General features: G+C 36.8%; 5 protein-coding genes across 5 annotated transcripts; all 5 read right to left on the bottom strand.

Annotated features, from left to right (window-relative positions):
* Positions 1-12,785: 12,785 nt before the first annotated feature.
* LOC103499355 (conserved oligomeric Golgi complex subunit 3) lies at positions 12,786-63,974 on the bottom strand. The gene is made up of 25 exons (XM_008462338.3): positions 63,761-63,974; positions 63,483-63,566; positions 63,216-63,323; positions 62,945-62,989; positions 62,785-62,859; positions 59,069-59,164; positions 58,467-58,544; positions 54,121-54,206; positions 53,977-54,043; positions 52,357-52,419; positions 52,067-52,165; positions 51,779-51,883; positions 51,599-51,691; positions 46,898-46,986; positions 35,399-35,618; positions 34,749-34,835; positions 26,794-26,910; positions 26,685-26,717; positions 26,406-26,492; positions 26,268-26,330; positions 17,472-17,588; positions 17,076-17,168; positions 15,214-15,339; positions 14,753-14,853; positions 12,786-13,139 (listed from the first exon to the last, which is right to left on the bottom strand). Exons 1-25 carry the CDS (start codon positions 63,842-63,844, stop codon positions 13,019-13,021), a joined length of 2,337 nt encoding a protein of 778 aa, XP_008460560.1. The 5' UTR covers positions 63,845-63,974; the 3' UTR covers positions 12,786-13,018.
* An 11,331-nt stretch (positions 63,975-75,305) lies between these two features.
* Positions 75,306-76,179, bottom strand: LOC127151186 (uncharacterized). The gene is made up of 3 exons (XM_051090608.1): positions 76,062-76,179; positions 75,840-75,958; positions 75,306-75,737 (listed from the first exon to the last, which is right to left on the bottom strand). Exons 1-3 carry the CDS (start codon positions 76,177-76,179, stop codon positions 75,306-75,308), a joined length of 669 nt encoding a protein of 222 aa, XP_050946565.1.
* A 126-nt stretch (positions 76,180-76,305) lies between these two features.
* Positions 76,306-77,888, bottom strand: LOC103499392 (uncharacterized). The gene is made up of 4 exons (XM_051090607.1): positions 77,416-77,888; positions 76,964-77,298; positions 76,623-76,871; positions 76,306-76,472 (listed from the first exon to the last, which is right to left on the bottom strand). The coding sequence occupies exons 1-4, from the start codon at positions 77,886-77,888 to the stop codon at positions 76,306-76,308; spliced, it is 1,224 nt and encodes a 407-aa protein (XP_050946564.1).
* Positions 77,889-88,478: 10,590 nt separating this feature from the next.
* LOC103499353 (methyl-CpG-binding domain protein 4-like protein) lies at positions 88,479-93,040 on the bottom strand. The gene is made up of 3 exons (XM_008462337.3): positions 91,784-93,040; positions 90,481-90,677; positions 88,479-89,030 (listed from the first exon to the last, which is right to left on the bottom strand). The coding sequence occupies exons 1-3, from the start codon at positions 92,933-92,935 to the stop codon at positions 88,913-88,915; spliced, it is 1,467 nt and encodes a 488-aa protein (XP_008460559.1). The 5' UTR covers positions 92,936-93,040; the 3' UTR covers positions 88,479-88,912.
* Positions 93,041-110,221: 17,181 nt separating this feature from the next.
* LOC103499390 (uncharacterized) lies at positions 110,222-111,583 on the bottom strand. The gene is made up of 2 exons (XM_008462390.2): positions 111,041-111,583; positions 110,222-110,962 (listed from the first exon to the last, which is right to left on the bottom strand). The coding sequence occupies exons 1-2, from the start codon at positions 111,581-111,583 to the stop codon at positions 110,222-110,224; spliced, it is 1,284 nt and encodes a 427-aa protein (XP_008460612.1).
* Positions 111,584-121,896: the final 10,313 nt, after the last annotated feature.

The raw sequence follows: 121,896 nt of genomic DNA, 5'->3' as shown, positions 1-121,896 counted from the left end.
CAGCTCCTTGTCATTGTGTCTTTAAACGCGTTCTTCTGCAATTCGCTTCATTTCTTCTTTTCATCATCTTGCGTTTAAAAACACTTGAAAATATAGTTAATTAAGTGTGATGAATTATGTAAGTTACATTCTCTTAACTTTATAAATTTACACCAAAAGCTATGCTTAGTCTTTTAACTCGCATTCTAACTCCATTGTTTTACTTAAAAGGCCATAATAACTTGTATTTCTATAAGTTTTCAATGACATGCAAAGTACTTAGATGTTGGCAAGTAGAAGGTGTAAAGTAAAACCTATGCAAGTAGAAGGTGTAAATTGACAAGTAGGAGGTAAAAGCCATGCAAGTACGAGGTGTAAAGTGATAATAGAGGTGAAAGTAAAAGCCAAGCAAGTACGAGGTGTAAACTGATAAGTAGAGGTGAAAGTAAAAGTCATGCAAGTAGGACGTATAAAGTGACAAGTAGGAAGTGTTGAAAGTTAGACATGCAAAGTTCACTATAAATATGTTATTTTCAAATGGACAAATTTCCATTTTACTGGTGTGTTTTCTCTCAAATCGGTCCCAAAAGTTTCCATTTTTAGTCTAGTTTTTGAGATAGAACTTTAGCTTTAAGGAGGTGGAAGGAAGATATCCAACCGATTGAGAAAAGAGAAAAATGTCATTTATGAAGGAAATCTGGACAAGGTTGAGTGTTTTAAAGCTATAAAACTCAATTCTTAGACTTTGTGACTAAAATTTGGAGGTATGACATGTCTAAATAACTTTGTAAAAGAAAGTTTTCTCATTGGAGTTATGGATGTTTAGTTATTTACCTCCAAAGTTGGAATTAGATTTTGGATAAAAGTCAAGCCGTCTAGGCATGTGTGAGTGGGCAAGAGAAAGTTGGACAAATTTATAGGTCGAGGACTTAACTCGTATCTGTGTGTGATAAAATGAATTTCAAATAAAGATTTTTATGTGTATTTGCTAGCCAAAAGTTTTAACATGCTTTGATTTTAATATAATTCATAAGTTTTTTCTAAAAGATGTGAGGCATTTGGTCGACTATTTTCATCTGTATGCATAAGTTTCCATCGTAGATTTCTTGTGTTGAACTCTAAGTGAGCGACTATTATGCGGCTTAATAGGATTATGCGTTAAAAGGTACATTCATATTCATGTGTTGCTAACTTTCTACATATATACATGTCGTGCAAGTTTTCCTCTCTATCGCCCAAGTGTAAGTGAAGAGAGGTTTTCTGGTAAATCTAGGGTCGAACACAGAGAATTTAATCTCCTAATTCTCTTTATTGCACAACTAAATCATGCGGTATGAGCTATACAGTAAAGTTATGCACAAAATAATGTTATCATATGTATTTATACTAAGGTGCTTGGCGATGCAAGGTGAGCGTGACAAGTTCATGAAAATGAAAAAATGAACTCATGTCTAGGCATGGTGCGAAAGGCATAGTTTAATTAGCTACTTGCAAGGAATCGTGCTTTAATAATTCAAGGTGATATAAAGCATATATTAACTTTGAATTAGGACAATCAGCCTCTCGATATCATTGCCATACTTGCTTACCTTTTGAGATTCAAATACACAAAAGTTAAGCTATGATTTACATCTAATCAATTTGAATACGTTATTAGTAATTTCTCCTTGATTAGGGCGGGTAATCTTTTGGTGCTTTTGCTATACACATTGGCATCTCTGCAATGTATGCGAAGGACAAATTTAATGACAGGATTGTATTTCTACAATCTTCTCGTCACTTGCTTAGCAAAATGCGTGTTCTTACTTGTCAGGTGATTACAATCAACACCAATGTTCTCTCGAATGAACACTATTTTAACTTTCGCATTTGGCTTAACAAAACTCATATCGTAGCCAACATGAGCTTAGCTCAACTAGCACTTATATGTACCTGTGAATAAGAGGTCCCGGGTTCAAATCATCTCCTTTGCATTTATTACAATACCTTTCTTAAAAAAAACTCATAGTGTAGACACGATGATTCTCTAGATATGAAAAACACATTTCTTTGCTAACAAGTTAACCAAACAAATTAAACATGAAAGGTAATAGAAAAATGGGAGCTTTGAATAAGATGTTACGCCTCAGAGCATAATTTCTCATACTCTTTGGCTCTAATTTTTGCCTATTCGGTGAGGGGATGGTGGATGGGATGAGCTCTCTCTCTCTTTTGTTCTAAGCTCTCACCTAAAACTCAAGAGAATACAGAAGACAGACATATAGAACTTGCTTTTCGGGCAAATTGTGCACACCACTCTTAAAGTGAGAGGCTCTATTTATAGGCGAAGACTGATGTTCACAGGATGCCATTCGTCATTAATACTTTTGAAAAGCTGCATCGCCACCACACATACGTCCTTTTGTCCTTTTTCTGACTCTCACGCCAACAAATTTTGTTTGCTAGCGACTTATATCACCTAACTTGCTTCTTTATGTTCGCGTTGGCTAAATGCGTCACCTTCACGTAAACATTATATCGCTAAGCTTCACTTCTTTTGCCTAAAATCCTGCAATAAGAACACTATTCACATATTAGTCAAAATTCCTACTTTTTCCTCTGTTTTCTTTTATTCTCATGCGATTAAACTTCATTATTTTACATAAAAGGCTATAATAACTTGTATTTATATAAGTTATCAAAATTAGAAATGTACTTGAGAAACATGAATTTGCTAAGGTGCATGTTTGTCTAGCAAGTGAAAATAGAATTGATTTATGAGCATTTGAGTTTATAAATGTATTTGACAAGCATGATTTATGGTTTTAAGGTTTGCTAAGTGCAAGAGATTTCTTAAACATGTGTTATTGATTTAATAAAAGTTAGTTATTTAAAGCATGTTTTAGTCTATACTAAGTTATCTCTATAGCCCTACGGGGTAGAACACTTATCTCTAAGGATTTAAGGTAGGGACACATATCTCTGAGGTTGAGTTGGGGATGCCCATCTCTAGAGTTAGTCCAATAGTATTGATCTTACTCTACTATGGTGGCTGAGGTTTGGATTTGGTATCAATTTATCTCTGCCATCTCTTAAGGATTTGATTCTTGGGTTATAGACGAGGAAAAACTAGCGTATGAGGAATTGTTTTGAAATGTTTGTTGAATTAAATTATTAAGATATTTGCTGAGTTTATGGCTTAAACGTTTTATAAAATGCTTGTTTTAAAACCTAGTCACTCGATGGCTTTTCAGCTGACTCTTTCAAAGCTGTTTTCCCACTTTTTCAGGTAAAGATCATGTTCCTAGAGCCTGATACGTTGTTGTCACTCAGCTAAAAAGTCTTGTCCTTTCTTCAGTATGTTGTTCACTCGTTTTAAACTTATGTGTACATATAGTCTTGTGAATATGTCTATGATATAGTTAGCTTTAAGTTATGAGTAGAGAGGTTTGGCTTTTTATAATTAGAGAAACTATGGTCTATGTAAGACTATCTTAATGTTTGTTATAATACGAGTTGCATTTTAGTTGTTTCAATATACCTCTTTTTGTTAGAGTTGTGTTCTCCTTCCGCAAGTTATTCAAGTAAGGGTCTTAAAGGTTAGGGTCAACATGTATTGTTGAGTAGAAAATAGTATATGTTGGCCTCACACCATCTCTCAGATCGAGAGAGGAGGTGGTTTGGGAAGGGGTGTGACATTTACAGTCTCGTAACACTTCGTCAAGAAACATGGCATCACCAAAAAGAGTATAAATTACTAACTCGACAAGAAAAGGGTTTAGCATTCTGTTAAGCTTAGACATGAACGTACTAGAAACAAATGAATTCATAGCTCTAGTATCTAATAATGCATAAGCAAGAGTATCACAAATAAGTAAAGTACTAGTAATGACATTTGGTGCATCCTCAGCTTTGTTCTGAGTCATAGTGTACACCTTTCATTGCTAACGAGGTCATCCAACTCCTTTCTACTTGGTGTCACTTAGTCCTTCACCTTGAACCGCTGTAGCTCTCGACTAACTCATTGTTTGTGATATCACTCGCTACTCTTCTCAAAGTTTTGTCCTTAATTGCGGAAAATCTCTCATAAAATGTCATGTCTACCTGTGATGGTAATAAACATTGGCTTCTACAAGGCATTAACCTCTTTGACTCGTACCACAATTATTGAACGAAGCTCTCCCTGCTGTGTTGGCTGTGGACTTCTCCTTTGATCATGATACTGTTTCTGACCTAGCTAGTTGACTAGAAGCTCTCTAACTTTGCCTTCAATAGGCAGTCTCTACACTATCCCTTCAGAAAGACTGGCCAATGGAACAAGATTTAAAATCCCTTCTCCCAAATATTGCGGACTAAATCGTCTTGGTGCTTGATCTCGTTCTCATGCTCCATTTCTAGCTTCTCCGCTAATAGGCTCTACTTAACTCTCATCATAGTCTCATACTAACTGTGAAAAATCCGTCAACTTTGTAAAAACGATCTCCTTTTGCAAACTGCTTTCAAACCTCTTACATCTATCACTCTCAGAGGCTATGGTAGTGAAGTACCCGACATCTATGTGTACTTTCTCTCGTATTCCACTACTTCTATCGTACCTAGAACTAACTTGAGGAAATAATTCCTCTTTGCATCGCAATATGTAAAACCCTAACCCTAGTTTACCTAAGATAAACTAATTGAGAAGGAAGGTTAGTGAAAATTAGGGGTGGACTAAGTGTTATGATTGGTGTGTCGTTGTTTTAATGTCATGGTTAAGGTAACATGGTAACCTAGGGTAGAGAAATGGTGAAGAAAATTGAACAAATATTAGTGTTAGGCGGTTATCAGAGAGTGCTAGGCGTTTAGAGGTTAGACTAGGTGGCAAATGTTGTTTAAATAACCTCTAAGGACAAGGTTATATGACCATAGGTATGCTAGGCGTTTTGCATGATGATAAGTGGTCAAAGGGGCTTGAAAAACCTCTTAAGAGAGTGGTGTCTAGGCGTTTTGGTTAGAACTAGGTAGCCAAAGCAGCATGTTAGGCAAGAAGAGGTTAGTAGGAGGTGTTAAAAGGTTAGTAGGTGGTGTAAAGTGTAAACCCCGAACCATAGGGAAAACTTGGTTTCTTTAAGGGCTTGAGAGGTTAGGTTTTGAAGGAGTTAAGATTGGAAGTTTATTCAATGAAGGTCTTAGAGGATGTGTTATGGTTGTTGGAAAGAAGATAATTTAAGGTTGTTAAGGAGAGTTTGATTTTTAGGTTGAAAAAGAGGAAACTTCGGCTAAGAGTCAAGAAATTAAGGACTACGCGTTTAGAGGTTATAAGTTGGGTGTTGAGCGGTTAAAAGAAGGGGAAAAAATCTCTAAAGAGGTTATTAGGCGAGATGACTTTAGTAGGCGACTGAGACTTATGGGTGGCATTAGGCGAGGAAGAACCTCCAACAACTAGGGCGACCAACTTACATCTAATGAGGAGACCTTGTCATTTAGAGATTAGTGAGGCTAAATTGGGCAAGGCGAAATGGCTAGGCGAGATTGTGTTGGGCAAGGAGCCTTGCACACATGATGAAGCTTGTGACAATGTATGAAGGTTAGTTAGGCATTTTGCTTGGGTGAGATGATGAAGAGGTGACCGAACTAGGCAAGACGGTGGGTGCTTTATGTCACAATCGTAACTTCTCAACACGATTGTGCGGCACTTGCTTAGCTCAATCAGCAAGTCAGCCGTTCGAAAATCGGAATCCGCGGACAAACTTGCTGTATGACGTAGCCTCCCTCCCCGTTCTTGGGAAAATGTTTTTATAAAATGGGAGAGAGAAAGTAAATAGTTGAAAACGTCATAAAGAAAGCATTGAAGACTGTCAATTGCAAGGAAAATAACTCAACATGCAAAGAGTGCGACAAGGCTTGGGCGGGGGTCGGATTGTTCATGTACCCCCTATAGTACATATTGAGAATTTTGGCCTTGGCAGGCTTGCATATGAAAAAGCCGAAATGTCACACTGTGACTCGGCGACACCTAAACGAAAGAATTAACCTAAACTACTTTCAAGACATAAAGATAAAGTGATTTGGGGGTATTCGGGCATACGGCCAACGGTAAATAATACGTTGGACAATTATGCCCCTGACATTCTCCCCCACTTAAACGGTTGACGTCCTCGTCAACTGACGAAGCTGGAGCTCTTCGGTCTTCTGCATCCACGCTTCAAAATCTTCGACAGGTCTTCCACTGGTTACCTCCACGAGGGGCTTCTTCCGCTGCACCAGGAATTTATGTACCTCCCTCGTGGGCCTTCTACCAATCCTTACTCTGTCAGCAAGCGCTTGCTCGAGTTCTCTGTCTTCCTCCAGGTCTAGGTTGACAGATAATCGTACGACATTGCTACACCGTTAAATGGGAGCTTGGTCTTCCTCCACTTGGACTCAAGAGGGCATCGCTCTCGATTTACCCCCTCCTCCATCGGCCTTGAAGCTTTTTCTAGGCACACTCGAGCGATGTCGGCCATCTGTTCCCATTCCTCCTCAACTCTGTGAACTTGAGGGCGGTCCCCTACGTAAGGACCATCAGCGAGAGGCGGCAATACAGGATGCCTCTTACCTTTAATCTCAAACGGACTTCTCTTGCTCGACGAGTCTGTCTGAGCACTATGCCCGAATTGGGCTACCTTCAGCAGTTGAACCCAATTCTTTTGTCTGCCATCAACACAATGATGCAGGTATTCTTCGAGCACAAAGTTGAGTTGCTCGGCTTCGACTTCAGGAGTCTTGGTCGCCTCGACGACCCCAAGACTTGGCCCCTTGATCATGGCTTGCTTCGAACCATTGAAGGCGACCCGACACTCGAGGTTCTCGCTCCACTGAGTGTCTTCTTCTCTCGACGACCCACCTTGGTGGCACTCTCCCACATGAATCGGCACACTCACCTGGCCCTGCACAGAACAACACTTTCCTCCCTTGGCATCAGTAAGACCCAGCGGCACCACGGGGAACTCGTATGCTTCATGCCTAGTGACACAAATTTTCTCAAGTCCCTTTTCCTCCGTTGTTCTTACTCGACATTGCCTCGGTCGGTCGTCTGACTTTGGGAGATGCTTCACTCCACGTGGGCGGCCATCAACACACTGTTGTGGGCTTCTGTCCTTCTTCTTTAGGGAAAGGACGCGGACTCCATACGGAGCTTGTACGGGTATACTACACCCTGTATTCGACAACATCTCTGATGGTTCCCGAAGTTTGGTCAAGTCCGGCGGCGCCATGCGATAAGCATTCTTCGCATGCGCTTTTGCCTCTGATGGCGGCTCCTTCCCATGGTCGGTCCTCCTTCGCCTCGACGAGGACTTGGGCCAACTATTTGGCGTCACACCATGGCACTTCTCTGGGACACATAGAGTGTCCTTGGGGACTGTCTCCCCCGGCTTTTCCAACGCCCCAAGCAGGATCTCCACAGATGGTGGTTCCTCTTGGGCGCGACTCTTGTCTAGTTGCATGGCCGATATCGTTTTAAACCCGTTGGGCTGACGAATCTCTGCTGGCACTACCGTGGGGAAAGATCCGGTAATCGTTAGACAACTGGCTGAGGGCATTGGAATGACTTGATGTTCAAGGAGGAACTCCATCCCCAGTACTACATCAAAGTCATCCATCTTTACAACCACAAGGTCTACGGGGCCTTTCCATCCTCCCAACCTTATCGTCGTTCGCTTCACCAATCCGATAATAGGTAGGGCAATGGAATTCACGGCCTTCATCTTTCCTGAATCCTTCTCCCAACGGAGCCTTAGACGTCTAGCTTCCGCCTCAGTTATGAAGTTGTAGGTTGCACCAGAATCAACCATTGTGCTCTTAGTCTGTTTTTGGTTGATCCAGGTGTCAACATACATTAGGCCCCCTTTTGTTGGTACATGTCTCTCCCCTGACTTTTTCTGGAGAGACAACATGTACTTTATGGCCCCAATCCGAGTCTTCTCGCCTCCATCTACCAGGTCCGCTTCGTCCTCAGCACGATTTGACTTATCGTCTGAATCCGCAATTAGTGAGGCTTGAAACGCATGGAAGTCGACTTTATTCGGGCATTCTCTTGCCATATGTGGCTTACCACATATGTAACAACTCAGGCGGCGCTTGGGTGGGCTTTGATTATTCGGCCTTTGCCATGTGTTCTCTGTGTTTGACTGGTGAGATCTTCGGTCTTTACCAGTATATTCGTCTCTCCTGACAGTTTTGGGGGAACTCGGACGACTATTCCTGTTCCGTCCAGGTGAGGAGCTTTTGTGACGTCTCACATCTTGAGTGTCACTTGTCAGATCGAACAACCGTTCGGCTGCTGCATACGCTGACGTGAGGTCTTGGACCCTTTGTTCATACAACTTGGCCCTTGCCCACGGTTTCAGCCCTTCGACAAAACAGAATACTTTGTCTTTCTCGGACATGTCGCGAATGTCTAACATCAACCCCGCGAACCGTTTCACGTACTCCGGAATCTCGCCGGTGTGTCTTAGATCGCGCAACTTTCGTCGAGCAAGGATTTCCACATTCTCGGGGAAGAATTGCGAGCGGAGTTCTCTCTTCAGGGCGTCCCAAGTATCTATTGTGCAACGCCCTTCCTATATGTCCACGTATCGGGACCCCCACCACAACTTCGCATCCTCAGACAGATGCATCGTTGCCAATGTCACTTTGGCTTCCTCGGTAACGGTGCTTGTAGCCTTGAAGTACTGTTCAAGGTCGAAAATATAGTTCTCTAGAGCCTTTGCATCCCTTGCCCCACAGAAGGGCTTTGGTTCCGGGATCTTTACTCTACTAACTGAAATTGCTCCTCCAGCTGGAGCTTGGCTTGCCATTGCTCGCATCGTGAGACTCAGCCTTGCGTTCACGTCTGCGATTTCATTTCTAACGACATCGAGGGTGACTCTAAAATCCTCCGACATGCCGTTTATCATCTCTAATAGTGTCTTCTGAGCGCTATCAAGCTCGCTGACACGTTCTTCCATGTGGGCAGCAAAGCCTGAAGAACTCTCTCCACGCTCGTAGTTAATAGTTCTTTTGGCGTTGGTGTTTTCTTCTAGGGCGTCAACCGTTGCCAACAACTCTTGTATTGGCAACTCTTCGACACAGCCAGCTACCGCATCGATCGTGTCAGCTTTCTCAGAAATTTCGTCGACACGAGACTCCAAGTAGCGAATGGAGTCGGGAACTTCGACTAGGTAGAGCATCTGCTCTTCTATCTCTACTAGTCGGTCTCTCTGGGCCTTGCCCGATGGATTCGACGACGACATGTTTCGGTGCAATCGTCAATTAGCCAACCTGGCTCTGATACCACTTGTCACAATCGTAACTTCTCAACACGATTGTGCGACACTTGCTTAGCTCAATCAGCAAGTCAGCCGTTCGAAAATCGGAATCCGCGGACAAACTCGCGGTATGACGTAGCCTCCCTCCCCGTTCTTGGGAAAATGTTTTTATAAAACGGGAGAGAGAAAGTAAATAGTTGAAAACGTCATAAAGAAAGCATTGAAGACTGTCAATTGCAAGAAAAATAACTCAGCATGCAAAGAGTGCGACAAGGCTTGGGCGGGGGTCGGACTGTTCATGTACCCCCTATAGTACATATTGAGAATTTTGGCCTTGGCAGACTTGCATATGAAAAATTCGAAATGTCACACCGTGACTCGGCGACACCTAAACAAAAGAATTAACCTAAACTACTTTCAAGACATAAAGATAAAGTGATTTGGGGGTATTCGGGCATACGGCCAACGGTAAATAATACGTTGGACAATTATGCCCCTGACACTTTACAGGTGTCCTCTGCATGCTTAAGTTAAAACATCTGCAAAATACCTACAAAATACTCTACCAAAAATCCAAACATGTACAACATATACACAACCAAACCTCTCTCACATACACATCAACAAACTCAAAATGCATGGTTCAAACACCTGAGTAACAAAAGAAACCTAAAAGACAAGAATGTGTCTAAATAGTGTATGTAAGATCCATATATCTAAGTTGTTTTAAATCAAAGTATGGTTATAGTATGGTTTTATAAGCTTTCCATTGTGTTACTTTTCATAAAGAAAAATTTACTACAACATTATTTAACAAGACTTTTGAGTAGGTAAGTCATAAGTTAGAAGGTCAGTATGTGTCCTAAGAGAGTCTGGTTTCACACATCTTCTTGTAGCTAGTGAAGTTACTTAGAAGAGGAGTGAGACAATACTATACTGAAATCAATATAAATGTGAGGTTCAAATTTCACGGATTTAGTTTCTTCAAAAACTCTCGTTGAATAGTGGCGATCCTTCATATTGAGCCCTTATGCAACTTGTTATCATATCCTGCAGTTGGATGGACAAGCAAGCAACGAAGATGGATTGTTGCACCTAGATTTCCTTCACCATAGTTTTTGCATTGTCATTACCTTTGACAACAAGAGCTTAAAAAAGAAAACAATGCCTACAGTAGAAGGACTGATCAGTTAGTTATTTCTTTCATCGTCCCAAAAATGCCAATATTAGCACAGATGGTACGTAAATGTAACTCATTCTATCTCAGAATATCCATTCACTCGCAACTGATCGACTTCCATTTCAACTTTTCGTAAGTGAGCTTGGGCTTTTTCTAGCTGTTTAATGCCCCCCCCCCCCCCCCCCCACGAAGTTCTTATGAATTTTGAATTGTTTTAAGATCCTTTGTTTTCGATTATTTAATAAATCACTTAATGAAAGTAGATTGTCTTTCCATTCATTTCAAAACTTCGACAATCCCTTCTCGAACCAAACATGAATCTTTCAATTCACTTGGCTCTTACACTCAATTATTGCAATTATTTATGAGAAATTCCCACATATCTTTTTGAATGTAATGAACCCATCCTTTTTCTCTATTTATATTCCACAAAGAAAAATAAAAAAATATGGATCATTAATCCAAGACCCGAATATTCGGAGGACTCTTCTGACCAAACAAACAATTGTCAGCAAAGTTGTTTCTTTTTTTTTTTTTCTTTAAATCCAAAAAAAAAAATTCTTACTTTATACATAACATAGGTCATCGATTCAATAACTATCTTTGTAGCTCCAGAATGTTTCAGTTTATGCTCCTACCTATTATACGGATATACCAAGAAAGATGTACGGTCTAATGAAGCTACTACGAAATATTTGCTCATGGGAGGGGCAGGTTCTTCTATTCTGGTTCATGGTTTCTCTTGACTATATGGTTCATCTGGGGGAGAGATCGAGCTTCAAGAAATAGTAAATGGTTTTCTCAATACACAAATGTATAACTCCCTAGGAAGTTCAACTCTGAACTACGGGAATTGTTTGTTGCAATCTCTATCCTTATACTTGTCATAGGTATTGGTATTTATTCCAGATTTTGTTTTCTCACTATCAATTGGCAAGGTCAATACTATTTTATCTAATTATTTTGCTAGATAGTTTTCATAAAAAAATGAAACAACAATACTATAATAATATTTTTTAATCATTCATTGCACAATAATAAAAAAACAGTCTTCTTAAGTTAAATAAAAAAATGAATTGGACTTCCTCATACATTTGGCTTTGTCAGTAGTTTCTCCAATTTCATGATCTCGCTCACCCATCGCTTTCCTTAGGAGATTTATTTTCTTTTCCATCTCTACCTTGGTTCCCTTGGCTATTATATCTGCCATAAGAAACACTACTTCAAGGTGCTAATCTTTTCTTTGATAGATCACAAGCAAAAGTAGAATTTTCGAACAAAGGTTTTCTCTAATGATAGTCTTACCTATAGTAGATCTGAAGCAATAGTACTGTCGAATAAACCTTTTACAATTTATCTTCCAAAATTTTTATCCTTTTATAAATCAAAGCTATACTGTATTGTCTAAAATAATTTTAGAATATTGACTTAAAACAATAAATTAACAGCCAAATTTTCAAAAAAAAAAAAAAAAAGGGAGTAAATTAATTTTGTGAATTAAATTTAATTGAATATAATAATTTATGACAACATAAAACTATTAAAAATGACCACACGACTTGAACAAAAAAATCATTTACTTATGCCAAATATGATACAATTAACTTGCAAAAGAAAAAAGTTCAGTTCTTCAATATTCTCTTCTTCAATCTTCAATCTTATTTAGTTGAGGAGAACCGTGCCTTCCTCTTTTTTTTTTTTTTTTTTTTTTTTTTTTTTTTTTTTTATTATTATTATTATTATTATTATTGGAAACAGGAAAACCTTCTCACCTATTGCTTGTCACTGAAAACAGGAAAACTCTCACCTATTGCTTATTATTGAAAACACGATAACTTTCTCACCTATTGCCTTGAAAGACATTAGAAAAAGTTGATATCATTCATATGTACAACCAAGCACAATTATAATTAATTTCAATTTTCAAACATTGTAAAATTTTAGACATTTATAAAACCTTGAACACCCTACACACTTCAAGAAAAGCATGCACATTTGAGAGAAGTTCAAAGGATTAGATTCAAGTAGATAAGTAACTTGACCCGAAGCGTGGGAAACTGAACATAACTTTCTTTGGAAGCAAAGTTGGGCACAGTTTCAATTAATTTAAATAAATATGACGTGATTTCTTTTTTTTTTTTTTTTTTTTTTTTGTTCTTTCTACTTTTAATAGTAATTTTAACTAATTTAATTATTTATCATTAACTAACTTAATGATAAATAATTAAATGCCCTAAAGAAAGTAGAAAAAATGCATATCCAAACTTAAAAATGAAATAAGTAGAAACTAGACTCAAAACACAATGGTGACAATAGTAGTAGACTATTGGGTTAAGTACGGGCTAAGCTTATGAAAGAGTTCAATAATGAGCAAACTGTGAAGGGTAAATAATCAGTTATACTCGAGTAAACATTTGAAATTAAGTTATTTCTGAAAATAATGAGAAAATGGCATTTTGACTTTCCAAGCAATGTTTCAAAAAAGAAGGCAACAAGTGCATGAAGGCTAGACATTGAATTACAAACAAAAAACTACACATTCTTGCAAAGAATAAAACATTTGTGAAAATGGATGCTACTGTTGGAAATAGAATAAAACTAGGCCAGCAATCTACAGAAGATTATCAAGTTGAGTTTGCAAAATATGAATGGGAGTCATATTGATTGCTTCAGAAGAGTAATCTGCCTTTATCAGATTTTGAACTTGTAGATGAGCTTCCACAATGTTCACTCTGCAACAATCCCAAGAAACGTCTTATTAGCTGATTGCTTAGTAAGGAAAAGAGATCAAGGGATGGAACCAATTCAAGCACATCAAACACATAATTAATTTTAGATGTCCTAAAACTATTGTGACAGTAGTAAAAAACAAATCAAGAACAGGGCTGAGATATTGTTGATATAAAATATATGTTGAAACTGAATCGCCTATATGTAATTCTTACCTAACCCAAGAAAAATATCTCCGTCGGATAGAACAAGCTAGTAAATAATCACATGCTTGTATGGCATGGAACAAAAGGGGCACTAAACTACCAAGTCAGAGTTGAGTTTACTCTTTAACTTTGGTAGTAAATACTGTTTCTAATGTCAAAAAGAAAAAAAATAAAAATAAAAAAAAAGCTTGATAGTAAATGGTAGATTGTGCCGTTAAGCGAAGAACCTCTTACAACCTTTGCAATTCTTCAAGAAAATATGCTAAAAATATTTGATTGATCATCATATCCTGTAGTGTGAAACTTCAAGCTCAAAAACTTGACATTTTTATCTTAGGTGGTGTTCAAGACAGTCCGCCATCTAAACTCTAACCCAAACTTAAGATTGATTTTCAAGGGATTTGTAAGTTAAAGAGATGCTAGAAAGCCCTACAAGGCTCAAAGAACATTCTAAGGAGGAAGAACCTCCCAAAAGGTTGATGGAGGCCCCCCTAAAGTCGGTGGCACTCCCTATAAAAAGCCCAAGAGGGCTTTTGTACACCAACTGTTAACAGACTCGATAAAGCTCTTACATTCTCTCAAACTCACCTGTGCCTACTTTCTAACCTCTCAACGTGTTCCTTAGTGCCCTAGCAAGGCCAACCCTTTCTCTACGGCTTACTTGGAGTGTCTTTTACAGCAAGATTGCCCCAAGAGCCGCATGTCTGGTCGGCTAAAACAACCACCACGTGACATAAAGGTTGTAATTTCAGTATCCAATAACTGCCATTGGGAGTGCAAAATAACATATTTTTGGCGACTCTCTCTTGAAGAAGAGGTTAGATTTCTTAAATGTAAAAACCCATTTTACAATATGGAAAGGAAATAAAATTCAAGCAAATATGATACAATCAATACAAAAGCTTTTATAGACCACTAGCTTAAATTGGATAGCTTTCAATTCTTCTTTTTGTACTAGTTACCTGCTAAGTGTTTGCATTGTCCACATTTTTATATATTGTTTGACCTTTGTTTTTGTCATCTATCATGTATTTTGAGCATCAATCTCATTTCATTATTTCAATAGAAGGCTAGCTTCAGTTTCAAAAGGGAAAAAGGGATAGCTTGTACCAAAAAGAGAAAAGAGAAAAGAAAAAGAAAAAGAAAAAGAAAAAGAAAAAACCAAATGAATAACCGGTTCGGTCTAACTAAGCTCTTCCCAGATGGTCAAATTTTAAAAAAGTAAGTAATCTACGATTACGTTGATCCAATATTCTAAAGGGTCGTTATCAGGTTTCATCCCTGGTTTCCAATTCAAACAAGCATGCAAACTATATGGCATTCAAACCATATGTGATATTTCTAATCAAGCCTGTCCGCTCCATGGCCAGAGCATCATAATTTCCTCTTCACAACTTATATCAACTTACTTTATAGGATTGAAGAGGATCATCCTTGTGGTAGAGTTTTGCAGATAGAGTTTCATTTTTTCCATAACCATAGGCAACTGTTGCTGGATAGCAGTATTAACCTGTTTGAGAAGAAAAAATTCGATCAGAGAGGCTATATGACAATAAATATTTCTACGAATCATTCAAATCCTTCATAGCTACAGAGCACTATCAATTAAACGTCACAACAATGTGGTACTGGGACAGAAAAAAATAGATAAAAACCCATTATGCAATCTTTACAAACACATTAGTAATTGTTCATAGAGATTTGCATTCTGGCAGCACCTTAGAGACTCCACATAAAATTTAACAGATTAATTCAAACATACCTTTTGAACTCACTGGACTAATTCTGACCTATTGTATACAACTCTTCTAAAAGATTCTTCCTTTAATACTACTGAGTTTTCCACATTCTTTTACGTTATACAACATACCTTTTGAACTAATTCAGCCACCTTATCTGGAGTGGCAAAAGCCTGATCCCTTAGTGGTTTCTCCATCGCGGGTTCTAACTTTTGGTTCTGATTGCCTGACGATAATGCCACTTTGACAGCAGACACCTAAAAAGAACAAACTAACAAAATTAAAATTCATAAATGTAACTTTAGGATCCCATTGGTAAGTAAAACATAAAGAAGTAAATAAACTGGACCTTTTCTTTTATTGTTCCTTTGTAATTTGATTGCACCAATTTTTTAGCTTTTTCTTCTTCATATCAAATGAAGATCTCTCATAAAAAAGTTACATCACCCAAATGCAAAAGCTTAAGTTTCTTTAAACAAAAAAGAAATAAACTTATTGGAGAGTTTTTGACCAATAGAATTGGATTTTCAAGAAGCCAAACCTCTTGGAAGTTAGATGAGAGTTGAACAACACAATTCTTTATTACTTGAACAACAATTAACACGACAAAATAATCTCCACCCCCTTCTATTAGAAACAAAAACAAGAGGGAGAGGGAGATGGAAAAAAAAGGTTAAAAATGAGAAGAAAAAGGGACAAACTTGTCAAACCCATGCCAAAAGAGTCATCTTGAGAAGTAATTGGTAAAATGAAAAATTTACAAAAAATAAAAAACTTGCAACGATGGAACAGAAAAAATACAACCAAGAACCAAAAGTACAATAGACTCTCAAAGTCTTTTTTAACCCAAACACAGTAAAGACAACCAAACTCGTTCAAAGGAGAAGACCTTTTCTGTAAACAAATGGAAAAAACGGTGACTTCTCCACGAAATGCTCCAAAGAAAATTTTCAACGAACATTTTCTTTTGGGTTTATGCCACATAGGCTTTGTTCATGATAATCTGGAAGATTTCTCATGATCTCACATGTTTTGCTTGTCTGAAGTTGAAGCATCTCAAAAGCCTCATCTATTGCACTCTTTACCATCCTTTTGCAAGCTCCTTTATTCACCTCTTTACCAAACCTTCTAAATAGGCTTTTGTAAGGCATCTCGTTGACAATATATTGATAGAATGAAAACAGTAACAGCCCTAGGGAAAACAAAATTCCCCAGCCTTAAGGTGTTAGTGCTCTCCCTTGGGATCATTTTCATATTTTTAATGAAATGACCTCGTTTCCGTTAAAAAAAAAAAAAAAAAATTCTTAAGTTAAAAGCCCAAAACTGAAAATACATTCCCTCTCCTTATTTATAGAATCTCTTTCCATACAAACTCCGTACAAACTCTCCCTCACTACATGGCTCCCACTGAGATAATTCCCAACCTCATTCACCTATCACAAAAGTAAAAAACTTGCCTCCCCTTCTTTACCATCTTCACCCTCCTGTGATATTGATGCATCATAGGTGGCCTAACAGATTTCTGAAAATTAGTTACCAGGTGTCTAGCCTCCAACTGTTTTGTTAAAATGATCCTTACTACCAAATGGAAGATTCAAATAGTTAGGCAGAAGAAATCCTTTAGGATTTAGATGGAAAATTAACTAGCACGAGATGATTGCCAGACATCTTTTGGTCTTCCAATAACAAAAGAATTGTTCACATCTTTCTCCTTAGAACTAATTCAACATCTTTTCTTTTCTAAAAAGAAACTCTGGATAGGTAGGGAAAATCGCCCCTTTATTTAAACATTTTTCATTTAGTACAAGTACAACTATTTATTACCCCATTATTATTCACGCCTAAAGGAAAAAAAGAAAGAAAAAAGAAGCCGTCTATAATAGCCCAAATCAATATCAAACAGACGTGGTCAACTAACTTAAAGCTTAAGAAGCATCCCCTGTTAGAATCCATAACCAAATCCAGAGTTTCAGCATTTGGAAAAATGACAAACCTTGGTAACGAATGAAAGCATGGGATCCACAACCAGCTTAGTGACAGACATAATAAACTCTTCACAGGTTGCTTTCAAGTTTTTCTCCAGATCCTGCACAGTAAATAAATAGAAAAAAAGTTCATTGCATGGAACATAAAATGTAGCTAAAATGTGCTATTATTTAATCATCATAACATAACCATGGCTTAAACATTATCAATGCACTGTTCAAGAAAATTAAATCTACCCTGCCCTTTTTCTCAATGGAATGTACATGGTAATAACTACAAGATCGCTATTAAGAAAGAACATTGCTAGCAAATTGAATGTTAGTGAGAAAAGTATATTTTGTTAAGCTCCAAATGTGAGATTTGATGGCTCAAAACAATTCCCATTTGGAAAGAAATAAATTACCTTCTTGGCATCAATTTGACTCTCCAAAACTCGTGGAGATAACGTCCTTGCCAATGAGGTTGATTTAGTCCAGTCAAACAGAGAGGCTTGACCTCTAAGAATCCTTCTAAGATGCTCCTGGAAAACTTATAGTTAATTAATGTTGTATCCAATCAACAGATGACAACTTAAGTCAGCTACAAAATTATACCTCAAAAGAAAATTAAGACACCAATATGACTAAACAGAATATTCATGCAATCAATAGAATAGCTAACTGCAGAGGTCTTGTGAATAATGTCTTTATCCTCAAGGTTGCTTTTTGTGATCATGGCCTATCTCATCTGCAGTTTACTGGTTTCTCCAACACACTCAAGGATTATTGTTTTCGGTTGCTCCCTGGTCTTTTGTTTGGTATTGGCTTTAAAGTTCTTATAATCTTTAGCACTGGGATATTTGTTCAGTTTGTTTTTGGTTTGTTAGGTTAAAGTTTTTTTTTGGTTTGTTAGGTTAAAATTTTTGCTGATTTGGAGATTTCCACATTATATTCCAACTTACAACCTAAACATGGGAAATTGCTAAAGGATCCTAAAGGATGTGGGAGGTTAGTTGGAAAACTAAATTATCATGCAGTAACTCGACCAGACAGAGCATATTAAATGAATATCATGGGATAGAATCTATCTTGTCTCATAGTTGAACATTGAGCAAATTTGAAGCTTACCCCAGGCCACTCTTCAGTATATCATGTGTCCTCTAGTTTTGGTTTCCTTTATGGAGCTAGTTCGCTAGGTTTTAAGTGTTTGCTTTTTGAAGTCTTCCCCTCTCTGTGTCTCAATAGTATTTCTCTTATTGTGTTTTTCTCAGTCTCTATTCGCTTCAAGGTTAATGTATTTTTTTAGCACTAGTCACTTTTCATTTTATTAATGAAAAATTAATGTTTCTTTTTCAATAAAAAGAAAGAATACATGAGCATACAAAAAAATCAGCCTACAAAGGAGTCTAGCTAAAAGAAGGGGCTCCACCTATACAAACTAGAACATATAGAATAGTTAAAAGAGGCCTTCAATTCTTTCCTACCCTCTAAACACAATTATTCTGCTCCTGCAACATAGCACACCCCAGCAAGCCATAAAAACAGACTTTTTCACTAAACATCGTCATATCATAAATCTCCTAGGCCATGTAAGCGGAAAACCAAAAGTCGGAAAGAAATTGCTCCACAAGACTCTCACAATCTTCCTCCACCTTTCGACAAAGAACACAACAAAACATACCAACTAATGAGGGTATCTACTTCACAAGGCAATCCAAATTGTTAAGGGATTGTTTGGTAGAGAATTTTTTTGAAAAAGAAATATGCCTCTTTATTAATGATTAAAATGAGACTAATGCTAAAAGTACAAGAGAATTATACAATAAGCCAAGAACTAATAGGCCAAAGGTTCCGGAGGCACACCTAGAGTATTTATTTTATTTAAGAAAACCCTTTTCTTTCTAAGAGAAATAAGAGAACAACACCTTTATACTTGTGTATTTACTTGAAGTGGCTCGTGCCCTTATGTTTTCTATGCATGTACCAAAATATTTGTGGGGTGATGCAGTCCTTACCACTACGTACCTCATAAATCGAATGCCAACTAAGGTTTTGAATATTAGAACTCCTCTAAATCACTTCAAAGAGTTCTTTCCTACCGTTAGGCTGTTTTCTAGCTTACCAATAAAAGTATTTGGGTGTACTGTTTATGTTCATACTCCTAACCCTACACTAACTAAACTTCATCCTCGAGTCGTTAAATGCATTTATACTAGAAGAGACTTGCCTGAAAGTAATTCAAAGCAAACAATTGATTTATCACAAAACCAATTTAATTCTCCGATGAACGATTCTGTAGATCCAAGTAACATACATTCTCCTTCCCATAATTCTCCCTGTACTTCCTCTCATACTTTCCTAGTTCTCTATAGAATTCCTTACCTGAAGCCTCTGATCTTGACATTCCAATTGCCCATAGGAAAGGCGCCCATCAATGTACCAAATATCCCATTGCAAACTATTTTATTATCATAGATTGTCTGACAATCATAAAGCCTTCACATCCAAAATAACCTACCTGTTTGTTCCAAGGAATATATAGGAGGCCCTCAACAATTCGAATTGGAAATTGGCAGTAATGGAAGAGATGAATTTGTTGAAACAAAATTGCAGAAAACAGCTGGATGCAAGTGGGTGTTCATTGTAAAATGCAAAGCTGATGGTAGTATTGAAAAGTACAAGGTCATATTGGTTGATAAGTGATTTACTCAAACATATTTTGAATATCAAGAAACATTAGTTCCATCAGAATTTTGCCAATTGTTGCAGTTAATTTTGATTGACCTCTTTATCAACTGGATGTTAACAATCTTGAATAAGAGGTATTTAAAAACTTGCCACCTAGATTTGAGGTAGATCTCGAGATTAACAAAGTGTACAAGTTAAAGAAACCATTACAGGGCCTTAAACAGTCTCCTAGAGCTTTGTTTGAGCATTTTGAAAAAGCAGTCAAGAGCTATGTATTTATTCAAAGTCAAGCCGCTCATGCTATGTTTTATACTTCCATTTCTGATGAAAATCCGAATCTCTTGGAGGTGTGTAGCTCCAAAGTTTAGGCATCCCATTGCTCTAATAGGTCAGTAATTGTTGCCTCTCCTTCTAAGCTTTTCAATTAATACTAACTTCACGAACCAGATTGGGCAAATTGGTAGGGTTTTTGAAGCAAGATAATGCACTTTGATAAGTGAGAGATTTCATGTTTGGCTTTTTCCTATGTATTTCTACCTTTTCTTCCTCCTTTCAAAATTTGAAGTGGAGCGGCACGGCACAGGATTGATGATATGAAAAATTTCAAGACTGGGGCGTAGGATTGTACTTTTAATCAAGTTTGAAGCAGCACGGCTGGTTGTCTTTCCTTGGTGTTTTCCTTCCCATTCATTTCTTTTAAGCAACTTGTGATCAAGAATTCAAATGTTTTGGGGCTCCTTATTGGAAGTTTTTTCATTTTTCTTTGTTTTTAGCTCTTTTTGTTTTGTTCGGGTTTTAGAGGGTCATGTGCTGCTCATTGTAATTTCTTTATGTTCTCTCTTGTCTCGAATTATGTTGTATTTGTTCTTTTAGTCTATTTTGCTTTTGGTATATGATAGACCACCGATTATAATACAATATAGCAAACGGAAGAAAATTGAAGTGGGACGTGTGCAGAAGGACGACAGTGGCAAAAGTGGAAACCACCTTGGTGGGGACTATGGGTGTTCACGGTTTGGTCCAGTTCGGTTTGAAGCTGAAACCACACCGAACCGAAAAATGCAAAAAAAAATCTCATCCGAAATCGCACCGAACCGCTCACTTGTATCAAACCGAATCGAAACCGAACCAAACCGAGTGCCACCGGGATGAAAGCTTCTACTTTTTGTTTATTTATTTGATTATTTATATATATAAACTTTTTAAATAAAGCAGTTCAGTTTTGATTCGATTGCGGTTCGCTTCGGTTTTCAACCGTTTTTTGAACACCCTTAGTGGGGACCACAGTTAGTTACGTGAGGAACGTGAAAAGGAAAGGAAGAAGGGAAGAGAGGAGGAGGTTATTTTGTTCTGGTATGGAGGGCTGCTAGTGTCCTGGAGAGCAGGGAAGGCAGAGTGTTCAGTTATCTTTGTGGCTTAGCAGTTTTTTTTTCTGTCTTGCTGAATTTCTGCTCTTGTTTTTGTGGATTGTACTTGGTTTGTAATTTTCTGTGTTAAGACTGTGTTTGGTATTTTCCTTGTAATCGTTTGGGTGTTTAATGAATATACAAGAACACAATTCCTAGTGTTCTACCATTTTGGTATCAGAGCATTCCTACTTGGGAAGATATCTGCCATGGCACAAAAGCGAATTGAGGAAAAGTTGGAAATGGTTGATCAGGAGATATCCGACATTCAAGCAGAGTTACACGAGTTACCAACGATTAAGGAAGACATATCATCCTTATCTAAAAGTATTGAACGACTAGGCATGCAGGCTGAGAAGCAACAACAGCAACAACAATTTTTATTGAAATATATATTGAAGGCATGATTAAAGGGAACCCCACGATGGAAGAGGTACAAGAAGGATCGTCAAGTAAGATTGAATGCATGATTGACACAAGCGATTCGCTTGTGATGGGAGGAAAACCTGAAGACAAACACACTAAATCTGACGGGGATGATTCTGCAAGTGATTGAAGCAAATTCAAAAAGATTGAAATGTCAGTTTTCGTAGGAACTAATCCTGATTCATGGTTATTTCGAGCCGAATGAAAAACTTCCAATAAGCAGTCCCAAAACATACTGAATCGGAGAAGATGACCGAGGCGATAATCAGTTTTGACGGAGAAGCTTGGATTGGTACCAGTCTCATGAGGATTGTGAACCATTTGCAAATTGGGAGGATTTGAAGAAGAGGCTTCTCATTTGATTTCGATCAGGGTGAGAGGGTTCAATTTTGGTGAGATTTCTAGCAATAAAGCAAGAGACCACAGTGGAAAAGTACCAGAATTTGTTCGATAAATTGGTGGCGCCACTGCCCTTTCTATAGAATGCAGTGTTGGAGGAGATGTTTATGAACGAGTCGAAACCATGGATCAAAGCTGAAATGGAATGTTGGGCTTGCCCAGATGATGAAGTTGACCTAAAAGATTGAGAATTGGGAAGTGATATGAAGCGAATCGGGCTTCAAGCGAGTAGGGAAGATAAGGCCTAAGCTTCTACTTCTATTAAAATACAATTGCTTAAGGGGTGTGACGGCGGAAACTAATCGGCGGAAAGGTACATCAAGACGGTTATCTGATGCCGAGTTTCAAGCCCAACGAGAGAAGGGACCTTGTTTCGTTGTGGGGAAAAATATTATGCAGGACATAATGTAAGGTAAAGGAACAAAAAGAACTCAGAGTATTGGTAGTTTGAGCGAATGGGGAAGAACTGGAAGTAGTTGAAGAAGACGACTATATAGAGGAAACAGAGATAAAAGCCATCAAAGTTGGAAAGCATGATGAACCAGTGATAGAGTTGTCATTGAACTCGGTGGTCGGCTTAAGTAATCCAAGAATGATAAAAAATGAAGGAGCAATATGAGAAAAGATAGTGGTGGTGTTGATAGATTGCGGTGCGACACAACTTTTTTGAGAAATTAATGGCTCAGTTGAACTTGCCGGTGGAAGAAACATCTCATTACGAAGTCATCCAGGGTTCTAGTACAATTGTGAAAGGCAAGGGGATTTGCAGCAAAGTTTAGTTGACAACTTTCTACCCTTAGAATTGGGAGGGGTAGAGGTTATACTCGAAATTCTTTGATTACACACATTGGGGGTGACCGAAGTAGATTGGTGAAATCTCAGCTTAACATTTATCCAAAATGAATAGAAGATTGTTATAAGGAGGGTGAAATGACGTTTGCAAAGTTGTATGGAGTTGATGAGTTCCCTACAACTAAAGAAGGTATCACCGTGTCTCAGAGAAAATACACACTTGATTTGCTAACCGAGACAGGTATGTTGGGATGTCGTCCTACTGACACTCCTATTGAATTCAACTGTAAACTAGGAAACTCTGATGATCAAGTTCTAGTTGATAAAGAACAATATTAGTGCCTTGTAGGTAAACTAATTTACTTATCCTATACTCGTCCTGATATTTCGTTTGCTGCGAGTGTTGTCAGTCATTTTATGCAGGCTCCCTATGAGAAACATATGGAAGCGGTTAATAGAATTCTGAGATACTTGAAAAATACACTTGGTATCAGGCTGATGTTTAGAAAAACAAATAGAAAGACCATTGAGGCATAGACTGACTCGGATTGGGCAGGAACTGTTGTTGACAGAAAGTCTACCTCCGATTATTGTACCTTTGTTTAGGGCAATCTGGTAACTTGGAAGAGTAAGAAGCAAAGTGTTGTGGCCAAGAGCAGCGCTGAGGCCGAATACAGAACTATGAGTTTGGGAATATGTGAGGAAATTTGACTCCAGAAAGTCTTGTCAGATCTTCATCAGGAATGTGAAACACCCTTGAAGTTTCTTTTGATAACAAAGTCGCTATTAGTATTGCTAACAACCCAGTTCAACATGATAGAACTAAACATGTTGAGATTGATCGGCATTTCATCAAAGAAAGACTTGACAGTGGAAGCATATGCATTCCATACATTCCTTCGAGCCAACAGATTGCTGATGTTCTTACCAAGGGACTTCTCATACCACACTTCGACTTTTGTGTTAGCAAGTTGGGACTCATTGATATTTACGTCTCAACTTGAGGGGGAGTATTAGAATTAGTAGGGCTTTGCCCTTAGAGTATTTTTTGAAAGAATAATATGGAAGATTTTATTTCCTAAATCTTTTCCTTTCTTACTCCTATTGTATTCTATTTATTCTCTCCCTTTGTACCTATTGTATTCATTCATAAGAAAAATAATAAAAACTAAAGTATCGTGGTTTTTCTCTTGATTCTCGGGTTTTCAAATAAGCCTCATGTTGTGTTAATTGCTGTCAATAGTCTTGCTGATTTATGTTCTTGTTTTTGTGGATTGTACTTGGTTTGTAATTTTCTATGTTAAGACTGAGTTTGATCTGTGTTAAGACTGTGGTTGCTATTTTCCACGTAACCATTTGCGTGTTTAATGAATATACAAGAACACAATTCCTAGTGTTTATCGGTATACCTTTCTTGTACTTTGAGCATTAGTTTCTTTTATCAACATTAGCAAAGAGGTCCGTTTCTGTTTCAAAAAAAAAAAAAAAGACTAAAGACTTTAGCTCCCATGTACGATGCAGTTTCATTGCCCACAGAAATTTCCTCCGGAAAAGCTCCTTCATCCATTTCATTTTCTTCTTCTTCCCTCTCTTCCTTGGCCAGATCTGGGACAAGAGCCAAGTCTAAAAGATGCCAAAAATAAAAGAAATTCTCCGACCTCATTAAACCGTTCCCCAAGCAATTTGTTAGAAGAAAGAGGTTGAAGGAGGCCCCTAAGAAGAGATTTACATAGGAAAATTTGATCTCAGATTAGAATCCTAATTTTTCAGAGACAAAATGTGCCTAAACTCACGCCTCTTCTCTTTCGAACAGGTAAGATCCTCATAGCATTATCTATCCAGAACTTAAATACTCTGTTTATTCTTTACCTAATTCAAAGGTAAATCTTGAGAGGTTCTCCTAGCCTTCATAAAAAAAGAAGCATGTATTAGATTTTGACTCTCCATTTTCTGTGGGCTGTGAGGAATCTGATCATTTGATAACATCAGATGAGAAAGAGGATCAAGCATTGAAGGACCCTTTAGAATCTGATCTAAATTCTCTGTTACAAACTGAAGAGGATTTAATTTTTCAGAAGCAGGCCTATGTAATTCCCTCACAAGTTTAGCATTGTGATATTCCAGCTTATTTGAAGTTTTTGTTGAGGAATGTGGTTTAGTTTTAGTTTGAGACCTGAAAGAAGCCATGTTTCTGGTTCTTCAGCAATTAACTTCGAAAATTGTATAGGAATTGGATGATTCTCAGGGCGGTGGGAGGCATGTTGAAGCAAGATAACTGTCTTTGAAAAAATGAGAGTTTTCTTGTTTGGCCTCTTTCCCTCTTTCTTTTTTTCAGAATTATGTTCGACCAATTGGAGCTTTGATGGGATTTCTCAGCAATACACGTGCAGTTTTTATTGGAAAGTTGCTGTATTCAGGTCCTATTTTTCTTAGAACCAATGATGTCATAGCTTTGCTATCGAAGTTTGAGATAAAAGAATTCAGCAAGTCTTCAGGGGCACAGGAATGTATATTATTAAATCAAACTTGAAGCAACATGGCTGGTTGCCTTTTGATGTAAATGCTTCAAGATTGTTAATGAGTAATTCTTTTATCGATATTTAATAAGGGATGGCAAGAAGCATATTTATACATTGTAGGGCTGAAAATAACAAACTGCTAACTAAAATAACAACCCAACTGTTAACTGACAATCTGGACAGCCACTAACTAACAGCCACATAATTAAAATAAGCAGTAAAAAAACAGAGACTTAAAGGGTTTATTCCTACACATTACTCCTGTACACCTTTTCTTGGTGTTTCCTCTCCATTCATTTCGAAGCAATCAGTGTGCAAGATCCCAGCTGATTTTGGCCTCTTTGTTGAAAGATTATTCAAGTTTTGCTTTGTATTTAGATTTTCTTGTATTTAGATTTTCTTGTTTGCTCAGGTTCTATAGGGTCTTAACCAGCTCGTTATATTTTAAGGTACATCTATTCTTTTAGTCCTTATTGCTATATTTATCTTGTACTTAGTCTCTTTTATTAATATCAGTAATGATGTTCATTTTCATTTCAAAAAGAAAAATCCTAGTGGGTCGTCATTCAAGCCTCAATCAAATTTGATCAAAGCAAAGCCAAGCTTGGTGAAATTTGGTTTGAAAGAAACCAAAGGGTCTTACACCACAAATCCTTTTCGTGACTAAACTGTTTTGAAATTGCAAGGGTTGATGCTTCCTTGGTGCTCTCTCCAAGCTCTATAATAATTACAGTGCAAGATATACGTTTGAATTGAGTATTTTTATTTTCTTTGATTAGTTTTTATTCACATTTTTTGATGCCTATTTCATAGTTTTTATTCACATTTTTTGATGCCTATTTCATATTTCTAGTATTACTATTCTTGTTTCTATTCCAATGTAATTCAGGCATTAGACACTCTCCATTATATCAATGAAAAGTTTTGTTTCCTTTAAAAAAAGAAAAAAAAAAAACAAAAAAAGTGAAAAGTTTGACTCAGAATTACCAACCAAGACATGAGAGAAATCGAGTTCCTTGTGAGTTGCCGAAAATTCTACATCAAAACTCGCAATCTGAAAAGCAAAATAAAAAAGTGAAAAATCACATGTCATGTAGAAGAAGAGAGTAGGACTATAACTAGATGGTACCTGCTCCCTTAGAATGAGGAAGTGCTTTATCAAAAAAAGTTGCCCATCCATAGGCGACGATCTTTTTGCAATAAGTTTACTTGCTTTCTGGAGTAGATAACAGGAAGCACATCATGAAAAAAGCATAAAATTCGCTGGAGAACTTGGGGGAAACCGAAGAGTAGAAATCATGAACAACATCAGTGAAATCAGGTCATAACAAAAAAGGATCAAATCTCTTCTATTATAAGATACAAATATCTAATTTGAACTTCGAAAAACATTAATTGGCTGTCTTACTTGAATAGATGTAGAACAAACTTCTACAGCTTCCTGGAAAATATCAGAAAAAAGGGTAAATCAAAACTGCGAGAAAACCATAGGAAATTAGGAGCGATTACACGAGTACCTGGGCTAAACCAGTGAATACAACTGGTTCTAGACAACGATACAACTTTGAAAGGTATGATAAAGTTTTATCTAGAGGTGGATACCAAGCCTTGGGTGCACCTTGACTCATGCCAACCTACAATAGGATAAATCCCAGTTTTTTATATTATCGATATAATATTTGGGGTGGGGAGGGAGGGAGGGGGGATATGTCGGGATGCATATATAAAAATTAAACGATACTTTTGATTGAAAAGTGGCCAATTTAAGGAGTCCATAAAATCTCCTTTTAGCCACAGCAAGCTTTTTTCAGTATCAAACAATTTCATCAATTAAATGAAATGATACGATAGTAGATTTCATCCAAACAGAACACAGAATATTTCTCAGACCAGAAAGGATATAATTTAATTAGTTGGGTGGAGCTAAATTTGACACTAATAAACAGCCATAAAAACAGATGAATCAGGGACTTCTTGCGGTGAAAGTTCCTGTCTTAGACATTCCCAGAGTTCCATTAATTCTAAGCTAGGAAGCACGGACACCGACATGCTACACAGGACAGCGATACGGCCCATTTCTACAAAAGTGCGACAGGACGCGTTAGAGACACACTATACTTGTAGCTAAATTACTCATATATGTAATTTATTATTATATTTTAGAACATAACAATACTTCTTTATTTTTTTTGAAACGGAGACAAGCCTATTTATGTATTATTAATTAATAAATGAGACTTAAGCTCAAAGTATAAGACAATTCAGTTAACAACTACAACAAATGCTAAAATTAGGCAAACAAAAGAGATGACGAGCTAATAAGCAAATTCCAACAGAAAATTTTAAGCTAAATAGAACCAAATCGAAGAAATCTGAAACAAAGCATAATGAAATATCTCTCTCATAAGGAACCTATTCAAATCTAAACACTTGCAAGAAGATGCAACCGACCGACAGGCTCATAGCTATCATGCCATAGTAGTCCAAAAACAAGAAGAGGCTTGAAAAAGCCTTTCAAAATATCAGCATCAGCAAAGAGGCTTTACTTGCCCCCCACATGAAGAGAAAACCCGGAAAGACAAAAGATGGACAAAAATGTTGACGAATACATTTAGCAGCACAAATTTAGCTTTCTAATGGTTTAGCTTCCACTACCCAACCAGTGGAACTACATACCATTCACTTGACTGACACATGACCTTTCTACCAGATCTCCAAAAGCCGGAACCCCTGGTTTTTGGTATGCAAATGGGGCAGAAGAAGACTTATACGTTTCAATACCAGCCACATTCCTAAAGAAGGAATAAAAGGTAAGTCCTCTCTCCTCCTCCCTCACTACACAGCTTCCACCCGACTTTGGCATCCTCTAATTCCAGCAAGATTTGATTTACTGCATATGGCTTGAAAGAGGATATTTCCATATTGAGGACGTGGATTTCAGAAAAAATTCTAGAAGTGTCTAACCTTCAACGTGAATGGTTCGTGGAAGCCATTACAAACCTAGTGAATGAACCAGAATGGAATTTCTTTTTGAAAAACAGAAATGAAGGATGTGAATCAACAAGGCTAACTAAATTTCGAACTCCTTCAAGGTGGTTCATGAGGTGTGTAGCACGAAAGGGATATAGTGACTTCTCCTTTATTCACATCTTTTCAGGTGATTCTAAGAAGCGATGGTCTTCATTTATTTATATGATCAAGGACTTTTTGTTAGTGGCATTCCTCCCTACAACATGACTCGCTGAAGACAGAATCATGGCCTCCTCCAGCAAACTACCTGAGTTTAAACTATGCAGATAAAGTAAAGGGTGTCGTGAGCAATTCTCAATCAAGCATAGAGGAAAAAATCAAATTTTGGGTGGAAGGCATTGGGTCTGAAGATCAGACAATTGCATTAAGGAAGACTTTTCTAACCTCGGGATATTATCACGTTTATTTGTCTTCAATGAATGAAAGAACATAAAAGCCAATCTTGAAAGACTTGTTCAAAAACATCAACATCAACATTAACCCATTATATGCTGATAAAGTCGTTATCAAAGTAACAAAAAGAAAGGTTGAAGATGTAATTATCACACCAGGAAAGTGGTTTAACTACCGAAGATTTCACCTATTATTAAAAAGTGGGATGTTGATAAGCATTGCAGAGTGTCACAATCGTAACCTTTCAAACATGATCGTGCACTTGTTCTGCTCGGTCAACAAGTCAGCCGTTCAACATTCGAAATCCGCGGACAAACTCGCGATATGGTGTAACCTTCCTCCACGTTCTTGGGAAAATGTTTTTATAAAACGGGAGAGAGAAAATAAATTGTTGGAAACATCATAAAGAAAACTATTGAAGATTATTAATTGCAAGGAAAATAGCTTAGATTGCAAAGAGTGCAACAAGGCTTGGACTACTCAGATACCCCTATAATACATATTGAGATTTTTGACCTAGGCTTGCATATGAAAAAGCCGAAATGTCACACACTGTGGCTCGGCGACACGAAAACGAAAGAAATAGACTCAACTACTTTTAAGACATAAAGATAAGCGATTTAGGGGTATTCGGGCATACGGCCATAGGTAAATAACACCTTGGACAAGTATGCCCGTGACATTCTCCCTCACCTAAACGGTTGACGTCCCCGTCAACTGGCGAAGCTGGAGCTCTTCGATCTTCTGCTTTCACGCTTCAAGATCTTCGACACCATTTCTGCTTATTACCTCCACGAGGGGGTTCTTCCACTTCACTAGGAATTTATGTATCTCCCTCGTGGGACTTTTACCTGTCCTTACTCTGTCAGCAAGGACTTCCTTGACTTCTCTATCTTCTTCCTGTTCCGGGTTGACAAATAATCGTACGGCGTTGTTGCACCGTTGATCGACGGCTTGGTCATCCACTCGAACTCAAGGGGGCATCGCTTTTGATCCACCCTCTCCTCCATTGGACTTGAGGCTTCTTCTAGGCACATTCGAGCGATGTCAGTCATTTGCTCCCATTCTTTTTCAACTCTGCGAACTTGAGGGTTGTTCCCTACATAAGGGCCATCAGGGACCCGCGGCAATACAGAATGCCTACTACCTTTAATCTCAAACTGACTTCTCTTAATCAGCGAATCTGTCTGAGTACTGTGACCAAATTGGGCTACATTCAGCAGTTGAACCCAATTCTTTTGTCTGCCATCAACAAAATGATGCAGATGTTCTTCGAGCATACAGTTGAATTGCTCGACCTCAACTTTGGGAGGCTTGGTCGCATCGGCGACCCCAGGACTTGGCCCCTCAATCGTGGCTTGCTTCAAACCGTTGAAGGCAACCTGACATTCGAGGTTCCCTCCCCACTGAATGTCTTCTTCTTTCAACAACTCAGTCAGCGACTTTGCTCTTTATAAGAATCCCTCCATGAACTGCCCGTTACTATTAGCCAGCCCAAGGCATGAGCATAACTCTATAACTGATTTTGGTATTCTCTCGTCACACGCTGCGGCAATCTTCCTCTTCCCTCCCTCAAACTGGTGAAAGTCCACCACATGATCCAGCACGTTTATCTGTCTCTGCACAGAACAACACTTTCCTCCCTTGGCCTCGGTAAGACTAAATGGCGTCACGGGGAACTCATATGCTCTAAGTCCAATGACACAAGTTGTCTCGAGTCCCTCTGCCTTCGTTGCTCTAACTCGACAATACCTCGATCGGATGTCTGACTTCGGGAAATACTTCACCCTACGTGAGCGGTTAAATAGGTTGGGCAGTAGGGGAAATGGATACTTACGGCTAGCTGTGAGCTTATTCAGGGTATTGCGCTTTATACGCCGTTGTGAATTTCTGTCCTTCTTCAGGGAAAGGACCGAGGCTCCATACGGAGCTTGTACAAGTCTACTAAATCCTGTACTCGACAACTTCTTCAACTGTTTTCGAAGTTTAGCTACCTCTGGTGGCGTCGTGTGATGATCATTCTTCGCATGCGCTTTCACCTCTAGCGGCGATTCTATCCCATGGTCGGTCATCCTTCGCATCGACAAGGACTTGGGCTAACTTTTTGGCATCCCACCATGGTACTTCTCAAGGACACACAGAGTGTCTTTGGGGACTATTTCCCCCAGTTTTCCCAACGCCGCAAGCAGGATCGCCGCGAATTGTGGTTCCTCTTGGGCGGGACTCCTCTAGTTGCATGGCTGATATCATTTTAAACCTGTTAGGCTGACGAATATCTGCTTGCACTACTGTGGGAAAAGATCCAGTAATCACTAGACATTTGGTTAAGGGCATTGGTATGACTTGATGTTCAAGGAGGAACTCCATTCCTAGCACTACATCGAAGCCGTCCATCTTTACAACCACAAAGTCTACAGGACCTTTCCACCCTCCCAACTTTATCGTCGTTCGTTTCACTAGTCTGACGATGGGTAGGACAACGGAATTCACGGCCTTCATTCTTCCTAAATTCTTCTCCCAACGGAACCTCAGACGTCTAGCTTCTACCTCTGTTATGAAGTTGTGAGTTGCACCGGAATTAATCATAGTGCTATTAGTTTGTTTTTGGTTGATCCAGGTGTCAACATACAATAATCCTCTTTCCACTGATATGCTTCTTTCTTCTGTTTTTTTCTGGAGAGACGACAGATACTTTAAGGCCCCTATTCTAGGCTTCTCGCCCTCTTCTATCCAGTTGGCTTCGCCTTCGACTTGATTCAACTTATCATCTGAATCTGGGATTAATGAGGCCTGAAAAGCATGAAAGTCGACTTCATTCGGACATTCTCTTGTCAGATGTGCCCCCTCACATATGAAACAACTGAGGAGACGCTTGGGTAGGCTTCGATTATTCGGCCTTCGCCATGTGTTCTCTGTGTTTGATTGGTAAAGTCTGCGGTCTTTACCAGAACGTTTGTCTCCCCCAAACAGTTTTAAGAGAACTCGGGCGACTATTCCTATTCCTTCCAGGTGAGGAACTTTGGTGACGTCTCGCATCTTGAGAGTCACTGATCAGATCAAACAATTGTTAGGCTGCTGCATACACTGACGTGAGGTCTTGGACCCTTTGTTCATATAACTTGGTCTTGGTCCACGGTTTCAGCCCTTCGACAAAACAGAAAACTGTCTTTCTCCGACATATCTTGAATGTCTAACATCAACCATTCGAAAATCCTCCGATATGCCGTTTATCATCTCTAAGAGTGTCTTTTGAAAGCTATCTAGCTCATTGACACGTTCTTCCATGTGGGCCCGACGAACTGTCTCCATATACGTAGTTAACAGTTCTTCCAACGTTTCCTTCTAGAGTGTCGACTCTTGCCAACTCTTATATTGGTAATCCTTCGTCACGGCCAGCTACCGCATCGATCATGTCAGTTTTCTTAGCAATCTCTTCGAGACGGGACTCCAAGAAACTGACGGAGTCGGGAACTTCAGCTTGGTAGAGCATCTGCTCCTCCAGCTCTACCAGTCGGTCTCTCTGGGCCTTGCCCGATGGATTTGCCGACGACATATTTCGGTGTTATTATCAACTAGTCAATTTGGCTCTGATACCACTTGTCACAATCGTAACCTTTCAAATACGATTGTGCGGCACTTGTTCTGCTCGGTGAACAAGTCAGCCGTTCAATATTCGAAATCCACGGACAAACTCGCGGTATGATGTAGCCTCCATCCACGTTCTCGGAAAAATGTTTTTATAAAACGGGAGAGAGAAAGTAAATTGTTGGAAACATCATAAAGGAAAGCATTGAAGACTGTCAATTGCAAGGAAAATAGTTTAGATTGCAAAGAGTGCGACAAGGCTTGGGCGAGGGTTGGACTACTCAGGTACCTCTATAGTTCATATTGAGATTTTTGGCCTTGGCAGGCTTGCATATGAAAAGCCGAAATGTCACACTGTGACTCGGCGACACGAAAACAAAAGAAATAGACTAAACTACTTTTAAGACATTAAGATAAAGCGATTTAGGGGTATTCGAGCATACGACCATAGGTAAACAACACCTTGGACAAGTATGTCCGTGACACAGAGCAACACTGATTACAAGGTATGGAGGGTGGCTCTTAGTTAAGAACCTTCCCCTTTAACTTATTGAGGAAAGATGTCTCCAACGCAATTGGTGAGTATTTTTGAGGTTTGGAAAAAATAGCTTTGAATACCCTTAACCTTATTGATTGTTCTAAAGCCAGAATTCATGTGAGAAAGAATTTATGTGGGTTCATATCAGCCACCATTGAGATAAAGAACACTCTAAGAGAAAGTTTCTTCCTTAATTTCGGTATTGAGTCAATTGAAGGTCAACAATTATTAAAAAAGATATAGTACTTGGTGACTTTACAAATCCTATTGATTTATGTAGATTAGTGACTTTATTAATCCTATTGATTAATGTAGATTAAATGCAGTAGCCTTGGAGGAGGAAATTCCGGCAATCAATAGAAACCCTTTTGAAGGGAAAAAAGTATGGCTGGTGCTGTACTTTCTGACCGACCGGCCTACTCCTCGCAGGAGAAAAAAGAGCATAACAAGCGCCAAAATTCAAATTCAGAAGGAGAAGAGCAACAGGCGTGCGTGGGGAAAGAGGCAAATGATTCGTGGAGGAAAGAGAAACAGTGGAAATAAAGAACCTGAAGTTAATCCTGTTTGTTCTCCCAAAATTCCATCTATAGACAGCTCCCTAAATGAATTAAAGCCGCCAATAAGAAAGAATCCAAGGTAGACTCGGGGCAAATTCCACATTAAATTTAAAAAATGGGATTCAGTTCGACATAGTAGGCCTCTTACGATTAAAGGTTGGGGGCCTGGATTAACATCAAGAATCTCCCTTTAGGTTTCTGGCAAAGAAGCACCTCTAAAGCTATAGGAGACCACTTTTGGAGGCCTAATTGACATAGCCACAGAAACTTTAAATCTCACAAATTGCAGAGTGTCCAATGAAGAAAGTTATCCTCATTTATTTGATTGGTAGTTATTTGGACAGTGGAACAGTTGGCTAGGGTGCGATTGTCCAATACTTTAGTGGTAATGGACTTGGTGTCTGACATGTTGCTGAAAAAACATCAACCCAAAGAGAGAAAGCAGAAGATCTGGAAAAAGCACCAGAAAAAAGAAGAAAAAACATGGCCGGCGGTGACCAGCGACAGAACACGGTGAATGGCAACGGTGACCGACGGCACACGATGGCAATGGCTGCGGACTTGACCAGCTGATGGACAATAGCTACCCCCAAGCAAAAAACAATTCCTTTGGACAAGCTTCAGGCAAACAGAAGAAAAATAGCTTCGACGACAATGGCTCCACCGAGATGCAATGTGCAACAAGGATCTGTAGGATCGGCGGCGGTGAACAAGGATTAGTCCGCGGCGGCAGCAGTGGGTCAACTGGTGTTTTTGTAGTTTTTTAGAAAGTTTGAGTTTTTTAGGGTTTCACAACAATTTCATCTCTGATACCATGTGTAAAAAGTGTCTTTCTTTTATTTCTATTTTTCCAAAGGGTTTTCTTAAATAGAAGAAATACCTCTACTGAAAAATACAAATAAGGAAAAATTAATACACAAATATATTTTAAATACAATGAAAACATTAACAAAGAATTGTCTGATTCTTAAGGTCGATGTTACACTTGATAATAGGTAGTATGTCCACCTTACCCATCTACGAGAATCTGTTCCTTTCTTTATCAGTTTTCTGGACATCACACTTCCATCACAATGCCAAGGATGTCTAAAAACCATATTAACTATTGACTCATATGTACAACAGTGATAATATCAAGTACACAAAACTTAAAAGATATTCGAATCTAATATATTGTTCTTTTTAGTATGCATTATCTCGTTAAAATTTTTATAAAATGAAAAGTGATAAAGAATAAATTAGAATCTATGAAGCTTTGATTGCCTAGGCATAATATGCAGGAAAGGGTAGATGCCATCTAAAAATAGCATAAACTCCAGAACACAAGTACACAAAACAAGGGGTTCAAATTTAGGGTAAGAAGATTTACAGAAGTATTTTCTGCCAATTCCACTGCAGTTCTCTCAAGCTTTTCTGGATACTCCAAGTCTTCATCGGAAGGAAAATAATTTGCAATCTACAGAAGAAAGTAATGAAAATTTAGTGATGTAGTGTTTTCTTTTTTTTTTTTTTTTCTTTGGGCGTCATTGCTGGGATCGAACCCGAGTCACCTGCACTTGCTATAATGTATATTACTAATAATAATTAAAAAAAGAAATAAATTACAGAAGTATGGAGAAATACCAAAAATCACAAGAATTAAAAGTGTATTAAAAGAAAATCCTTAATACTAAAATATGCTAAACAAGTGTATTACTAGGACCCCTACTCATGCTGTGCATAAGCGGAGGGGTCGTAGCAGTGCTATGCTCTAGATTTATGTTTATTTGATCTATTTTATGAATAAAAAACAAAACTTTCATAGAGAAAATGACAAGAGTCTAAAGAATGCAATATAGAAAAACTACATCGGAACAGGAAGTATGCCCTATAAGGAGAAAATTCATCTCACAAGAGTTGATGCATATAAATGCATAGAAAACTTAGTTTAAGACGAGTAAAAGATAAAATAATATTCCTACAATCAGTTATATAGCCATAGGAGACAAGTGCAAATACTAGAATTAAGATTAAAATTACCTCATCACGAATGTGTGTTCGAGCACGAAACGTTAGTCGCTCATGAACATCAGCTAGAATCCTCTCGAGTGTGGGACGTAATCCAACTAACGACTCTCGCTGTTGAATGAGTTGTTCTCCCAAAACTTCAACTTTAAGAATATCAACTAGTTCGCACAGAAAGTCCAAACTTGTTTCATGAACAACTCGAGGACGCAATGTATCATACAGGTAAGTAGACCTGCACAAAAAGTTTTACAAACTTAACACGTCTGTGCAAACCGAGGAAAAGGTAAGCCACATCCAAATTATGCAAAAAGCTAAAAAGAGAGGAATTGATAATCTCACAAGAGCAAAAAAAGTATTTTGACCACATCCAAAGTATTATATTAAGAGCAAAAAAAGCTAGGGGAGAATACAATCTCACAAGAAAACAAAACTATACTTAGGCAACATAAAAAGATGGCAACCTAAAACTAAATACAAAGCAAAAAAAACAAAGCATAACTTAATAACATAGGCTTAAGACATTTTGGGAAGATCTTTGAAGATTTCCATTTTGGGAAGATCTTTGAAGATTTCTTTCTTTTCAATTTTAATCTTTGACCCTGATCTTGCTGAGGAGTAGAGAGTGGTAGAGGAGAAAGAGCCTAAAGATGAAGAGTTAATGGGATCCTAGTTGGAGGAAACTCCGTAGGGCATTGGAGCACCCGTTGGGGCAAGAACATCTGATGGCGCAATAGAAAGCTGTCGAAAATTTGAAGAAATTCAAAGTGCCAAACGTTTGACTTTTTTCCTTTTGGCCTTCCTTTAATGAGGTAACAACCGAGTTAATCTAAGAGGAATTTAAATGAATTTAATGGCAAAGTGACTTTTGGATTCTCATTGGGAAAAGCAAAAGTGATGAATTTACTTTTCTCTTGTGTTATTATTTTTTTATTTATGTCTATATTTTTTCCTTTTTATTTTTGCTTATTTGTTGTTGGTCATTCTATATATAAGAAGACCTTGTATTTGGTTTAATAATGTAGAGGAATAATATTACATTACCCTTACTTTCCATTTTTAAGTTGGTATCAAAGCAGAAATAACAATGAAACCCTAAAAACACTAATTTTCTTAAAAACAGAGAAAAAAAAGTTGTCGTCGTCGTCTTCCGTCATCATCGATGGCCCTTTAGAGTTCGTTAGCTGCCATATCTCCATCGGAATCACCACTGGTCCCCTCTGCCGCCGACCCTTCAGAGTTCGTCGGTTTATGACATTTTTTGCTCGTCTTTCACGGATACTTACAGGGTTTTGCTTCTTTTCGCCAGCCGATCAAGTCTGAGCCATCACCATTATGTCTAACCATGTTCCACCCCCGCCAGATTTCTCTCATTTTTCAGGTTTTTTTCCAAAATAGTTGTTTGGCTTCTCTGTTAATCAAATCTTTTTTGAAAAGGAAGATAGTCACTTTATTAATATTAATATAATAATAATGAGACAAAAGCTCATAGTACAAGAGAATTATACAATGAGCATGGAACCATGGATCAGAAGGTGCATTGGGCATCTCAACTAAGTTGACACCCCCATAGCACCCTCGTCATATCCAAACAAGCTAAAAACCCATAACAAAGGAGTAATGTCCAAAGGCAAAACAAAAACAAAAGAAGTACAAAGATACAAATACAAAGACAAAATTAAAACAGACTAAACATCCTTCTAAAGAAAAGGCGACCAAATAGGCTTAAAACCCACACGGAGACAAACTCTAGATCCTTGGAGAAAGACACCATGAAGAGAGTGAAATGTGATAACTCCATTGGAGTCTTATGCTAAGAAGCTTGCTCTGAAAATATCTTTGGAATCTTTCCAAGCACAATTCTGACAACAATGCAAACCGGTTAAGAAAAAGCAATCAAAACCAGATGCTGTAAGGAGTCACTAGCGACAGAGCATAAGTGCAGATTGAAGGAGACAAACAGTGTCCAAAAACCATTTTCCACACATAGATTAACAATTAGATGCATCTTTAATCTATGTTTGATCAATTATAACCCTTTCTCTCCGGTGTGACTAAAGACTCAAAGGAATCTGAAATTCACTCACTTCTTTTAACCTTCAAGATTTCTTGAAACAAAATTTCCAGCAAACTACTTTCTGTTAAACAGCTAAACATCTTCTTTCGTAAGTCATACCCACTGCAAGAAATCGGCTTGCTTTGCTTAATTATCTCCAAAAGATCAAGGCTCCAAAATGAACTCTAATAAAGAAATAAGTTCCAATCAAATACACTTTCTTTATCACCATACAGTCTCCAGAAATCGTTTTACAAATGGTTTATAAGCATCAAAAGAACAAAAGACGTCCACAAGGAATTGAAGAATTCGGACCAAAACTTTACTTTTGATACTTGTTGCAAAACCAAAACGGGGTAATCTTCCTTTTCTGCTCCCTAACTACCATCTTTTTAACTCCTAGCTCCCTTTAATTCTAGGACTTTCAATGCACTATCACATCCAAGACTACTTACAATGCTGAAGAAAAAGTTTAAAGAACTCAAATGAAAGATATACCACAAGCTTTGATGATGTCATGCAAGAGCTTTGGGATTTCTTGTCTGAATTTTTGGAGAGAAGGTTGTTCTTCTTCTAAACCTTTCTCCACAAACAACTCACGGACATCACTGATTATGTTCTACAAAATCTCAGAATTTTCAACCTCTTTACCTGCATTAATCTCTTCTAATTCCTCTACTTACACCTGGGACTGATTCAACATCAAAGTCAAGAGCTTCTGGAGCATCAAGATAGCCAGCTTCCTCTGGATTACCAATCCTATAATGCACCTTGCTTGGATTTCACTCGCACTCTTGATGAGAGTTCAATGTACCTCACCTGGTATTGCAACCAAAAGCTTGGATTAGAGAGCTGGAAACTTCCAAAAGATATGGATTTACATTAATGAACGAAGACTTGAAAGATTGATGAAATTGATGACCTTGGGAATGCTTCTTTTGAGCCTTGAATGAACAAACTCCAAAAGACTCAGAATTGAAAAGAGTAGTCCAAACATTGTTGAAGGAAGCCTTTTTCCTTGTAAAATGCTTCAAGAAGAACTTTGGGGGGCATGAGTTCTTTTTAGCTTTATTAAAACGAGCTGATAAGGGAGTAGAATATCTTTTTTCTTTGATGACTGGCTTGCTTGATACAATAATTAGAGAAGAAGCACGGGTGTCAACTTTTGATGAACTGAGAGGAGAGAGACCATTAGAGATTGGATATAGAGATTCTGACCTGGTGACGATGTTTTTTATTTTTTGAAACGGAGATAAACTTCTTTATCAATAATAAGAACTCAAAGTACAAAATGTAATCGAGGTAATCCTAGAGGGATCAGAAGGTGCACCTAGACATCTCAACTAGGTTAACACTCCCTTAGCGTCAAACACCATTTCCCGAGAAAACAAGGCAAAAAACCAACGGAGGAACAATAATAATAAACGTCCAACCTATTACAAGGGTCCAGAAAAATAGGAAAAACATGACCAAAAGAAAACATCTCAAAATTAAAAACTTAAGAAAGGCCGGTCCTTCAATACTTCAAGGCTTCAAACTGAGAAATCTGTAATTCTGTGGATCTGGTGCAGCAATGCTTAGTCTTGGTTGAGAAAAACATTCCAGTTGAGGCAAATATCTTGAATGGAATAAGTAGCAAACTCTTTTTTCAAGGAACACCAAGCTGCGTATTAAGATCTACTGTATGCATAATTTCTACCCTTTGCCTTGCTTTATCATGGAAGATACGTTGATTTTGCTCAAACCATAATTCTGTGAGTAAAGCTTTAGACAAATTTTTCCATATGATACGAGGTGCTTTGGGTAAATTCAGACCCGACAACAGCTGAACCACACTAGCGCTTAGTGAACTATCAAAGTTCGAAACTAAATTGAACAAGGAGAAAATCCTTTCCCAGCCAAAGGAAGAGACGGGACAGCACAAGAAAATGTGATGAAGGTTTTCGCTAGCCTTCAAGTAAAGAAGACAGATCGAAGGAGAGAGACATTTATTGGGGGATTTCTTTTGCAAAATTTCTGAACTGTTGAGGGACCCAAAGACCATAATCCAAATATTAATTCTCTGAGGCTGCCTGATTTCCAAATTGCTGAAAAAAGTAGCTTATCCATCGGAGAGGCAGTTTTTAGGTGAGCCGAAAGAAACTTAACGGAAAACCATCCATGGGACTCGATGGATCATGATCTAAAGTCATCAGAGTTGACCATTTTTCAATTGAGAGGAGGGATAGAAGTGATTCAAATTCTGCAATTTCTTCATCTTTCAAACTTCTTCTAAAGGCCAATGACCAAGATGAAGTAACATGGTCCCAATGTGCTGCTACTGAACCCGTGGGCAAGAGAGCAATTCTAAAGAGCCTAGAAAACGGCTCCTTGATAAGGGTGTTACCAACCCAAGGATTTGTCCAAAAACAAATTCTAAGACCATTACCAAGATTACATGAGGCTAAAGAGTCAACTGACCTCCAAACTCTAGCAATGTTGACCCTAGGTCTTCTTAGGCTATTATCGAACTTCCCTTTAGTGAACCAATCAAAAGCCTCCTTACCGTGAATGCTTCTAATTACTTGCCTCCAAAGAGCCCACTCTTCTTTCGAGAATCTCCAACCCCATTTAGCAAGCAAAGGAGTGTTATGAATTTTAAGTCCTCCTAGGCCGAGACCCCCATCTTTTAGAAGAGATGAAACCTTGTTGCAATTAACAAGGTGGTTAATTTTACTACCGATGTGATCTTTCCAAAAGAAGTGTCGCATGATTCTCTCTAAAGAGGCAGCCACACTTTCAGGTATGGAAAATAAGAATAGGTAATATGTGGGAAGACTAGCCAAAACTGAGTTGCACAAAGTATGTCTTCCACCTCTAGAGATGTTATATCTTTTCCACCTATCTAGTTTCTTATGAATTCGATCAATGACAAGTTGCCAAAACAACTTTTGTCGAGGATAGCCTTCCAAAGGGAGACCTAAATATAAGATCGGCAACTTTTCTGCTTTGCACCCTAGTAGATTTGTTGTTTGAATCAAATCATCCTCTCCCACATTAACACCGCTAAGGGCAGAACTTTCCCAGTTTACTTTCTGCCCCGAACACCATCCGAATAACATGATGGCTTCCTTAAGCTTAAAAAGCATCTTCACGTCATACTTACAAAAAATAGAAGAGTGTCATCAGCAAATTGAAGCAAAGGGAGGTAGAACATGTCTTTGCCAACAAGGAAACCTTCAAACTGGCCACTGCTATGAAGCTTGCTTATGGTTTCTCCTCGAACCTCACTTACTAAGTGAAATAAGAAAGGGGAGAGGAGGTCCCCTTGGCGGATACCTCGAGATGCTTTGATTCAGCCTCTTGGCTTACCATTAATGAATACTGAAAATTTTGTACTTCTTATGCAGCCCATTATCCATGAAATCCATGTGGAGCTGAATTTTTTAAGAGAGTATCTTTTCTAAAAAGATCCAATCCACCCTATCAAAGGCTTTTTCAAGATCAAGTTTTAAAATCCATCCTTTTTTCCGCTTTGCCCTATAATCTTCCACTGCCTCGTTCGCAATTAATACAGGGCCAAGAATCTACCTACCTTCAATAAAAGCACTTTGGGAAGGACTTATAATTGCATCCATAAATTATTTCAGACGTTTGGAGAGAACCTTTGCAACTACCTTGTATGTTAAGGTAGTAAGGCTGATTGGGCGAAAATCTTTGACAAGAGTTGCGTTCACTTTTTTCTGGACTAAACAAATGAAGTTTTCTTGAATGCAAGCATTTAATCTTCCATTTATGTGGAAATCGTCCATTAAGGATTTGAAAATATCCTTGAAAACAAACCAGTGTCTAAGTAGGAACTCCACTGTGAATCCATCCAAGCATGGAGCTTTGTTGTTGCCGAGTGCCTTTACAGCTTTGAAAATTTCCTTCACTGAAAATTGAGCAACAAGAGCCACATTTTGAATTGAGGAGACAAAAGGCCAATCACTATTAATAGGAATGAATCTATCCCCTTGAATTCTTGTATAAAGTGTCTCAAAGAAATCTAGCACAAGCCTTTCAATGCAGCGGAATGAAGATGCTACAACCCCATTTTCATCTTTTAACTATGTTATGAGATTCCTTCTTTTCTTTGCATTTAAAAAGCGGTGGAAGAAACCCGTATTCTCATCACCCAAAGACAACCAGTTAAGTTTACTTTTCTGGATGTAGTTGCGTTCTTCACTTTGGTAAATATTGAGCAATTCAGCTTGTAGAGCTGATCGAGAACCCAATTCCTCTTCATTTAGCCCAATCAATTCAGCCACATAATCATATTTTTCTAGTTCCAACAACAAGGTTCTTTCTCTTTTTTTTACCTTGGCTTGTGCCTCAATATTCCATGCTTTTACTGTCATTTTAACTGATCTCAACTGCTCATGTAAAACGAAGCCGGCCCAGCCATAGAAGTTTGATTTATTAACTGTTTCAACAATAACCTGATAACATTCAATGGACAGCAACCAGCTGTTACAAAACAGAAAAGGAGAGAGGCCCCAAAGGAAAGCTTCAGCCTCCAACATTAAAGGAAAGTGGTCCGAGAAAATATGTCCTTCGCGTGAAAGAGCTCCACAGTGATTTTACGAAAACCGCATTCAAATTATCTTTCTTGGACTCTTGAATCATGACCACATCCGGCCTGCAATTTTTGATGAATTTTTTAGTGCTGCACGTTTGGAGGAGTCATTCAAACCCCTAGTTTTCCACGAGACAATCTTCATTATGGCTGAAAGAAACAAAAGGATGGCTGCATTTCTAAATTAGGCCAGAACAATTCCACACTCAATGACTATTGACAACAAATCTTTAGGCAAATCCAGTGGAAATTTATTTTGAGAGAAACCCTCCTCATTAAACAAAGCATTTAGGTTCATTCCTTCAATTTCTGACTCTAATTTAGTATCAACTCTATTAGAAACAGCTGAATCTTCACTATTGACACTGATATGAGAGAAGATTTCAAGCTGGTCTTTAGGAGTAGAATCAACTTTGCAGGGGGACCCTTGCTTATAAGAGGCTTTAGAAGGAGAAGTGTCATTTACTGACCTGCTGAAACGTTCAGGGACCATTTTAGAGCTAAATTTCCAGAAGATCCGGGTTATTGGCAGAAACTGAGTGCTTGATGGTGTTGTTCCGAAAGAGTCCAAGGGGGGAATATTGAGATCGCAAACCCCATTTAATTCAGACTTTAGAAGGGCAGTCCACACATTGTTGAAGGATGTTTGTTTACGAGAATATAATGTTTAAGTATTTTTGGAGCATGAGATGACTAACTAACTTTGGCACACTTAAAACGGTTGGAAATACCGAAATCTGAAGAGAAAATACCCCTGCACTAACAGAAGGTGAAGAAGTAGGTTCTGAATCGTTCTGTAGATTTTTTTGCAATAAGTCTGCTGAAATGTCATCCAGATTGCTTGGAAAAAAAATCAATATTACTCAATGATTTATTGAAGTGGGTCCTTTTCCCTTTTTTCCCCTTATTTAATGATTCATTGGAGGGCTCTTTGACTATCGGAGAAATGAAATTTCTTGAAGGGGGAAGGGATTCTGTAACTTCCTCATATTCATCAGAATACCAAAAGTCACTGGATATCTGGGTATTAATTTTTGTGGAGCCTACCCGACAGCTGTCATCTTTTGAAAGGGTTGCTGGTACATTAAATTGGAGAGAATCTGAATGGAGGGGGTTAAGTGAGCCATTTTTTTAGGCATTTAATGGCCGGCTGTCAGTCATTTCTCACTTCAAGGACTGCTTTTCTCTCCCTACCATTGGAGCCTTCCATCTTCTAAACACTTAAAAAAGCCAGCTGTATTCTTTTTTGAATTTAAACACCTGAAACAGGATTCTTCCGACAGAAACTCACTGGCTGGTTTATTTTCCGGCCAAACAAAACAGACTTCTTGATCCCCATCTTTCTAAGTGCCTCGAAGGGGTTCATTCATATAGATGGAGCATTTTGATTGAGGAAATTCCATTTTTCTGGGAGGCTATCTCCTTGGAGCTCTTCATCCACGATCACTGCATTCAGCCTACATAAATCAATTGGGTTGGAAAAATCATTATGGTTCAATTAAAAATCAATTGGTTTATTTTCAAAAAGTCCTGTTGAACAAATTCAAGAACTTCTAAGGGTTCAAAATCCCCAAAATTAAGAAAAATTTCCTTGGGTCTCCCTCTTTAGTTCTATAGTTGCTTGTAAGAAACCAGCAAGGTTTTTCCGAACTTTAATTCTTGCTTCAGAACACTTGATCAAATTGAATGTTCCTAACGCTATACTTTCAATCCACCAAAATAGGCCCCAACTGCTTCAAAAATATTTCTTCTCCATAAGTTGAGTGGAAGATTTCTAATTGACAACCATCCTCTGAATCCTTCAATGAAAGTCGGTCTGCTGTGTTTGGCTTCATTCCATTTTTCAAATAACAGATGAAATTTTCCATATTTGAACCATTTACCCTGTGCATAAATCATGTCTTCAATTTTTCCTTGGGTAACTTTAATGATGGCTTTATCTGAAAATAAAGGATTAACAATGATTTTGGCTTGGAATAGATCTTCTAGGTATAACACAATGTCCTTCCAATCATCAAAAATGGAAAGTCTGTTAAGAATCCATAGGTTTTTGAAATCTTCCTCTAAAATATCATCACTTTTGCGCACCCAGAATTTTTCCACTGACTGCTTCACAGTGTGGTTTTTCTTCAAAGAGTGGATTGGATTTTTGGGGTTAGGGCCATGCTATGTTTTCCTAGAGGGAAAGCAGAGTGTGAATTCATCTGAAGCTTTACTTTGTCTACATAACTTGAGGCTGGCTTAGTGAGATGAGATGCCTGCATTTTTTAAGGGCCAGATTGGAGAGTGGAGTGCCAAGAAGTGTAGTTGTGAGTCATCAAAAAAGATTTGATCATATTATGGAAAGATACCCAGCCTTGCTGCGAAATTCCTAAATATATGTGGATGAAGGATTTAATTCCAGACGTATTTCGAGCAACACACCTCAGGAACCATCCAGAAGGTGTTCGGAATTTGGAAAGACTTGTTGTTCCAGTTTCATTGTTCTTTGTTGAAAAACTTCCAGTCAGGTTCTTTGATTAGAGCTGCAAATGAATCAATAAACCATTCCAATTGGGTCTTGGATACACTGATGATTATTTGAAAATCTACATCTTCAATATGGAATCTCCCCTCTGCAGTAGAAAGAATCAATAATTTTACAACTTTTAACTTCCATTATCGGAAAAAAAAACTGGGACTCCCGGAGATGGTGTTGCCGAATGTGAGGGAAACCGTGACCGCTTAGGAGATAATGAGAGCAGAGAAGTCGTGCCCGAGTGAAGGGAGGAGAGGATGGGTGAGTGGAGAGAGGAGAGAGGAGAGGATGGGTGAGTGGAGAGAGGAGAGAGGAGAGGATGGGTGAGTGGAGAGAGGAGAGAGGAGAGAGGAGAGAGAAGAGAGAGAACTTACCTTTCTCCTATCCTCTTTCTCTAACTACACTCTATTTTTTATACAAGAAAGAAATTCTAAATCCCGGTGACGCTGTTATCAATAGGAAAGATACAGTTGTTCTTTTTTATTATTTCTAGAGTTGGGTGACCTTTGTTCTCCTTTTTGTCTTTTCACTTGCTATATGTTCAAAAATAGGAGCCGTTGGAAGATGCCTGGGACCCACTAAATTAATATCACAGCTGTTTTCTACACCTTTTTCTCTCTTCTTTAATAGCATCTCTTCGTTTTCTGGCAGTTTAAAAATGCAACTACCATCTGAATTTTATTATTGGCCTTCGTGGTGATTAATGTCTTGTCGGCACTCTTGATCATAGAAACAACATTATTGTTATGTTTATGCTGCAAATACGTGACTGCTAGACTCCTTCAAGTGACTTTTCAAATGGAATAAAATTAAAAGAATTTTCTCCTTTGGCGGGAAAACTAAGCCTCTCCTGATTGGTGGTTCTGATTTTGAACGATTTTTGGAATTCTCAGACTTCCGTTTGTCTTTTGCCATATGTTTACTCTTTGCCATATGTTTACTAACGGAACTACCAACAGCCGGAGGTTGAAGAGAAGACTTCCCAGAATCAGACATTGCTTTGCATTTCCAGTGAGTTGATGTTGGCCTCTGACGAAAAACTTGGAGCTAAATGAAACTTCCTCAAAACCTTCATCCTTCATAACTAGGTTTAATCTGACAATATCTAATGGATTTGAGAAATCATGAGTAAATAATTTACCTAGTACTTTGCTGGGTAGAATGGAAACAGAAATATCCCCAAAATTAAAAAAAATGTTTCCTCTTCTTTCATCAGAAATCTCAATGGTTGCTGGAATGAAACCACACATATTCTCCTTCACTTCAATTGGCTTCTGAGACATTAATGAAGTTGATAGTTTGCTGCAATATTTTCTAAACCTCCAATCACTTCAAAAGTTCTATTAAACCAACAATCAAGAGGTAGATCTTTTACTATAATCTCCATAGCCTTTCGAATATAGCGGTCTTCCGTGGATGAGATCCTTCCACTTTTCAAATATTAAATGAAAGGCACCAAAATATTGTCATTTGCTTGGATCTTCAATGAACTCCTTTAAAGGACCACATTCCAATTCAATCAAAGCATTATCTGCAAATAAAGGGTTTATGATAACTTTTGAATCGGAAAAGAGTTATAATGCTTCATTAATTTTTACCCAACTATCAAATTCGAAAAGTTTTGAAACAACCCAAAGACTATCAAAATCTGCTTTGAGGACTACCGAATTCTTAGTCACCCAATATTTGCTTGAACTCTGTTATGCAGTATCGGAGAAAGAGATCTTGGATGTCTCTTTTGATTCAGCTATCTCCGCATAGCTTCCTTTCATACTTTTGTTTGCCTGCTTCATAATGGTATTGAACTTGGTTTAGGAGGAGAACCAGATTTTGTATTCATGGATGTCCTTGAAGTCTTCCAACATTTTTCCAAAGCTTTTCCACCGCTATTTATCTTCACCGATGGGGGTATGAATAAATGATCTCCCTTCCATAAGATGCCATGCAATGCATCTCAGAACCCTTCCACCTTTTGGTTCTGAATTTGGAAGTTTCAACCCTCCACACTCAACTTTTTATTTCTTATAGAAATTTCAAACTTCAAACAAACGATCTTCTAGGCCGCTGACTAACTCCCCAAATTTCAAAGAAATGATCTTCTAGGCCGCTGACTAAAATAACTTGGACCCCATAAATAAACTTCCTAAACTAAAACTAAAATAGTTTGCATCCCAACACATACTATTTGACCTAACGCTGAAATAGTTTGCATCACAAATAAAGACTATTGAACTTCTCATACTATTATAACAACCACAAAGTATAATAACTACAAACGGTTATAAACAACTTTGGCCCCAAACAGCCCTCAACAATAAAAAGAATACTAGACAGTTTACTTACAATGGATCTATTAAAGATGCCAAACTTGCAACATTGTCTGAGGAAGACGGAAAGAAATGATGAAAGAGCTGGTGCTCAAGCTGACACACCTAATAAGGAGACACTTGAAATCAGTATTTTAATCATCGATCGTCAATTTGCATCTTGAAAACATAACTTCAGACAAAATGATTAAGACAAAATCAAGGTATTTATTATGAATCAAAAGCTATAAATAAAAGAAGACAATCTCTCTATTTAGAGAACTGAAAAACAAATTAATCATAATCCTAATTAATCAATGAAATTAATCCTCTTCCTATTTGTCGAGGATTAGGATCCATTTTCTTGGTTTAGTCAAATGGGATTCAGTCGGTAATTGTTTTTTTCTCAAGGCAACCAGCCTCTTTATTGATAATAATAAAGGGCAAAGTCCAAAAGGTTTATACGAGCTAAACAAAAAGAGACCACAGAGACCATAGGACAAACACAATAAAGAATACAAGCAGCATGGGCTGTAAAGCCAATAAAATAAGCAACAAAGAAAAAACAGCAGCAGCACAAAAGATGCTTGAAAGGCCTGAAGAAGTGTGGACAAGAATCTTTCAGTGATGGCTGCAAAACACGGGTCATGAAGAAGATGATGGCTATTAATGGTCTGAAAAAATCAGAGAATTAAGATTTGTCTAGGAAAGGGACATCAGAATCTCTTTGAAAGCAGAATTGCAATCACTTAACCGAATAGATGAAAGAAATTTAAGGCAGAAAAGTCAAACAGTAACGATAGCTCCTAAGCTTTTGGTTTGAAGGGCTTGTTTTTACCAGCCTCCAGCAAGATCCGTGCATGAAATTAAGAGCCTTTTTATCCAGAATATTCTTTTCTTGGATTATTTTCCTGTTTTTTTCTAAAAGGAAACAAGTCTCTCTACTCATATAAATGTAAAATGAAAAAGACTAATGTTCTAAGTACATGAGGGTTATACAAAGAGTGTAAGGCATAAAGCATAACTAGGATTAGCGGGTGCACCCAGACAACTCAACTAGGTTGGCACCCCCTTAACGCCCCCATCATATCCTTCAAAACATAACATCAAAAAACGGCCAAGGCTAATAAATTCAGCCATTACAAATAGGACAAAAAGACAAAAGATCACTAGCCTTGCAAAGGATTCAACAAAGAGCATACAAAAGGCCTAAGACAAAAGTGCAGAAAGGGATTTAACTCGAAACAAAAATTAAGCCATGAAGATAAAAACTCTCCAATTTGAGTAGATTTATTGAACGTTGTAGCTTTCAAAAGCCTTGAAGAAGGAACACCATGATGAGGCATTCTTCCTGGCAACTTTAAAACGATTCAACCAAACAAAGGATTTATCATGGAATACCTTTTGATTCCTCTCAAACCATAATTCCACCAAAAGAGACTTTACGGTATGTAGTGATTGAGCAATTTTTTTGAAATGCACCCCAACTAAAAATGCACCCCAACTAAAAGTTGGCAGATATTTCCTTGAAGGACAGCACCAAACACGCAAGATAGATTAAAGAAAGTGATGTGGTCAAATCCTTGATTTATTAAATTAGGATTAGGATTAGTATTAAGATTAGGATTAGTTTCTTTGATTTATTAGGATTAGAATTAGTTTCTTTTACCATTTAGAATTAGGATTCAGTTCCTTTTATTAATTAGGATTAGTTTCCTTTTTTTTTAAAGGAAACAAGCTTATTTATTAATGTAAAACTCAAAGTAAAAGATTAATTGTACAATGAGAATAATAGAGAGGAGGGCGCAGACCTAAATACTCAATTCTTACAAATGCACCCCAACTTAGGAGCGAGGAAGTCGAGTTTTTTGAAAAGTCAGTTGGCAAAGAGAGTCATAGACAAACCAAACAAATAGTGGCAGACCTGAATGCTCTATTCCAGTGTCAGGAAGATCTGGATGTTGTTCGGCCGTCCTCGGATAATTAAGTTCAGTCCTATGGAATCTTAGAATCATTTGAAGTCTCTAGTATTTGAATGTTATAATGTCTTGGTTTGATTTCCCTTTTCATGATTTCCCTTTTCATTTCGTACGGTGTTAGTGAAAAGTTCGACAGTTAATGAAACTTGTTTCATGGAATACCAAAGGATTGAAAGATCCAAAAAGAGATCAACCCTCGAAAGATTTTTTTGGAGTCACATAATTCGGTCTTGGCACTTATTCAAGATTCAAAAGAAGTTTTTTACTTTGGCGGATTTATGGGTTGAAAGGAATCAAAGAATATTTCATGACTAATCCCTTGGTTGGGTGGATCTTTACGAAATCACTCGTAGAAATGCTACATCTTGGTGCATCCTTCTAAGAAGAGTTCAACGGTTACAGCATTCCCGGAGTTCATCGTGATTTGGAGAGCTTATACGTTTCACCTTATCTGTGGGCCTAGAGCCGATGGGCCTTTTTGTTCTCTTTAGTTCTGCTTTTGTTGATAGTATTTTGTATCTTGGGATTCCTTTGTATTAGCTGACAATGCGACATAGGTTTCTAGTTGGCCTCAAATGAAAATTTTGATAGTTCTGTAAGGTTTGTTAAGGGCCTTGGGGGTGACAACATAGTTTTTTGTCCGGGTGCACCTAATGTTCCTTAGTTCTTTAGCTCATTGTATAGTTCCCATGTACTTTGAGTTTTGTCTCATTATTATATTAATAAAAGATACTTGTTTTCTTTTCGAAAAAAATACCCTAATCCTACTAAATTATTCTATCCCTCCCAGAAAATCTCGTCCTTGAGTTCCAAAAGGAAAATAAACACAATTTTTTCTTTTTATAATGATTTGTAAAAACCCTAAATAAAATTGTTGGCCTATGGAAATCTTGCACTGCAACTACAAAGATTAAAGGAGACCATAAAAAATCTGGAAACTGTAGAGTGAGAACGTCATCAAAAAATTTCTTTGGTTGTTGAGAATTATATACACGTCTTCCACCAAGATTTTTGGAGCATCAAAGCAACCCATAAACCTGTCTGAAACTTTATTTGTCCATAAACCATAATTTGTGTCCTTACCAAATTTGTACATTCTCATTTCATTATCTCAATGAAGAGACTTGATTTTTATTTTTTATATAAAAAAGAAACCAAATTTGTGAAATGGGTTGAAACAAACCCACAACGAGGAAGGCAGCATATCGTAACTGGGGAAGACTGAACTCGAGATGGGATGCACAAAATTTCAGATCTCATAGAAATTATGTTAGGAATTAATACATTAATGGATCGAATTACGTAGGTTGAGTCGAAAGAATCATGCATTTCCACGTATTCTACCCTTCCGTCTTCCTAGGAATCAGTTGCAACCAAAGATTTGAACTTTTTCAAATCGAGTTGCCCATGACCATCGTCCTATTCATCGAAATCGTCTCTATCTATTATGATGCCTTTTTTCTTGAACACAACTTCCCTAATCTTAATCACAGTCTGATATGTAATCAGATGATGAAGGCATCCTTATAATCTGATTTGAAATCACAGTCTAGTCTTGTAAGTAGAGAAAAGGGACTCAAATTTCCATAAAATTATATCAAACTCTTACCAAATTCTATCAATGGCTTAGAACGAACCACAGCAACATAAGACCGGTTCGAATTTGCTCGCTTAAGTGCCTCCTCATGGTGCACTCTCTCTAAACCTTTCCAAGACTACTGAATTCAAGAGCATAACCTAAATTGGCAGGCGTTTATATTCCCTACTTTGAGTAACAGATTTACTTTGGTTATACTTTCTAATATTTAACTCTTTCCATAGTTTTCCTGGATTCTTGATGTTGTCAGCTTTTTAGTGTTTTGAGCATTTCATCTCTTGCAGTAGTTAGTGAACTAGGCTATGAGCATTTCAAGAAGATGCCACCGGCAGCCTTGTAGCTGTCTTGCCATATTAATCCAAAATCTAGAGGAAGCTCAAAAAAGTCTTTCAAAACATCAACGTCAGCATAGAGGCTTTACTTGCCACCCACATCAAGAGAAATCCAAGAAAGACTGAAGTTGGTCCAACATCTAGAAAGAATACATTTAACGGCTGAAGAATCAAATTAGAATAAGTCCACAATTAGCAACTATTGACTTTAAATGATCTAGTATTTCGCAAGATTAGGACAAGAGCGAGTTGCAGAAGGCAAATTTGCAGATTTTGGCTCTTCCTCACATTGAAACAGGGCGGAGATCTGTTTCCAGAGGACTTATATTATAAACTTCACCTTCTTGTCTACTTTCAATGCCAACCAGCTCACTGTTAGCTCCTAATGGAACATATATTTGCTTTCTTGCCCCATCTCCGGCCAAACCGCACATTCCATAAACCATCCATCTCCAAAGCAAAACTTTGAAAGACGAATTACTCCATAGTTGAGTCCATCTTTCTTACAAAAGAAGGCATTAACCAGGCCCTTTAGCAGCTGAACCAAACCTTCTTCTAGCCATTTTACCATTAACGTTGAAAAATAAGACCTTAGGCTTCTTCCTCAAATATTCGGCAAAGAACCCATATTCTTCTCTCCAAATACAAAAGAATTAATCATTGATGTTAGCACTTGACTTCAATCAGTATGATACTTAACCAAAACTAAATATGATGATACCTAACACTTCTTTCCTTTTCAAAAATCATTAGAAAAATAATCAAGTTACTGAACAAGAGGCATCCTAACTTTTATCTACGTAATACCATTTAATGTAAGAAAATATTACCTGCATCAGATATCCACATCCAGATCTAGTCAATGATGGGAGAGCCTCCTTCTTGGAAAACTCAGATATCCGTTGATGCACTATGTTTTTTATCTAAAAAACATTCAACATGAGAGAATAAGGTCCACATCACCATCCATCCGAAGGCTATAATGTAGGAGAAAAACTAAGTGAGCTCACCAGGGAAAGCCGTTGCTCGCAGTAGAGTCTATGGCATTCTGCAAGGATCTCAGTATATTCTTTCCTTGTTGATCTGCTCTCAATTTCTTCCAGCACAGGTTTCAGCTACACAACTACAATATTTAGTCATGGATACTACAAGAACTATAAGTCATCCAGCTATAATGCTTCCAAGGATTTCTAGACTTTGGTCGTGACACCACTCTGCTCCTTATACGGAAAACTGACAGCTTGTTTTAGAATAATAGTGACATAATATTTCATTGTAAATGCAAACAGAACCGTTACCTCATCTGCAGCTGCCTCAAATCGCACATAGATAAAAGATGCTTCTACACCCTCAGAAACAGCAGAATTGCTGCCACTACTACGCATAGCTGCCTGAACCTGGTAAATGGAAACACTACTACAATTAAGAGATCTAACAACGAGTTAACAAGATATTTTGTTTAAATTTAAATTTAAAAAAAAAAAACAGAGAGATGAAGAGATCAATCACTGTGCCTAATCATGCTGATATAGGTATTAATCAGATATGCACTATAGATAATTAATGAACAAGAGTTATTATTCTTCACCTGAGAAGAAGCACTTTTGAGAACAGAAACAACATGAAACCGAATCATACCAAGTGCCCGAGACTGTATAATGATAAAAAAAAATATATAGAGAGTTAACAAGATGTACATGTCTGTCATAGGAATGGAAAAAGATGGGGAAACGTAACTTGCTTACAAGTAAATGAATATAAGATTGTCAATAAAGCTTAGACTCAAAATCAAGTTCTCATTTTTTTTTTTTTTTTTTTTTTTTTGTCTCAAGAGGAAAGCATAATTTATTTGCTAAGAAGCTCAATTGACCCAGGGGAGAAAAATGGGCATGAACAAAACAAGTTCACCTTTTTTTACCTCCTATTGTCCTTCCATGCATCCCACTAACAATATTCTTCGCTATTGTTACTTATTGTTAAATTTCCTTCTTTTTTAGTAATATTATTTTGTGTTATTCTACATTTATGTCTGTAATATTTTTTTTCCTTATTGGTTTGTTGGTGTTTTCTCTATATGTATTTTTTTTATTTTAAGAGCTCAAGGACTAAGAAGACCTGTATTTGATTCATAAAACAAAGAAGAATAATACTAAACTATATTTTTTCCAATTTTAAGTTGGTATCAGAGAAGTTTAGCTTTCTAAAAAGGACAAAGAAACCCTAAATTTCTTAGTCTCCATTGCCAAACCCTATCATTGCCAAAACCCTAGACGTCGAAATCAACGACGCACCCTTCCTCCGAACAAAGTTGGGTCATATTTTTTGGGCCGAGAGTTCGCAACCCCACCATTAGAGTAACGCATGTTTCTGTCCTTCCATAGCTGAAAGCCATCAAGTTCACATCAACCGTCATCGTCAAACATCGTCGATTTTCTACTGACCCCTGATCGTTGCTTGGTTCTCTCCAACCTTTCTCCGAAATCGTTGTTGTCACTAGGATGGGTCATTGGTGATATTTTGACTGGCACAAGAAGATTTTCATCACTTTCATTTTCCAGTCTCTGGTTTCATTGAACAAATTGTAGACATACCTGGATGCCTGTAGACTATTAATTCAAGACTCAACAAATTAAGCAAGTGTTCTGGTATTTCGCATTAGAGGCGCCAGGGCTAAGTCGTGCCGCGTACCACGTAGCAAGGTTAAGGACGTGTGCGGGGTGGGGTGGGGCATGACTCATATCTTATCTTCCAACAACAGAACAAAGAGCGGATATGATAATTGCTTAAAGGCCTCTTGAAAAGACAATTTGATAAATGTCTTAGCAAGCTGAAATGGATGATATCTATAAACCAGTTTGAGGGGGAGTGTTGAATTTCCTTTTTTTTCTCTAGTAATATTATTTTATGTTATTCTTCATTTATGTCTACCATATTTTTTTTCCTAATTGGTTGCTGGTCTTTCTCTATATAAGAAGACCTTGAAATTTGATTCATAAAACAAAAATGATAATATTACACTATTTTCTTCCCCATTTGAAGTTTCATCAAACTTGAAAGTTGAGTACTTAATACAAGTCTATATCCTTCACTCTTATCTCCAAGTTCTAGCCCGTAGAGGATTAAAGGAAGAAGGGAAACGAAAAACATCTCAAAGCAATATTTACTACATCAAAATACCTGAAAAACAATATTGACTTCATCAAAATACCTGAAGTTGTCGAAATTTGAGCAAATAGACGCTGGATTCAGCATACTGGGGATTACTTTCAGAAAATCTGAAGAAAACAAAAGAAAACTTTAGAATGTCAAGCTCACTATTAACATGAGTAACAAAGACCTCTTAAGCACTTACAATATGCAATCATCAAGCCTTTTCAGCATGGGAAGAAAGTTCTCGTTTCCAACACTCATGTTCGGGGAATAAAAAATGGCAGTGATCTGCGAACAATTGGCAAAAGAAATAAGATAATCACAATGCATCATTGTCTACTATAAACGATGGAAGATTTTTTTTAATTAAAAAAAAAGTATTACTTCAAGTAATGAAAAGAGACCAAAGCTAATCAGAAAATATAAGAACAAAGCTAAACCAATGCATTGATAGAACTAAAAGATTGATCCATCTAAGCTAAAAAAGACTTTGCTGATCAAAGAGACCACAATTAATACAATAAGCAACCAAAAAGACATCAGCAGAATGTTGAACTTGAATATTCAAAAAGGATGAAACTTTGGGGAGTAAAAACTGCAGGGGAAATAAAGCTTCTGATTAACCAAACCCAAAACTTCAAAAAAAAACCCGTGAAAAGTCTTGCACATACCAAAACAAAGACCATATGAAGAATCTTCCATAATCACCTCTCAGTTTGAAGCTATCTTTCATCTCTAAAAATGCTAAAATAACAAACTTTCTATTGAAAATAGAGATAAAGAACACACACCGATTTATGTGAAAACCCAAGTACCGAGAGAAAAGTCATGATATTTTATTGTTATTTATTTTCTAAAAATGAATTTTACAATAGGTACAATGAGGGAAAATAAATAGAATACACAAGGGAATAAAAAAAAGGAAAAAATTTAGGAATTAGGAAAAATACTCCCATAATCTTTCCATAACTACCCTAAGGGCCAAGCCCTAATTCTAACACTCCCCCTCAAGTTGGGACGTAAACATCAATGAGGTCCAACTTGCTAGCACAAAAGTCGAAGTTTGGTCTGAGAAGCCCTTTGGTAAGAACATCAGCAACCTGTTGACTCAAAGGGATGTACAGAATACATATGCTTCCATTGTCAAGTCTTTCTTTGATGAAATCCCAATCTATCTCAACATGTTTAGTTCTATCATGTTGAATGGGGTTGTTAACAATACTAATGGCGGCTTTATTATCACAAAAAAGCTTCAATGGTGTCTCACATTCCTGATGAAGATCAGACATGACTTTCTGGAGCCAAACTTCGTCACATATTCCCAAACTCATGGCTCGGTATACGGCCTCAGCACAGCTTCTGGCCACAACACTTCGCTTTTTACTCCTCCAAGTTACAAGATTACCCCAAACAAAGGTACAATTACAGGACATAGACTTCCTGTCAACAACATATCCTGCTCAGTCTGAGTCAGTATATGCCTCAATGATCTATCTATATGTCTTTCTAAACATCAACCCATTACTAGAGATGTCCACGGGGCGAGGCAGGGTCGGGGATGCCACTCCCCATCCCCGTCCCCACCCCCTATCCTATTCTCCATCCCCACCAATTTCCCTGCGAGGAACGGGGCGAGGACTCCCCGCGGGGATCAGGTTCCCCATGGGAAAATATTCCCGTCTTTTTTTTAAGTTTAATCTCATTTTCCAACCCACGATTACTTGAAATGTATATACATTTTCAATGTTGTTTTAAAGGTCGTTATCTCCCAAGTCTTGTTCTTCTCAAGGGCCCTCATCTCTTCCATGACAACATTCTTCTACTCAGGACAATCTAAAGCAATGTGGATATTTTTTGGTATCACAGTATAGTCAAGGTTGACTGTGAAGGCTCTGAACTGAGGAGATAGGTTCTCTTAAGAAGCATAGTTAGCAATAGAGTGCTTATTGCAAGATTTGGTACCCTTCCCTAATGCAATAGGCAGATTAAAAGAGGGATCAAATTTACTGATATTTTCTGAATGATCCTCCCTAATTTCATTTTCAGTAACTCTTATACTGACCTCATTTTCATCATTACTGCCCTGTCAAGCCAGGATGACCTCAATATCAACATTATCCTATTCACCTATATTTTCAAGAATTAGTTGTCTTAAACCTTTCACTTTTACTCATTTTACTATCAATATGTGAGTCAATAGAATTAGTCATACTTGGATCTCGTAAAGGTTCAAAATCTTGGACTCAAGCTAGCTGATTAGTAGGAGGCCCAATTTCCTTTCTAAGATCCCTCCTATAGTAGGTTTTCCAAGGAATTTGGTTTGTAAATAGGATTGTGTAGTTAGGACTGGGCTTGGTATGGTAACGAGAGTCGGACTGGTGACGATCTTCAAGAAAGGTAACATCCATGGAGACAAAGTATTTACAAGAAGATGCGTAAAAGCATTTATAGCCCTGTTGATGTAGAGGGTAACCAACAAAAACACATGTCTGAGCCCGATGAGTAAACTTAGATGAGTTAGGGCTATGGTTATGAACATAGGCTGTGCACCTGAATACCTGAAGAGGAACATCAGAGATGAGGCGAGTAGAGGGATCTGACTCTTTAAGACACTCTAAGGGGGTCTGGAGATGTAGGACACGAGAAGGCATTCGTTTGATAAGATGGGCTACAGTGAGAACAAAATTGCCCCAGAGATAGGAAGGAAGAGAAGTAGACAACATAAAATAACAAGCGACTTCCAAAAGGTAACGGTTTTTGCACTCGGCTACTCCGTTTTGTTGGGGGTGTAGGCACAAGAACTTTGGTGAACAATGCCTTTGGAAGACAAAAACTCATTGAGGATGTGGTTTTGGAACTCTCGACCATTGACACTCCGCAAAATAGCAATCTTTGTATTGAACTGTGTTTCTACAGTGTTATAGAAGTCCCAGAAGACAGAGGTGACCCCATTAGCTTCCAGCAACCAGATTCTTTTATCTGCAACATTGATTAATCTTATCCTTTCCGAAGAAAGGAGTAGTTGAAAATCTGAGATTTCAATCTCCTCCAATTATAGTCCTAGGTTATTACAATTGGGTTATAATAATTTGTGTTTGGGGTGTAGATCATTTTAGTTTAGATTATAATAGTATGTGTTTGAGGTGTACACTATTTTATTTAGCTTGAGAAGGAAATAATAAACATCGTAGTAAAGAATAAAAAATAAAATATGATGAATGTAAAATAGTAAAAACCGTAGAAAATAGTAAATATTGTAGCAAATGGAAGGTTTTAAAATAGTGTTTACTATAGCTAATTGGGAACTTTTAACGGATGAGTCAGGGGGACCGCCTTGTAACGTAATTTTCACCGAGCGATTGGTAGAATCCTTTGCAGACGACTTATAAACGCGACAAAGTATTGTAAGTGGCAGAGTGGTCTTGCTGCCACGAACCACTAAGATTCAGCCCTTCGTCACTCTGATTCAAAAGGCTAATGGAGACTTTTGAATAGTATTTACTATAACAAAAGTTTGTTATTATAGTGTTATATAGTCCTTTCCCTAAACGCCCCTTTAGAAGATTTTGGAGGAGAGATCTTTGGCGCCTCCTTAATGCATGTTACCTTTGTAACATGGAGGGTAATAATAGATCTAGAAGGAACTCAGGAAGAATGGGGGCTTGTTGAAATAGAACTTCCCTTCTTTGAAGCCAAAGAAAGAATTTGCAAATGAACACACCTTTCTTCTAAAACATCTGTATTCACTTCAACACTTTGTCATCCCACCTTGCCTCCATTCTTCCCAAAAATGTACAATTTGCACACCTTCCATCATCAACTTGAATTCACACTTCACAGTACGCAGTATCCATAAAATTAAGTTTATGGTATGCGTAGATTCCAACGTTAACAAAAAAAAAAGTAAGTTCTCTCACCCCTTTTCTCTCTCCTCTCTCCTTTTCCCTTTTCGACAACATTGTGGTGATTCTTCTTTTTCGGCGTCCTTTCCTTTCTTCTCCAGCGAACTCCAATTGGCCATAAGTATGGAATTACAAAGCTGCAAGGTGAGTGGCTCTTCCTATTGCACTTGGTATGATTCTGACAACTTCTACGCTGAGGATATGGATGTTAATAAAGTCCTCCCATTGGCTAAGACTCACCTTCAATGGTGTGTGGAGCGGATCTCAAAACTTCTTCAGGGGTCAAGTAACCGTTTCTTCATCCATAATGACAAGGATGACTCAAGGACAACAAGGTTGTCCAAATTCAGAGATACTACCAGCTGAGTTATGAGATGTACAGTCTGGCCAAAAATAGTGGCAGTAAATAGCAAAGCAAGATACCTTACATTTATCTTAGAAATTAACAAGTGATTCATTAAGTGCTCAAACAGTAAGGAGGATGCCTTACTCTTTTTTTTTTTTAACAAATGTATGACACTTTTCATTAAGTGCTCAAAGATACAAACTCCTGAAAGAAGATATCTTACAAAATGACAGAAGCAGTTTATTAGAATAAGAGTGCCACATTCATATGGAAATTTTTATGTCAAAAGTCAAACCTTACATTCTCCAACTCATCGAAGTAGTTAAGCTTAGTGCGAAGTGCTTCGGCAAATTCAATTAGCCTCTGCTTCTCCATTACCTATAATTAAGATTTGACAAACAAAGAAAAATTCATTATAAGTTTCAGATCCCAAAGTTTCTGATTGTTCGAACACATTAGTTTTTCCTTTTTTAACAAAGCCAACCACGTTATAGTTTTACACGTAAAAAACAAAATGTTGCTGTCCACTTAGCATCATACAAGAAAAGTAAAGTTACCAAGAGCATTCTAATCTCTCTCTCCTGCTTCTTTAGTATTCCTTTTTATCAACAATAGCAAACAATCATCTAATTTTTAAGAAGCTAAGCTTTCATTGATAAAATGAAAAACTAATAGGACGAAACTACATCTGAAATACTTGATAGGACGAAACTACACAAAGTCATTCTTCTTTCCATTTCTTTATCAAATTAAGAAACAAATAAAAATTTGAAATGAAAGCCAACCATTTCAGCAACATTTTGTTCTAAGCCCTAGAAGCATGATACTAAAATATATTGGCAAAAAAGTTTAGGCAATTAAACACTAGTACATCATAAGACAAATAGAGATCAAATTCACACCAGTCTATCGCATGCATCATGAAGCGTTCTAGTCTTTGTTGCTACAGCCTGATGTTGCAATTGAAGTTCATTAAATAAGCCAAGCGTATCATCTACCTGAATGAGAAATAAAGCACAACAAGTTGTAACTACCGTTATTTCATTGAACCTATTCATTATCATGCAAATATAAAAATAAAAATAAAAAAATTTAAAAAAGCGTTCTTCAAAATTCAAATAGAATAAAAATAAATTAAACTATAAGTATTATGTTTCACACATTATTTTTTATTATTCTTCCACAAATTAAAAGATTTTAACAATTTTTAGTAATTAATATCTTATTTGACTACTTTTATCCTTAGCTTTCAGCATCTTCCTAGAAGAAAGTGAAAAAAAAATGGATAATGATGCATTAGCCCAACTTGACCATAATAATCATCTGGCTAAAATAACCTACCACTCGAAAACATGTTTTTCCTCCCTTGAGTGATTCCCTATTTGCCTCCTCATGGAAGGTGGAAATTACCAAGAAGGTAGTATTTTGTCTAGCAGGTTATCACTGTTAGACCTCCCATTAAGCAAGTATATATGAGAAGGGATAAAAAGGAGAATAAGCCCCCAATAAACGGGTAGTTGGCTGAGGTCACGAGGACTGAGGTGGCAAGGGAACGTTGGTATTTGCTAGGGTTAGTTATCTTTGTTTATGCGTTTTGAGTTGAACAATAGTTCACTGTGCAGAGAGCATCCCTCTTATTTGGCTGTGTGCTACTTGGTTATTATTGATATAGTACTGCAAATTCCTTGGGTGTTGCCCTGTTCTTGTGTTGTTCTTTTGTTTATCTTCTTCAGGTGACTTCGAGCCTTGCATCCACAAATTCCATTCTGGAATTTACAAAAGGGCAAAAGATCAAGCCAAAGGAGTTACAAGAGGCTTCTCCAATTGGTCAAAAACAAATGTAAGGTTATAAGAACTACAGAAATACGTACACTTGCACCAGAACATAGCAACAAATATTGTAGATTCAAAAGCATAGTCAAAGAGCTTCCTCTTTCCATTCAAGAGGTGGTTGTTTCTCGCCTTCCATGAAATCTATAAGAAAGCTGGAATAATATCAAATATGCATCTACACAATCCCCTAGCTTTCTCGATATTTAGGCTTCTTTATTGATCTTAATGTATATACCTCTTGTACTTTGAGATCTTATTATTAATAAAGAAGTTGTCCCCTTTTCAGAAAAAAAATATAAAAGGTGCTCCATGACAGTAAGAGAGGAGCTCATAAGCTCATTGAATAGATAAACTCATCTCTCATCCAATTCCAACTCAATTTCCAATAGTCAAGATGACCAAGAGGATTATGGTTAGAAATTGTAACTTGTGCCCAGTAGCTTGAATCATATGTCCATGTTACATCATATATGATCGTTAGATCACCCTTTTGACCCAAGAACTCTTGAGTTGTGATATTTGTTTCTATGCGTGTATCGGGTATGCAACAGATGGGCATCTCACTCTTTCCTTGTAGAGTTGGCTTGAGGTAGAGATATCCAACATTGACAAGGGAGATATTGGAAGGCATCGAACTCCTCAGATGGGCAACCCCAAATTGGGTCCCAAGAAACTTGACTTGGCCCTGCAACTAAGATATACCCAACATTTTTAATGGCCATCTTCAAGTCAATCATCAAAAAACCAGCAAAGACAATCCCATTCCCAACATTACCAGGGAAGGAATTACCATTGGCAAGGACAACACCAGAGGCCGAGACCACGAACTCATCCTATTGAAACCCCACAAAAACCTTCTGAGACTTAAGCGTCGTAAGGCTGTTGTTGAGAACGGTGAGAGTAGACTCCAATCGATAGGGCTGGCAAGTGAGATCAAAGCGATTTGGGGGAAGCTTGGTACCTTGATCGAAAGTGTAAGATAAGAAAATGCCATTGCAAGAAGCGGCAGTGGGAGGTGGAGCTTGGTCAATTGGTTGAGAAATGGAAAAGGTCGTGGTTGTAAAGAAGAGGAAGAAGATGAGATGGGGGAGAGCCATGATTTTGGGGAATTGGGGGTATGTGGGTTTGAAATTTGAAAAGGAACATAGAGAGAAAATGTGTAGATTCGAGAGAGAGTGACAAACGACGAGAGGAGGCTCATAAGCTCATTGGGGAGAGCAATTGACAATTCGAAGGAGAGGAATAGCTCCTTCCAAAATCTTTGAACAAAACGACAATTGATGAAAACGTGACTTAGAGCTTCATGTGCAACATGGTAAATTAAATAGCAAGTGAGGAGAAAGCCATGTGAGGGTTTTATGGTTAGGTCAACAAAGGTACATGTTCATCTCAAATTGCTTTTTTTTCAAGGTTTTATGGTTGAGTTAGCAAAGGTTCATGTTCCTATTCTTCAATTTGCTAAAGATATTTTGTTGTTCTGGAAATATGATGATGCAATGTGTGATATTCTTATGAAGATAGCAAAGGTTTTTGAAATATTCTCAAGGCTCAAAGTTATTTGGCATAAATCTTCTTTGTGGTATTAACATTGATGATTCCATCCAAGCTTCCGAGCTACTGGCAATCCCAACCAACTTTAGTTGTAAACTGGAGACCCTGCCTTTTATTTATCTTGTGTCGCCTTTGGGTGGTCATCCAAGGTGTACTTCATTTTGGCAGCCAATCTTAAATAAAATTTCTAAGAAACTCAATTGTTGGGAAAGGTTACACTTATTAAAGTTCCAACTTGATGGGGGTTTGGGCATTGGTGGCTAATCTAAGAAAATTTTGGCTTTGCTTGCATAGTGGGGCTGGATATTTTTTAGTGAGCCAGACTCTCTTTGAAAGAGGGTAGTTTCTAGCATTCATGCTTCGGATGATTTCAACTGGCATGCACTTGGGAAACAACTTTATTGTTTTCGCAGTCTATGGCTCAGTATTTCTAGGAGCTTGGAAATCAATGGAATTGTATGCTTCTTTTTCTTTGGGTTGTGGATCCATAATCCTTTCTTGGCACCATTGTCGCTGGATCGGTCCATCAACATTAGAGACTGGTTTTCCTTGACTTTTCTGCATTTCTTCCACACCAAAGGAGAAGGGTTCTGATTTTAGGTATTCAAATTGCTCTGCTTGGAATATTGTATTTTGATGATTGGTTGAGTTGAAATTGAAGAATTTGAAGCTCTCCTTGAAGTTTTTCCAACAGCTATACCTGGTTCTATATTTTTTCTAGAGAACATAGAGCTTTCAATTGATGAAATGAAAAGATTCTAAAGCTCCAAATACAAGCATACAAAAAGTCTTTTCAATTCATCAATGAAAAGTTGTCCCTTGTTCAAAAAAAAGATTAACACCTAGGATAGGGTGCCAAGGAGGTAATTTGATGGTCTGCTTCTGTTTTATCTTGTGTAGGAGTGTGCCAGAGGATATTGGTGCCCCTTGATAAGTCTTGAAATGATGGAAGACAGCCTCATAGAATGGTTGTTGGAGATTCAGAAACAAAGTCAGGATCTTGTGGTCTAACGTAGTGATAGTGTCCCTTTTGCCTCCCTTGAAAGAAAGAAACTAACAAAAGGGAAAATTAAGAATCTTGCATGCAAGTAGAATGCTAAATGTCTAAACGTTTCCATGATCAATTGAGTTTTTCTTATTCTTGGTGATTAAAAATATATATTAGTTAATTAAATAAAAACACAACCCAAAAGATTATTTCATGTTGATTAAGGAAAAAGTAATAAAACTTTACCTGACGAAGTATAACATCACATGTTCTTATGCGATCTGTTAAAGAATTCAAGTAGTGGTGGTATTTCTCCTCTGTCTACAATAAGGAATAGAATGCTCAAAGAGAATATTCTCGGCTTGCAACGGAAGATAAATTATAGAAGAAACCCAATTGTACTAACCTCAGATTTCATGGCTGATTCTAGATCAGAAAACCATTTGTAGAACTGCAAGAGATTCAGTAGGAAAAGCAAAAGTTTTAGTGATATGACTTCAACAATACCAGACAACATAAAGTGAAAATAGATTATGCCAAAGAAGATAACAAGGCAGGGCATCAACAGGGTTAAAATCTTGAAGATTATGATTGTTACCATCACAAATACTGTAATAAAAAAAATTAAATAACGAAAAAGGCTGAAGACATTGAATCCAGCGTACAGTAAAGGCTACCTGATTGGTATTAACCAAAACGGCTTCAACAGCATCGGAATCATCGTTGGTGGTATTCTTAACCGAAATAGACAATGCATTTTCTTTACCTCCTATCCTATCCTGTGCCTAAAATAATATGTAACATGAAGCTGTAGTTATGAAACATTTGTCTCTAAAACAAACGTACGAAGTGGCAGTCAGCACCAGTTGAATTCAAATGAAGAATTAGAGAACACGAAGAAGAAACAAGTTGAAAATGAATGAAGAGCAGAACAAAAATCTCACCAAATCAACGGGAAAAGGTCGCTCAGCAACGGCATGACCGAGTGTGGCAATAGCCGCTTGCTGTTGCTCCGTTAGAGGAGCATTCTGGAGGATTAGGAGACAACAAAATTCCAGAAAACAAAACAAAATTGTAAGCATCGAGAATGAAGAAGTGGCGCAATCAGATCTCATCGCATAAAGTCTCATCGAAATCGAGATCGAACAGATATCAGCAAATTTCAGGATTCAAATTGGAAAAGGGAAAGAATTAAGGAGTAAAATGGAAAAGATGAAGGTACCTGCTCCCAGGTAGAAGCAAAATTGTAGCCCTTGGAAATTGCACCGGACTTGGGTAAACCGAGAGGGGCGGCCTTCGCAGCCATGGAGGTCGTCAGACTTGTTCGTGATCCAGAGTCCCGTATAAGCTATCCTTCGGCCAACAGACTTCTCTCGTCCGTTCAGACTCCTATCCCAAGAAGACGGACATTATCGATCAGCAAAATTTTTATTTAAAAAAACTAGTTTTAGTTCGGGGGCCTTTGGAAAAATATAAGAAAATATTTTCGAAGAATTTTGAAAACGAAATAAGCTAACCTACGGTTTCCTAATGAAAAATATTAAAAATGTTTCAAACTATATAATCATTCAGATTTGTCTATACAATTTTAGTTTACCTAATTTTTAAAAAATAACATAGTTTTAATTGCTTTATTACACGGCCCGTTAAAGTTTGTTGTATTTACATGGACCGTAAATATTTTAATCGTTTGAATTTTATTTACTTAATTAAAAAAACCTAATTTAAATTTACTTATGGATTTAATTTATCTAATTTTTTTAGAAAAATCCTAGTTTTAGTTTAACTAAGGGTGCCTTTGGGGAATGGTTAATTTATAGAAGGATTAGTGTTATGATAAAACTACTGTTATGATAAATCTAGTTTTATGATAACCCTTGTTTGGGGAAAGGGTTTATAGAGGTGTTTGGTAAAGGGTTATGAGGATTTTATGTAATACGTGTTTAGGGGAAGGGTTAGGTTGGTAGTTTCATGGGAAATTTAGGATAAGATGTGTTTGGGGGAAGGATTAGATGAGTAGGTTTATGTGATTTATGATAAAATTTATTTGGGGAAAGTTGAGTTAATAATTTTTTTTATGTAATATAATATTTTTTAAATGAGATTGTAAATATGATAAAAAAAAATCTTATTGCATATTTTTTTAAGAAAGCGTCGAACCCGTCTTATTGCAAATAATTTATTCTATGTGTAATATTATTAAATTAGTAAAAACAGTTGTCCAATTTAGAATTAATTTCTGAAGATATTGTGAAAAATTTATTAAAATTCATTTTTAGAAATACAAATTAATTATTTCTTATTTGTAATTGGCGATAGCGATGTCCCCCTATTTTGAACATATATAACTATGTGATATAACGTCGGGGCGAAATTGTTACTATTTTCCTTAATTTTAAATAAACATTATGAACGGAATTGAACAGATGTAGAAGGGACAAAAAAAAATATATGCATAAACAACTCAAGTACATAAGAAAATAATTGTCTACAATAGCAAAAGCATAAACAGTCAATATCATACAGGAAAAAAAAAGTAAGCAAATAAAAAGCAACTCAGGTCAGTACAAACATAAACTATCTTGTCATGTCTCGTAGGATAACTCTACAAAATCCCTCCCTCTCTATATCATTTAATACAAAGAAGTCCTACTACACAAATAAAAAGAATAACATAAACAAAAAAGGATTCTATCCTTCAAATGTTATAAAACGATTTTTTTTTCAAAATATGGTACACGATCGTTTAGATTTAGCTCAAAATTTGGTACACGATTGTTTAGATTTGACTTAAAAATTTGGTACACGATCGTTTAGATTTGACTCAAAAATTTGGTACACGATCGTTTAGATTTGGCTCAAAATTTGATACACGATCGTTTAGATTTGCCTCAAAATTTGGTACACGATCGTTTAGATTTGACTGAACGATTTTTTTTCAAAATATGGTACACGATCGTTTAAATTTAGCTTAAAATATGATACGCGGTCGTTTAGATTTGACTCAAAATTTGGTACACAATCGTTTAGATTTGGCTAAACAATTTTTTTTTCAAAATATGGTATACGATCGTTTAGATTTGGCTCAAAATATGGTGCACGGTCGTTTAGATTTGACTCAAAATTTGGTACACGATCGTTTATATTTGGTTAAACGATTTTTTTTCAAAATATGGTACACGATCGTTTAGATTTGGCTCAAAATATGGTATATGATCGTTTAGATTTGGCTCAAAATATGGTACACGATTGTTTAGATTTTTTTCAAAATTTGGTACACGATCGTTTAGATTTGGCTGAACGATTTTTTTTTTAAATATGGTATACGACCGTTTAGATTTGGCTCAAAATATGGTACACGATAGTTTAGATTTGACTCAAAATTTGGTACAAGATCGTTTATATTTGGCTAAACGATTTTTTTTCAAAATTTGGTACATGATCATTTAGATTTAACTCAGAATATGGTACACGATCGTTTAGATTTATTTTTTAATTCTTTTGGTACACGATCGTTTAAAATTATCTATATGATAATTTTTTTTACACGATCCTTTACTTTTTTTACGCTATCATTTACATTTGGCTACTCCAATCTAAATAATAAACGATGAACCAAATAACAGTTTGAAAAAAAGAAAAGAAAAGAAACAGATGAAGATGGAAGAAAAGAAAATTTATGTAACTTTCTCAAACCATAATACAAACATACAAAATCCATGTTCAAGTCTAATATTAAAAAGTAGATGACATAATGTCTTTAAAATGTATTTAAAATGTCTAAACATTCTCCATCAACTCTTCATGGAGATCATCTTTTTTGCTTGATGTTTGGCTCTCATCAACTTCACTAGATGTACAACAAAAAGATCTTTTCTCAAGGATGTCATTCTTTCTGTTTGCATTCTCCGCATATACATCTAAGAATGATGAGAAGAAACTGCCAAAATTGTCTTTATTTCTTCGAACTCGTTGCAGGAGAAAGAGGGATTGAGAGCCATAAAAAAAACACACAGAAACACAACAAACGCCTCTGGTCATTCTCAGTAAAAAAAAAAAGATCTGAAAGAAAAATCCATCAGTAAAATCGACAAGAGAAAGAGGGATTGAGAGCCATACGTTTAGTCCGAGAACGAAGAAGAAACAAAGCACGAAGAGAGCTAGAGAATAAACGAAGAATAAAGAGAGAAGATCGCCGGAGAAGAAAGCCCGAGAACGAAGAGGAGAAATGGAAGGAGAGAATAGGAACGGAACGAGGAGAATTAGAAACAGAAATGAAAAACGGAAAGTACAACATAGGCAAATTAAATCCCAACAGAAAGTACAGCATAGGCAAATTAAATTAAATCAGAACATAATCGACAAATCAGGCTACATACATATATGGAAAACAAAAAATGTAACAAAATCAGTTTGTATAAATTGTTAAACTCATCATCGGCTAAAAAATTGGATTCAAAAGAGTCAAATACCTCCCTATCAAGCTCGATCGACAACCATTGGCAGACAACGATGAAAGTTTCTGGTTTATCAAATTCAGAATGACGAAATGGAAAGCGAAACACCCAACCACGACACTGGAACCTTGAGCGACAAGGAGGGAGATTTGAGGGGATTTTGGTGAGGGAGAACACAGAACGAAGGGGAAAAGGGTTTCGCACGAACACGGGTTGAGGGGAAAGCCTGAACACAGGTTGAAGACGATAAGGCAGGGAAGGGTTTCGACCGTTTGAGGGGAGAATGAAACCGTGTTAAGGAAACCCGTTTCCTTAATATTGGGCCCAAACAGGGGTAAGGGTTAGGCTAACCTAAGCCCACAGTACCAACCCTAATCCCAAACGCCCTCTAATAGTTTCAATTGAATTTAATTTACCTAACTTAAAAAAAAACCCACCTTAATCCCACGATTTTCCCCCCTTTCTCTCTCACAAGTCATAACTGCCCCTCCCTCCCTACCCACACACGCACCTACAGGCCATCCACTTCCCTTCTTCTCTGACAAGTGCCTGTCGCCGTCGACCACCTCCCTCCTCTAACTGTCGCCAATCCACCTAAGACGTTGTTGGTCCCTCACAACCGTCGCACCTCCTCTCCAATACGTTTTCCTTCTTCTACTCCAACCATCACCCCTTCTCTTCTCCCTTCTCTAACCGTCGTAGGTCTCCCACCACAGCCTTAGATGCTGACCACCTTCTTCCTTTTCCAACTGCCGCCGGCTCTCACCTCTCCTACAGCTACAGATGTCGATTCTTCCACCTTTTCCTACAACCGCCACTGCCTCCTCCCATCTCCTACAACAGTCGCCGCCCCATCCTCTTTCTTCCACAGTTGTGCCTCCCTTTTCTCCCAAGCGACGCGCACAGCCACACACACAACTCTTCGTCTTCTCAATCGTCATCGACCTTATTTCTTCGCACACTCATTGAAGTTTGATACATTTAAACTCTCGTTGTATTTTATTTGAAACAAAAAATTAACAAATTATTATCGTCTAATTTGTTATAAAATAATTTGAAACCAAAATTTATCTTGAATATTTACTATGCAAAGATATGTACATTTATTTATTTTATTAACTTTACTACTATGTTAATTAAAACAAAAATTTTTATCTCTATAATTTGATTTGTTATAAGTTGATGCAATCTAATAAGTATTGTGGATTGTTGTTATATGAAATCTAACAAGTATTGGAAATGTGAATTGCTAGGATTATCCTACAATTATGATAGTCATAGATTTGTATGGAATATTAGTATGATGATGTTTGTTGAACTTGAATTTCAAGCATGCTCTTGGTTTTGTTTGTTATACAATATGAGTTGGATGATATTAGTTGATTATTTCTCTTTTGATTTGGAATTAGTAGAAATACTTATTAGATTTCATATATATTATTAAATAAAATCTAATAAGGCTTAATTTTAGAGGTGATTTTGAGATATGAGTATGGTAATATTTGTTATTTTATGAAATCTAATAAGTATTGTATATGTGAATTGCTATGACTATCTTACAGTTATGGTATAAATTTATATGGAATATTAGTTGGGTGATTTTGATCGGCATTTGTGTTAAAGTAACACTTTCAATTTGATACTTAGGCACCATTGAGGACATTATAAAGTTATCTTTAGGTTTGTGGAAAAAAGTTAGAGAAACTTTTTGCCCTAACTACTATAAAATTTAAATTAATTCATTTTGCATCAACGATGAATATGGATTGGATTAAACTTAGAGATAGATTCTCAAAAGAGTATATTGATGGAGTTGCACATTTCATGGAAGTGGCAAAGTGTCATGTAAATATAGAAGAACAAACAAGATGCCCATATAAAAATTGTCAAAATTCAATGTGTCAAACTTTAGATGGAGTACAAAGAGATTTATTTGCTAATGGAATATCTCCTTCATATAGTCAAAGAATTTATCATGGAGAACCAACAAATTTAGCTCAATTTGAAAGATTCATGACTCTTTTACCTTCTTTAGTTGATGATGGATTAGTAGGTGACAGATTAAGGGAACAACCTACTATTGAGAATGACGACAGTGAGTTGTTCAACCTTTTAAATGATTTGCAAGGACCAATGAGAGAAGAGGCATATGATGAGGATGAAGAAGACTTTGAAAATGAGATGCATGAGAACACTAAACAAAGGTATACTACAAACATTTTTTAGAAGTTGATGGATGAAGCGCATAATCTGTTATACCCGAGTTGTACCAAATTTTCTTCATTAAACTTCTTGGCGAAATTGATGCATGTTAAGATTCTCAATAATTGGAGTAACAAATCCTTTGATATGTTACTAAATTTGTTGAAAGATGCACTTCCAATTGATACATGTATACCTAATTCTTTTCATAAAGCTAAAAGAAAACAACGTGACTTACGACTAGGATATGATTCTATTCAATGTTTGCAAGTATGACTACGTTTTATTTTGAAAAAGATATTCTAATTATCAAAGTTATCTAGTGTTTGGTGAGTCTCAATACAAAATAAATGATGGAAAGGACAAAAAGATCCCAAACAAGATGTAACATCATTTTCCATTAATATAGAGTTTGAAACAATTATTTTCATCGAGACACATTGCTTTTGAAATGCGATGACATAAGGACAAACGAGTTAAAACTAATGGTGTGTTGCGACATCCGACTGATGCTAAAGGGTGGAAACGTTTTGATAGAAAGTTTTCTGAATTTGCTTCAGACCCAAGGAACATTCGATCAGCCTTAGCTTCAGATGGATTTAATCCATTTGCAAATATGAGTAATGCATATAGCATGTGGCCTGTTGTGCTTATTCCTTATAATTTTTCCCCATGGAAATGCATGAAGGAATCCAAATTTTTTATGTCTTTACTTATACCAGGACCGAAGTCCCCTGGAAAAGAAATTAGTGTGTATTTACAACCGTTGATTGAAGAGTTAAAGAGTTGTGGAATGATGGTGTACGTACAATTGCATGAGCAGGGAATTCTTTCGATTACGTGCCTGTTTGTTGTGGACCATTAATGTTTTTCCTGCTTGCGGGAATTTGCCAGGATGGAGCACCAAAGGTTATCAATGTGTCTCACTTATAAAGAAGATAGATCTTCATTTAAAATAAGAGAAAAATCTCTTTCATGGGTCACCGACGTTACCTTCCATCTAACCACAGTTGCGTCAGAGCAAGCAACATGAAGGACAATTGAAGCGTAGACCTCCACCCATTGTGATGAATGGAGATGAGATTTTATAACAAGTCAATTCATTAAACTTTCTAGTACTAAGTAAGCGTCCATTCTAACAAGACAAGAAAAGAAAAAGGATCATTAACTAAACAAAAAAAATATATATATTTTTTAAGTTGCCTTACTGGTCTAAACTAATGTTATGACATAAGTTAGATGTCGTGCATACTGAAAAAAATATATGCGACAACTTGCTTGGGACTTTGATGAATATTGATGGAAAAACAAAAGACACGATAAAAGCTTGTTTGGACCTTGAAGATTTGAATATACGGAAGGACTTACACTTACGAAAAGAAGGAACTAAATTTGTAAAACCACATGCTGCATATACTTTCACTACAAGTGAGAAGATAACCTTTTGTAAGTTCTTGAAATCAGTCAATTCCTGATGGATTCGTCTCAAACATATCACGATGTATTAGTGTGGATGATAGAAAAATATAGGGGTTGAATACTCACGACTTGCATATTTTACTCCAACGACTTATTCCTACTGGTGTTCGAGCTCATCTAAGAAAGGATGTTTATACACCTATTGTAGAGTTATGTAAGTTCTTTCGTGATTTATGTGCAAAAATAATATGTGATACAAATTTGGATTGATTGCAATCTGATATTGTATTCATATTATGTAAGTTTGAAAAACTTTTCTCGTCGATTTTTTTATGTAATGGTTCATCTCGCTGTTCACTTGCCATACGAAGCAAAGATCGTTGGTCCGGTTACGTATAGTTCGATGTACCCTATACAGAGAAGCTTGCGAACCTTGAAATAATACATAAGAAAGAAAACTCGTCTCGAGGGTTCAATAGCAGAAGGTTTTATCATGAACGAATCCTTGACTTTTTGTTCCATGTATCCATGTTGAATAGAAATAAGATTCAATAGGGATGCACGTAATGATGACTCAATCCCCGAGAGTCTAAGTTTTGATGATTTTGATGTATTTAGGCAAAATGTAAGGCCATTAGAGTGTTAATTTCGAAGATGCTAACAGAAAGTGAGGAACAAAAGGCCCATTGGTACGTACTAAACAATAGTCCGGAGATAACATCTTATCTTAGGTATGTTTCTCATATCCTATAAGTTTATTTAATGTCCTTCAAATTCGATTTCATATCTAACGAAACTTTTGTTTCACTCTATGTTATTACTTATAAATAGGAAACATTTGAGATTGATTCATACTCGTTCAGATAGAACATTAAAATCACATCAAAGACATCGATCACAATTTCTTGCTTGGTTCAAAGACCATGTAAGTATAGTTCTCTAATTCGAAATTTATTAAGCATTAATGAGTTATATAATTTGAGTTTAATAGTACTTTATAGTTAATAGGTTTATTCATTGCATCAAAGAGGAGAAGCATCTGACGATCTTTACTCAATATCACTTGGTCCTTCCAATCAAGTTCATTCTTACGATGAATGCATTGTCAATGGAGTTCGTTTTCACAGTATTGATTCTGACAATAAAAGATGTACTCAAATTAGTGGAATCATGGTGCCTGGAGAAGCAGATGGAGAGTCTAATTATTTTGGTATACTAGTTAATGTTTTAGACTTAAAATATAGTCATGGAAGACGTGTGGTCTTTTCAAATGTAAGTGATTTGACACAGACCCTAAGAAAAATAAAGTATGACATGATTTAGGTTTCATGTCCATAAATACATCTCATTTTTTGGTATACTGATGATCTCTTTATCTTTGAAACTCAAGCCAAACACGTTTTTTACATCGACGACAATAAGTTTGGCAATAATTGGAAAGTAGCGCAAATTGTCCAAAATAAACACCTTTGGGATTTCTAGAAGTAGATGGACTAGCAAATGATGAATTAGAGTTGTTGGAAATAGATTTAAGAGTTGAGGTAGATGTATCTATCTAGGATACAATATTATGTCGAGACGATGTTCATCCTACGATTGTAGAGCATCTAGTTCATCCACAACAATCCAATCAAAGTATACCGTATCTAAAGTCTAATGATCAAGATAATGATTAACTGTATGAAAACTAGTTTAATTCCTATTTTATAATTTTTTTTGTTATATATGTTCATCATATATGTGATTGTAGGATTATGGTGGGACTACGTCAAGATGTTTCGTTGATGAACTAGTTCAGGAAGCTAACACATTAACTATGGGTCCCTCTATAGAAGGTGATAGTAGTTCAGGAACAAAAAAGAAGCGTGAGCGTGGGCATAGTAGAAACATTAGTCTAGACATGTATGTACAACGACATGAAAAGATCCAAATTACAATTGATGAGAAGGTTGGAAAACCTGTTAGCATTTTTGCTACAAAGTTTAGCAACACCATCGGGGCAGCACTCGAGACACCATTTCAATGCGTTGTTCTAAGTGGAAGGATGTGCCTAGTGATGCCATTACCACTATAAAGGCTTGTCTACAAGTAAGTACATGTCATTTCTAATCTCATACTTACATATAAATGTTTATTGTGTCAATATCATACTCATACTTGTCTAAACTTTTATTGAATGTGTAGACCAATTTTGTTGTGGATATGTCATTAATGGTCATCAATAAGTACATACATCAACAAATACAAACTTCATTTAGAGAATATGGATTAGAGCTACATAAGCACTATAGTTTGTTTGAGAATCCTATTATTGCTCGTGAAAGCCCACCTAATAGGTTATTGAACAAAGAAGATTTGAAGGTTCTTTGTGATCGTTGAGAGACCCCTGAATGGGAGGTAATATTTATGTGTTTGTTGTACGTATATTGTGCTCATAAATTGATTTGACTAATAAACTACAAATTTTGTGTAGGAAAAAAGGCAAAAGAACAAGAAAAGTAGAGAATGTCTAAATTTCAACCATTATTGTGGGTGAAAATCTTTTCTGCAAGTGTATAATGAATTGGTATGATAGAAAACAAATTCATTATTGTTATATTCATTTTCATTGCATCTAAATGTTAATATTATTATTATTATTATTGAATTATAGACGATTGATAAGGGTGAAGAAGTAGGCCAAGTGGAGTTTTTATAAAACTCATTTTTTAGAGAAGGATAGGTGGGTAAATGAGTCAGCCAAAGAATCATATGTAAGTTATATTGTATCATACATTTGTAGTTTTATACTAACCCTTGTATATAATATTTACCATTTAATACATTCGTAATATAGGTCGCGTTGCAAGAGAAGATAAAAAAATCATCATAAGATGGATCTGAACGAACACCAGAGGTAATTATTTTTGAATGGATTTTGGGAAAACGTTCAGGCCATACTAAAGGTCTTGGATGGAAGGCAACCCTCAATATAGCAAACCCGTGTATTTGAGAAAGATATTGGGGACAAGTATGAAAAGCTTCAAACGAAGGTGATGAACTTAAAGAAGGAAAATGTCATGTTGAAGTCAACAATTTCAGGCTTCCAAGATCAATTGACTAACATCATGAGACAGCTTGCTGCGCAACAAAGGCAAGAAAGTGGACTTTCAGACAATTAGGTACGTTATAACAACTTTGAGTTATGGTTAATGGAGTTAGGAATTTAATTTCATTGTTGTATGACTATCCTGCAGTTATAGTAACCAAGTATGAGCATTTTAGTGTAATTAGCTAGTTTGTCTTGCTTCTTCGTAATTTGAAAGAATGGTTTATTACGTGGGCCTTAGGACACATTTGTAGTCTTTGTGGTGGGGGGGGGGGGGTATATATGGTGTTCTAAGAATTTTAGTTTGATTGGGAGAAGTTTATCTTGTCATTTTATATGCATTTGTCTTGCTTATTTGTAGTTTAAAATGTTGGTTCGTTAGGGGTGTGTGGGAGGGGGTGTGTGGGAGGGGGGAAGGTATATGAGTGTTCTAAGAATTTTAAGGAGGATGTTCAAATTATGTGCTATTTTCTTACTTGACCACTTGTTGCTGCGTTGTTATTTTGTCACTTTATGTTGCTACTTTGTCACATTTTTGTTTCTAATTTGTCACATTGTCACTGGTATTTTGTTTCCTATTTTGGATTTATACGTGTGATCCGAACATCGATTTTTGGAGATTAGGAGAAGATTTTGAGTTGGGATATATTTTGGCTAGGTGAATGGAATTTTTTTTTTTTGGTATAGAAAACTTGTGAAGAGTTAGAATAACAAACTCTGGCTTAGATAATGATGTATGTGAGATTTGTGAAAACTTAATTAGCAATCCTCAAATAGTATACCACTAATGTTTCATTGTTGAATTGAACATTAGTTTTATTTTTAATATAGAAGCTTATTTTTGTTATATTTGTTCATCTATTGATTTCATTGTCGATTAATTATTGTTCTTACTTAGGTACTATCGAAAACAATTACTTATTTAACAGTTAAAATTCATGTATAAAACTATAAATCACTTATGTCGACGGAAACAACATTGGCAAACATATGTTTTAGACCACATTTTGAAGAACAATTACGCTGACAAAACATGTATTTTCGTCGGGACAAATTATATGCCAAAGCAAAATTTCTCGTCAGTAAAAATGTAGTATGCCGATAAAATTGTGTTTCGTTGGTGAAACTTATATCACGACGAAATACAATTTCGTCGGAAAAACTTGTATCTCGACGAAATTTTATTTCATCGAGAAAACTTATATGCCGACGCAATTAAGTCTCATCGGGAAAACTTGTATGCCGACAAAGCTGCATTTCGTCGGCAAAAACTTATAGGCCGACACAACAACAAACGTCGGGAAAAAGGTACTTATGCCCAATGTTTTTAAAGGCTCAAGGCACACTAAGACGCAATGGTCCTCTGGGGTCTAAGCACAAGGCACACAAAAAGGCGCGAACTTTTTTACATGAGGCACACTATATAAATATATATAGAATTGAAAGGAACAACGGTGTATAAAATATAAGTAAATAACCAATGTGGAAATGTAAATTAACTCTAATGTATAAAATATTATAATATTAGTTTTCTACCCAAAAAACAAAACACAATAGAAAACTAGTCAGTATTTAACAACAATCAAAATAAAAGTTCATTCCTAAAGATCAAACTCATCATCACTAAATTGATCCTCATCTTCATTCACTCCTTCGTTGGACTTATAGCCATCAGTATCTTCTTCTTTCTGATCAGAGTCATCCAAATTTATTTGTTTGGGTGTGGGTTGTGTGGTTGATGAGGATGAACACGAAACATTAGTCTTTGCTCCCGAGGCTCTAGCTTTAGAATAGAAGGTTGGTTCTTTTGCTCCGATAGCTCTTGAAACATCACCCCACGTTAAAGTATCATCGTAAAAAACCAGCTCATCCTCCTCCTCAGAATCATCATCCAATCTTCCAATCAACCATTCATTACTATCATCAATATCTCTTAAAGAGATGGGACCGACGATATCTTGAAGGTTGTATCGACGTTTTAATGCTTTATTGTATTTGATGAACACTAAATCATTCAAACGATTTGAGCAAGCCTATTTCGTTTCTTGCTATGAAGCTGCAAAATTAGAAAATTTCATTGTCACTGCTGGTGAATCAACAAAGTTACATAGTATGTAAAAGAGAGGAAAGCTAACCTGCTCAAACACACTCCAATTATGTTCGCATCCAGAAGCACTACAAATAAGACCTAAAATTCTCACAGCAAACTTTTGCAAGTTTGGAGTTGATTGTCCAAAATTATCCCACCATTCCACTATAGGTACAAGTACAACATACAAACAAAAAATATATATTAATAAAATAATTTATTGCTGAGTATTGTTGAGTAATCAACTAATCGTTTAGTTGAAATTTACCTAGAGATATTTTGTCCCTTTGTCTAATTGCTAAAGGTTGTCCAAACAATGCTTCAACTCTCTTATACTTGCTTAGTTCTACAAGTATTTTGTCTTGGACGTCCAATGAAGCAACCATTTTTGTTATGCATGAGTAGAGCCCGTTAACTATTTCATCATCCTCTTGGATGTTAAGATTCGAATAATAGAATACCAGGTTTAAATAATATCCCGCTGCATGCAGAGGACGATGCAACTGAAGGTCCTATCTTCTATCAATTATGATGAAAATGTCCTTGTATTTTTCTTCATTATTATTGAACGACTTAGCAATAGCTTTTTTAGCTCTATCCATGACCTCATAAATATATCTCATAGGTGGCTTCTTTTCGCCATCAACCAATCTAAGAACTCGAACTAGTGGGTTAGATACTTTAAGAGAAAACACAATTGTAGTCCAAAAACTAGCCAACAAAATAGTCTGAACTACTCGCCTTCCTTATTGCTTCTTGCTCCATTTGCTATCCTTCTATTCATCTGAAGTACACATCTTCCTTAAGTTGTTCTTTTGATGATGTATACTCGATAATGTAATGCAAGCAGTAGCAAAGCGAGTCTTAGCTAGTCTAACTAACTTCTTTTGGTTAGTAAATCGTCGCATCATGTTTAATAATCCAGGATGAACATATATGAAGTTGGTAATCTCCATGCCTCTTTTCAATGCTTTGCGAATATTGGAGATCTTGTCTATATCCTCCAACATCAAATCTAAACAATGAGCGGCACATGGAGACCATATTAATTGTGGTCGCTTTACTTTTAACAATCTCTCTATTAACAAAGAAAATAAGTACACATTTAGCATAGAACTCACTACATCTAACAAATTAAAGGTGTAACTTGTGAGTACTTTACATTCTTACCTGCCATTACATTTGCTGAGGCACTATCAGTAACTACTTGTACAACATTTGCTTCTCCAATGCGCTCTACAAAATTGTCAAGTAGCTCGAACATCTTCTTTCCATCCTTCACATAAGATGAAGCATTGATGTACTCAATAAACATGGCGCCCTTAAGACTATTAACTAAAAAGTTAATTAATGTCCTATTTCTTCTATTGGTCCACTCATCAGCCATAACAGTGCATCCAACCTTAGCCCACTCTGCCTTATGGCTCCTCATTAACTCATTTGTTGCTTCTAATTCCTTCTTCAAACATGAGACTCTCAACTCACAATATGTTGGTGGTTTCAATCTAGGAACAAATTGCCCAATTGACTCAATCATAGGGGCAAAACTATCATATGTGCAAGCATTCAAAGGCACTCCTGCATCATAAAACCATCGAGCAATTCTTTGGATGGTGTGCTACCTTGTTTCCTTTTTGTACGCTGCATTCAACGAAGTTTGTTTTTCTTTGTCGTTCTTTTTATTTTGAACCACAGTTTCTGGATTGGGAGTAAAAAATGCATCCATTGGACCCTTTTGTCTTGGCTTCTTCAAGCTCGAGCCACTTGATGTTACTATGTTATTTACGCCAACACTCCCTTCATCTTCATCCTCGGTGCCGTAATCTTGTACATCAATGTCCACAATCAAATTTCTTTGTTCTTTGATCTCCTTTTTCTTGGTCGTGTAATCTTTAATTTCTTCATTCACATGATCCGAACATTTTCTACAAGCAGTGGCATTTCTATAACCACCAACGAGGTGTTGTTTCAATCGATACACCCCTCCTTTTATTACTTTTGAACAAAATCCACAGACAAATGTATTTATATCTTGGTCATTTTGTAATCGACCATATTTCCATGTTGGATCTTTTTTCAAACTTTCATCAGCCATGTATGATCTAAGTAATCCAAATAAGTATTCACTGATTCATAATCTTATTGAAAAACAAAACCTACTGTAGCTTTTTGTTTTAAATGATTAACACTTCTATTTTAGTTAAAAAAAATAGCACGTTAAGAAAAATAAAAAACAGAAGGTAATATGTTTAAAAATATTGCTATTTGGCTAATCGGTAATGGTAATGATTTTGGGAAGCTTCCTTGTCTTCTCTTTTTCTTTGTTTTTGCACCAAAAAATAAAGTAATGGGCACCAAAGTATTTTCTTTGAATAAGATTGGATGGAAAAAGAAGAAGAAGAAGGTGGCCGGTGGCCCTTGCTGGCGCCGGTGACAGAATTTCCGTAGAAAGGGGAGAAAATTCTACAAAAAGGAATTGAAGGCAGAAGCAAAAAGGGTCCAGCCGTGGACGAAGTCAAAATTCTATGGAAAGGAAAGAAACTTGAAGTCGAAGAAGTCGAGTCGTCAGTTGTGGACGAAGATGCGTAAGAGTCGTTTCGTTTCTTCACACCTAAGTAATAGGTAAAAAACAATATGTAAAACACGTAATAGGTATAATAATTTTTTTTAATTAAAGCCCAGCCCAAATGTAAAAGCTCGCGCCTTTGGGCCTTTTGCGCCTTGAGGTTGGCATGCGCTTCAGCAGCGCCTCATCATCTGCGCCTCGCCTCTCCATAAATAAGCGCAAGATGTGCACCTTGCGCCTAGGCGTGCTGTCACGTGGTTATTTTTAACACTTAACCAACGTGCGGCACAATGGTGATAGAGACACCAATGTAAGCCTTAGAGTTTGTTAGGAGACTTGCTAGAAATAGAAAGAGGCTTTAGAGAAGGGAAAAGTAGGCAAAGAGTAGAGAAAGATTGAGAAAATTGAGAATACAAGTGTATTGCTTGAGTATGCTTGAGGATTTCTTGGATTTCCTTTGATGCTTTACAAATGAGACCCCTTAGGGGTATTTATAGTATTTACATAACCGACCTTGGCCCTTAAAACCGACTTAAAAGGTCGGCAAAGTCATTCTAGAGCATTCTGGGCTTTTCATGACAGTCAGCCACCGACATAGCACTGTTCCTGACCGACATAGAAGGTTCCAGAGGCGTCTGGGCGTGTCTGGAGGGGCCTGGAGCGCGCGCGCGGGTCGCCGTTACGTCTGTCAGGCGCGCGCGCGTTCCGCTTGTCACTGTGCTTGACGTCCGTCATCGAAAGTTCCAGAAATTTCCAGAGGCGTCTCGGGTCTTCCCGGCGCGCGCGTCTGCCATGCGCGCTGTCTGTTGCGCGCGCGCGCGATGCCGCGCGCATCCGCCCATCTTCCGCGTGCGCGGGCGCGATGCCGTGCGCGCCCGCCTGCCCATCGTGCGCGCGTGCTGTGCTGCGCGCGCCTGCCTGTGTCGCGCGCACGCGCGCGCCCATGCCATGCCAGGGCCGTGCGCGCTTGGCTGCCGCTCATGCGTCCGTGGGCTCCAACGGCTGTGTCATGACCCTTGCGTGACTTTGCTTATTTTCTTAGGGCCTTTGGACTGTGTGGGACTTGGTTGGCTCCTCTTGGGCAATGCTAAGGAGCCTTAATTTCGAAAAATTTTGGGGGTCTATTTTTGGGGCGTGACACCCTCCCCCACTCGATTTCGCAACGTCCCCGTTGCGCTTTCTTTGAACTTTTCTATTTCTGCTTGGAATTGCCAAAGCATATCTTCGCGTTCCCAACTGGCTTCAGACTCTGGCAACCCTTCCCACAGAATTAGATATTCTGAGTGGCTTGGAACTCCTCTTCTTCTTATTTTCCTCTCGGCTAAGATCTCTTTGATCTTCCTGTCAAACTCGATTATTACTCCGGTTGGTGCTCGAGAGGTTTTGCTTCTGTTCGGATCCTCCTGGTCTTCATGAAAAGGTTTTAACATACTTACATGGAAGACGTTATGGATCTTCAATCTTGGAGGTAGTTCCACCTTATATGCTGCTTTACCCACTCTCTCAATGATTGAGAATGGGCCTTCATACCGCCTGACAAGTCCCTTGTGGACTTTTCGAAGGGACTTGAATTGGTTTGGTAGTAGTTTTACCAAAACCTTGTCGCCAATTTCGTATTCTTTTGGCCTTCTCTTTTTGTCGGCCCACTTCTTCATTCGTCGAGCCGCTTTTTCGAGACATGCCCTTGATATATCCTGCTCTTCGTGCCATTGTTTCGCGAAATTAAATGCAGAAGGGTTAGGTCCTTCGTATGGGGCAATCAAGGCACCAGGTGTATTGGGCTGTTGGTTCATAATTAGCTCGAACGGGCTCTTGCCTGTGGCCTCACTTCGTTGGAGATTGTAAGAGAATTGGGCCACATCTAAAAGGGCTACCCAATCTTTCTGATGGGCACTAACATAGTGCCTTAGATATTGTTCCAACAAAGCATTTATTCTTTCCGTCTGGCCATCGCTTTGGGGATGGAAGCTCGTGGAGAAGTTTAAATCTGTCCCCATCAATTTGAACAGCTCCCGCCAGAATTTCCCAGTAAAACGTGGGTCTCGGTCACTGATGATACTTTTCGGTATTCCCCATAGTTTTACTACATTCTTAAAGAACAGTCTTGCCGCTTCATCTACCTTTACGTCTGGTGAGCATGGTATGAAAGTGGCATATTTGCTAAATCTGTCCACGACCACCATAATGGTTCCAAAGCCATGGGATTTGGGTAAGGCTACGATAAAGTCCATAGTGAGACTATCCCATGGTTTCTCAGCGATCGGCAAGGGTTCAAGCAATCCCGCGGGAAGTTGTTGTTCCCCTTTGTCTTGTTGACAAACTAGGCAGGTCTTGACGTAACTCTCAATGTCATCCTGCATCCTTGGCCAGTAATATTTATCGTACACTAAGGCAAGTGTTCGATTCATACCTGGGTGTCCAGCCCATAAGGAATCGTGGCATTCCCTCAAGACATCCTTCCGCAAAGCTCCCCATCTTGGCACGAACAAGCGGTTACCAGTCGTAAGGAGGGTACCATCATTCTCCCAAAATCTTCTGGTTTTTCCCTCCTTGGCCAATTTCAGCAGATTCTTGGCCAATTCATCGTGCTGCATTCCTTCCTTGATTCGTTCAAGGAAGTTGCTTGTGGGCATGCTCCTTGTGATTATATTTAGCTCGGCCTTGCGACTGAGGGCATCAGCAACGACATTTGCCCTCCCTGGTTTGTATTCTAGCTTGAAGTCGAATTCAGCTAGAAAGTCTTGCCACCGTGCTTGCTTCGGTGTCAGCTTCTTCTGAGTCTGAAAGTAGCTGGTTGCGACATTGTCCGTCATTACCGTGAATTTACTTCCTAGAAGGTAATGCCTCCAAGTTCTTAGGCAGTGGACAATGGCTGTCATTTCTTTTTCCTGCACGGTGTATCGTCGTTCGGTGTCGTTTAGTTTACGACTCTCGAACGCTATGGGATGGCCGTCTTGCATCAGGACTCCCCCTATTGCAAAATCCGAGGCATCAGTGTGTACCTCAAAGGGTTTAGTGTGGTCTGCCAGTACCATTACAGGTTCCTCGGAGACGGCATGTTTTAATCTATCAAATGCTCGCTGACACTCCTCCGTCCAACCCCATGTTTGATTTTTCTTCAACAGGTTGGTGAGAGGGGCAGCGACGTCAGAATACCCCTTGATAAATCTCCGATAATAGTTTACGAACCCCAAGAAAGATCGAAGTTCGGGTACTTTAGTTGGGGTCTTCCATTCTAGTATCGCACGTACCTTGGCATTGTCCATCATCAACTTGCCTTCTTTTATCCAATGTCCAAGGAACTCGACTTCTTGCTTGGCAAAGGAACATTTTTCCAGCTTTATGTATAATTCATTGTCGCGGAGTACCTGGAAGACTTGTCTCAAGTGTTGGACATGCTCTTCTAATGTCTGACTGTAGACAACAATGTCATCCAGATATACTATGACAAATCGATCTAAGAACGGCTGGAAGAGTTTGTTCATGAGTGTGCAAAATGTGGCTGGTGCGTTTGTTAGGCCAAAAGGCATAACTAAGAATTCATAAGCACCATACCTGGTCACACACGCAGTCTTTGCTTCGTCCCCTTGCTTTATTCTGACCTGGTAATACCCGGAGCGTAGATCGATCTTGCTAAACCATCGGGCTTTTCCTAGCTGGTCGAAAAGGTCAGCAATAAGAGGAATGGGGTACCTGTTCTTGATAGTGATCTTGTTGAGAGCCCGGTAGTCTATACAAAGTCTCAACGAACCGTCCTTCTTCTTCTGGAAGAGTACTGGAGCACCATAGGGGGCCTTTGACGGTTGTATATATCCAGCATCGAGGAGTTCTTTCAACTGTCTTCGCAACTCCTCAAGTTCTGGAGGGGCCATCCGATAAGGAGCCATGGCAGGTGGTTTAGCTCCTGACTCTAGTTCGATTTCGTGATCTACTTCCCTTCTTGGGGGAAGTTTCTTTGGCAGCTCTGAAGGCATTATGTCCTTGTACTCATTAAGGACCTTCTGTATATTGTCTGGTACCGGAGGCTCGTCAGTTTTTACTTCCTCGACTTCTATGGTCTTCATGGTTGCTACGTAGCATTGGTTCTTCGTGACTCCTCTTTTGAATTGTAATGCTGACAACATCTTTACTGGCTTCCCTCGCCTTATAGGAATTGTTGTCATTAACCCATCAATGATGGATAGCGTACCTCTGTTGGAGTCTAGAAGGGTTACTACCTTATCGAAGAAACCCAAGCCAAGTACAATGTTGAAGTCGTCCATGGGCAGAACGGAGAAGTCTAGTCTCTTCTGCCAATCACCGATCTTCACGAGTACTCCTTTAGCTACACCATGAATGGTCTGTTCCTTGGCATTTACTACTTTGACGGTTCCGGTTTCTTCTTTGTACTTGAGGCCTAACCTCTTAGCTTCCTGAACATCCATAAAATTATGGGATGCTCATGTATCAAACATTGTCGTGGCCTCTTTTCCTTCAATTCGAATGCTGCCATATAGGAGACCTTTATGTTCGACGGTAGTCTCCTTCTTCATTACCCCTATTTGCTGTATTGACCCAATTTGGGGTCCTGGTGCATCTTCCACTTGCTTTACCTCTTGGAACTTTGCAACGAGGGCATTCAATGCCTTTCGATTTGGACAATCTCTAGTCCAATGCGGTCCTTTACAGATAAAGCAAGGTTTAGGAGGGTTAGAGGACTCACCTCGATGTGCACCATCATTCTTGCCATTCTTCCACTGGAACGTCTTCACTTTTCCCCCGTCCTTGCGACCAAAATTCTTGGTCTTATCCGATTTTCCTCCATGTTTCTCTGGACCAGGCTTCTTCCCCTTTGATTGGGCAGAATAGTCGACAAGCGTCTCTGCTGCGGCAATAGCGTCGTCAAGGGTCTGGACATTACGACGGTCCAGCTCGATCTTTGCCCAATCTTTCAAGCCATCTTTGAACTGAAATAAGGCTTCTTTTTCGGGTAGATCGCCTATCTCGAGCATTAAGGTAGTGAATTCTTTTGTATTCAAGAATACTACCGGTGTGTCGGAGGCGACGGAGTTTACCTCGAGATTCTATCTCGGCATTATGAGGGACAAAGTGTTTCCGCAATTCAGCCTTGAACTGCTCCCATGAGTGGATGGCATTTCCACTTTGGTCGGCGTACTTACGACGCCACCACAATTGTGCAGCATCCCGTAGGAAGGTTGGGGCATGATTTATCCTTGCCTCGTCATCGCGCACCCCTAACGCGACGAAGTATCTTTCGAGGCCGAATAAAAAGTTATCCACGACGGTGGCATTTCTTACGCCATTATAAACGTCGGGTTTGGGCACTTTGATGTTAGAAGTGCCTGACGTAGTGGGGTGTGTGCTCGTGGAAGGAGCATTGCTACCGAGATGTTTGGAACGACATTCTACACAAAGGGCATCTAATCTCGTTTCAAAAGAGATAGATTTAGTGTGGAGATTGTGTAACTCACCTTCCACGAATGCCTTTAAGGTTGTCACCGTGGATGCAAGCTCTTTCAACTCCTCTTGGAATGTCCGTCCCATGTCCTCAATCATCTCCTTAGCAACCGAGGTTATTTCGGCATTCTCTTGCACCAATTCCTCAAAATTTTCACTCAGCCTACCAACCGCGAGCTGAACATCCTCCATACCTTGCTCAAGGTTGGTAAGGCGAGTGTCGACATGCTCCCTTACAGCAGGACCCTTTGATTTCTAGCGTCGGGTAGGAGAATGTTGCTCTTTTCTTCCCCGAGTAACAGGACCTTCAATGACCTGTTCAACGGGCGAAGTATGTCCTTCTTCAGCCGACATTATACTAGCAAGAAACAAACGAACTTCTGCTTAGACCTTGGCTCTGATACCAACTGTCACGTGGTTATTTTTAACACTTAACCAACGTGCGGCACAATGGTGATAGAGACACCAATGTAAGCCTTAGAGTTTGTTAGGAGACTTGCTAGAAATAGAAAGAGGCTTTAGAGAAGGGAAAAGTAGGCAAAGAGTAGAGAAAGATTGAGAAAATTGAGAATACAAGTGTATTGCTTGAGTATGCTTGAGGATTTCTTGGATTTCCTTTGATGCTTTACAAATGAGACCCCTTAGGGGTATTTATAGTATTTACATAACCGACCTTGGCCCTTAAAACCGACTTAAAAGGTCGGCAAAGTCATTCTAGAGCATTCTGGGCTTTTCATGACAGTCAGCCACCGACATAGCACTGTTCCTGACCGACATAGAAGGTTCCAGAGGCGTCTGGGCGTGTCTGGAGGGGCCTGGAGCGCGCGCGGGTCGCCGTTACATCCGTCAGGCGCGCGCGCGTTCCGCTTGTCACTGTGCTTGACGTCCGTCATCGAAAGTTCCAGAAATTTCCAGAGGCGTCTCGGGTCTTCCCGACGCGCGCCGTCGGGCGCGCGCGCGTCTGCCATGCGCGCTGTCTGTTGCGCGCGCGCGGATGCCGCGCGCATCCGTCCATCTTCCGCGTGCGCGGGGCGCGATGCCGTGCGCGCCCGCCTGCCCATCGTGCGCGCGCTGTGCTGCGCGCGCCTGCCTGTGTCGCGTGCGCGCGCGCGCCCATGCCATGCCAGGGCCGTGCGCGCTTGGCTGCCGCTCATGCGTCCGTGGGCTCCAACGGCTGTGTCATGACCCTTGCGTGACTTTGCTTATTTTCTTAGGGCCTTTGGACTGTGTGGGACTTGGTTGGCTCCTCTTGGGCAATGCTAAGGAGCCTTAATTTCGAAGAATTTTGGGGGTCTATTTTTGGGGCGTGACAGTGCGCCTCAGAGCGCCTTTTAAAACATTGCTTATGCTGATGAAACTAAATTTAGTCAGCAAGAACTTCTTCCGACATGGATACGACGATGGTCTTACTAACGCAAAAAAATGCGTTGGCATAACTTAGAGCGACATTTTTTAATTTTGGCCAACATTTTTTTTCGTCGGTAAAAGTGAAAGTTCTTGTAGTGATATTGTTATAAGTTAATTCCATATGAGTTAGTAGGGGAACCTAATGGACCTATAGATCATGGGGCTCCAATGATCTGAGATTAACTTGGTAAACTCTTCAAGACCGAGCTAATCAACATTTGTTAACTAATGGGTCATTCCATTAAAGTTCCAAAGTTTCACTCCTCTCTCTCTCTCTCTCTCTCTCTATATATATATATATATATATATATATTTGTGCATTTGATATACCCATGATCAAAAAGTTAATCTTTTACAGGTTGTTTGTAACCTCGATTGCTTCAAAATACCATTTTACCCCGTAGACTACATCTTGCTCCTTAAGTGCAACTGATCCACTATTGAACAATTGGTTTAAGGTACAATCTATAAACTGAATCCCTCTCGTGCCAATGAGAGGGTGGGACCCCTTGTTCAAGACTTGGACTTAGTTCTTAAGGGAACAACCTATTTACTAACCCTAAAGCGAGTAGGTGTGTATTCTGTTTTGCACACTATGTCCCTAGCTATCCACCCCATCTTACCCCTAAAATGGGATGCTTATTGGGGCAGTGCTGATGAGTTACCCTCACTTATGCAGATCTAAGAATAATTCAGTGTGAATAGGAGTTCATAGTTAGCTTAGGATGAATATTAAGTTACCTAGGTCATCAATGATCCAAATATAGTACGTTATATACAGTCAACGGTGTTATAACTTAAAAATAACTATTTCATGGTTCCAGTCTTATGTGAACTCTTTACATAGGATGCCCCTACTTTCATCGTTTGTACTAACTACAAAATGGACCACAATCATAATGTCCCACAATAAGGCGCTCAACTTTATTCATATACTATAGACTGTTAAGGCTATATACTCGAACTGGATCTATGTTTATGTCTCTTCATGAAGATAATGTCTACACTATATAGCTCGGGACCTTAGTTTATTGGATTCAAGATTATAATATTCAACTTTCACTAATAAGTTCTCGATAACAACTTTATTGAATAGAATACAATTTAAACTACAAACTACAAATTTTAGGATATAAATTCCAACACTATCATGAGCTAAAACTCTCCTAGGAGATTGAGAATGTAAATGCTTCAGGGTCGCTATGGCTTAAATGCTTATGCTCACACCACTTTACTGTTAATGCATTCTCTTTACTGATTTTAACAAAAGCTTTGTTAAATTAACTTGATCACTTAATTTAGCAAGCCAATGAAACACTAGTGCTAAGAAGGCTAGTGAGTGAACAAACTTCACAAAGGTTAGTGTGAGAACTAAAGCCTAGAAATAGTAAAAGTCATGTCACCTTAAGAATAAGGATGTTGTATGGTAAAACAACTAAGCTTTAATTAATTTGATATTCAATTACCCAAAGGAATATTATGTATTAGCTACTTAGAACTTCTAAAGGAACTTGATACAAGATCGAATAGGTGTAGACGTTTGCCATGCATATTATACTGTTTGGTGTGATGTGCTGACTTCACTTTTATTGCAGAGAAGGTTGAAGCATTATTAACCCATGTTCAATTATGGTTGTTTATTGTTTTTTCTTTATTTAAAATCCCCTGTCCACTCACCATGTAATCCCTCTTGCTTATTGTGTGGTTTTCAGGTTTTCATCAAAAAGCTCCAACTTAGAAAATTTGAATTGTATAAATAGTCTACGTGGGATTCAACTCTTGGAATGCTTCAAGATTTTATTACTTTGTCGACAATGTATGCTTACGTACATTTGGATCATATCTATTATCATTTTCATACACGTTTGGTCAATCAAGTTTTTGATGTTGTTGTTGGGGATTTTCAAATTCTAATTTTTAAGAAATTGTGATTAGAATGAAACCACATTGTCTCTTTCTAACTCTAATCTTGGTTTGCTTTTCTTTTGTAGGTTGAGCTTAGTGCCTAAGCAAAGGACCCTAACTTTTTATCTAGTTCACACAATGAACTTGTGCCTCATTACATCATTGAATGCACAATTTGTTGAATTGGCGAACACGTAGGAAAAATTACATGTGTTTATTAGTGATATATTTTGCAAAGATCATTTTAGTGGAAGATGTCCTTATTTGTCTATGTCTTGTGTTTATTGCAGAGGAAAACATGTGTTTGACGATTGTTCTTATGATACCGACTCTTTATTCTATATAGGACAAGAAGGTAGTCAAAAGTTGTTGAATCCTTTTCCAAATGAGCTCAAAGGATGAAGAAGACTCTAAGACTTCATGTGAAACCCAACTAGATAATGAAAATTGGTTTAACAATTGCATCGTAAACATATTCAAGAAGAGACACAAGTTAAGCATTGAAGAGCTTTGTAAGAAATATAAGGTGAATAAGGATACCAAGACCGAAACTAACACAAGAATTCAACAAAATTTGGGGATCAAGATGGAAGACTATGCAAATGAATTGGAGACAAGTTTGATAAGAGAAAAAAAACACCACCAAAAGGATGGAGGAAAGTCAAAACCCTTTCATAACAAACATGGAAAAGACTCCGATGCAAACAAAGATGAACAAAGGTGAGTCCTCCAAACCTCCTATACCATGTTTTTTTGATATGACCCCATTGGACCAGACTGCTCAAATCATAAAGTCATGAATGCCCTTGTGGAAAAGCTTCGTGAAGCCAAGGACAATGCTGACACACAAGAGGCAACAATGAGCAACTAAGGTATCGTAGGTAAGTGCCACACGCTTAAGAACTCTAGCCCCATGACAGTAAACTTGCAAGTGAGTCACATTTTTCTCCACACCCCATATATATTTTAAATTTGTCAATGAGTTCTCAATCTCAACTATCTAAGCTTTTGTATAAATATAATGCCAATGAATTTTCAATCTCAACTATCTAAGCTTTTGTACAAATATAATGCCAATGAGGTGCACAGTTCTTTACGAAAGGAAAAATAGGAATATTGAAATCTGGTAGTGAAAATAAAGAAAATTATGATTATAAACTATTCCTTTTAAAAACATTCATAATTATTATGTTAGTGACACAAAGTTTCAATATCCATAATATAATTATAAATTTATGTGGTGCTCAAATATTCAAACACAAAGAATTTATAATTCAGGGTTCATATCTAAATCATTTTTTTAAAATTATTTAAAACACGTGGAACAAATGCAGAAACTAGTCGAATGGATTTTAAATTGAAACCAAGTACATCAACCAGTAGATTAAAATGCAAAGGTTACAGCCATATACAAAATATTTAGTGAACGGTAAGCCACCCTTGGTGATGACACGTTTGGAGACAAAACATGAACAAAATCCATTGACCTCACAAACAGTACACAGCTTCAGCTACAGTCTAACATAACTAGCTAATGTTGGAGGAGAATTTCCTTTTCTCCCCTTACTAGTATATAATGTTAATAATAGGAGAGATCGATAACAAGTTTAAATAATTCCCAACCAAACTCCAAGTCCCAACAACATCAAATAACATTTACAAAACCGATAGCACAAAAGAGTTTCTTTTTGTCAGAACATTCCAAAATATGCGTAGAAAGGGATGTAGAGCCTGAAATCCACAACTTCTGCTTCTCGAACAAAACCATCTACAGTCAAATAAGATCAGAGAAGGTGTTTGATACTGTGGAGAAAATCCCAGTAATAATTAAGCATGTGATCTTTAGGTTCTACTTCACTCCAATATCCAGTGCAGAATATCGCATGTGCATCGGCACCATACCTGTCTCAAATCACATCCTCAGCTCAATAATAAAACGTAAGAAAAGTCCCAGTATCATAATTTATACAAAATAATGAGCAATACAAGAAGAATTATAGAAACATAATCCCTAGATGTCTACTTCGAGCTATTAACTTAAGAAATTAACTTTCAAGATCTTCCCTTCTACCTCAAGCTACTAACTTAGGCCCAAAGTACCCTCAACATGGACCAAAACATAATGATCTTTGACACAATATTATGAGTACAGTACCTCAACAAGGACAAAAACATAATGATCTTTGCCACAATATTATAAGTACAGTCTACAAGCATTGACGTTGCAATTTATGTGTGGACTTTTCACAATGTTTTTCCTACATAATGCGTTAGCTTCCACTTTTATCTTTTATCTTCACGTAAATACATCACAATCTCAAGAGTCTTTTTCATCTAATTTCATGGCCAGAACTAAACTGTTTCAATACCAATTTGATAGAATCCAAAACAAAACCAATATACATTGAAACTAAATGTTGAATTTTCAAGATAAACAAGTCAATTGGAGAATTTGAACCCTCTCTTTCTTGTGATCAATCAAGCCCCCAAACCAACTGAATCAATGGTCAACTTTCTTCTTCCCCGCCCCTACTATTTATAACACACTGGCACAACCACTTCTCTTGGCAATTATTCCTTCTTTTGGAATAGGGGCCACGCACACAAAAGCCCCCACTGCCACAACACCTCCCCCCTCTCAAATGGTGCTGAGAATTTGCTTGTTAATTTGATTTCCCTATACTTGTTGTCTTTCCTGTGAACTCTAGTTGACATTGTGGTCTGTTAAACTTCTATTTGCTTAAGCCTATCAAATATCCCAACAAGAGATCATCTACTAGGTTGATTTTGGGACTGTGTGTTGGGTTTTACTGCTTGTAGGTGACTCGGAACTTAACAGTGTCCTCCCCTAGGCCCAAGCTAATTTCCTAAGACTATTTCTGGGGTAAAATTCCCCTTTTCTCCTTGCCCTTCATACACTATTATACAGGATGGCTTAACACCAAGTTCTTACAAAATTTGCTCGTGTGGTCAATTCCAACAATATAAGTTTGCTAAAATGGTTTTCAAAGAAGCAAAGGTAAAATTATGACATGGCTGGTTTGGTTTTTGAAGAGTGTCAATGTAAATCTGTCAAGACGAGGAAGAAAAGTCCTTCACAAGACAAAATGGAAAGGAAAAAACATCTAATGCCATCCAAAACCACTAAGCCCTCTCCCTTCAATAGCATATAAACAAAAGAATCCATATTTCAAGTAGCGATGATACATAGTCCCACGTTTGTGTTCACCATCATAAGCCTTTAATTATGGATGAGTTCATCATTTATGTTTAGGGACATGACTAAAATAAGCACCTTAAACTGAAGAAATAGAAGAGTCGAAAAGAAAGTGTAAAAGGATAGGCTACATACTTGCCGACACCAGGAAGCTGGGTGACATGGCTCCAACTTTCTTTTAAATACATCTCAGATAAACGATGCATTGTTCGTGATCTTTTCCTATATAAACCAAGAGGTCGAATGATATCTTCTATCTGCTCACGTGATACCTCCAAAGTAGCCTTTGGATTGGGACACAAACTGAAGAGTTTAGGTATCACTTCTTTTGCCTGCAATTTTCAAAATGACAGGTCAAACAAAACAAAACCCATAGGACTAGGGTGCATAATCAGGAAACAAAGAGATGAAATTATCAATTATGAGTTAATAAGTTGGCAAAAAACAAGCATTGGCAAAAAGTTAATATAGCAATCACGTTGCAGTAAGTTGTGATTACTGATTGTGATAATATGTTTGTTTGTCTGAGTTTAGTTCCCCCATCATTCAAAAATCCATGTAGGACCAAGATGATAATAGGTCCAACAGACATGCACAACCATGGACCAAAGGCCAGGTAAAGGAACTTCACTCTTTAGGAAACAAATATGTGCATCAACGATGATATTACAGATTTTTTACATATGTAGCATTTGTATATATATCAAAAACTTCTACCTTCTACTTGCATAGAAGTAGGACCAAAGTTTTACAGATTTCCTTTTAAACACAAGACAATTTAATTGATATTTGAACAGTCAAAACTTATATAAAAAATTCCCTTTAAGAGTTTACAAGAAAGCAACAGAATAAGAGTTCAGTTAATCACACTTAAAGATTGTAACAAATATTCACTGGAAGTAGCACACATAGTTACTGTTTGACCTAATGTGGTTTCAGCCTATTATCCTCTTCAATTAATCCTTGGTTTCTGTTCCTCCAAATACCGAGGGAAAATAAACTTTCTAAACAGAGAGACACCCAGTTCTCGAAGTGAGGGGTGGGTCTAGTACTTGGTGTTGCACGTGTATAGTCGTTGAACCCAGGAAATGTCAGTTAGTTAGGTAACTATGTTGTGATTTAGAAAGGGAATTGCGTATTGGAGACAGGGGGCTCTACTCCATCACTATGTTGTGCTTGTCCCTTTTGATATATTTCCATTCTAATAATACTCGTGGAGTAGGTTGAAAGGAGATGATGTTTATCCACTTTTCCTGTATATTTGGTTCAAAGATGTAGTTGAACCTCATTTATGCAAGACTAGCTGCATAGTCGTGGAGCAGTAAAATTGTAACGAAAGAAAGCAAATCAAATTTATGTGCAATGAGGAAAATATAATGCAGTACGAAATTAGAAATTGCATACAAGATCAAGTAAATGGATAGCGCATGAACAATACCTGTCGCCCACTCGTCCGGTTGAGGAGCATACATATGACTAGAACCCTCCAAGGGTCGTACGCATGATCGTGTTGGAGAAGGCGAGTTCCAGAGGGAGGAGGCTTCCATGTATCATCTGGCGATTTCCTTCTGTAAGCTTCCAAAAACAACTCTGCAGCAGTAAGAGTGGTCCGAGGTTTAGTAGAACTTGTCTTGTTCTTCTGTTTCCTTTCATTGACTGGTTTACGCACCCTTTTAACAGATTTCGCACACTGATTTAGCTGCTCTGTAGCCTCTTCCTGATTGTTCACGGCTTGTTGTTTCCCTGACTTTAGAAAGAAACGTGAGACCATTTTCTCTTCTTGTTGATTTGATTTTGAATTTTGTAAAGAAGGTGATACTTCTCGATCCATTTCAAGACTCTTTTCAGAATATTGAAAATAGCCCGAAACAATTCGCGCTCGTGTATCCGTTCTCGACTTCTGAACAGAGCGCGAAGTCTTTCCCATTGAATGATGATTTGTTTTTGAGTTAACGGAGCTGGGGTCTACGTCTTTCCTCCTCCTTTTGCTAGATCTTTTACTTGGCTGCTCTGTGAGATTGCCATCATCATTCTCATCCTCATAATGGGCTGCTCGTTCCTTCACCGATTTTTTAAAATATCGTGAGACAATTCGTTCGCGTTGTTGGGTTGATCTTGAGTTTTGGAAATAACGCGAAACCACACGGGTCCCTTCTTGAACAGGTTCTGAATTCAGGACAGAATGCGAAGTTGCTTGCAACAATTTTTTATCAAATCCGAACTCTCGGTAAAAAGACAAGACTCTACGAGCGAGTGAAGGCTTTTTTGGCGATTGAAGGGGTAGTTTTCCATTTTGAAGATCCTCTAGTGTTAATATAGGAGGCTCGTCGGCTTCAGAAGATGGGGATGCTAAGGATTTGTTGTGATGATTGTTGGGTTCTGACGTTTGGAGATCATAAAGAGTAGAAATTGGAGAGTGCTGGGTGGAATCCTGGTACGGATTAGGGTTTTGATGAGCGGATTTAGAAGGAGGAAAGCGAAATCTGGAGCGAGAAGTACCTCGAAAGACGAATTCGGAAAACAAATCGTGGGGATATGAAGAAGAGGATGGTGGGGTGAGGTTAGGGTTGATGCTTGTTGTTGCAGCCATGGCGGGATTCGCTACGGAACACCAGAAACAAGAACAATCACTTCACTGCCTTCGCGCGCTTCTCCTTGGGTTATAAATCCTTTCTACCATTTTAGCGCTTTTTATTTATTTATTATTATTATTCTAAACGATAGTTATCATAGTTTTATTCTTTTATATAGTTTGTATCTAGGGTGTACATTGTTCGATAACAATAAGTAATTGGGTTATAATAATTTGTATTGGAAGTATAGATTGTTTTATTTTAACTTATAATATTATGTGTTTGAGGTATCAACTATTTTAGTTTAAGAAGAAAATAATAAACATTGTAGCAAAAAATAAGAAAATTATGAATGTAAAATAAATTGAGAGGCATGAAATACCATTTTTAGAAAACATAGTTCAAACTATACATTCCACCAATTTATACAAACTAGTTTATTACTACTTGGTATGCATGTTTTATAAAATTTTATGAATATAACCTATTCTATAGAAATTGATAAGTGATTTTATTAATTCTTGTTAATTATATTGTTCATTTAATAAATTTAATATTATCTATATATGTGATATTTAGATTTTATGGTTTTTTTTTTAAATAGAACAAAGCGTGAAAATGTTTACATCGTATAGAACAACTTTGGAAAAGAAAAAAGCTCACAGGCCCATAGTGCAAAATACTAAAAATACTCCATTCAACATGCGATTAATCGGCCACATTTAGGGGGTAATCTTCTTCTAAACGATCATTAATACATGATCATGTAGATTATTTTAAACGATGACAAAAAAGCTTCATATTTAAACAACCAAATAATAAACTCTTAACAATGTGAGAAAGCTTCAAATATAAACGATCGTTCAAATTATACAAGATCGTGTAAGTAATGATACACGATCGCGTAGTGCAGTTTAGACGATGGGTAAAAAGACTTCAAATTTAAACGATCAAATAATAAACTCTAAATGAATGGAAAAAAAGTTTAGATATAAACGGTCGTTTAACATATCCTGAACGATCGTCGAACTCATTATTTTGATTGGATGAGCGAGACCCAATCTAAGAGAAAGAGAAATAGAGATCTTTAAAAGATCAGATATAACCCTAAACCCTAAGAAATAAAACAAATATTCGTCTATCAAATACTTTCTTTTCTTTATCCACAGAAAGGTGGTAGTGAGAGAAAGAGAAGAATAGATTTATGAAAGACCAGATAGAGATAAGAAAGATGTATGCACGATCATTTATGTAACTATCAATGATTGTTTTGAAAAGCCTAATAGAAGCCAAGCCTAATCACGCATAATTACTAAAATACCATCAAAATCAATGCGATATAAAAAGGTGAACCCTCTTCTTCAGACCTTCTCCCTTCTTTACGCTGCTTTGTCTTCTTCACATCATTTTTGTCATACATCTTCTTCTTCACAATCGTTCATTTTGACCTACTTTCTTCAACCAAACTTTCGAAATTCTTCTTCGTCTTGTTCTTCCACATTCTATTCTTGATCTATCTTTCGAAATTTCTTTTTTGACATTTCATTTGTTACTTAGTATTTTGGTTCCACAACCAAATCTATCTCCATCTATCTCAATCTTCAATACAAAAAGGTTTGAATCTATCCTTGTTTCATTTAATTTAATAACCACTCTTATTTTATGTAACTTAACCCTAATTTTTTTTTTTGTAAATAGATGGTGAGCAAAAAGCAAACGACTTCAACTAGAAAAGCAATCAAATCTAAATGAAATGCAGAAGAAAAACAAATGAAGAATGAAAAAGAAGTGAAGGTAACAAAATAGAATGCTAATGTTTATCTATATAGTCCTCTATCTTTGTCTATATTTGTCTATCTTTGTCTGATTGCTCTATCTTTGTCAATATCTATCTGAATAGTGCTCTATATTTCTCTTTGTCCATATTTGTCTATCTTTGCTCTATTTTTGTAAATATCTATCTGTACAGTGCACTATCTTGATCTATCTTTGTCAATGTCTATTTGTTAGCACTAGCTCTTGGTTAAGGTCATTATGGAAGATGAATACAAAAATCTTAGAATTACTGTATACTACAGTTTAAAAACATTGAATCTAATCAAATCAAGAATAGACCAAAGAATTCTTTCTAGAGTTTTAAACAACCCTTTTGGCCACTTCTTCCACATTAAAATAGCCAAAATACCAACACAATTCTTGAATTGTTTAATAAGGAAGCGACGCCATAGAAAAAAGTCCAATGTTCTTGTTTTCAACTTTAATGGACATATAACAGAATTTGGGTTGGAAGAATTCTATTTGGTCACTGGATTGAAAGGGCATAAATTCCCAGAGTTAAATTTAGGAGAAAGAAAAGAGAATGGTTTGAAAAATGCCATTTTTCCTCACGATGACTTTTTAATGAGAAGAGATATAAAGAGACTTTCAAAGCACTACGCAATGAGGAAGACTTATTAAAAGAAAAATGAGTTATTATCTATATTTTATAAGCCTTTTTAATTCCCAAGCAACAACACAACCACATCAATCTCCAATATTTAGACATATTGGATCATGAATAGAACTTTAAAGACTATCCATGGGAAAGATTATCCTACATCCTAACATATCAATTCTTCAAGAAAGCATCATACAACGACAAGGATGTTGTATACCTTCAAGGATTTTTCCCACCTTTAGTCTATTGGGCTTTTGAGACAATACCAAAACTTTCCAACTTAGACGTTGGGTTTGGAAGAATGCTTGGAATTTAAGGGCAAAAAATCGTGACATGGAATGTTTGAAGTCAAGTGATTGGAGGATTCTAAACATGAACATTTTTTTTTTTAAAATTTGATGATGTAAGTAAATTTACAACATTTTCTATGTATCTATGTCTATCTAGAATAGACATAGATGAAAATCTATCATTGTTTATTAATATTGTTGCTACTTTTCACTAACCATCTAGCATCATTTTACTTGTTGTTTTGTGTGATGCCACTAGATTCAACAGAAAAAGAATCTCAAACAATTTTGAAATATTTTAAAGAGATTGACGCATAGGAGAAAAAAGAATAGGTAGAGAAACAGAAAAAAGAGAGAGAAAAAGAAATAAAAACAAACATAGAAATAATACAAACAAACAAAATCTTGAAGGAAATAAGTGAAATGAGAAAAAGTCAAGAAAAAATAAAAGCAGAACAAATCTTGTTATAACAAAGCCTAAAATAAATAAAAAGTATGTTGACATTAGTTATGAGTAGCTTGAATGTTAGGATACCATAAGATAATCTTCCACAACAACAGAAAGAGAAAGAAAAAGGGCATCAACGAGTTGTGGAAAAAAAATAAACCACCTATTGTTAAGCCTTAGCCTTCTCAAAGAAGACGAAGAAGTTAATACAATGGTCGGCTATGCAACAACATATTGCTCTACGGTTAGTGTTTAGTTCATTATCTACTGCTTTATTTTGTTTAAAATTGCTTGAGTTAAAGATAAACAAAAAAATGTGTTTTTTCTTTTTTCTTCTATGTAAGGAGCTGTGGTCGACTATGAAACACTGTCACGCCCCACCCTGCATGCTAAAACGATCATTTACATGCTAAGCGATCGCGTATGGTACGCGTGTCACTGGCACCTATAAACGATCGCTCACCTTTGTAAACGATTGCTCACCTAAAACCTTGTCGTTCAACGATCATTTACATGCTTAGCGTTCGCGTATGGTATGTTCGACGATTGCATATGGTATGTGCATCACTTATGCCCGTGAATACCATCTTCCTGCTCAACGATCGCGTAAAGAATATCAAGCGGTTATTGTACTCCATCAAATTATTATTGTAATAATCTAGTTTTAACTTAATTTAGAGAGCCAAAATTAATCCATTTTAGGGTGTTTTTAATTAATCTTGCATGTGATGTATGATTTAATTATTACTAAAATTGTATGTGCATATTGTATGACATATAGTTTTAAAATCCCATCATAGGTTAACATGTTCATGCATGTTGAGAAATTAATATGAAAATTAATTATTATGATTAATTAATTATTAAAATTTAAATTAATACGATTAATTTAAAGATTAATTGAATTAATTTTATTAAATATGATTTAACAAAATTAATCAATTATTGATTTATTTAAAAGTTAAATAAATAAAAAACCATATTAATTTGTTATTCTACTAGATGAATGGTTATAGGTTTGTCTAAGAGTTTTATAATTGTTATAAAATATATTAGACTTTAAAATCTATAATAAAGATAAGATGCATGCTCACTTAGGTTAATACCATATCTTCCAAAATTAGATTTAAATCAATATCTTGTAAAAAATAGGTTACAAGAGGCACATCTAATTCGATCTTGTCAACAAGTCAGATAAGATGACTAAGGAGTGGAGGTTTTTAAGTTGACGGTTTACAAAAAACCTCCTACCTGGAGATCGTAATCAGTTCTTGAGTCTAGTTAACCTAATTTTATGAGCATACGTGAGAGATGTAAGGTAACAAAATTGGTTTACCACCTAGACATCGTAGGTTAAATCCAGTATAAATATTATACTTGGATGTTTTACCTAGATTTAGGATTTGTTTAAGTTAGCCTAAATTAAATCCTGAATAATTTACCCAAAAAAATTTAGAACACTTCAGCTGGAGAAAAGTATCGTACTTTTAGCTCTAGCGTCCCCAAGAGTTCACACCGTGAGGTTCATGCAGGGTTTTAGGCTGTGCATAGGAATGGACTCCATTCGGAGAGTGTTTGCATGAGCTATGAACAAGGTGAATGGGGAAGTAGTTCAGGGATATATGACAATACATCTCATGGTCTCTTATATTGGGTCGCACCGTGAGATTCCTATAATGCATCTGCTTGTCTGCCCTGGAGCGACGTTCTCTTCAGAGGGCTGTATTATAGGATTCAGAACACTGCGAACTCCATATTTTGGATAGGGTCAATCCAATTTTGGTTTCCACAAACCATCTCAATTAGAGATTAGGAAGGTTTTCAAGTGGTAGTGCCCCAAGTTGATGTTTGGTAGATTTAGAGCCATCAACGAGAGTAAGTTCTTCTTCTCTTTATTTTCTTCATAGCATGTTTAACCATAAAAATTAGTTTTGTAATTTTTTCCAATGTATTGGTATTTTTTAAGGTTCTAATTAAAATTGGGTCTCTGTAATTCTTCCGCTGGAAAAGGTTTTCATCCCTTCAATTGGTATCAGAGGCATCTCAATTTCAATTGAAAATTTTAAAAAATTTGCATTGGTTAGGTGGGATCTTCGCATTATGAATGTGGATATTGCAATTGAAGGTTTTTGTAATTTTGGCCATAGATTTACTTTTTTGATAAGATCAAAATGTAAAGGCCCCTGCATTTTTGGACATTTTAATTTGTAAATCTGTAATTTAGAGTTTAATTTTTGGATTCTGGGTGTTTTTCTGAGTTTTTTGACACAAAATTTACCTAAAACAGACAATCGAAAGGCCATGAACGGGGATTTTTTCGATTCTGTACAGAAACTGAAGCGGAAAAAAATTCGTGACTGGAGGTAGAAGAAGGGATGACGTCAGCATGACATTAGCAACAGTAGGGATAGGCTAGGGCGGCTCGACGGCTCGGCTCGGCTCGGTTCAGTGGCGGTCGGCTCCGATTGGCTCGGTTTGGCTCTGTCGGCGCTGGTTCAGGTAGTTTTTGAGCCAGTTCTTCATATTTTGGGCTGGTTCAAGCAATTTTTGGCCGGTTTGGAGCGTTTTTTGACTGGTTCAAGGTTTTTGGGTCCCGATTTGAAGCTTGTTGAAGGTTTTGAGGCCGGTTTTGGAGCTTTGAAAGCATTTTTAGGATATTTTAAGGCTTTATTATTGTAACTATTGCGTTATTTTATCCTAGGGGCCAATTTTACAGGTTCAATTGTTATTTAAATGCTTTATGGATGTCATTTAGATAAATCTCACCTTAGGTTAAGCATGTTCATGCATTTTTATATATTATAAATGTTATAATGTATGGTTTTAATGCATGATTATGAATTTCATGAGTATTTTAAAATATGTTGATATTTTAAATATATGAAATTGAATAAGCATGATGCATGAAATTACTTAGTTAAATATAATTTGTTATATTTAAATTAATGTATTGTGTATGTTTGATTGATTTTCATATATTTTTTTTAATATAGTTGTTATATTAATAAAAGATGAAAATTAATTTGCATTATGCATATTACATCCATAGTTTAATATAATTGTTATATTAATATAATGTATGCATGTAATATAGTTTTATTTAATTATACTTTGATTTTAATTATTTAAACCATGGTATGCATGATTATAGGGCTAATTAACTAATTTTATAATAGTTATAAAATTTGATTATTAGAAACCGTCAACCTATAATAAAGAGTTGCATGCAAACATAGGATCTTAGGATTAATATGGTTTAATTTTAAATTGTTTAAAATTAAATAGACCTAAGATCACATTAATTCTAATAGGATTAGAATTAAGTCTTATTTTAGTTTAATGAAACTAAGTAGGACAAATAGGATTTAAGGTTATAAAGGAACTCCACCGGTAAAGTTCTGTCTAAGGCTGAGGGTACTTAAGTTGACGGTTTACGGAACACCTCCTACCTGGAAACTGACCCGGAACCAACGTTGAATTAACCTTATTTCTATTAGCATAAGATGTCACTAGGTAAATTAAATGGTTTAATACATCTAGAAACTTTAGTGTAAAGTTTTATTATAAGTGTTATAATAAGAATAGACTTAGTTCGATTCATTTAGTCGGAATTTAGCAAAGTACAACTAAACCCTAAATTAATAGAACATTTTAGTGGGAGAAAAATTGTATATATGTATATCAATTTTTTGCTCTCACGTTCCTAAGAGTTCACACGTGAGATCCATACTCGACTTCGTGTCGCCCTGATCGTGGCCTCCCTTCGAAAAGTGTTTGTATGGATCAATAATAAGGTGAATAGGGGAAATGTTCATAGTAAGTGGGAGAAGGACGTGTGTTAACGTATCCTATGGTCTCCTTCATTAGGTTGCACCGTGAGATTTCAATGATCCACCTACTGTCGTCCTAGAGCGACCATCCCTTCGGAGGGCTAGATCATATAGGTCGAAACATCGCAAACTCCAGAAATGGATAGGATTTCTTAGGTTAATCTTCAACAGTTGTCTTTCCTAACGGTAGCCTGTTGAAGTGTACTTCTGGGATTTGAAAATGGTAGGGTCACACTTATGGGATGAATTAAGTTAGTTAATGAATCATTGACCGAACAACGATAGCTAAGAACTATAGGAATAAAAGTTATTCTGATTTTAGTAATTAGTTGAGATTGTCTCAATTTAGAAGATGAGTAATTTATCACCCTTCGGTGACTGTTGCTCTAAACTTCTGAAGTATTGTTGCAAAAACTAAATCATTGGTTTTATTAGGGTTCTTTGATTGTTTGTTTTTGCTGAATTGATTGGATTGTTTTATGTAATGGGTTAAGACAAAGATAACTAATATGGTCAATTGTTTGCTATTTCAGCATGTCTTCCTCAATTATTGCATTGCTTAAAAAAGATCAATTAACCGATGAAAATTATGTGATATGGAAATCGAAACTGAATATGATTCTAGTTATCGCTGATCTACGCTTCGTCTTAATGGAGGAATGTCCTCCTTTCCCCACTAAAAATGCATTCCAAAGTGTTAGGGATGCATATGACCGTTGGACAAAGGCCAATGACAAGGCTCGCCTCTACATCTTGGCTAGATTGTCTAACATACTGAGCAAAAAACATGAGATCATGGTCACTGCACGTCAGATCATGGACTCTCTTAGAGAGATGTTTGGACAACCGTCCATTCAGATCAAACAAGAGGCAAATGTTGCCCATTCTAGGAGGTTTGCACCTTCATCTTCTGGATCTAAGAAAATTCAGAAGAGGAAAGGAGGGAAGGGGAAAGGTCCTACTGTTGCTGTTGAGGGCAAAGGGAAGGCTAAGGTAGCCATCAAGGGGAAATGTTTCCACTGCAATGTTAATGAGCATTGGAAAAGAAACTGCCCTAAGTACCTTGTTAAGAAGAAAGAAAAGGAAGGTAAATATGATTTACTTGTCTTGGAAAAATGTTTAGTGGAAAATGACCAAAATGCCTAGATACTTGATTTAGGGGCCACTAACCATGTTTGTTTTTCTTTACAAGAAACTAGATCCTTCAAGCAGCTTGAGAAGAGTGAGATGAAACTCAAGGTTGGAATGGGAGATGTCATTTCTGCTCATGCAGTGAGAGATGCTAAGTTGTTTTTTGAAAATAAATTCATGTTTTTGGAAAACTTGTACATAGTTCCTAAAATTAAAAGGAACTTAGTTTCCGTTTCTTGTCTTAGTGAACATATGTACTCAATTAATTTTTCTATGAATGAAGCGTTCATTTCTAAGAATGGTGTACATATTTGTTCGGCTAAGCTTGAAAACAATTTGTATGTATTAAGACCTAATGAAGCAAAAGCAGTTTTAAATCATGAGATGTTTATAACTACTAATACTCAAAATAAAAGGCAAAGAATTTCTCCAAATAACAATACCTATCTTTGGCATTTAAAATTAGCTCACATAAATCTCGATCGGATCGGGAGATTGGTAAAGAATGGACTTCTAAACGAGTTAGAAGATGATTCATTACCTTCATGTGAATCTTGTCTTGAAGGAAAAATGACAAAGAGACCTTTTACTAGAAAAGGTTATAGAGCCAAAGAGCCTTTAGAACTTATACATTCAGACCTCTGTGGTCCGATGAATGTAAAAGCTAGAGGGGGTTTTGAATACTTCATCTCTTTTATAGATGATTATTCAAGGTATGGTTATTTATACTTAATGGAGCATAAGTCTGAAGCTCTTAAAAAGTTTAAGGAGTATAAGTCTGTGGTTCGATGAATGTAAAAGTACATGGATTTGAGATTCCAGGACTATATGATAGAACATGGAATCCAATCCCAACTCTAGCACCTGATACACCTCAACAAAATGGTGTATCAGAAAGGAGAAATAAAACCTTGTTAGACATGGTTCGTTCAATGATGAGTTACGCTCAATTGCTTAGCTCGTTTTAGGGGTATGCAGTAGAGACTGCAGTTCATATCTTGAGCAATGTTCCTTCGAAGAGTGTTTCTAAAACACCTTTCGAGTTATGGAGAGGACGTAAACCTAGTTTAAGTCACTTTAGAATTTGAGGTTGTCCAACACACGTGTTAGTGACAAATCCCAAGAAGTTGGAACCTCGTTCAAGGTTATGCCAATTTGTTGTTTATCCTAAAGAGATGAGAGGTGGTCTATTATTCGATCCACAAAAAAAAAATAGAGTGTTTGTATCGATAAATACTACTTTCTTGGAAGAAGACCACCTGAGAGATCATAAACCACCAAGCAAATTAGTATTAAATGAAGCTACTGATGAATCAACAAGGGTTGTTGATGAAGTTGGTACCTTATCAAAAGTTGATGAAACCACCACATCAGGTTAATCTCATCCTTCTCAATCGTTGAGAATGCCTCGACGCAGTGGAAGGATTGTACCACAACCTAATTGTTATTTGGGTTTAACTGAAACTCAGGTTGTCATACCAGATGATGGTGTTGAGGATCCATTGTCCTATAAACAGGCAATAAATGATGTAGATAAAGACCAATGGGTCAAAGCCATGAACCTTGAAATGGAGTCTATGTACTTCAATTCAGTGTGGGAGCTTGTAGATCTACCTGATGGGGTAAAACCTATAGGGTGTAAATGGATTTATAAGAGAAAGAGAGATTCAGCTGGGAAGGTACAAACCTTCAAAGCTAGACTTGTAGCAAAAGGGTATACCCAAAGGAAAGGGGTTGACTATGAGGAAACTTTTTCCCCTGTTGCTATGTTAAAGTCTATAAGGATTCTCTTGTCCATCGCCACATTTTATGATTATGAAATATGACAAATGGATGTCAAGACTGCTTTTCTGAATGACAATCTTGAAGAGAGTATCTTTATGTCTCAGCCCGAGGGGTTCATCACCCAAGGTCAAGAGCAAAAAGTTTGCAAGCTGAATCGATCCATTTATGGGTTGAAACAAACATCTAGATCTTGAAACATTAGGTTTGATACTGCGATCAAATCCTACGGTTTTGACCAAAACGTTGATGAACCTTGTGTATATAAGAAAATCAACAAAGGTAAAGTAGCTTTCTTAGTACTTTATGTGGACAATATCCTCATCATTGGGAATGATGTGGGATACCTTACTGACGTTAAAACTTGGCTAGCAGCTCAATTCTAAATGAAAGATTTATGAGAGGCACAATATGTTCTTGGGATCCAAATCATAAGGGATCGTAAGAACAAAATGCTAGCACTGTCTCAAGCAACCTATATCGACAAAATGTTGGTTCGATGTTCGATGCAGAACTCTAAGAAGGATTTATTACCTTTCAGGCATGAGGTTCACTTGTCTAAGGAATAGTGTCCTAAGACACCTCAAGAAGTTGAGGATATGAGACGTATTCCCTATGCCTCTGCTGTGGGCAACTTAATGTATGCTATGCTCTGCACTAGGCCATACATTTGTTATACAGTGGGAATAGTCAGTAGGTATCAGTCCAACCCAGGGTTAAACCACTGGACAATGGTTAAAATTATTGTCAAGTATCTTAGGAGAACGAGAGACTACATGCTTGTGTATGGAGCTAAGGATTTGATCCTTACAGGATATACTGACTCTGATTTCCATTTTGGGCAAATTTGGGGTGTTTTTCTGAGTTTTTCGACACCAAATTTGCCCAAAAAAAAAAATCAGAGTCAGTCTATTCTGTAGGGATCAAATCCTTAGCTCCATACACATCAAATCCTTAGACATGTCCCAGGTAGGAGGTGTTCCGTAAACCGTCAACTTAAGTACCCCCAGCCTTAGACAGAACTTTACCGGTGGAGTTCCCTTATAACCTTAAATCCTATTTGTCCTATTTAGTTTCATTAAACTAAAATAAGACAATTCTAATCCTATTAGAATTAATGTGATCTTAGGTCTATTTAATTTTAAACAATTTAAAATTAAACCATATTAATCCTAAGATCCTATGTTTGCATGCAACTCTTTATTATAGGTTGACGGTTTTTAATAATCAAATTTTATAACTATTATAAAATTAGTTAATTAGCTCTATAATCATGCATACTATGGTTTAAATAATTAAAATCAAAGTATAATTAAATAAAACCACTACAAGAAATTTCATTTTCAGTGGCGCACAGAAAACGTCACTGAAGGTTGTCAACGCGTCGCTAATTGTTTTAGCGACGAAAAGGCCTTCGTCACTAGGACTGTTGCAGATTCCGTGTCGGTTAAATTTTTAACAATGCAAGCGTTCGCGCCGCAAAAGAGGAACTTTTAGTGACGTTTGTGCGTTACTAAAGGCTTACTTTTAGTAACATAATTCGTGTCACTATTTATTTTCTATAGTGACGTTTTGAACATGTCACTAAAGGCGATGTTTTAGTGACAAATTGTATTGTTGCTGAAGGTTACTTTGAGACCGTTACAAATAGCTTTTGTGACGTTTCGAAGTGTGCCACTAAAAAGTCCTACAATTTTTTTTTTTATAAAAATCAATGTTTTTGCGACGTTATTGAAAGCGCCAGTAAAAGAATTTTATTACATAAAAAAATAAGATCTGATTGATTAATTATATAAACTTGTTATAAGATGTCAAACATAATAATTTTTAAAACTTATCACTAAGCAACATGCAATAACACCAACTTCATCACAAGAAATATATATCAAGAAACTTCAATATCTTCATAAATAGTTCTAAGTAATGTCAACATAAGTTATAAGCACTAAGTTACATCTAGTTAGGTTCCAAGCTATAACTAAGAAGTTACACCTACAAACCAAAAGTATTGTGCACAACAAAAAATTCCTACTTTGACCAAAAGTATGTGCATAACAAAAAATTATAAGATACGAACCAAACTCTTGTCATATTCATCAGAAGTCCATTGTGCGTCAAATCTGAAAAGCAATATAACAGCATAAATAAGTAAAACATGTAAGCAAAAAATGAAACTTAGGCACTTTAAATATAATATACTCAAATGGATAAAACTCCAACTTTATAAAAAAGAATGAGAAGGAAGGGGGACATGTCTAAACCAACAAATTCATTACCATCAAACTCAATAAACGGTTTCAAAGCATTATGACACTAATCAAACGGATGAAACCCAAACATTCTAAAACAATTGGGGGGGGGGGGCAAACCTACATCAAGGACCAAAATCATCACAAGAATGAATGTATCATATTCGCATATGCTACTCTAATCCAACACTTTATATCAAATTAATTAAGTTGAAAGAATGAAGGGGGGGGGGGGGGCATACTCAAAGCAAAAACTGAAACTTAGGCACTTTAAATATGTCATACTCAAATGGATAAACTCAAACTTTCTAAAAAAGAACAAGAAGGGGGGGGGGGGGGAACATGTCTAAAGCAACCAATTCATTACAATTAAACTCAATAAACGGCTTCAAAGCATCATGACACTAATCCAATGGATGAAACCTAAACATTCTAAAACAATGAGGGGAGGGGGGCCAGTCTACATCAAAGGACCAAAATCATCACAAGAATGAATGTATCATATCCGCATATGCTACTCTAATCCAACACTTTATATCAAACTAATTAAGTTAAAAGAATGAGGGGGCATGTCTAAAGCAAAAAATGAAACTTAGGCACTTTAAATATGTCATACTCAAATGGATAAACTCAAACTTTCTAAAAAAGAACAAGAAGGGAGGGGGACATGTCTAAAGCAACCAATTCATTACAATTAAACTCAATAAACAGCTTCAAAGCATCATGACATTAATCAAATGGATGAAACCCAAACATTCTAAAACAATGAAGGGGGGGGGGGGGCGGCAAGTCTACATCAAAGGACCAAAATCATCACAAGAATAAATATATCATATTCGCATATGCTACTCTAATCCAACACTTTAAATCAAACTAATTAAGTTGAAAGAATGGGGGGGGGGGGGGCATGTCTAAAGAAAAAAATGAAACTTAGGCACTTTAAATATGTCATACTCAAATGGATAAACTCAAACTTTCTAAAAAAGAATAAGAAGGGATGGGGAGATGTCTAAAGCAACCAATTCATTACAATATATCATTCTAAAACAATTGGGGCGGGGAGGGGGGGGGCATGTTTACATCAAAAGCAACAAATTCATTACAATTAAACTCAATAAACGGCTTTAAAGCATTATTACACTAATCAAACTAATTAAGTCAAAAGCAACAAATTCAGGACCAAAATCATCAGAAGAACGAATATATGACTACCATAACTATAGGATAGTCATATCAATTCATAATATACCATGTTTCTGTATACTACTCTAATCCGACACTTCATATCAAACTAATTAAGTTGAAAAAAAATTACCTGTTGACTATCATTTGATTGTTCTGAACTTCGTTTCATGTTGGAGGTAGCTTCTTGACAGGATAATCTTCTTAAAATTGCTTCGATTGTAGCTTGTTGCTATTCAACTATACTTTGCAAGTGAGCAATCTGTGCATTTGCTTCTTTTGTGTTGTGTTGAATTGTTTCATTTCTAGCATTCTTGGGTCTTGGTCCCCAACCTTGTCCTTTCACATGCCCCGATCACTTACCTAATACCCGTTCACATATTTCCCTTTCTAGAAGAGGTTCACTCCCTTCTTGTGATGAAGTCGTTTTTAATTCCACCATCTCATCCTACACCATAATTACATAACAGTGTCAATCCATTATAGGTTAAGAAAAATTTCAATAATGAACATACAACTTTACTTACATATTTCGCTTTTGCCTCATTCACCCACCCATTCTTCTCATTGGAATGCATGAGTTGAAATAATTTAATCTCACTTACTTCCTTACCCTCTTCTTTCTATACGTGACAACCAAAATTATAAATATAAAAAGTATTTATAACTACAATACAAAAATAAATGTCGTACTATTTTCTGCTTATGACATAAAAATGTTAAAGTTCCACCTCGATGGGTGAATGGAAGTTTAGATAGTGCCTTAGAATTTGCTTCAGATATAGTCTTAAAGTCTTCTTGTTCCCATCGATCACATAAACGAGCCCAATCTGAATCTCGTGCCACTCGTTTGTCACGGTGTTTTCGTGCTTCAGCTGGAGAGTCATACTTTTTGTAGCTTTTGTGTAGTGAACAATGAAAGTCTCTATATAACACGCTCATCTCATGTTCAAGATAATCTTGTACCAAAGGTTCATTTAAGTATAGAATGAAGTAATTCTAGCATTAAGAAATAAAACAAATTAGTTTATACTTGGTCTAGAACAAATTACATAGTATTTCCTTAAAACTAAACTTAACTAGCTTACCGAAAGTCTATCTACTATCTCCCTTTTCACCTCTTTCGATACATCTAACCAATGTTCACATTCAAGTGGTACTACCACTCGTACCTCTTTTTCAATTTGAGAGTTTAACTTGGAGGAGTCCTTACAAATTGGTTTTCTATCTTCAAAGTCAATTCTAATTCGAATGGGACCATTTGCTTGGACATATTTCTCAAGTCCAACCCCTCTAGTTGCTCATCAGCCTTTTGTTTTTGTACTAGAAGCTACATAAGAAATATTAATATTAATACATCTAATGTTGTATGAAAACTAGAAGATTTATCATAGAAATGAATACATACTTTGAATGTCTGAATCTATGGACACCACTTCTTGCTCACCAATACTATTTTGATTAGAATTGTTTGCTTTGTTCACATTTAAAGATGACCTAATACGATTTTTCGGTTCAAAATTTCTTGACGACATCCTACAAAATGTTTTGATGCATAAATATAACTATAAACATTAAAGTAAGTGAACAAACAATGTACAATTCAAATAGATGCATAAATAAAACAATAGTTAGTTATGTATAACCTTGGTGTAGTATGACTAAAAGTTAGTAGCTATCACAATCTTCGTCACTCATTGACTCATCGCTAGAATTATTTGAATCAAAATCTTCTTCATCAACCAATGCTTCATCGGTTGAGGCTTCTTCATTACTTTGTGCAATAATGTCTTCTTGGTCTCCAATGATCGAAGGTTCAACATCTTCTCTATTAAAAGCTTGTGAATCTAGGTTATGTTCAACTCTAGGATAACATGTAGATATGGTTTCATACGATGTTACTTCTAGTTCATTACTTTCTATTTTTGGAATATCCCACACATGTCTTGGTTGAATTTGTTGAACTATTTTCCAATCTTGACCAAGTTTGTAATCATCTACGTAGAAGACTTGTGCTGCTTGACTTACAAGGATGAAAAGCTCATCTTTTTACCATCGGTTACGAGTATTTATTGATGTAAAGCCATCAACTATGTTAATTCTATTCTTCCTCAAACTAGTATCATACCATTCACACTTAAAAATCACAACTGCCTTCATGCAAATGTATTGTAGCCTTATAATTTCATGTAGTCCGCCATAGAAAAATATTTGTCCTGTTTCATCACCACCTAGCACCATTACTCCACTATTCTGAGTGGTCTGACGACTATCGCGATATTTAGTGTGAAATCGAACTCCATTTTCTATACACCCGCTATAAGAGCGAGCACAATCATTCGGACCACAAGCAAGGGCATACAAATCATCGGATATGAATTTATCACAATGCAACCTTTGGGCTTAATAAAAAAGGCATTGCTTAATGTAACAAAAAATTGTCTAACGCAAGGTACAACCACAAAAAAAGACATACCTTTGCTTTGAACCAAGTAGGGAATTTTAATTGTTGTCTCTTATACAAATCACCATTTCCATTACTCGACTCAAGGATCCTCATATGCTCCCTATGTTTTGCAAGTTCATGTAACCTTTTAGTCATATTTAAAATATTAAAAATGAATTTAAACAAAGCGCTACGTACTGGAGATAAGGTTCCACTTCATCACAGTTGTTTAGAATATACCAATGTGGTTTCTCTAACTCATCAGGGGTTAGTTGTCGAAATACGACACCACCTAACCACCTTATGTGTTGAGAGAAAATTGATAGACCACAATTGTTGATCTCCTCATCATTAATGTCATCATTATTTCGATCCCCTCTATTAAACCTTGTTGCAATGCCACGTAAATACATAGAACAAAAGTTCAAGGATTCATTTATGACATAAGCTTCTGCAATTGAACCCTAAGGTCGAGCTTTGTTTCTAACATATTGCTTTAAATAACGCAAACTTCTGAGACAACGAACGAAATTACATATGTCGAAATCCTTCATCATAAAAGTAATAGCAATAAAGAATTCACATACCTTTCGATTGGATACATGCAACTATATCCAACAGGTCCAACAATTCTTGCTTCCCACGACAAATGGACAACTAAATGGACTATAACATCAATAAAAGCTGGTGGGAAGATCTTTTCCAACTTACATAAGATGAGTACTATATCATCTTGCATTTTGTCTAGTTCTGATATGCTCAAAGTTTTTTTACATAGAGCATGGAAGAAATTTGACAACTTTGATATAGTAGTAGAAATGTCCTTACGTAGATATGGTCGAATGCCGATTGGGAGAAGTCTTTGTAATAAAACATGACAATCATGGCTCTTTAAACCATATATTTTGCCTTCCTTCAAATTAAGACAACGAGATATGTTGGATGCAAAACCATCTGGAAACTTCACAGACTTCAAGAACGTACAAAAGTCAACTTTTTCAGCAGCAGTTAACATGTAGGAAGCATGAGGCTTTACACGGTTATTTCCAATCTCTTGTATGTGAAGCTCCTTTCTTATTTTCAAGTTAGCTAGATCCTCACGAGCTTTAATGGTGTCTTTAGTCTTTCCATCAATGTTCAATATCGTACGTACCAAGTTATCACAAATATTTTTCTCAATATGCATCACATATAGTTTATGACGTAGTTTATGGTTTTACCAATAAGGAAGATTGAAAAAAAATGCTTTTTTTAGTCCAATTATGCTCACAATTTATCCTTTTTCGTTTGATGTCACGTCTTGTAGGATTCTTGCTCAACAGTGGAAAACTTATAGAATTCAATTGATTTATAATATCTTGTCCAGATAAAATATTTGGACTTGCTCGTAATTCTTGTTTTCCATCATGTTGCCTACTTTTACGCCATGCATGTGTTAGAGGTAGATATCTACGATGTCTCATATAAAAAATTTTGCTATTTAGTCCCATTGAGCTTGTATCAACAGTTCAAACTGGGCATGCTTTATAACCTTTTGTCCTCCAACCAGATAAATCACCATAACCTGGAAAATCATTTATTGTCCACAACAATGCAGCTCGGAGTTGGAAGAAAGAAGCATTGAAACTATCGTACGTTTGAATACCATCCACCCACAACTCATTTAACTCATCTATCAATGGTTGTAAGTAAATATCAATTTCTTTGTCAAGAGACCTTGGACCAGGGATGAGTAAAGATAGAAAAGTGAATGGTGCTTTCATACACTTCCAAGGAGGCAAGTTGTATGGAATGAGTATTACTGGCCACATGTTGTATGATGTGCTCATGTTTCCAAATGGATTAAACCCATCAGAAGAAAGTGCTAATCTGACATTTCGAGCGTCTGAAGCAAAACAAGGATATTGTTCATCAAAATGTTTCCACCCCTCAGCATCAGCAGGATGTCGAAGTATACCTTCAGTTTCACACCTCTTATCTTTGTGCCACCTCATATCCTCTATATGTTTTGAAAGAAATAATCTTTGCAACCTTGCCTTTAGTGGAAAATATCTTAGCACCTTATGTGGAATTTGTTTCCCCTTTCTATCATTCCACCTATATCTAGACTCTCCACAATGCGGACATTTGTCAAGTGATGTATAATCTTTCCAAGATAAGGCACAATCAAATTTGCACACATGAATTGATTCATATCCCATCCCTAGGTCACGTAGTCTCTTCTTAGCTTCATAGTAGGAGGCATGTAGCTTCACACCATTCAGAAAGGCTTCATTTAATAGTTCAAGCAACATATCAAAGGATTAGTCACTCCAACATTTAAGTACCTTAATGTGCATAAGTTTCACTAAAAAATTAAATGAAGCGAACTTTAGACATCCCAGATATAAATCCTCTTCTATTTCAGGAAACATTTCACTTATTTTATCGAACTCATCTTGCTCGTTTGATTCTCTTCTACATTCTTCAAACGTTGGCCCATGTAGATCATGAATCATCTCTACCATCTCATCATCCATAGTATCTCTAACTCTAATGTTTTCTCTAAGATTTACATTCTCTTCTCTACATTCACTTACATTGGAAAACGTTGCACCTAGAAACCTCGAATTAGACCTTAAAAATGGAGAAAGATCAACAGTATCTCCATGAAATATCCATCGCTTATAAGTCGGAGACATACCATATTTATACAAATGACGTTCTATAACGTCTAATCTATTCCAATTGACATTCAAAAAATTTGAACAAGGACATCTTGTTATTTCCTCCTCGTCTAAATGATTAGTTGCAATTTCGATAAAGTTAGCAACACCATCAAAATATTCACTAGAAGCTTGATCTTTTAAATTTATCCAACTTCGGTCCATAATAAGTACAACACTTAAAGTACCTAAGTTAGAAATCCATGTGTTAGAATTAAAGCCAACAATTACAATCATAAAGAGAAAGAGCAATCAAAACTACAACTCCCAAAACCTAAAATCAAGATCTTCGTATCAAGTCAATAAAAATTATATTGTTGTTGTTATATTAACAACAGTAATCTAGTTAAGTATACAATCACACATTCAAAGGAACAACAATTACACTTACAAAGAGAAAGAGCAATCAAAACTACAACTCCCAAAACCTAAAATCAAGATCTTCGTATCAAGTCAATAAAAATTATATTGTTGTTGTTATATTAACAACAATAATCTAAACTCACAACTTCATTGCTAGAAGTGAAAACACAATAACAAAACAAACATTCAACGAGACATTACTTAAATCTAATTAACAAAACAAATATTCAACAAAACATTACTTAAATCTAAACATTAATAAAGACTATGCAAACAACTACAAGGATAAAACCCAATCTTAAAACTAATTAAGAGAATAAATATTCAACAAATCAAAATCCAAATACATTGCCCTAAAAATTTTAAAAATTAAGAATCTCACCGAAATCTCATCAGTTGGCCATCAGAGTGATTCGTGAAGCTTGCCGTCGCGTGGTTCGTGCAGATTCGTCGCCGTGGTTCGTTCAGCCTGGTTCAGCTACATCGTCGTCCGTTCGTTTAGCCTGGTTCATTCGTTTGGCCTGGTGCAGATTCGTGGACGTCGCCGGCCACCTTAGTTCGTGCAAATGTGTAGTTCAGTCGTGGAGGAGAGGAGGTGGAGATGGAAGCTTTTTGGGTTGGTAATGGGTAGGAGAAGGGTTTTTTTTTTTAATTAAAATTGTTTAATGAAAAAAAGAGGAGGCAGATGAAGGGGAAATTTTTAGACTTTTAGCAACATCTATTTTTATTGCTAAAGCTATCACACTTTTAGTGATATTATTATTGTGTTGCTAATTCTTTTAGTGACGCAAATTTAAAATGTGTCGCTAATAATAATCTTTTGTGACATATTTCTTTTGCGTCGCTATAAATGACTTTTACCGACAAAAATTTGTTACGTCACTAAAAATTTGTCACTAAATAGCAATTCTCTTGTAGTGAACCATATTACATGCATACACTATATTAATATAACAATTATATTAAACTATGGATGTAATATGCATAATGCAAATTAATTTTCATCTTTTATTAATATAACAACTATATTAAAAAAAAATATGAAAATCAATCAAGCATACACAATACATTAATTTAAATATAACAAATTATATTTAACTAAGTAATGTCATGCATCATGTTTATTCAATTTCATATATTTAAAATATCAACATATTTTAAATTACTCATGAAATTCATAATCATGCATTAAAACCATACATTATAACATTTATAATATATAAAAATGCATGAACATGCTTAACCTAAGGTGAGATTTATCTAAATGACATCCATAAGCATTTAAATAACAATTGAACCTGTAAAGTTGGCCCATAGGATAAAATAAAGCAATAATTACAATAATAAAGCCTTAAAAAAAATCCTAAAAGTACTTTCAAAGCTCCAGTTAAAAACCGCTCCAAACCAGCCAAAAATTGCTTGAACTAGCCCAAAATATGAAGAACCGACTCAAAAACCACCTGAACCGGCACCAGATGAAGAACGGCATCGACCGAGCCGAATCGAGCCAACCAGAGCCAACCGCCACTGAACCGAGTCGTCGAGCCGTCGAGCCGCCCTAGCCTATCCCTGCTGCTACTAACATCATGATGACATCAGCCTGACGTCATGCTGATGTCATCCTTTCTTCTACCTCTAGCCGCAAATTTTTTTCGCTTCGATTTCCGTAATCGATAAAATCCCCGTTTATGACCTTCTGGTTGTCCGTTTTGGGCAAATTTGGTGTCGAAAAACTCAGAAAAACACCTCGAATCCAAAAATTGAACTCTAAATTATAGATTTACAAATTAAAATTCCCAAAAACGCAGGGGCATTTACATTTTGATTTTATCAAAATAGTAAATCTATGGCCAAAATTACAGAAACATTCAATTGCAAAACCCACATTCATAATGCAGAGATCCCACCTAACCAATGCAAATTTTGAAAAAATTCTCAATTAAAATTGAGATGGCTCTGATACCAATTGAAGGGATGAAAACCCTTTCCAGCGGAAGAATTACAGAGACTCAATTTTAATTGGAACCTTAAAAAATACCAATACATTGGCAAAAATTACAAAACTAATTTTTATGGTTAAACATGCTGTGAAGAAAATACAGAGAAGAAGAACTTACTCTCCTTGACGGCTTTGAATCTACCAGCACCAACTTGGGGCACCACCTCTTGGAAACCTTCCTATTCTCTTATTGAGATGGTTTGTGGGAACAAAAATTGGATTGAGGGAATTTTTTTAGAGAGAAAACGTTTTCTAGAGAGAATGCGATGATTCTTTTTTTCTTAAAAAAATCACAGAACACCTTTTGTGTTTTTGTTACGGAAAGAATTCCCTCTTCTTCACTAAAGAAGAGGGAAGTTAGAGAGAATAAATGGGAACATGGAAAAATTACCCACATTCCTTATTAATTTAATAAATAAATATTAAATTAATATATATTAAAATAAATAATTAATTATATTAAATAAATAAATAATTAATTAATTAAATCATATTTAATTAATATTTCATTTAAATCGTATTTAAATGAATATCACTTGCATAACCTATAGTTTTAATTTAATTAATTTAATTAAATCAAATTTAATTAAAACAAATTAAACTAAACTATTAATTAATTCTCCAATTAATTAATTTCTAAATTAAATATCTTATATTTAATTTAATCCAAAATTTGAATCATATTCAAATATAATTTCTCTCATAACCTATAGTTTTAATAGGTATCACATACACTTTAAATTTTAACCTATAGTTTTAATATGAATCTAATTCAAATTAAACTAATATTGAAACTTATTCAAATATTTTATTCTCTCGTAATTTAATTTTGAATCATATCCAAAATTAAATTTATACAATAAAGTCTAATTAAAATATAAACTTTATATTATAATGTATTAATATACATTATATTAATTTCCAAAGTAAATTTGAACATTTTAAATTACAACCAATATAAATAAATCTCACTACTCTTTATGAGCTAGGAAGGGGACCTAATGGATCTACAGATCAGAAGCTACAATGATATGAGATTAATTATCTAAACTCATTAACCACATTAATCAATATTCGTTAACTGTGTGTACGCTCCACTAAAGACTCACAGCTGAACTCTTCTCACTGTATATATATTTATGTGTCGACGGATATAGACCAATACCAGTAAGTTAGTACTTCACAAGTGTTCGTAACATCAGATAGATCAAATTACCATTTTACCCCTGGGTTACTTCTAGTCCTTAAATACCAATGCTCCTCTAATAAACAACCTGTTTATGGTCCAACCACTAAATAGAAACCCCTCTTGTGTCATAGAGAGGGTAGGGCCCTTTGTTCAAGTCCCGGAGACACCATTTAAGGGAACACTTATCTACTTATCCTAAAGGTGGGAAGGAGTGAATACCATCTTGTGTGATTATGTTTCCAGCTCTCCACTCGGTTTTGTCCCCAAAATGATAAGCATATTGAGTCGGCAATCTGGCAACTCTCACCCGTACAAATCAAAGGACAATCTCTCGCAAACAGGAGTTCATAATACACTCAGGATTAAGACTAAGTCACCTAGGTCATCTTAATGAAATAGAAATCCAACTAGTTAACGGATTTACATCTAGTGATTACTATTTTGTGGTTCGGTCTCATGCAAACTCATTGCATAGGATACCCTCACTCGTTTATCGCATACATGAACGCATTGGATCAATGTGTTTGTATCAAATACAAAGTGAGCCGTATCCATAGTGTTAACAGGATAAGATACCCAACCTTAACCCTATACTATAGACCCTTTAAGCTGATCTTGAACATTGATCCCTGTATGTCTCTACATACTGTTTAAGACTCATCAAACCACTTAGGATGTTAGTTTATTGGATTTAGGTTATTAAGACAAAACTAATAATATAATCAATAACACTTATTGAAATTATAATAATAAAACACTTTATTAATAACGGTCAATCAATTATATTTACTATCTACGAGTTTTAGGACATAAAACCCAACAAGGGTCTCTTAGATAAGTTTTCATATTGTCTTTCCACTTTTGGGAGCATAATGATTCTCATCTCTGAGGACCGAAAATGGAGGGTTAAACTTACAAGAATTACTAAAATAGTTAGTATATTCTTGACCGAAGTAAACGATAACTAAATGCTAAGAAAATATAAGATATTTGTAAGTTAGCATTTGGTCAAGATTGTCTTGATTCAAAGGACGAGTAATCGACTATCCCTCGATAGAGGTTATTCTGAACCTTTGAATTATCGTTGCAAAACATAATAAAGGGTATATTATTTAAAGTTTTGCTAAAAAGATTGGTTTATTTAGACAAAGTATGTTTGTTTTTCAGCATGAATAGCTCGATAGTTCAATTGTTAGCTTTCGAAAAACTTAACGGCGATAATTATGCAGCATGGAAATCAAATCTTAACACAAAACTAATGGTTGATGATTTAAGATTTGTCTTAACTGAGGAATGTCCTCAAACCCCTGCCTCAAATGCAAACCGAACTAGTCGGAAGGCATATGATCGATGGATAAAGGCCAATGAGAAAGCCCATGTCTACATCTTTGCTAGCATGTCTGATGTTTTAGCAAAAAGACATGAATCCTTAGCCACGACTAAAGAGATAATGGATTCATTAAAGGGAATGTTTGGGCAACCAGAATGGTCCCTAAGACACGAGGCAATCAAATACATTTACACTAAGCGAATGAAGGAGGAGACCTCTGTTAGAGAACATGTCTTGGACATGATGATGCACTTCAATATTGCTGAGGTAAATGGTGGTGCCATCGATGAGGCTATCAGGTTAGGTTTATCTTAGAGTCTCTTCCGAAGAGCTTCATACCATTTCAAACAAATGCGTCCCTGAACAAGATAGAGTTAACCTGACAATCCTTCTAAATGAGCTCCAGTGTTTCCAAAATCTTACCAAAGGTAAAGGAAAAGAAGTAGAAGCAAATGTTGCTACTACAAATGAAAAATTCAAAAGAGGATCGTCCTCTAAATCTAAAGCTGGACCCTCAAAACCCAATCGTAAGAATAAAAAGAAGGGAAAGGGGAAAAGAACAAGGAAAAGAAAACTACAGAAAAGGGTAAGTGTTACCATTGTGGTGAAAATGGACACTGGTTGAGAAATGACCCAAAATACCTTGCTTAGAAAAAAGTAGAGAAAGAAGCACAAGGTAAATATGATTTACTTGTTCTTGAAACATGTTTAGTGGAAAACGAAAATTCTACCTAGATATTAGATTCAGGAGCCACTAATCATATTTGTTTCTCATTTCAGGAAAATAGTTCTTGGAAAAGACTTTCTAAGGGCGAGATCACTCTCAAAGTTGGAACTGGAGAAATGGTCTTAGCTAAAGCAGTGAGAGATTTGAAGTTGTTTTTTAATGATAGATATATCATACTTAAGAATGTCTCGTATGCACCTCAAATGAAGAGAAATTTGATATCTATCTCTTGTATGTTAGAACATATGTACAGAATATCTTTTGAAATTAATGAAGCGTTCATTTTTCGAAAAGGTATCCATATTTATTCTGCTATACTTGAAAACAACTTATATAAGTTAAGACCAACACGAGAAAATTTTGTCTTAAATACTGAAATGTTTTAGAACAGCTGAAACTCAGAATAAAAGACAAAAAGTTTCTTCCAATGCCTTCTTATGGCACTTAAGACTTAGTCACATAAATCTCAATAGGATTGGGAGATTGGTTAAAAGTGGACTTCTAAATCAGTTAGAAGATAACTCTTTACCTCTATGTGATTCCTGTCTTGAAGGAAAAATGATCAAAAGATCTTTAAGGTATGGTCATGTTTACCAAATTCAAAACAAGTCTGATTCTTTTGAAAAGTTCAAAGAATATAAGACTGAAGTTGAAAATGAATCAGGTAAAATAATAAAGACACTTCGATCAGATCGAGGTGGAGAGTATATGAACTTGCGATTTCAAGACTATTTGATAGAACATGGAATCAAATCATAACTCTTTGCACCTAGTACGCCTCAGAAAGATGAAACCAAACTTTGTTAGACATGGTTTGCTCTATGATGAGTTTTGTTCAGTTGCCAGATTCTTTTTAGGGATATGCTTTAGAAATAGCTATCTATATTTTAAACAACGTTCTCTCTAAAAGTGTTTCTAAAACACCTTATGAGCTTTGGAAAGGGCGTAAAGGTAGTTTATTTCACTTTAGGATTTGGGGATGTCTAGCACACGTGTTGGTGCAAAATCCTAAAAAGTTGGAACGTCGTTCAAAATTATGCCTATTTGTAGGTTATCCAAAAGAATCAAAAGGTGGTTTATTTTATGACGCTCAAGAAAATAAAGTATTTGTATCGACAAATGCTACGTTCTTAGAGGAAGACCACATAAGAAATCATCAAACTCGCAGTAAACTAGTATTAGAAGAAATTTCCAAGAATACTACAGATAGACCTAGTTCATCTACTAAAATAGTTGATAAAACTAGGAATATTGGTCAAACACATCCTTCTCAAGAGTTGGGAGAGCCTCGTCGTAGTGGGAGGGTTGGACGACAGTCTGATCGCTATTTGGATTTAAGTGAAGCTCAAATCATCATACCTGATGATGGGATAGAGGATCCATTGACCTATAAACAAGCAATGAATGATGTGGACTGTGACCAATGGATCAAAGCCATGGACCTCGAAATGGAATCTATGTATTCCAATTCTGTCTGGACTCTAGTAGGTCAACCAAATGATGTAAAACCTATTGGTTGTAAATGGATCTACAAAAAAAAAAAAAAATGAGACCAAGCTGGTAAAGTACAAACTTTCAAAGCTCGACTAGTGGCAAAAGGTTATACCCAAAAGGAGGGAATAGATTATGAAGAAACTTTCTTTCCTGTTGTCATGATAAAGTCGATTAGAAAACTCTTATCCATCGTCACTTTTTATGATTATGAAATTTGGCAGATGGATGTCAAGACAACCTTTTTGAATGGAAATCTTGAGGAGAGTATCTATATGGTCCACTCATAGGGGTTTATTCAAAAGGGTCAAGAACAAAAAGTTTGTAAGCTTCAAAAATCCATATATAGATTAAAACAAGCATCTAGATCCTGGAATATAAGGTTTGATACTGCGATCTTCTTATGGTTTTGAACAAAATGTTGATGAATCTTGTGTTTACAAAAGGATCATCAATTCTACTGTAGCATTCTTAGTTCTATATGTAAATGACATTCTACTCATTAGAAATGATGTAGGTCACCTAACTGATATTAAGAAATGGCTAGCTACACAATTCCAAATGAAAGATTTAGGAAATGCACAACACGTTCTTGGTATCCAAATAGTTCGAAACCAAAAGAACAAATTACTAGCCATGTCTCAAACATCTTGTATAGACAAAATGTTGTCAAGATATAAGATGTAGAATTCCAAAAAGGGTCTGTTGCCGTACAGATATGGAATTCATTTATCAAAAGAACCATGTCCAAAGACACCTTAAGAAGTTGGAGGATATCAGTAACATTCCCTATGCTTTTGTTTTTGGGAGCCTGATGTATGCAATGTTATGTACTAGACCCGACGTTTGCTATTCAGTGGGGATGGTTAGTAGATATCAGTCGAATCCTGGACGTGATCATTGGACAGCCGTTAAGAATATTCTAAAATATCTTAGAAGAATAAAAGACTACATGCTTGTGTATGGATCTAAGGATCTGATCCTTACTGGATACACTGACTCCGATTTTCAAACTGATAAAGATGCTAGAAAGTCTACATCAGGATCAGTTTTCACTCTGAATGAAGGAGCAGTAGTGTGGAGAAGCATAAAACAATCCTATATTGTCGACTCCACTATGGAAGCTGAATATGTAGCTGCTTGTAAAGCAGCAAAGGAAGCAGTATGGCTTAAAAAGTTCTTAACATATTTGGAAGTTGTTCTAAATATGCATATGCCAATCACCATATATTGTGACAACAGTGGTGCAATTGCAAATTCACGAGAACCTAGAAGTCATAAACGAGGAAAACACATTGAACGAAGGTACCATCTTATCAGGGAAATCATACATCGAGGAGATGTTACAGTAACAAAAATCTCCTCTGAGCAAAACATGGTTGATCCGTTTACAAAAGCTCTCACGGCTAAAGTGTTTGAGAGCCACCTACATGGTTTAGGTCTACGTGGTTTGTAAACTAGGACAAGTGAGAGACTTATTGGGATTATGCCCTAGTTTATATATATATGTTTATTGTACTCATATATATTCTTCTCTCATTATAAAATTCTAACTTACTTGGAGTTTTAGTCCAAGTGGGAGTTTGTTGGAATTTGTGTCATAAAACTCGTACTTTGTTATTTGATTCAATAAAGTTTATTATTGAATGCTATAATCTTAAAACCAATAAATTAAGTCCCGAGGCTATTTTACTGAGTTTGTCAAATACACTTGAACTTTATGTAGAGACATAAACATGGATTAAGTTCAAGCTAATAGCCTAAATAGTCTATAGTGTATGAATAAGGTTGGGTGCCTTATTCTAGAAAAAACACTATGGATGCGGCCCGCTCCGTAGTTAGTACAAATGATGTAATCTTGAATCGTTCATGTAGAGACATGGTAGTGGAGGCGTCTTATGTAAATAGTTTACATAAGACTGGAACCACGAAATAAGTCACTTTTAGTTATAACATCGTAAACTGTAAAATGACTATTTCAATTATGATGACCTAGGTAACTTGATCTTAATCCTGAGCTAACTATGAACTTCTGTTTATTCGGTGGTATCCTTAGATCTGCATAGGTGAGGGCAGCTTATCATCGTTGACCCAATAAGCCTTCCATTTCAGGGATAAGACCGAGTGGATAGCTAGGGACATAGGGTGCAAGACAGAATTCACTCCTACCCACTTTTGGGATAGTAGATAGGTTGTTCCCTTAAGGACTGAATCCAAGTCTTGAAAAAGGGGCCTCACCTTCTTATTGACTCGAGAAGGATTCAGGTTTATAGGTTGGACCTTAAACCAATTGTTCAATAGTGGATCAATGGGTCTTAAGGAGCAAGATGTAATCTCGGGGGTAAAACGGTATTTTGACCCAGCCAAGATTACGAAGAACCTGTGAAGGATCAATTTACTCATCAGGTTATATCAGATGGACATAAATATATCTATAGTGAGGGAAGTGCAACTAAGAGTCTTTAGTGGAATGACTCTTTAGTTAACGAATGTTGATTAAGCTCAGTCCAAAAGATTTTAGCCAGTTAATCTCGAATCATTGGAGCCCATGATCTATAGGTCCATTAGGTTCCCCTACTAGCTCATATGGATTCAACTAAGAACAATATGTTGAAGTAACTCGAATTGTTCGAATTAAGAAAAGAGAGAGAAACCGACAAATATATAAGATATAAGTCGGTAGATATAAACTTTAAGCTTTGTGTTTAAATATGATTTAAATAAATATGAATATAGATTCATATTTAGAAGCTTGAAAAGTTTTGAAACAGTCAAAGTTGTAAAAGTCAACATGTTGATTTTTAAACTTTAAACTTTGATCGGATTTATATTCAAATATGATTTGAATTTTCAAAAGATAAATGCGGATTCATACTCGGGAGGTTAGAATTAGTCAAGACGGGTAATATAGTAAAAAGTCAAAAAGTTCACTTTTGACTAAGAAAAGTCAAAGTTGACTTTGACTTAATTGGTCAAATGATCAAAATGCCCCTTTAACTAATTACTTAATTAACTAAAAGTTAGTGAGCAATGTGGTAGCCTATTGTGAATTAGAAGCAACTAATTTCATTAAAGAGTTAATGGATTAATTAGGTATTGAGATTATATGAAATAATTTGCATGCAATTTGCATGTAAATTTCATATATAAACTTCTAATTACAGAATGAGATGAGGATGATGTTTTTCTCAAAAAAATTACCTAAACGATACACTACCTCCTTCCTTCTCTTAAAGATTTACTTCACAAAAAACGAGTACCACAACTCTGTTCTTGGTCTTGAGATTAGTAGGTCAACATAGTGGTTGTCCTTACTCATGATTTTCAGGCAAAGAAGAAGCTTTTTCTCGAAGAAGAAGTTCAGAACTATAAAAGGTAA

This window comes from Cucumis melo, chromosome 10 (genome assembly GCF_025177605.1).
Source record: "Cucumis melo cultivar AY chromosome 10, USDA_Cmelo_AY_1.0, whole genome shotgun sequence".
Classification (NCBI taxonomy): domain Eukaryota; kingdom Viridiplantae; phylum Streptophyta; class Magnoliopsida; order Cucurbitales; family Cucurbitaceae; genus Cucumis; species Cucumis melo.
The sequence above is the reverse complement of the archived record's forward strand: the minus strand, read 5'-3'. Positions and strand labels throughout refer to the sequence as shown.

Excerpts from the sequence above, each read along its gene's own strand:
- LOC103499355 (XM_008462338.3), bottom strand. The coding sequence starts at position 63,844 with ATGGCTGCGAAGGCCGCCCCTCTCGGTTTACCCAAGTCCGGTGCAATT. Across the intron at positions 14,854-15,213 it reads TGGCTGAATTAGTTCAAAAG|GTTAATACTGCTATCCAGCA; the intron begins GTATGTTGTATA and ends CTTCTCAAACAG. Across the intron at positions 13,140-14,752 it reads ATCCTCTTCAATCCTATAAA|AGTGAACATTGTGGAAGCTC; the intron begins GTAAGTTGATAT and ends GGATTGTTGCAG.
- LOC127151186 (XM_051090608.1), bottom strand. The coding sequence starts at position 76,179 with ATGGTTGCTTCATTGGACGTCCAAGACAAAATACTTGTAGAACTAAGC. Across the intron at positions 75,959-76,061 it reads AAGGGACAAAATATCTCTAG|TGGAATGGTGGGATAATTTT; the intron begins GTAAATTTCAAC and ends TTGTACCTATAG. Across the intron at positions 75,738-75,839 it reads ATTGGAGTGTGTTTGAGCAG|GCTTGCTCAAATCGTTTGAA; the intron begins GTTAGCTTTCCT and ends GAAACGAAATAG.
- LOC103499392 (XM_051090607.1), bottom strand. The coding sequence starts at position 77,888 with ATGGCTGATGAAAGTTTGAAAAAAGATCCAACATGGAAATATGGTCGA. Across the intron at positions 76,872-76,963 it reads CTCAGCAAATGTAATGGCAG|AGAGATTGTTAAAAGTAAAG; the intron begins GTAAGAATGTAA and ends CTTTGTTAATAG. Across the intron at positions 76,473-76,622 it reads TGCTTGCATTACATTATCGA|TATCTAACCCACTAGTTCGA; the intron begins GTATACATCATC and ends TTTCTCTTAAAG.
- LOC103499353 (XM_008462337.3), bottom strand. The coding sequence starts at position 92,935 with ATGGCTGCAACAACAAGCATCAACCCTAACCTCACCCCACCATCCTCT. Across the intron at positions 90,678-91,783 it reads ACCGGACGAGTGGGCGACAG|GCAAAAGAAGTGATACCTAA; the intron begins GTATTGTTCATG and ends TGAAAATTGCAG. Across the intron at positions 89,031-90,480 it reads CAGCTTCCTGGTGTCGGCAA|GTATGGTGCCGATGCACATG; the intron begins GTATGTAGCCTA and ends GATTTGAGACAG.
- LOC103499390 (XM_008462390.2), bottom strand. The coding sequence starts at position 111,583 with ATGGACCGAAGTTGGATAAATTTAAAAGATCAAGCTTCTAGTGAATAT. Across the intron at positions 110,963-111,040 it reads TGAAACTTATGCACATTAAG|CTACATGCCTCCTACTATGA; the intron begins GTACTTAAATGT and ends AATGGTGTGAAG.